General features: G+C 39.8%; 4 protein-coding genes and 4 non-coding genes across 15 annotated transcripts in view; 4 read left to right on the top strand and 4 right to left on the bottom strand.

Moving 5' to 3' along the window:
- The window catches only part of LOC131676617 (plastin-1), a 63,528-nt gene extending 23,699 nt beyond the window's left edge, over positions 1–39,829 (bottom strand). For both annotated transcript variants that reach the window (XM_058955793.1, XM_058955795.1), the window contains exon 1: positions 39,032–39,829. In XM_058955793.1, coding sequence (XP_058811776.1) covers positions 39,032–39,109 — 78 coding nt within the window. In that variant the 5' untranslated portion in view covers positions 39,110–39,829. The remainder of the gene's footprint in view (positions 1–39,031) is intronic.
- Trnak-uuu (transfer RNA lysine (anticodon UUU)) lies at positions 3,466–3,538 on the bottom strand. The gene has a single exon. It is a non-coding gene; the product is annotated as a tRNA-Lys (tRNA).
- On the top strand, positions 4,378–4,500 carry Trnal-caa (transfer RNA leucine (anticodon CAA)). Its single transcript has 2 exons — positions 4,378–4,415; positions 4,456–4,500. It is a non-coding gene; the product is annotated as a tRNA-Leu (tRNA).
- Trnak-uuu (transfer RNA lysine (anticodon UUU)) lies at positions 4,595–4,667 on the bottom strand. The gene has a single exon. It is a non-coding gene; the product is annotated as a tRNA-Lys (tRNA).
- Positions 6,468–6,601, top strand: Trnal-caa (transfer RNA leucine (anticodon CAA)). The gene is made up of 2 exons: positions 6,468–6,505; positions 6,555–6,601. It is a non-coding gene; the product is annotated as a tRNA-Leu (tRNA).
- Positions 39,830–41,469: 1,640 nt separating the features above from the next.
- On the top strand, positions 41,470–43,722 carry LOC131676616 (dipeptidase 3). The gene is made up of 4 exons (XM_058955791.1): positions 41,470–42,472; positions 42,531–42,706; positions 42,766–43,015; positions 43,081–43,722. The coding sequence occupies exons 1-4, from the start codon at positions 41,663–41,665 to the stop codon at positions 43,174–43,176; spliced, it is 1,332 nt and encodes a 443-aa protein (XP_058811774.1). The 5' UTR covers positions 41,470–41,662; the 3' UTR covers positions 43,177–43,722.
- A 2,570-nt stretch (positions 43,723–46,292) lies between these two features.
- LOC131676614 (THO complex subunit 1) lies at positions 46,293–48,674 on the top strand. Its single transcript, XM_058955783.1, has 4 exons — positions 46,293–46,432; positions 46,497–47,174; positions 47,236–48,216; positions 48,272–48,674. The coding sequence occupies exons 1-4, from the start codon at positions 46,391–46,393 to the stop codon at positions 48,635–48,637; spliced, it is 2,067 nt and encodes a 688-aa protein (XP_058811766.1). The 5' UTR covers positions 46,293–46,390; the 3' UTR covers positions 48,638–48,674.
- Positions 48,675–48,721: 47 nt separating this feature from the next.
- Positions 48,722–119,980, bottom strand: LOC131676615 (mucin-5AC). Of its 7 annotated transcripts, none has more exons than XM_058955786.1 (6): positions 119,871–119,980; positions 117,728–118,000; positions 60,722–61,252; positions 56,443–56,503; positions 49,791–50,080; positions 48,722–49,715 (listed from the first exon to the last, which is right to left on the bottom strand). In XM_058955786.1, exons 2-6 carry the CDS (start codon positions 117,797–117,799, stop codon positions 49,065–49,067), a joined length of 1,605 nt encoding a protein of 534 aa, XP_058811769.1. In that variant the 5' UTR covers positions 117,800–118,000; positions 119,871–119,980; the 3' UTR covers positions 48,722–49,064. The 7 variants fall into 7 exon arrangements, with proteins under 7 accessions (XP_058811769.1, XP_058811772.1, XP_058811773.1 ...); XM_058955789.1 differs by having other exon boundaries at positions 117,728–117,978; positions 119,871–119,963; XM_058955790.1 differs by having other exon boundaries at positions 117,728–117,921; positions 119,871–119,961.
- Positions 119,981–120,456: the final 476 nt, after the last annotated feature.

The following is a 120,456-nucleotide window of genomic DNA, read 5'->3' as shown; positions in this document are numbered from 1 at the left end:
CATCCGTTTACAAATCCAACACGTCACATTTAATAAATTTCAATTGACCATGTATTTCAAGCAAAATGTTGAAAAAAAAACACAAAAAAGATGTAAAAAAATTGTCCATACATATTCCGTTCAAATCCAAAAAATAGTAGAACTGCATTACAGTCTGTTCTTCAATGAATTACTATTCCTCTAGGATGACTGTTTTAGTTGATTTTTGTCAGTATGGTTTCGAGTATTTTAAACGAAGTTGCCCCATAAATGCACCATTGGATTTAATTCCGGATATTGGCCCCGATTAAACGTTTTACGCAATCGACAAAACAGAAGCTTCTTCCACATTTAAATTTTTTCCGCTTTCCTTTAAATTCGACTTCAAAATGTTCAGATAATCAAAATAACCCATCGTAGTGCCACTGAAGACATGTTATCAACTCCTAGAAAGTCAAATGTACCCCAAACCATAAAATTTCACTCAAAAGAATTTACAGTCGATCTAAAATTTTGCAAATTCTGCCATCAAAAATCGCAAAATATTATATGTATTGTTCAGTTTATTTAAGTTTACTTCGAATAACGTGATGGTTCAGGAACAATTTTTTGTATGGTTTTAGAAGTTCTTACAACTTGTCATTATATTTTTAAACCTGTACGTATGTGGCACAAAAACTATTCAATGTTGGAGGTAGCAGCAGAAGATCTAGATGAAGCATTGTAATTACGCGATTTAGTGCGAAAAACGTGCATTTCTCGGAACATTGTTATAAATAAGTTTGTTGTAGGGATAATTTCCGTACCTAGTGTATGTGGTACGTAACTTTTAGTGAACAGCGAAGTGCTTTTTGCACCACGTCTATGATACAATTTTCAAACAAGCTGGGGTAATATATTCGAACTACTTGTCTCAACAAAAATAAAAAGAGATAATAGCACCCATTTTAAATGCTTTCTTAAGAAACAGAAGCTATTTACTTTTTGGATACTTAGTGATAGCTATTGCTATTTGCTAAATTCCTAATTACTAAATCACAGAGAACGGACTTCCATTCCAAAAAATGAATAGCTTATGAGCGGTAAACGATAGCAGCTAGAACCTTGCTTGTTACTAGTCAAGATCCTGAATATCACAACCGCAATAAATAAGTTAAAAGTGATATTTTTCACGAGAAAAACCTAGTTTGATTGATATTTGTCTAAATCCTAGTTGGTCTAACACTCATCAGTCGATAATAGGATTTGGCTCTTAAAAAGAGCGAGTAAACCACGATTCTTTTTCAAAGATTTCGATTCTTCGTCTTTGTTTATTATGATCTCAGCGAGAGTAGGTTGGTTCTATAGCTTCCAAGATACTAAATGCGCTGGCAGAAACCGCTGTCAGTCACTGATTTAGCAGTCATGCAAGATTGTTAGCCAGTTAAGCTAGGAAAGGGTCGATTTCGTCAAATAGGAACCGACTATCTGCAAGGGCGCGGTGACTGTGATCGAAACAAAAAAAAACATACGGTATCGAAAATGTACTACAAATGAAATTCAAACAGACATAATTACAGTGGAGACCCGATTTTATCAGCCCCCGATTTTATCTATCCCCGATTTTATCAGCTTTTTGACCCGATTTATCAGCTTCACATTTGATGGGCTCTAGCAGACGAACCAAGTTAAATTCGAGTGAATCCTTTCTTGGACATTTTTTTTTATCTTAGACATGCGAAAAATGAATATTTTTTTTCTAAATTTTGCACTGTTAGACACCCGTAAGGGGAACATAAAGTAAGTAATCAGACAAAGTTGCGAGGCTATATCTAAGGACCAAAGAAGAATATTTTAAGAGCTTCGTTTTATTAAAAATACAGAAAAATATATGTCCCGATTTTATCAATGTCCCTGTTTTATCAGCTTGAAATTCGCCAGGGGGCTGATAAAAACGGGTCTTCACTGTATTTAGTTTTCCTGAATAAGTGAGTGAATCGATGAAAGATCGTTTCATTTTTGTGAATGGGGCATACAAATTGAGTTTTTTTTATTTCGATTATAGCGGCTGTAACCTTAAGGTCATTCGCCTCTTCGGGTTAGAAAAATCTCTTATGAAAAATTTCTAACCCTATGTGCGGGGTCGGGACTCGAACCCAGATGCGCAGCGTACAAGGTAAATTAAGCTTTTCTGTACAGTTTATGCTTATTTTCGGTGTCTTAAAATACTAATTCATAATTGTAACCTCAGTTTGTTTATTTTATTTTTCGAGCTTTTTTTGGTTCTTTTTCTTTCTTTAGTTTATTTTTGTAAAAAACAAATTTGAATAAAGTATGTTTCTAGACATTTTCTCGTTATTCGCTGTTACGATATCTCTAAAACGTATTTTTAAGCATCCAATGAATCTCCTGGTTGCAGGGCGCCCAGAGGCTCTTGAATCCCTAATCGCGCACAAAAATTAACACATTTTTTATGCCTTCTTAGCCATCTTCTCCCGCTCATGTTACATGTGGAATGCGCAATAGTATAACCAAGTGTCGGACTAACATTCCTCCTTTTCCTTCTGCGATCTACGTTCGAGCCTTGCCGGCGTCGGGATCGATCAATAAACAACTTGGGACTACCAGAAGTTGCACATTGCAAGATAATTTGTTACTCCCAGGTATGACCATCTATTAATTCTCTGCGCAATTTTAGCTAATCCCTATCAATAACGGAGTAGCTAACAGGGTTAGTCGCAGCTCTAAACAATGTATTTATTTTTGCACCTAAAACTGGACCAATTTGTGGATCATTTTAGAATATGGAGATCTTTGAAGCAAATATGGTAAATACATCAAAAGATCCGCCTTTGATGATTACAAAAAACGGCAGATATGGAAAAATAGAACTAATCTAGATAAGTTTCAACCTACCTGGATCAAAGAAAATGTTGCGAGAATATAGCTTAATTGAACCTTTAGATAATTCACTAAAGAAATCAAACTTCCAGAATGCATATCCAGAGCGGTAGAGACATCTTTTTCTGAAAGTAGCAGTTTTGCTCTACTGTACGTTACATAGAACGGAGTAAACTTGTTTTTTGGGTTTATATCGTACATCTAAAACATGAATATAATAAATTAATTTTAAACAGTACTTTTTTTGAAATGGTGTGCAGCACCATCTCTATACATAATGGAGTATAATCGTTACCAGAGCATTTTCGTTAGTATGCTTTATGAGAGATTCTCACTACTATGCTTCTACCAAAAGATAGAGCTGATCTATACCGATTTTAAGTGGCCCTACTTTGCCCCGGACAGAAACCAAGGGAAGCTTCTATATAAGGGAAACAAAATTTCAATAGCAACTGATTGTACTACTCAATCCAATCAAAAATAGCAAAACGATAATACGGTGTCATTTTTGGTCAGGTAATAGCAAAACAATTGCCGATCAGAAAGTAAAATATGAATCACAAAATATGTTTATTAACCTAGCAGAGACAAGCAAAAATGATCTACCGCCCGAATAGGGACTTGAACCCTAGACCGTTGGATTAAAAGTCCAACGCTCTACCGACTGAGCTATCCGGGCTACAAAAAATTTCTTTACTATAAGCAATCAGGTCGCTTGTTAACACTAGACGGATGTATCAGCCCTCTGGAAATTCTATACTGACATATGAAGTTTGACAGCGACCTACATATATAGAGCTTTATACCTATAAATCCCAAACAAACAATGATTTTTGACACTATGCATAATATTCAAGCATTCCAAACGACATGTTGCGTCTTCCGGGATGATTGAATATCATATGATTAAGAAAATTGACGCATTGTAACAAAATATAGCGTTTAATGTTTTAGTAATGATTGGCTGTACAAAGACGCCATTCATGACAGAGGGCTGGACATCATACAATCAGCCAACCTATAGTATAGTTGATGGTATTTTCGTTTTTGACACTTCCCGGTCGTACATTCATTGAATCTTGGGTGTAATCAACCTCTCTGTTGTTGTACTACACCGGTTTAGCAGCAGGTAAAAACAAAAATGCTATAAAATAACTAGAGACACAAGGATCTAATTTTAAATATTTTTCAAAAATGCAATCTTCTAAGGGGACGTCACAATTGAGTTAATTTTTATGGATTTCTGATTGGAAATGGTACGTTCTGTAAACTAGCTAGGTAAATGATACGGTTAAATGCAACAAATTCAAAATGTAGCATAAAAAAGCTATGTAATAACGCGTTTCATTATCCATGTTTATTACCCTCAAAACATCGGTGTCCATGAGAAATTAATACAGAAAGTCTGCAATAAATCTATCCGCATCTGTGCTAAAAAATTAGGCTGCGTCACCATACTGCTGCAGCGAGTCTCGCGAGACCGGTTCAGGACTCATTCTGGCGACCCCACCCCAACATGTCAGGATGGCCGAGCGGTCTAAGGCGCCAGACTCAAGAGCAATCTTACCCACTAGTCATGGGTTCAAGTCCCGAGCGTTCTGGTCCTCTCTGAGGGCGTGGGTTCGAATCCCACTTCTGACAAAATATTTTTTTCTTCCAACAAAATTGTAGCTACCAGGCGCACAGAATCCTAAGGAGAGATTTTAGGGATGTAAAAGAACAAAAAAAAATTCACCGCCCGAGTAGGGACTTGAACCCTAGACCGTTGGATTAAAAGTCCAACGCTCTACCGACTGAGCTACCCGGGCCACATTTTTGCTATCTTTTGGAACAATCCTGGACAGATATGACGGTAATTATTGTTTCAAACCGGGTTTAATTGCACTAGCAGTATACAATGAATAATTACTACAGATCTCCCCAAATAATTATACGGAACTGACTATGGGTGATTGAATGTAATATAGTCATTTAACACCTTCTAAATAGATTGAAAATAGCAGAATCAACTAATTTCACCACCCGTTCGTCGCCTAATACCCGCTTTCGATGTAGTTGACAGTTTTTTTTTAAATAAAAATAGTCTACTTCCCTTATGCTATTAACTTCGACATTAGTTGGATTGCTTACCTGTAAAAGAAAAAGAAGAAGAAAATTGTTTAATGTGTGGTAATAAAACTAGATCATTTCGATTTCGTCTGAATTTGTCACATGTAAAATTGATGACAAATGAAAAAATAGTAGCGTTTTGTTTGCAGAACAAATTTATTTCTTGTTTTTTTTTCTCGCAATCGTTCTCAAGCTTCTCCACTAAACAGTAATTTCAATCAATTTATTTTCATTCGCCGTCCCGCTTCGATCACGTAGCAAGCGAGCGATGAACCGCTCTTTGCTCGTATCTTTCTCAATTGCTCTGCTGCATACATGTGTGGTGGAGGAGATGCAGCAAGAGGCCTGTTTTATTGTTGTTGATTTAAATTACCCTCTTCAGAAGAGCATTGATTTTCCTTCTGTTTCATCTCGTACTACACTGACTGACTGACTGACTATACTCTCCTGGTGCGATGGTGTGTGAAACTGCTGCTAAACAAGTTCATGATCTACTGATCGACTTTCCGTCGATGCTAATGCAAAAATGTGCGTTTAGTGTGTGCGTGTGATCGTTTTTTGTTCGTACGAAATAATCTACGGATAAATAAAATAGCGGTACGACAGGAGCATAGGCACGTTTCACATAGTTTTCGCGGAAGCGGTAGATGATAGGTGCAGAAGGAAGGGAATCTTGGGTAAAAAACCTTCCCACACTTGTTTCGCAGTGTGAATTGGGTTGTTCGAGAGGATTGGGATAGTCGGCAGATTGATGACTGATCACGAAGCAAAGGAAAACTCGAAGTTCTATTGCGAATAGGATTGGTTGTCATATCTCAAAACTAATATGAGGGAATCATTATTCTACTAGCACCATAAACCGAAGTATGGCTTAAGTTGAGTAATGCAAAAACAATGCTTGCACTGTTAATCAATAGAATGTTATTTAAGAAAGTGTATTTCAACTCCATAGTTTTAGTACCAATGTACATAGTTTGTTAGGTTAAGTGATACAGTCATCAGGGAACGACAAAACATAAATGTCATTTGGCACATATCTCAGCTAATGACCTTGTCTTCAAATGACTATTGTAGCTTGCGGGATGTTTGGGAGTTACAAACCAGTTTAGAAACCAGAAACGAATGGAACTGGTTTTGGTCTGATGGAATTCAATATGTAGCTACCGTCGAGCATGTCTTGAGCACTTTAGAAAGATGCAACACATTTACTTTAATGGTTCAATATTACTACCAATTAATTGTACCAACAGGTTTTTGTCAGTCTAGGCCCGACGGTAGTGTGTCGTGGTATAATTAGCAGCGTATTTTTCTGGCTTGCAAACAAGCTAGTACCGTTTCTCCCCAACACCGACTGGATGTTATCGAACGGTTTTAATGTTTGAGCAGCTGGCGGCGGTAGCGACGGTGGTGTACTCATTTGCTCAGTCGTTGAATAAACTGATAAGCCGATAAGGCGGTGCCGTCGTTGGCTGTGAATTTGTCACAGGAACCCTCAACAAGTCAGGATGGCCGAGCGGTCTAAGGCGCCAGACTCAAGAGAAATCTTGTCTGCGAAGAGCAGACGAACTTCAGAGATGATGTGAGCGTTCTGGTCCTCTATAAGAGGGCGTGGGTTCGAATCCCACTTCTGACAGAATGTTTTTTTCTATTTTGTCGTTCGAACATTATTCGAGTAAGATGCGTACGGCTGAAGAGAGATAAATGTTCAAATCGTTTCAAATTACCCAAGATTGTCGGGGGGTCGTGAACAACACTAAAGTAAATGACTTTGATTGCACTACTGTGGAGTATTGCGAGGGCATCTGGTTTCTGTTTATTGCTTTGCCTTTCAGTTATAAGAGCTATTCTTTGTTCTCGGACGGTTTTATTTTATAGTATTTGTTATGTCGTCGTCGGCAGTATAAATCACATTCTTGGGAGTGCACCATATTCCGACTGATTGACTGCAAGTGGGGTAGCTGATGAGGCGAATCCGTTGAATACACGAAGATCGGACCACAAACGTTCATTAGTTATGAGTCACGAACTCGAGGGGACACGTCATTCGTCGACGGCCGGTATTGATTATATTCAAATGGCGTCGTGAGTACGAAAGTCAGTTATGGGAAAGGTGTTGTTGATTCATAAAGCAGTGATAAACCTAAGCGAAAATAGTCACTTGTCATCGGGTTTTCAATGTCAGTTGTTGGTGACTCATAAAGTAACCGATGTAAAATCTTGCATGTTATGTCTACGTCCTACGCCTTAGAATTACATCAATCGATTGCCCGATCGGTACACTGCCTATAATTGCAAATCAATCCCATGTAGATAGGGAATTCCACAGATCATGGGACAAATATGCGATTATGGGCATTACATATGAAAGCGGTTTTTAATTAAGTTTGTCAAATACCAATCTACCGACATAGACATACTTATCAGACAACATGGTCGAATTCGGAAGGTGTGATATACTACATGACATCAGCATGTTGAAAGAATTGTGTCAAGTGATAACTCTACATAACATTATACTGCGGAATGTAGACCTAAGTAACCCAAGGACATGATTCGGAACGAACGTTGGCCCCGCATTCAAACGATTCAAGAGTCCTTTCGCTTTTATGTTGCGTCAATTTGTCTCCATCATGCTCCAGCGGGGATAAATATTCAAACAATGTCCATCACACGGTGCGACAGGACTGATGATTGACGAACACTGTGACACTTGTGCGCTTTATGATGATGGTAGTCCTCAACAATTTATTCCGGACAATTCTGGACTTTTGTAAAGCAAACAAACACCGTTCGAAGTATCGTCCGTTCAATGAATTGTTATAGTGGAAACTGGCGAGGGATGCGGGAAGAGCAACGAGGCTTTGTTTATCTAGACCGATGAAGGGGGTTAGGTAGGCGGAAGATGTTTGAACAGACGTTCTCAGGGAACTATGTAGATACAATGATAAAATAACGCGCATCGCCATTCGCATGACGCAGTCATGTGCAAAAGTCGTGCACGGGAGCGTTGAAAGTAAAGCTGAAACGGAATTCTAGGTGGGATTGCTATTGTACTATGCGGAATTGAGTCGACGACGGAAGTTATCTCAGCAGGGCGCCCGATAGTCGCCATTCATTTGGAAATTGGATAGGAGCCAACTGGGTTATGCAATTACTTTCAAAATGGGGGCACGGCAGCAGGTTGCCTAAACCGAATAGTTCCGATTCCTGATGGAAAACCACAAATGGGATTGGTTATTATATTATCGTACCTGGTAGGGAGGTATGCAGCATTCTAGAATGAATGATGTGAGGATTTTGAATTAGAAATATTTTTTTTTAAATTTGGTTTAATGACATGGTTTAATGCGCTAGCAGAACGGAGTTATGGATCTTTTATTTTCCGAAAAAGCAATAAAACCACAGTCACTACATAACAAAGGATCAACATGACTTTTTGTAGGTAGATTACCAACCTCCAATCTAGCCCAATTCCTTTCATACTGGTTTAAAACACAAAAGATGTATCTGCGGTAAACACTGTAGGTGCACCAGGAGAACAAAATGTACCTAAAATTAGGGATATATAAGAACGGGGGAACATAGAATCTGGAATTTATAAAAACGAATTGAAAATGTACTATTTGTGCAGTGTATAAGCAACAAAGCGGTAGGTAGAACTGATAGTTTGACTTGATGATAGCTAGAGCAGAATGATTTTTAGTCTCTACTCTGGACAAGATGGAAAGATAATTTAATACATTTTAAACGAGAAGTGTGGGTGTTCTCTGAAAATCACTGTCGTGCATGTATGCAAGAGAATGGTTTCTATTTATTTTAGAAATTCGCATGGCGCGTATTTCTGCTGAAATGACCAAATTGCTATCTCCCCTGTGTTAAAAGTTATTAATGATTTTATCTGCAACACAAAACTTTTTCATGTATTTAATTTCAGCAAGAAAACTGTGATCATTCAAACGGAAAAAAATAAAAAGTTATTGGATATCCTATTTTGACTAGAGATGGGCGAGTGAATTGCGAGTCGGTCAAAAGAATTGACTCTAGAAAACGAGTGAATGAGGCACGATTCCATTTTGAAGAGGTGTGGTTTGTAAAAAAAATCAAACTGTTGTGGACAGAACACGATCACCTTCGACATTAAACTGAATCATACACTGAATCCTTCTTGTATGAAGACACGCCATCTCTATCGTTTGTTTACCATTTTTCTAACGGTGTCATTCCAATCGACCACGTGATCTGTCCAAAACGCTTAATTCGAAGAAAATTTCTTCGACTCTCTTTCGAATGAGGATCATTGACATGTTTTGTGCTCGATTGAAATGACACTGACAGATAAATGGTAAACAAACGATAGAGATTGCGAATCTTTGTATGAGAGAAACATAGCATCTTTAACCAAAATCTCAAACTAATACCCGTTTTTCAGTAGGTGCAAATCAAGTCCAGTCCGTCCGTGCTTTATTGTCGGATGCCGAAGTGATAAAAACGCATCACGTGTATCCAAAATACGTAAAACAAAAATGTGTGTGCTAATCGTCTCATTATCCTATATAGTCGCCGAAAACATTTTGTGTATAAGAAGTCCAACCAAACGCACACACAAGCATAAAAATTATCCCGACGCAGGCTCACAAGCAGTGCACACACGTTGCACTTTGCATTATTGAAATCAATCCGAAACTACCTTATCCTCCCGCATTGCAAATCGCGTGTACTCGAAGAATTCGCATTTCTATACTGGTTCCTGTATGCAACGTTTCGGGTCGAACATCGTGGTATGAACTTTGGACACAGCGTAGAAGCGGGTACAAGTGGTACTGGAACTTGAAAGGTTCACACTTGGTTTGGCTGTGTACGGGTTAATGTCACCACCGCTGGAAATCCATAACATCTGCAGGTTTTTGTATCGTCTGAACGATATAGCCATGATGATTCTCGTTTGATATTCGAGCATCGAATGATTTAAACGAACATGCGGAACATTTATTTATAACATCACGTATTTGATTGAGCTACCTACATGCTCCATACTGACGGATTTGCCCGAAATAGACTGGCACATGTGTGACGTTTTCCAAGATCTATTCATTTTTACGGGGTTTTCAATAGTGTACTAATGAAATACATAAACAATACAGCAATGAAATATAATTTCAGATAATTTCAAATTGCTTGGTGCTAAGCAGACGTCAGTCCATCCTTAAATAACAGAGATATTAGCGTTCAAAATAGTGACACAAAGACGTGACATCGACAGATTTTAGATTTCGGAATGACGCGCAGCCCTAGTCAAAAAACTGACATTGAACAACTAAGTTAAATGTCTAGTTAAAACTTTTAGAATGGAATACTTTTTTCTAAAAGTTGTAGTTGTAATTCACTGACGGAGTTAATTGGGAAGTATACTGTGGTTATTAATCACAAAAATAAGCGCTATGAACACATGAGCACTTATTTGTATATCTAATCAATAATCTACTCCAACCCAACACGAAACAGACATTTTTTTAATATCCCCAGATGAGCCACTGAATCGATCAAAAAAGTACATTCTTTTTGTAAGTGAACTGGACACGATTCGCTCTCGGCACTGAATCAGCTTGCCCATCTCTAATCTAGATCAACGAAATTCTTTGTTATAAAAATCGCTTTTAATTCCAGACAAAAGGAATAGAATCTAAAATTTTGTGTCAATTAAAAGAGAAGCGGCAATAGTAACGATACTGATGCTGAACTTAATGCGATTAGTCTTCTCTATACATACGAGTAATATGGAATTTTCGAACAGATAACATTGCTGATATTATATTGTCTCGAATAGATTATATTGTTATCTTATAATATATTTTGCATGCTCTTTTAAAATGTTAAATTTCGATTTCACATTACATATTTAGTTTTTGAATTGCTTTTTCGATAACGCAACTCGTTTCAGTGTCTAAATATTTTTTTAAAGCCATTCAGTAGAATTTCACACTAAATATACTTAAGCCAAGCGTCTTTCTTTTAATTGTACTAGAGTAGTGGTTTTCAACCTTTTTCGTTCCATGTACCTCTTTCCGAATATTTATCCCCATGATGTATCCCTTTCTGAAAATTGCTTACCATCATTACTCTGTCAGAATTTTTTTTTATATTGTATAAAAACCATAATTTTCCAATTAGAAACCTGTTCCTGAGCACCCTCAATAAACACCTCAATTCTTGACACACTGAAGAATATATAAGGATAAATATCCGAAGGGAATGTTAGGATAGCAAGTTAAAATTTATCTCGTTTAATTCACCCCCTACAATGGTCTAATTTACCCCTGGTGGTGAATTCACCCCCGGTTGAAAATCACTGACCTAAATGAAGATGTTGGTGACCGGTAATGGCGGCTATCATACTGCTTAAGTTTACCTGTCACGAAATAATTTTTATTCAATTCCTCAAGCAATTTTACCTCAAACTAGTCTCGCGTTCGTGCTCTAGATATCAAATACTTCACCTTTCGCGTTTTACATTTTTCTCACTGTAACTTGCTTCAAAACTGACAACAGGAAAATGCGCGCTACCGTCTTATATTCATCACGTCAAACATAGATCGCTGCATATCACCCTGACTCCGGCAACTAAAAACCACAACGCAACGAAGCACCTCAAATCATCTGCCACCTAATTTTGAGCAAGTAGCAACCACGAATGACACATCGCATTCGTCATTAGCCTGTAATTAATGATGTAATTGGAGATGCATGGCAGGCTTTTGAATGCATATAAGCCTTAAGCTACAGCAATGCACATTATAGCTTCTAACTGGTGTAAAAATGCAGCGTAATGAAAGTGCAGCTTTGACTAGCTGCAATCAAAGCTGCTTGCTTTAATCCAGTCTCATCGGTACAAGGAACCTCCGTTAAAATGGTCATCGCGTAGTAAGAGAAATATATGGCTAATGGGTGTGTTATGTCGTATTTTAGCCAATTGGACGTTCTTGTGCCACCGTGTTCCAGCGCATTCCAATACTGGTTTTCCTAGTACCGTAAAACTGGAACAAGCTGACACACCAACAGCCTTATATAGGAAGTCACAGTAAAACAAAACAAACAAATAACCCGTTCTCAGTGTGATCTCCATTCGTTTAACCGGCTAACGTTGGTAGATAGGAGTGTATTTGTTGAAATCCAACAACAGTACGACGGTGAAATGTAGAAAATTGATGATGCGCTATGGCTTCCACAGTCTCAGGTTTCCTCTATCATAGATCATCAAGTGATAAGTACTTATTGTGCCTTTGTCAACGTCGTAATTGACAGCAAAAAAGTCGAGGAATTTTTAATTTGATATAAACAAACAAACCCTGCTGAGCTGTGTCAAGGTTAGCACACTTAACCCTTTCAGTACGCGAAGGAATGCCGAAGTCTCGCTAATCTAATGACCGTAAGTGCCATTAATTATTCATCGAGAGTCTCGTATCAAAGTATTCGTTTCACCGTTGTGATTGTTGTCCAGAGAAGCTATTTCCAGCTTTGTGTGTACATGTGCTCGGGCGAAGATAGCAGTCGACCGGAGTTTGCACAATCAATTGATCGATGGAACATCAGAGGTTTGATTATAATTTATTCACCGAAAACTAAACAACAAACTGCGATGTAGGTCGAATCGAACGACGTCATTGCAACCGAATGAAACTAACAAGATATCGGCCTTTTGCTCGATAAGATAAGTATACATTCGGTACTGAGCAAAGTAATTCGAAATCAACTAAATTCAATCGCTGATCTATTTACCTTTGTTCAACCTCCACAGCAGAGATCAAAACTCGCTTAAAGGGAAAACCATGTCACGCAAGAAAGACACCGAGAGGGTGTTCTATAAGTGGCAAAACACGCGCGCGGAACCGGTTTGACTGAATTGCTTCAACCGCAAAAGCAACTTCGCTAAAGCAGCAACTACCAAAACCAGAGGTCTCACATTTCTGTACCTACTGCTGCGGTTTGCGCGGGGTACATAGAATCAACTACGGGCCTTTCGTGATTACATGGCTGGATGGCATTGCATTGCTCACATTGAGAAATAAGTATATTGCCCCATTGGTGTGATAGCCACCAAAGTTTTGATTCACTTTAGTTCAGAACTTCTGTACCAACGCGACATCAATCCCGACGGGCTGTGTGTCATTTTTAAGTTTAGTGTTTAACTAACAGCCCAGTAAACTGAGAGCTACTGCAACAGGAGAATCCTAAACATGAAAAATACGACTTGATTTTAGGTTGATTTTTGCATACATTCGGGGGTTAACTCCAATTTAGTTCCCTAGTGACCATAAGGATCTGTACATTGAATACGTCTTTTTAGAAAATGAGTCTTGCAAGTCGAACCATGTTTCGGTCACGCTAGGATCTAATCCGAATCAGACTGTACTAGTCGGACCTTCTAATGTACGGTTATGTCGACTGCTACATACTGATGAGACGAGCTCAAAACATTAATCCTGAAAAAAGTTGAGTTTTTTGTGCTGCTCAAACCGATAGGTTAACTTTCTAATAAAATATCACATAAATTCAAGAAGTTTATCCAAAATATTATCGAGAGTACAATCTCAAATTCGCTTGTCATTGATGCAAGAAGCTGAACGTATGTTGGACACAAATCGTGATAATTGAGGGTTGCGTCGATAATCGTTGAAAATTATTAATTTTTCGATAAATTTGGCTACGCTTGCTGCACCACTTCACTATATTTAATACTCGCAAAAAATGACACGAACAAAAAGTGATTGGATGTTCAGACATCAAATTCAATCTGCATAGTTATGTAGTTTATGAAAGTGTTGCTCTGTGTAGCATTTCATACCAACCGAAACAAATTCTTCGCTGTTAACTACTCTGACTGTAAACCAAAACGACGCAAATCGGCCATAGAAGATTGGTTCGCATAATTAACCGTGCTCGTCGTCTTCTTCGGGCAAATGTTTTCCTTCCCACAGATTTTTGGCAGCAGCCAACGCATTTTATCGCCAACAATATAGAAATACTTCAACTGTGTAGTCTGCGGCAAAATGGTTCACTTCAACCATGTGATATATGAACTCGGCTTAATCGAGCGCAGCGGAGAAGAAAAAAAATGGTTTATGGGAAAATAAAAGCTACGTTCTTCATATGTCGAGTGTATTGTATTAAGTATATATGCTGTTTATACGCTGGAACGGAGCTGTGTCACGCCATCAGCATCGCATCAACCATGGCGTAGTCATCGTCCGCTAGATTGTTGGTAAACAAATCTTTGTTTTGCATCGTAGATAAGAGAAGAATTTGTCGGTTCACCTAATCTAGTACAAAACTAAGCGTGATCACAATTATTTGTTTGTAGTGAATAGACACTTTTCAAATGTCTTGATCATCCCTATTACCATACCTGTAGGCTTCCAGTGTTACCTTCAGGCGGAATTCCGGAGGTCACGTGTCTTCAGGCTGCCACACTGGCATCCATTTCTATCTTCTATCCCGCATATTAAAGCTACGTCTCATATACCCGGAAAACTTAATTAAGTCCCCGCTCCGTATCTATGCAAAACAAACCGTCGGAATCAAAGCCACACAATGTGCGAATAATTATATAAGATGCATTCCTGTATCTAGGCAGGTGCAACGTGCGAACGCTGACAGACGAAGGAATGCGTCGTTGTTGTTACTATTTTGTTGTTAGTGAATCTAAGAAATGGAAATTTTGTTCTCTTTTCTATTGAAAACATGGAATCTGGACCGTATTGTCTGCAAGCTACTAGACAATGGGGATTGACCATTGAGTTCGCTATAGTAGACACAAGAGACGGATACGTTCCCACTGGAGACATGGACCGTATGATAAACGTACAGTCTCACATACACAAACCATCGACCGCTTGAGACACGAGAGGCCGATACTGTTTATGTAGATTATTTTCAGTTCCACTGCAGACAGAGCAACGGGCGACAACAATAGAAGTTGTTGTTACGTTGCATCCCATATACGACAAGACTGTATTCAACTGTTATTATAGGAAGAATGCATTAAGATTGTTATAACAATAACGTATTTAAGGTTCATGTGCATTTAATCTCTGAGCCAACTTTGGCAAGCTGTACTTTTAAGATGAACGTCCAAAATATACTTTCTTTCGAATCGACGACTGTCCCGTAAGCTCTAGAGATAATATCCACTCTATCAATAAGGGTATCAACAATCTTGAATTTTGCAAATCTTGATTATTTGTGGGCATAAAAGAGAGCTTTAGTAACATTTGACAGTTCTAGTATCCCCAGGGAACCTTAAAATCACAAATTTGTCAGATTGTCAATTGCAGATCCTAAAACACTGCTTAAGACCAATTGTAGTGGGTCGTGATTTCTGGCTTAGATATTGAGTGAACGGTTCAAATGTGGGGGCTTAGAAATTTCGTGATCGCGTGGACAAGAGCGTTTGTATGTTTGCGTTTGAAACCTCGTTTATAAATTTTTAAACACTGAAACGTTTCCTTAATCACCGTTTATGTTTGCGAGATTGCGGGCGTAGGTGTGCGTGAATGATCGCGAAGGGTTTGAACGTTAGTATGATACCGTGTTTGATCGCGTGAGCGTTTGAATGTCGCGTGCGCTAGCTTATATGAAACTTCGCGTGTATAATCGTAAGGCCATTTGCACATTGGGTCCTTTAACGTTCGTGCGAATCACGAGCCTAATGTTTAATTTTGAACGTAAAAAAAGTTTTTTCGCGCGGCGTGCCCCAACCGGATTTTGAAAACAGTTCTTTCCACCCGGAACCACTGGTACAAAGCACTTGAAAATATTGCGAAGTGATGAAGTTAATACAATGATCAAAATGTTCCAAAAATGACCAATTGCCAAACAAATTTTTTGCCCTACAAAAACATAGTCTGAACTAAAAACATTTTTCAATATCCATCAGTTTGCATCATATATGTTCATATTGAAAGTCAAACTTTCTCATGATGGATTCTTAATACACACGAAAATTATAAATTTTCAGCCAAAAAATTCAACTGTCGGTAATTTATAAACCTAATTTCATGAACAACATTAATTCTCTCAATTTAAGCAAAATAAAGACTTATCCAATGAACTATTTAGGGTTGAAAAAAATTTGGCTGGAGATTATTTTTGGGTGTATTCAGAATCCTCTGATATGAACATATATGATGCCCATACCTATAATGTTCTTTTTTGACATTAAAAATGTCTTACTCCACTATCTGGGACTAGGTGTCATTCTAAAATCTAAACTATCTCCCATGTAACGAAACTATGTAAGGTTTGCACGCTTATAACTCCGATATTACTAGATGGATTTTAATCATTCATACACCAACCGATTCAGAAACACCTAACTTAAATATTGGTAATAATTTAATATCTCCCCAATAAAAGTAGACTTTTGGAAATTGGTAAAATTAAAAAGTTCACAAAAAACGGGAAAAATACCATTCGTGAGGCAGATTTCTCAGACACAGCCGTCAAAAGAGGGCAGCTTAGTTGCTCAATGAAACACGAAAAGTCATAAATAGAAGCAACGCATGTCCGTTTAAATCAGTTGTTGCTCTTATCCCACACGAGCAACGTCGTCTCCGGGCGATGCAATAAGCGCTATCGATTTTCGGTAACGTTGGCATTTGCACACACTCGCACCTAAGTGACTAAACCATATACGGTTAGTTTATAAATAGAGGTGACGCGTACCCGTTTGAATCAGTTTTTGTAAGAATGTCGAACGGGTAAGATCATGGCTGCAGCGTCTGGGCACTACAATAAGCGGTAGACGCTATGCATTTTCGGCAGCGTGGCCGTGTGCGGATTTTTCGGGTACCAGCACGGTGTCAGAGAATGATTTGCAAAGTGAGTGGGCGGGGTGGTTTGGATTTAATTCAATACGGTGTGTGCTGCTTAAGAGTGTTGCGTTTGAAAAAAATATATTTATTTTTATGCATGCGTGTGCGTTGTAACTTGTTAATCCATGTTTACGGCGCTTTGTAGCTGCGTAGGGTAAAGAGCCAATTGGTTTTCATGTTTCATATTTCGGTTATATGTTTTTTATCAGTAAGGCATCTGACAACGTGCTTCTGTAGTTATTGCACTGTTCAGCAGCGTGATATTTTATATAGGAGAGTACACTCAGGTTTTTTACGCGGATTTTGAAATTTACGCGGTTTTCATTAACGCGTTTTTTTTTTAAATTTACGCGGTTTTCATTTACACGGCCTGTATCCCCTGCGTGAAAAATCTGAGTGTAATTGCATCGGAAACAATCACATTCCCAGCAGAACTTTTTGTTTTCTAATTTCAAACACTTGTTTCGTACTGCACACAACGGAAAATTTTAAAACAGAACTTACCGTCCCAGCAGCAGTTGAAGCGGGTGTTTTTTTTCGATTCAAATTCAAGCCATGTCTTAAGCGTTACTGGACTTAAAATTGTTTTCCCAGTTTAACCAGTCAGAATATCTGTCCTACCCTATGTATTTAAAACACAGTTCTAATTGCGTTTTAAGGTATACAACAAATACGGTTGGGTATACTAATTTAAATTTTAAAATAAATCTGTTTTAAATTATGAAACAAACCGCTGTACTGAAGATATAATTATGTCAGTCCTATTACCACATAAAACACCTATATAACATAAAACGCTGCAGAATTGGTTTAATAATACAATGTTTATACTACAGAGTTATAACACACATTCAATAATTAGCAACAAGAAAAATGTCACCAAGATAGCATAAAAACCCGTTTTAACTGGTAGTGCGAACGTTGCATAACAATGTAATTTATCAAAAAATTTCATTTTTCCACCACTAATCGATCAAGAAATACTTACACTTAAGATTGTTTACTTAAGTTCATTAGTACATTATTGAAAATTTAAATGGAAAATGAAATTTCATATTTTATGGAGAATCTGTATATTTCCGTTGGCGGGCGTGGGTTTCCTCATCACAGCTCTCAATATGGAACTTTTCTTTTGAATATATTTTCTGGACAGACTAGCCTATTTTTACTAGATGGATCAGCCAAATAATGCCAATCACCTAGTGAGATACTTGATTAATTAATAGATTACCGTTAAAAGACCTTCAATAAATTATGTTTTAATGGGGAGGGTATATAGCAAATTGTAACATATGAAAACAGGCGAGTGAACAAGAACGTGTGTCGATATGTGTGATAGATAAAAAAGCTATATTTTTAATGTCACCGTGGTCGTGTCCTGTACACAACCCTTTAATTTTTTTTAAATGTAATTAGTTTAAGCAACCACCATTGGGGCCAGTTGGTGAAAGTAATAAATATAAATATAGTGTTTCGGACTCACCTCGTCAGTTACCAATTTGGTGCTTGATTGGACTTTTCTAACCAGCATTAAGTAGGTGTTAGTTTCTGACGAGGTGAATCCGACACACTAAAAAACCATACTTTAACTATTGCAACTTTTTTCGATGTATTTTACCGAAATAAAACATTGTTAATACGGTAAAATACTTCACCGTACTCTTTTGAAGGTATGGGAAGAAGAAGAACTATCTGCTGACTGGCTAGAGGGCCTCATTTGTCCCTTATACAAAAAGGGGCACAGAGCGCCAATTATCGATGAATATCGCTCCTCAATTCGGCGTACAAAATTATGTCACGTTCTGTTCAACAGATTGAGGCCGTTGGAGGTGTCTTTCGTCGGCGAATACCAAGGTGATTTTAGTGAAGGCCGATCAACAACGGATCAAATGTTTACCCTGCATCAGATCCTAGATAAATTCCGGGAATACAACTTGCAGACACACCATCTGTTTATTGATTTCAAAGCGGCGTACGATTCAGTGAAAAGAAACGTGTTATGGCAGATAATGGTAGAACATGGTTTTCCGACAAAACTTATTAGGCTGTTTCGTGCAACGCTGGATGGATCGAAATCAAGTGTTCGGGTTGCGGATGAGATTTCAACGTCCTTCGTAACCTTAGACGGATTGAAACAGGGTGATGCGCTGTCAAACATGCTGTTCAACATTGCTCTTGAAGGTGCCATCAGGAGAACAGGCGTGCAAAGGAACGGTACCATCGTCACTCGGTCGCATATGCTCCTAGGATTTGCGGACGATATTGATATCATTGGAATCGACCGCCGAGCCGTGGAAGAGGCATTCGTGCCTTTTAAAAGGGAGACAGCAAGAATTGGTCTCACAATCAACACCAGCAAGACGAAGTACATGATAGTTGGAAGAATACGTGGGTCTAATAGTGATGTTGGTGGTGAAGTGGTGTTCGGTGATGATAAATTTGAAGTAGTGGAAGAATTTGTGTACCTTGGGACTCTAGTGACGTGCGATAATGATGTTACCCGCGAGGTGAAAAGGCGTATTGCAGCTGCAAATAGGGATTTTTACGGTCTTACGGACGTGTTGTGCAAGGCATTGATAGTTCCGGTTGCCTTGTATGGCCATGAAACGTGGACGTTAAAGAAAGTTGATCGAAGAGCGTTCGGTGTCTTCGAACGTAAGGTGCTGGGAACAATACTCGGCGGTAAAGAAGAAAATGGCATCTGGCGGCGTCGCATGAATCACGAGTTATACCAAGTATATAAAGCAGTGGATATTGTCAAGCTAAAAGAAAACGGCAGGCTGCGGTGGGCTGGTCATGTGGCACGAATGCCGGAAGAACGATAGGCGAAGATAATATTCAGTAGAGAACCGGGAAGAGGCCGATGACTCCGTGGCAGGCCGCGTACACGATGGCTGTTTGCAGTGGAAGAGGACCTAAAAGCACTCAATGTCCAGGGTGACTGAAAGAGATTGGCCCAGGACCGCGTCCAGTGCAGGAGAATTCTTCACTCGGCGTAGATTCAACGAAGCAAATTGTTGCCCATCAAGTAATTCGGTGAAACTGTCAAAATCGCAATATTTTCAAGAGATTTGTGCCAGTGGTTCCGGTTCGAATTTTAATGACAAAAATAGACATTTTTTTTGTTTTTGCTTATATTTTCAAAATCCGATTGAGACATTAACGCATGAAAAAGTTTTTTTGCACCACTCTAATGCACGGTTCATATTAGAGGTGTGCGCCGATGCATTTTTAATCGGCGGCGGCGTAAGCGACATTTTTGGCCGGCGGCGGCGGCGTTGGCGGCGTGGCGCCGTTGGACCCTATCGGCGGCGGCGCGCCGGCGTGTGTCGGCGTGACGAATATTGACGCCTAGGTAACTAAAAAAAATCTTAACAGTACAATTCCTTTCCCAAATTTTCGGTTTCTATTGTAACAGACTTCACAGCACATACAAACAAACGTTACAGCTTAAAGAAAATCTAACAAAATCATCGCCCAGGATGTACTAGCGACATCTGTTGAACACATTGCACAAAATGTAATTCTCGCAACCATATCAATTTTTTTTCAGCTGAAGCTCCAATAGTGCCCACCCTGCTTGCCAAATGCAAGATAATAAATGAAAGGTGGAACAATTTTTACAGTTGTAAAATTTGAAGAACGAAATAGAAAAATTGTCGATGTCGCATACTACGACTTTGCATGAAATAATGATTGCAATTGACAAATTTGAAGAATGCAGAGTAACGACTGTATTTCAATGACCCAAAATAATTATTTATTGTTCTATATTTGGGAAAATAAGCAACGGTAAAACAGTTTTTGTTTTGTTTGAGGAAATTAATTGTTGTCGTTCCATTGTTTTTTGTTTCTATTTAGTCATCTTTACCGTAAGCCCGGAGACAATTGACAGCTCCCATATATTGAATTCATAAGCAAATTTTGGGGTGATTTGGTGATGTCATGGCGGCTCGAATGGAGCAAAATTTGAAAAAAGCGCATCCCATTTATTATTTTCCATATCTGTGGAAAATAATCAATTTAAGCATTTCTACCATTTCTTTTTGCTGCAAGAATTCTGATAAAAACACAAATTCTATTCAAAACGAATTGTTAAGCTTGGTGATGATGTACTCTCACTGGCCAAAATGTTTTTCATTTACATTTCTCGAGATAAAAAGCACCAATGATTTAACGATTTCAAACTTCACACAACAAGAAAACCAAAACATGTTTAGGAAGGAAGAAAGCCGGTTGTTAAAAACAACGACTTCCAGCTAAATATATAATAAGATTTATGTAACTTTGCTGACGGTTATCAGTTAGGGATAAATTTATTCTCTAATAATAGTTTTCTTTATTCACATTTTGGAATAAGCTTTTTCTAGATGTTGTTCTAGCCGCATTGACGGCGTTCATAACACACGTAACGAAAAACGCTTTTCTCTTGAAACTTTTTCGTTTCGAGACGGCATACTAGCGCCACCATCAAATCGGTGGTGCATATATGAAACAAGCACTATCTGTCAAGTTGTCCCTGGGTTGTTTACCGTCGCTCTTTTAGAAACCCACAGATATCAGAAACCCTAACACAAGGCGTTATTGTTGGCATTACTGCGCAGAAATGTCACTTTTAATGATCGTGTAAGGACACCTTTCAAGGTAGACACATTACTTCATTTTCCAGGCTGGTGTTTACTTTTACTTCTTGTAAGTACAAAATCGCCACGATGATAAGAAATACGATTCCCTGGCACTACATTTTCTTACAACGTACGGTCTACTTCTATCTTGAGTGCAAAGTATGCTCGATGTGCTGGAATCCTACAGATCTACACCCTGACGAAACCTAAATATACAGTTACTATCAATCATAATCATTCCACGACTTGACGTGTTAGCACCTGTTAGGATGAAACTGATCACAAAACAAGTCTGATTGAAAATGGTCTGAGCGTATCTCTAGTTTTCGTAGCACCTGCACCCCGCCAATTTCTCCAGCAGTTCCGGGGACCAACAAATTCTAATCCATTCGATACACCGAATCAATTAAATTACTAACATCCTGTTATGTGCTTACTCACCGATCGGCATCGTGTTGTAACTTAAGAAATGGTTGTGAACAACTCCCACCTTGGGCACTTCGACAAGAATGAATTTCACATTTGCGGCCCATATTGTTTGTTTTGGTTTGCATGAGATTAAAAAGACCGTAACGTTTTCGGGTGGGTGCGGAAAATAAGTAACGCATTTAGCTCTGTGTCAAAATCTCTTCAATAACGCCACCGATTTGTAATTGAAATCGACCGTTTTTTTTCTACGAGTGATAAAAATTCATCTCGTGTTACGTCTTATTTGTCTGTGATACCGGGCTGGTGCAACTGCCACTGAAAATCTTTCTTGAGTGGGGCTAGATCACACGATGAATAATTTATGAGACTATAAATCTTACCCTCTGCATCGCCACATACGTGCACCAGCGTCGCGAAAAGTCAAGATCACTTTGCTCAACTATTCTTCGAGAATTTTTTTTAAAATAGGTCACGATTCAATCAATTATAAATAAACCTCGTATTGAAAATAAAACATTGATTTGTATTGGCTTTATTGACTAAAACAGTCAAGAATTGAACAACGTACAACGATTTTCGTAAATTCTCATCGTGTTATCATGATATTTTAGTCTTGAGCTTACCGTAGGATTTTTTACACAGTCACGTGTCTTATAGTTTTCTAAATTATTTCACTGACATGAATTGTGGCTAGGTAATGTATTTTGTTCAGCACAGTTTCGTTTAATTCCGAATATTTCTCTGAATTTTAACAAAGGAATAACAGGGTTACAGGTGCTAGTAATGTCTTTGTATCTAATGCTCGTGCCTATGAGACTGGTTGCTAGCAGTTGTACACAATAGCTCACATAGAAATTTCAAAACCAAAAAGCAGAGCGAATAATCCATGAATAGGGGAAGATGAGGTATGAGTTCCTTGTAATTGTTTACGTAAGTATAATAAGATTATGTGGAAAATTAATTACTTCATGGATTACATCATGAACAGTTTCACGAACTCGACTGGTGAATCGTGTGTAGCATATTAGGAATTAAGAATCGGTTGAAAAATCAATGAATAATACACTGCGTTCCAGTGAAATTAATTACGTGCAAAGATTAGGATCAGGCACATAATCGTAAATTTCAGGCACATATATCTTGAAAATGGAAGTTTTTTTTTATTTGTGGACCATTTCAAGCACACGAATGGTGAATTGAAACTTATATGCTCACAATCATAACCAGTTGACGAAGCAAGGATGGATCTTTGAATTATATAACGAGTGTCGTGTAATGGTTTTCGAGAAAATATCAAGATTATTTTAATTTAGTAATCCAATTGACGACCCCTAATACCAAATAATGATCAAGATGTGATAAATCATCAATCAGTTAACGTGGTATATTCGGTCCATAGACAATGTTCCTAGATTTGTGGATAAAATTAAGAGTCAACAATTTTAGAGTTCGCGAATTATCGGCGCGGGAAAAATGCATCGGCGGCGCGCCGCCGATCTACCGTTCGGCGTCGGTGTACGCTAAAAATTACCGGCGGCGGCGTGGCGCGGCGGCGCACAGGTCTAGTTCAGATGCCAGAAGTTTCTTCATATCACTAAATTGTCCAACTGAAAGCATGGATTTCCGGAAGTGACGATTCAGGTTCGCATGGAACGCGCATTTGTATACTGGCACTTGACGCTGCTTTTTTGAATTCGTAGGTGTTAAAATGATCACTTAATCACGGTGTTTTAATGTTTTTAGGATAGCGGGCGTAGGTATGCCTGAATGATCGCGTTTGCAACCGGGTTGGTATTATCGTGAAAAGCTCGAGCGATTGTACATTATTGTGCAACGCGTTTGCAATTTCGCGTATACTAATGCGTTCTTATAATAGTGTGACCGTTAGCATACTTCCATGTGCTTTTGAGTGTAACCGAGAGCAGATTTTTCGGATGCATTAAAAAACCATCATTGAGGAAATTTGACCTCAAATGTGAAGATTTATGATGCACTAGCTAGCTAATACCCATCAAGCGTTGCTGCGACTTTCAACGAAATGGGAGTAAAATACAATTTGTTTCGAGCACCATCTGGCGGGCAGATAATCCTCATCCAATAGCACACAAACACGCTCAATAACAAATATCTACTACATATAATTTTTTACGGCAATCGGTTAAGCCGTTTGGGAATCCATAAATCACATACATATAAACATTGACTTTTATATTAATGCATATCGGAGGGTATTGATGATAAATTCGTGTTTTACGCAAAATATTGGGAACGTTCATTTAAAAAAAAAACTGTTTCTATAATAAAAAATAGCTTAAAAATTTTTGACATTTCTTGACCATAAATTTTGACACATAAAATTTGTTCACTATAATTTTGGTAAAAACGATTTTTTTTTCATTGAGGAGAAAATTGTTTAAAAGCATCTTTGCGCGAAAAGAGCACAAAACCTATAACTAAATTAGTTATGGAATAGGCGTGTCGATTTCGTCTCATCAGAATTCGATGCTAACTTAGTGACCGTTAACTGGTGGGTTAACCGCGTGCCTTTAAATGTGTGAGTGATCGTGTATATGCGTAATAGGAATCCATATAGTCACTGAGAATGAACAAAGCATTAGAAGAAACAACACATTAGACATTCCTTCAGTGAAAATTCGATGGACGTACGACTAGTTTACTGCAATATATTAGAGAAGCATTTTTGGGCATTATTTTCCAATAGTTGGAAGTAATGAACAATTTTCAAAACACCTCAACGCTCGTTAGTGATTGATTCCCGCTAATTTCATGACGCCAAACTTGAACTGAGAGAATTGTGATTTTAGTCCAATGTTGCTCTTCGCTCTTGTCGGCCATATGCCCTCTTCGCGGTAGACTGCATAGCAACACCGGGAGAGAAGACGCTTATTTGGATACGGCCACCTCCGTGGACTGACTGAATTATTTAGTTTATGCAGCTCCGTGCTAGTATCCAGAATCACCAGGAATAGATCTCCTACTCGGAGAATATTTTCTTTAGCAAGCAAAATAGCCCTTATCAGCGCGCTATCAAACTATACAGAAAAAAAATTTGAAAATTTACACCATTCATGTCAGAATCCATTCATGAACAATCGTTGAACCTGAACATAGGGAAGAGAAGTCAGCAGCATACAACGATCTTTAATTCCAGCGCTGCACCCATTAACACCAACGCTAACATTGAAGATTCTTTTCAGAACTACCATAATTTTATTAGAAAATAATTTGAAAATTTCTCATTCAAACGTGATACCGTTGAATATGATTAGATTTGAATTAACAGTCCGAAGTGTGGTCATTACTCACCCATCTTTTTTCAGTTTAAATCATCTAAAATTGGCAAAATAAGAATTGGTTTCGTAATTTTCCCCATCGAATGGCTTTCAGTGTACCAACAACACTCGATTTGTATGCATTAAGCACCCTGTCCTGAAACCATATCGATATTTACGATAGCACTCCCATTAGCAGCCACTAGATTAGAAAAACCATTACAGAAGTGCACCATCGCAAACAGTTTCTTATCTGTGCTCTTGTGCGATAAAACCGTATACAATAGCCAATCATCGAATGCCGATCGAAAAAGGAAACACTTTCGCGATAGCGAAAACGGCAGAATTTAGCAAGTTGAATAATAGAAGCGAAACCGCTGGCAAAAATTTCACTTCTGAAGCATTACATTATTTAGTAAGAAACATGGCCAAACCGGTCTCGAGCCGTGTGTATGCAAATAAGACATTGAGAGCAAACAGATGAACGTTTTGCTTCGATTGGTGCTGGTGGTAGGTTTTGTGGTTCGTAAGATCCGATTAGTGGGGGAGAGAAACACAAGATGAGTGATTTGTAGCGAATTGAAGTACTAAGCGAAGCGTTGAACGAGTTGGATGAAGTATGAACCGTCAGGTGATCAAAGTGTTGTTTTTTTTACAATCAATACCGCGATCAACTGTTTTATTTTTTCTTCTCCTTCATTTCGCTGGGGTAGTTTCAAGGCAAATCTCTATCAACAAGAAGTATGTGTTCACAGTCAGATGTGGAATAATTTCAGTTTGGTTGAAATTGCAACATCTCACACCGCTGAGCTTTGAGTTGATAAACAAAATTACTCATCGTCGTACAACAAGTAATTACGGATGTAATTTGTATAATCAAGAGGGTAAATTTTCCCGCGTAAAAATAAGACCACCATATGGGGTTTGATCGCTTGCTCTCTAAAACTCACTCCGCGCTGTAGTCGGCGTTTCCCAATATTCAGGGCACACGTTTAATTGCCATGTTTGCCACGAGCTGTGCCACAAAGTGCCCGCAGAGTAATGTTTCACAATCGTGAACCGCGGACTTGTATGGGTATGTGTGTGTGTCGGTGTTCGGTGTGTCCGTATCTGCGCTCACTTTAGTAAACAGTAACAGGACTGAGTGCATGCCGGCGAGGTAGGTATCAGTATGCAAATCAAGCTGTATGATGTTATTTTACATTTTGTTATTTTCTAGAGCGCCGATTCCACCAGCCGGCATTTATTCGCGCAACATAGCGCGCACCAATTTTGTGCTGATGTGTGCGAGGAATGTTTTGCGCCTTGGACAAATTCGCAGCGAAACAGCAGAAACGCCCGTAGAAGCAAAATGATTGTAATTCAATAATCAACTCGACTCCAGGGCCTCCTTCAATGAAGACGGACAGCAGACCGCTCTCGTCGGTCGGAATTTGTGCGTGTTTCTTGCCACTAACACACCTCGGCGCACGTGGGGAACAAAGGGGAGGTAATCCACCGAAAACAACTTCCTCTCCCCGCCCATCCAACAGGCGCGCTTCCATAACGAACTGCGATGAGAGCTGACTTTGTGTTGTTGTGTTGAAGCAAGAAATCATAATAGAACTTAGCGAGAGGCAAAAAGCGCATAAATTCCACGACCGCATTACGACTCCGAGCATGGTCACGACGTTTGCGGGCCGGCCTGGTGTTAGTTTCAACTGTGTATGAACTTGAGATTATGGGACTTTATATCAACGACTGCTTTGTGTTCCGTAAACGGTTCCGAACGGTTTGCTGATGTCATTCCGAGTTTTTTTTTCTCTCTTGAGTTCCCCTCTTACAATACATTCCATAGTTCCTGTTAAACTTTGTGGCTTTTTCTGATCAACAATAAAACGAACTGAATTAGAATGGGTCGTTGTTTTTCTTTTTTTCGAAAGTTGTCCTCCTGGAGCTGTAGAGCAAGGTTCTCGGAAGGGCTCCCCGCCAGAATCACATACTACTAAAACACTGCTTTAGGCCAATTGTAGCGGGCCGTGATTCTGAATGTGATATTCATTGTACGGTTCAGGTATGTGCGGGCGTAGGGACTCGCGATGGCGTGTATCATCGCGAAGAGCTCGAGCATTTGTACGTTAACGTGTTCGATGTGCGTTTGTATGTCGCGTGTGCTAACGTGTATGTAACTTCGCGTGTATAAATTCTATTTTATAACCGTGTGCCTTTCGCATATTCGCGTGTGTTTTTAGGTAATCGCGCGCGGACCGTAAATCTAATACTTTACTTATAGTGTACGGCTAAGATGCTAAAAGAGAGTGAGATCTTCCATATCACTAGAGTTCCCGGTGATGTCGCCATGGAACGTGTTGTTTAGTGGATATGAGCTTTATCTTTTGGTTGGTCCTACTGAATGTATGGACCTAAGTTATTAGGGCAGAGAGTAATGGTTTCCGGACGTGACCGATTCATGAGTGCGCGAAAACGGACGTTTGTAGGTTCACGTTTGAGACAGCGTTTGAAACTTCGTAAGTGCTTAATTAGAATGGGTCGTTGTATTTCTAAACAAAAACAAAGATCTGAACAGAACTGTAATGCTCATCATTTTCGACTTTCAATTTCGTATTTCCAACATAACGCGCTTGATTAGGGCACCAGATTGACGCTAGTCCAAAATTGGAGACACTACTTGTAAACACACTATATGAATTCTAACTGACGATGTCCCGTAATTGAAGAAGTTCTGTTTGCTGATGATATATACTAGTCAAGTAGCCAGATTCTGAAGAGACGAAGCGAAACGCAAACTTCACAACTCTTCCCATCACTTATAAAGTGGTTTTAAATGGGGATGAATTTTGTCTCAACACTAAATGTGTTCGTTATTCCTTTTTTGTATCCCATAATTTGTTAGAAGTTATTCATTATTTCGCACACTATAGAGTCCGCAATGTGTATTTTTGAGAGCAGTCCAACTGGAGCTATAGAGCTGGATTCTTGAAAGGACTCCCTGTCAGAATCACTAACCACACGAATAAAATTAGCTAATAAATTCATGAAAACGAAATCACGATTTCGTGAACGAAAATCGTGGCTAGGTCCTGAAATTATAAATAATAAAAGTATTCATGGAATTATTTGTGTTTTCAAAAAACTAGTGCTTGTTCATAATTTGGGGATACATCTCAGTTAACTGATGCTCATGATTTCAGGAGCTTTGTCACGATTTTCGTAATTTCTCATCACGTCACCGTGACATTTTGTTCATGAATTTATTATCGGATTTACCTGGTAGCGTAGCGCGATTTATGTTAATGATTTCAGAATCTTAGGCTTGATTTTTCATCACGTTATCATATTTTAGCCTCAAGTAGTATGATTTGTGTTCATGATTTCAGGATCATAGTCATGATTTTTGTAATTTCCATGCACGTTATCGTGATATGTTATTCTAGAGCTGACCGAGTTCGACACGTGTAGTAATGCGACTTATGTTCATGATATCAACAGTTTTATGATGGTATGGGGAATTTCTCTTCAGCTTATCGTGGTATGCAATTTTTTTTATTAACATCGGGTTTTTTTACTCGGAGTAACGTGACAATATGAATTCGATGTGACTGATTCACGGGATCTTGTTTTGTGAATTATGCCACGAACACGATTTTTGGCTCAATGAAGATCAGCGCAGTTCTCGTATATTAGTAGTCATGAACTAGTTCACGAATCCATGAATGTGTTACTCGCAACTGTTATACTAGGAATCATGAACCAGTTCATGAACACATGAACAATATTGGATGATTTAGTGAATTATTTCACGAACCCGGATATTGAATTGTGACTAATATATTAGGTCTCATGATGGAGTTCACGATGATTGAAAGGATTCATGAATAATATTTCGAGTGTCGTGAAATGGATCGCGAGAAAATGTTTTGATTTTGTGAACTAATTCACAACCACGAAAATCAGATCTTGTTTAAGACGTAATAAATCATGAATCAGTTCAAGTCGTATAGTCGGGCCCTGAGTAATAATTCTATATCTATGAATAACATCACGAGTCAACCTGTGGTTTTATGAATAATGTTCAGAAAGTTGTGAACTAGTTTCAGAAAATCGATTTGATAATGACATGGCGGAAACCGTAACAGTTCACAAAACATTGTATTGTAAAAAATATAAAACACATGACCTTTATTCGTGGTCCTGTTTTCGTAACGTAAAACGTGATCGTTACAGAATTCATGACACTTTATTCACGATGCTGGGAACAATTTTTTTTTTCGTGTACATTTGCAAACAATGTTAGGGGATGTCTCCCACTAAACATTGCTTAATTCGCCATTGCAGCGGGCTGTAATGTTGAGTGATAGTGAGTCCACGATTCAGATGTGTAGACATGAAGATTTCATGATTTCACTTTAGTACGTGAAATTACGACCTGTTCATAAGATGTTCAAGGACAGCAGACTTCCAATATAACCATGAAATTTTCAGCTGCTTCACCCTAAGAAAGCGATGTTTACAAAATTGTCCAGTGAACATCCTTCGTTGGACGACGTCCACATTATGGTCGGTTCATTATTGGACCTGTGCTATATGTGTTTGAGACAATTTTTTATGGCTTCTTAGTGGGTCGTTGATCGTTCAATCTGTCCTCTCGCTCGCTCACGTTTACGTCCATGTCGTCTTCGATAGAGCAGTTTTGATTATTAATGTTAAATAGTTGCTTTTGATTACTATACCAAACCGACTTTTTTTTAATACTTCACAAAATGTGCTGGCTGTTTGGTCGGAGATATCAAGGGTTATTATTAGGTCAGCTGTCTGTGTTTTAGCATTTGATGTTGTTGGCAGCATAAAAAATCCCTAGCGGTTTTCGCACATAGATTACCATTGTATGATGGCTGGTTTCAGATTGGTAAGTGAAGTTAGGTAACACCACGAGATAATTTGCATTCGAATATCAATTAGCGATGAATAAGTTCCACTTCTCCGTATTTCGACAGTAATCTTTTAGCGAACTCTGAGCTAGTGCATGGTGCTAATCGTGCAGGCGTACTACAGCTTTATCGTCATCCAAAGGTACACGGGAATCTTGGTTTTTGTCATATTTGGAGTTATGTTCCATGTTGCCCTTCACAAAGCAGATTTCTGCCTCGGATAAGTTATTGAGCGTTGTCAGTACCACCTTACGAGTACGATGAAGTTGGAAACTCAAGCAGCATTTTCATTTTTATCACCTGTTCCATCTCACACACTGTAGATCTAATAAGGGTCTGTGTAACATCAATCGCGATTGTATTTTCCCTTAGTGAGCGCAATTTATTTTCGAGTTCAGTCATTTCGCTCATGGTGTGAGGGTAACGTAACTTTACGTATGACAATGTAGAGCTGGTAGGATTTCTTAGTTTGCTTTGCTGTTAACCAGCGGTGCATTTTTTAGCTTTCGGTCTGTATGAGATGAGAAGGTAGACGGGATTATTAATTATACTGATTTTAATCATTTTAAACATTTTGTTAATCTTTTCATTGAATTATTATTTTTTGAATAATTTCATTCATTTTGATCACCATTAATTTAATTCAATTTGCTCGTTTAATTTTTTATATGATTATTCATTTTATTCAGTTTTTAACAAGACCAGAATCTGTGTTCGCCCGTCTCATTAGATGCGTGCTTCGCACAAACTCTGCAAATTCGATGCTAACTAAAAGCCATATTTTCATTCATATAACGTTCATGAATACCATTGATCTCTGGACGGGTCGAAATCCCAAACTCCAAAGATTGATGAAACGGTTAAAAAAATCGAAGATCCAAAGCTAAACAGTTCCAAAATGCCAATGAAATGATCCAAAGATGCATAAATCCTTTAATTTTATTTCTGTTTTGTGACTTTAAAAATAGCACACTAAAACAGACAAACCATGATAGTAACGCGAGTGTATTATTACTATATGGGTCAAACTATACTAAACGAAGTACAAAAGAACTTTGTGCGTCGACCGGGCGATCAAAAAATAACAGGTATTCTCCGAATAAGCAAATGTTCGAACCATGGAATGAAAGACGAAAGTAATCTACGGCCTAACATGTACCGCCTGCTGCCGAGGAAATTGAGGCACAATTTAAGCATCCGCGATTCAACCGAAAAAGGCGTCCGCCACTGTAAGAGGGCTTAATTGGAAATTGTTTGGCTGTGATTGTCGTCGCTCTTTCCGAGTCTACAAGTTCAACCATCAGCGAGCCTAACGGACGGCGGCGATGTTTGGGCCGAGTAAGTAACGGAACTGCGGTTCGATTTTTGTTTGGGTGCTGTAGATAGAGAAACCAACATGAACGATGGCTTTACTTGATAAATCGAAATCCGGACAGGATAACGGTTGCGGTTGTGTAAATCTGATGTTTACGATATCCGAAAACAAGACGCCTATAGTTCCACAACAGGGTTCGAAATTCGACGGATTAATGATTAATGCGAGTGGTTTCAGCTGATATGTAAGTTATCCGTCAATAATTGTTAAAGGAATATTCACAGAATCTTTCCATGGCGAAGTTAAAATTTTTAAATGAAAATGCACCAGTACATGAAAAGAAAAGATTAACGAGTGCTTTCATGAGCTACCCATTAGGAATGGGATTCCTTGTGAAATAAGCGAAATTAAAGATCCACGTGACTCTATGAAATTGAAGCACCAAGATGCAAAATTCCATTGCATAATATCTGCTGTGTGTTTTCATAAACTTTGCAGTTGATAGCTTTATTGCACATACCGGACAACTATGAGGCTATGGCAACGATCCTATTAAGAACCAGAAAATGGTAAAATAGATCAATTTGTGCTGACGCTAACTCATAAACCAGGGACTTACCGAAGCACAAACGATCACAGTGGGCTGGGCATGCATCGCGAATGCCGATAGAAGGTTCAGCTAAAGTAATGTTCCGCAGAGAATCTGGAAAAGATTGCTGCGTTGAAAAAAGTGCAGTCTTAGATCGATCAACTGAACATCTGCTATACATTCAGTCATGATTTGGAACACCCGGATTGTTCGGCTCCGATTATGATGATGATGAAGGTACTCTTAAATCAATCCATAAAATTAAAGAGATGAGTCTATCGTCACGGCGAACGGTTTAATATTCAAGTACACCCGCAGCTAGGTTTTAAAACATCGACTGGGCGCCCCTTATTAAATGTGAAACTTCCTATTCTATCACTACACTACGAAGATAAAATAATAAACATTAAAACGGGAAACAATCCTCAACCCAGATCAAACCGGCTATAGGGAGCCGGGTAATGTTTAGAAGAAGAAAAACACCGCTTGTTTCGCTCAGTTCGATGTGGTGCTGGAGAATCGTGAATAGTTTACGACTGACATCACTTTGTACGGCTAATGGTTTCCCTGCGTACCAGCAGCTAGCCGGCTTGCATTGGCACCAAGATTGTGTTTGTTTTATTTTTTATCTCACAAATAAAACTAGTTTCCGTACTCGTCACAAACGACGACTGTCTACGATCGTCCTATCGTGCAGAGCAAAACCAACATCCACCACATTTGCAGTAAACGCACAAAGCTTGTTTTATCAATAAGTCACCCACTTCGAGAGGGGAGTAACGTTCTTTGCTTACTTCGTTCAGGGTCATGCATATTTCTTCACAGGCAAACGCAATGACGAAGGCGTGCATTAGTCAGCCAACTGCAGCTATGTGTAAGACGCTTTGTCCCTTACTTCCCCTGCGGTAATGCTAACTAATACATATTGGAAAGTGGTCTATTGAAAATATCAAGTATCATTCCGTTGTGGTCAGTACCACGAACGGAGCCAGCAATCCACCCACTCATCAGAACATAGCGCACAAAAACAAAAATCTCCTCCACAAGAGACCGCCAGAAACAGCCGTGTGGGCGAAACAGAAAAGGAGACTCGAAACGACGATCCCAAAACAAGTACGTACTGCTTTTGAATGCACACTCATGTTTCGTATAGAGATGTAGATTTTTGATAGACGCGTGGCGGTCAAACAAAGCAAGTACACAATTTAGATGTGGGCTTCCTGAAAAGAAACCACCAAGGCAACTGATGTGAGGTAAGGAAAATGGAAGCTTTTCGGTTAGTTCACGGTATAGTATTGAAATATGTAATTGTATGCACTTGAAAAAAATTGAGTCATGGCTGCTTAAAACAGGTATGGTTTAAAATAGATGTTTGCAGGAAATAAAAAACTACTCGCGTCTACTAAGAGGTTTTGGCACAATCATTTCAGCATCACTTACTACCGACACTTGAAAGAGAACAGAACAATCTTTTTGCATTACTGAAAATTATGAGAAAAAACTTCATTCTACTTTCGTATAGTTTCTGGAAGATTTTTTTTGGAAATTCACAGTGTTTAACTTGATACTATTCACCCGCTGTAAGACCAGTGAGACTAGTAATGCGCAATATGCAAACTAGGTTGGATGTTGGATCCAAGGTATGTCCCATGTAAAGCAACATCAGACGTTGCTCCAAGCTGTTTAAAACTCCTATTCGACAGTTTGCATGACGCCTCCCGCGTTACGGCTTGATAATGCCAAACTACTGACGTAACGCGTCAATTGTGGTTGACGTATTTTTGATGGTTACATTGTTGGCATTTCAGCTAAAAAATCGGCAGACAACCTCGATTGTTAATTAGAATATAATGTTCATCTGTAATGGGGTGATTAATTTCGTGTTTGCTTCACACAGTAGGATACTGTAAAATACACGGGTTAATTGCTGATCTGATTTTCTTGGCATATAAAACCATTGTTCTAGCTCTAAATTAAATGTTTGTGGAATTTCGATTCAAAGAATGCAATACAGAACACTCGTGAGAAATAAGACAAGATGAACACTTTCATGAAACTAGGAGAACTTCGCCAGAGTTTCTAGAGCAACACTGATTTCCCTATAGTTCGCAAGACACTTGAAAAACTAAAATACGACATTGACGGATATTGCTTTCAAGAAATTCTTAACATTTATTTCAAAGTTATAGGGTTTTCTTGAAATCCGAAGGGTTTCTTGAGGTCGCAGTTATAATACTAATAATACTTCGTAGAAACTTTCGGCGTAGTTCATAGAAATTGCCTCAAGTTGGTGGAGCTTTCCTGAGTAATTTTGAAATTTTTTGAAGTTTGTAGGTCTTATACATTCCGTACGAGGCTCGTGAGTTCTTAAGGGTTTCTATAAATTTCAGAAGTTTTAAAATTCACCAAAAAGTGGAAAAAATGCTTCACATTTTGGATTTCCGTGTTACTGAACTTGTTTTGAGACATCCTTGAAGTTTATGGGTTTTTACAACAGATGTCAGGAAAGCGACTAAACTGTTCCCTGTTGCACATAATTTATATAAAGCTTGTAATAATTCTATTGAAACACATAGGACTTTCCAAAAATTCGTAGGTATGGCCTAAAGTTCACAAAATGAAATACACTGTTTTGTGAGTAGGAAGATTCAGAATAATGATCATTTTAGCTCATATTCATTCGAAGTGGCACAGAATTCGCAACAACTGAAATCAGAGGTATCTTCTAAACATTGACGTATTAATAATGACGCCATGGAGATGGAAGAGAACAAATATTTTTCAGAAGAGCATATGAAGCACCTGATTTCAATATTTCATCTCTAAAGCTATATCACAAAATTGGTGAAAATTTAAATGATTGCAAAATTCCGAGGTTGCCCAGTTTGCAAGCGGATCACACTGCCGATGGCCAACTTATTGTGAAGAAAGGTTATGCTTACTCTCAGCTCTTACCTGCTGCTTCGCTATTCCACAAGGATGCCACTTTTCCCTACAAATATTATATGTCTATTTCAACGATGTGAACGATCATGTCAAACTGTTACGATTATCGTGTGCAGATGACTCTAAGATCAAGAAGATTTAGTCAATAGATGCACTTTGTTTACAGCAACAATCCGAAATTTGTGGTTGTGTGAACACATTCGAATGATACTATATTCTATAAAATTCTAAACTCGTCCATCTCGTCAGTCGAGTAAATAAAATAGGACTCAAGTTGGACGCTAAGATTCCGTCTGCATCATTTTTCAAACGTGGCTAAAGAAGCTCTCGGAACGTGGCATTCATCCTCCATATGACAAAATACTTCTTTGATACCGTCTCGAAAATCTCTAGTACAATTCACTTCCGAACGTAAGTAAACGTAAAGCAGAAACTCAGTGCAAATCATCTATATGGCATATCCTTGATGTGATCTTTTTAGTTTTATAACTACAGCTATTGTCGTCACTTCATCCAGTGAGATACACAGCAAATCCAAACACAGGTTTTTCATAAGACTCAAACATCTTGAATAGCGTTTTATTTTGTTCGCTGGTTTTCGCTATGAGACGGGAAGAATGAGTTCTCTGAACAAATATAAAACAGCACAACATTCTTCTGAAAGACCTATCCGTTGAAGTAATCATTCTGACTTATTATTACAGGATTACAAAGCCTTTTCAATCGTGAGGGGAAACTATGCGACTGAGAAGAGACCAACCAAAGTTATGCTTGACACAGGACCAGGAAGAGGTCGTCGACCACGGGGTAGACTCCGCACTCGCTGGCTGTGTGCAATAGAAAAAGATGTTGCTGTTGACGGCTGATCGAGATGAGGAAGACTTTGTAAAATGGGAATAAAATTCAGTTCAAAACAGTAGTTTCAAGTTTTTAATCTTGCCGATAGGATGGTGAAAATAGAAATTAAGCTTACAAAAGTCGCCTATATACGGTTCCATCATATACGAAATTCGGTAGCAATAAGTTATTGTGAGTATCATATTGCAATACAGAGATGAAGTCCGTTACATTTGTAACCTGTCGAGATCGTCTCTTATTTATTTCCAACGGTGTTTGTCTCGTGCGAATGCGAGTGACGCGACCAAGGGGTGAGTCGCTTAGCACAAATCGAATTGTGCTCACAAACAAACAGCGTGGTAGCTTGTGCCGTATTGTGCGACGATGTGCCACGCTGTGCCATGGTGTTCAGTAAAACAAAAGCAATGGTTGCTATGATTATTCAACTACCCTTTGTTGACAATTTTTGAGTTGTCAAAAGTGTGCCTCATTGTGCCACACATTGTGGTAACGAGTGAAATGATCGTGTATTACTGTGAATCGTAATCTTATATCGTGTTATGGTAGGTGATACAGTGTGAATGGCACATTGTTCTAAGCGACTCACCCCTTGGACGCGACCTATTTCCTTTTGTCTGAGCCTACAATAAGAAATAAGACTACAATAGGAAATTGATTCGTGGACCGTTTTACAACTAATTTGTCGACGACAAGGGTTTCTTGGTTTCTAGTTGTCCGACGTCTGGTTCGGTAACATTGCTGTGCTGACCTTATTGTATTAACAATTTCATGCAGCACCAATAATATCGATTGAAATGACGTTGTCGTTGATGCTAATTTGTAACTATACCGCGCGTTTTACAACGATTCGCCATGGAGGTTTCCAGAAATAAAACCGAAGGGCATTGTAGTCTAAATTAACTTTTTGCGGTAGATGCGATCAGTTGGGTTTGAGTGTTCTCGGCAATTGCCATAACCTGATTGACATTTTCAACAAATTCGCTTACTATTTCTTTCGACACATTAGTAGCTTCCTTGTTTCACCATTCTTCTCTTAGCTTCAACTTAGCTAGATAATTATCAGGCTAATGGCATTCTTAGTTCTGGTCCATCATCTCAAATCTCAACCGTTGACCCCTAAGCCGACCACATACCCCTTTCTGCCCCCTCACTTATGTAATTATCGCCACCCCACCATGGGCGCTTACTTCCTTTGATATTAATACGTCAATTTTTATAAATTGTACAGAATTCACACAAATAGTTTGCAGTATGATCAGGATCCTTGAATTCAAGCAACCGAAATAGAATAGATTTTCCAATCTCTCGGCATGACACATTGACTTCAACAAGGCAAATCTACTGTAAGATTGAACCCGTTCTTCCTGAGGGAAGCAAAAGTAAGTTCGCGAGAGACCAACGACAGACAGCACCTTAATTTGCTTTCCCCCAGTTACTTTCGCCAACCACCACCACCGCATATACTGCCATTGATGTAGTGAGTGTTCGGATCCAGCCAGTCACTATCGCAGTGGCTGTCTCGTGACCCCCGGCTCCATACTTCAATTTGTGCTAAAACATGCAAGAAACGGGGAACAGACTTCCGCAAGAAAAACAACTCGTTTCACTCCCCAACCATTCCCACGAGTTTTTTCGCTCTTCATCTTTTCGAAACATTTTTTTTTATTCCAGCCAGCGTAAATTTTTGTTGCAACAATTCCCGCTCTTCTCTTTCACGACCCTTGACGCGTGTGACCAATTCCGGCCCGGTTCGTTTGCCGTATAGTAGCTACGTCTGATGACACCGTTATCGATTGGTTGGCCAACAGTGGATGAAGTGGTTGACCTCATTCCGTCTCGCATTCTTGCCAGCAATACCGGGTGTAGCCGGCTTTGCTTTGGCGTGGCATTATCGGGGCTCCGGCGACATCACTATCCTCGAACTCACTGTCGTCGTCGGCGTGCTGACACACACACACCAACGACAACGACCAATATTTACGGGGCGGAAGTCTCCGGGACAGATTGGATGCTTGTACGCATGCCACTGTTTACACGCCCTGGACCCAACCCAAGCCTCCATACATCGCTTACTTCAGCCGCCTGGGTTGACAAATGCCGGCCGGTAGAGTTCCGTTGTTGGTTGGAGAGAAAATAGCAGAAAAGCCACTGCTAAAAGGTTTTACAAGACAACATCCTGTCGGATGTCAAGTGATGATAAGAGAAAACTGAAAATGAAATAGACGAGAAATTCAGAAAATATAACGCAATTTAGTATCTGGGAGTTTATACCGACGTTAAGGAATGTTTGCTACAGAGATGAGGCTTAGCTAGAAGTCGTTTACTTCGCACGGCCAAAGAGGGAAGTTTTCATTATAGATAAAGCATAAAATAATTATCTTTGGAAATATGGATTCGTATTAATTTTTAGTAGTATTTGTGCGAGAGTTTAAAAATAATATGCTGCATTAACATCAATAAAACTTCTATCGCCATAAAAATACTTGATTAGTAAGTTACATTCGAAATGGGAAAGTATCTGAAGTTATTTAATTCCCCAAATTAAACGATCAAAATAGGCAAAACACATTCAATTGTTTGTTGGTGCTTTAACCTCGATAGGTCAGTCACCCTTAGGCAAAACATAGAAATTTTCAGAGCATTAATTCATTATTCCCATTCAGCATCCTTTATTCTATATTTACAAACTGACCATTCGTAATAAATAATAATTGAATTTATTGCCGAATGAGTTTAGAATTATGCATAATAAAAGATTGGAACATTTGGCAAATCGCCTGCTAATTTTTTACCATCTACAAAACGGTTGTCTCCTACACACCAACACATCTCTCTTGTATCCAGACGTTCTGTCAAGAACCCTGTTCTCGTTCTGCCTTTCCGCAATCGCAGTAAGCCGAAGTCACCGCCTTCCTTGTATGTCTGTGGGATCGTGATAAAATATTTACCGTCAATCTTCCCCACTAGGTATTCGGTTTTAGCATGAGGTCATCCCACGGCAATCAATGAAAATTGCTTACCAGTAAAAGCCCGTTCGTCTCTTGAACCGTGATTGAAATTTTCGGGCACACTGGGAGGTAAACAAAAACAAACGGAGGCTTTAAAACTACATGCACTCCGTACGAAACTGTCCAAAATCGATGCAACGCAAACCTCCCTCCCCCACCCCCGCACTACATATTCCAACCTAAATATGTGTTGTCTGGTACTTACTTCTTCAAATTTTTCCCTCATCTCGGCCCGTTCTTCTGCCGATAGAGTTTTTGCACCGCCACCTCGGATGGAAGCCATTTTTGTTATCTTTATTTTGTTGCTGCTGCTTCTGCTGCAATGGGCGAGGAAAACTCCAGCTCGTACTGCCTCGTCACAAAACCGTCACCAACTCACAAGCTCTTATTCAAATTTGCAAAAAAATATCAATATTTCGCTGAATTACACCGGTGCCGGTCTTTTCTCGGATCGCCCAGGATCGACTTTTGCGTTCCAAAACACCTTCGCTATTCCGTTGCAGCAGCTAATATTCTAACGTTTGCGGATCGAATAACAATCCAACCTTGTGCCTCCCGCGGTGAGACGCAGCCGCTACTCCGGAAGACCCCGGCGGTGATCTGCGGTATTTGTGTCACACACGTTCACACTGTAGCACGCACAATTTCTTTGCCTTCAATCGCTGTTGCGCTGTACTTTTCACTTTATCTTTTTTATGATTAAAAAAGGCAAATTAGAAACCTTTCACAGAGGGGATCTTCTCTTCCTTTCGATAAACAAAAACACAAAATTTGGGCCAAACACGTGGAATAAACAATTTTTCAAAAACACTGCACAATAATTTGCTACACTTTCAGATTTGAAAACGGAAATATTTCGGTCTCCCAACCAACAAACGGTATATCCTTCGGCAGGAGAAAAGGGCACAAAAGGGTGTCGTTAGACCTGACCAGAAAATATAGACGCGCTTCCGACGAATGACGAAAAACCAGACCAAACTCACTCACTGCTCAAAGTAAACTGATGAAGTTGGCTGTAAAGCTGTCAAACTGATGTTTTGTGCTTCACATTCTTCTTTCCAGTGCTGCGCAACTTCCAGCGTTTCCAGTGTGTCGTTCAATGGAACGATAAACAACTTAATCGAGCGATGGAAGCATTGAAATTCCCAGAGGGCATGTCGCACAGTGATGGACCATAGAATGGATGGAGATTTTTTCGAGTAGAAACTGAAAGTACTTCGCAGCAAACAGGGAAAAAATGTTCCTGTATTCCCTTCTTCTTTTTTTTTCTTTTCATGGTAGGAACTGTTTATTAAATGAAGAATAAAAATCTTATTTTATTACATAAACCGATATAGCTCATCTTTCTAAGTATAGGTTTCAAGCTGCTGTTGGGATAAGGTGCAGCCACCTATTCAAAGGATGGGATGAACTATCTTGAGATCGTCTATGAAGGACCGGTGTGGGGTCTTCAGCACTAGATGCATGTCGTTTAAGTAAAGCAGAAACATCAACGGTTCTTAGTAGCTCCCATGGGGTATTTCTGACATAGAAGTAGAACTAAAATGTGTCTCGAGCTGTGAGGTAGAAACAAAACAACTACCATTAATTCCACATATTTTCTCCATAGAGATCAAAGTATTTCAATGGAAGATGTAGTCGTAATAATTCGATTTTATAAAACATTTTTTTCAGTAAACCTGAAGAGATTCGGCAATCACCGCATCGAACAACATCGTGACATTGTTTAACGACAGTATTGAAGTCTCGCTTATTTTCCTCGTTATGCACTGCAAGCACAAGTTTCCAACAAGCTCAAAAATGTGAAGAAGCACAGTTACTAAAACGACCAATTGATTTTACAGAAGTAATAAAGCGAATCCTTCGTATCTCGTATCGAAAGACAATTTAAGTATAAAAGCTCTGGAAATCATCGTTTCATAGACATCGATAGCGCCCGAAGTTTGGACCACGAATGGAACTCTTTCGATTTGTTCTTTTAGTTTTCTCTATTTTTAAATTTTAAATATAATTTTAAATATAATTTTTAATAAAAATTTATAATAAAATAAATTTCGTGCAGCTAACTACCAAAATATCTTTGGAATTTTACATCGAATCTAATCGCATATTATTTAACAAGGATCGGTTACGCATGAGGCGAAACATGCTGTGTTACCTAGCCTTACTTTCCGAGTCCCAACTCGACCGGACCACATCTGCTGCACTACTGTTGCTGATCAACTGTTCAAATATTTTCTAAGGAACAGCAAATATCTGATGGATTGTGCCTAGCTCCATAAAATAAGAGTTCCATAAAGTAACGCTGTGTAACACAGTGTGTTTTGCTTCTTCGTGGCCTTTGTTTTTACTGCTAGAAATTAACGGTTGTAACTAGTAACGCTTGTAAACAGAAACGTTTGTAAATGAAAAAAAAAACTATATAACATGTCTGTATTGCTAATAACTAAAATAAAATTACTCCAAGTTATTTTCAGTAACGCTTTGAACTCATTGAATAATGAACCCGTAACGCTCAGAAGTTCCAAAAAGTAACGGTCATCCACGATATCAAATGCTACGCACCTACAACAGAAACCTTTTCTAGCAATACCCCTCGAGAATCAATGCATTTTCACCAAACTCCCATCGCGCATGCCCGGAAAATCCTGGAAACTTTCATCCTCCAGTATGTCAATCGTGCAAAAATATCCTGGATAATCGCTTTTGTTTACAACACCATTAGTAGGAAAAGTTTTATTTCGCTAGCAAAATTGAAAACCACCTAGAGAAAGTCGCCATTTCGTCGATTGGCAGTGAAGAAAGGAAACACACTCATTGTTACTACTATCACAAAATGAACACGTTGCCGAACCACGCTGATTTTATGGAGCTAGGTACAATCCATCAGCACCAGTCAACCTGCAAGCAGCACTGCTTCGTATTTACCGAGATTGCTGACATAGATTTACCCCCGGAGATCGCCAAGTACCCGGAGAAGATCAAGAATGGTAGTATTCATTCGTACAAAAAGGAAGCGGGTATGTCTCCACCACCGCCGAAAATATCCAACAGCAGACGATCGCGTAAGATAATCGCCATTGTTTCTGCACTGTTGGTGTGTATTGCGCTCGCTGCTGGAATACCGCTTGGACTTCAACTAAGATCTTCGTCTCTTTTGGAAGCTCGCTTAGCGTTTATTCGTCGACTGCTGACTGAATCTCCTCTAGTTGAAGGATACTGGGCACCTCAGCTGGGTACGAATTTCAGTAAGAGCTACGCCGAGGTGAAGAACGGTATGGTTGGTGCACTTTTATGGCCTATATCGGTTCCTTGTGCGGCACAATACTTGGACGCCGTTCAGTTGACTTTAGAGGGCATAGACGACGCACGGAGGATGGTTAAAAAGAACCCGGAGATGATGATAGTGGAAAGTGCGGATCAGATGGAACAAGCTCACAATGATGGAAAATTAGCAATTCTGTTTGGTTTGGAGGGAGGTCATACACTTGGTTCTAGTCTGGCCGTCCTACGTTCGATGTACACTCTGGGGGCTCGGTTTGTGTCGTTGACTGGAATCGGGTGCACGACTCCGTGGGCAAGTGCTTCCATTAGAACAGATTTTTTCGATGAGAATCTTCCCTCGACTTTGACTAATTTTGGAGAGGTATGGTATTAAATAACATTTATTTATATTTGTAGCTAATTTGTCTGTTTAATCTAAGGTCATGATTCAGGAAATGAATCGCCTTGGAATGCTTGTAGAAATATCGCGTCTTTCGGAACCAGCCATGATGGTAGCCTTGAATGTTGCAAAAGCTCCTCTACTGCTGTCGAATGCACTTCCATCATCAATGGCTTGCAACGGATCAACTGCGGCAGTTCCTGACCATATTTTAAGGTGGGCACTTGCATTGGTACCAGCGAATTACAGTGATAAGTTTTCGATTTGCCTTTTAGTGCTCTTTCCCAAAATGGAGGGGTTTTAATGTTAAATGTTGAGAGATGTGGAGAAAAGCCAATGTCCCTGAAGGATGCAATCACCGCCATCAACTACATTCGCGCCATTTCCGGGGTGGACCACGTGGGGCTCAGTGGTTCGCCGAAAAATTATCCTCTGTTGCTGGCTGAACTAGCAAGGGATCGGCTTTGGGGTTCGGCGGCGATCAAGAAGCTGGTTGGTGGAAATATTGTTCGAGTACTTAGAGAGGTTTGTATTATTTTTAAATATTCGTTTACTTTGGATTCTAGCTTGCTTTTATTGTTTGTATCAAGGTGGAAGTAAGCAAAAATCGACTACCTCTTTCCGAGGACTGGATCCCGTTGGAAGCTATCGAAGGGAATGCATATTGTCGTTATCCGGAAACGTAATCTGGATGTTTGTTTTTGCGCCATTTGGTGACAATTTTGAAAGTATAACAGACATTCTTCCAATAGGAGAGTATTACATTAGCACAAACTTGAATGATTAGAAATCAATGAAATATATTTGATATTACCCACTGCATACTGTTGGTTCAAATATTTCGAATCAAGCAAGTAAGATTTGAAATGCTAAATTTGATCGTAGCGTCGAAGGAAGTCGAAACCCACATCATTGTAATTGGATACATGTATCTATGTATATATCAGCATCGTTTTGCGGTATGAGAGACGGTTTTTGATATGAAGGGCACTAATGAAAATAATATAATAAAATTGTCATGTAGAGTTAGTTTCAAGTTTATTCCTAGATCAAATGTTAAGATAAATATATAAAATATGCATCGGTTGAGCCAGAATAGAAAGAAAAATCAACATCATATCATCCAAAATATAAAACAGCATAATGCAAAATGCATAGAACATATTTCACTGATGTGGAGTAAAAATGATTGGTTGATATATCCCAGGAATAAATTGAAGGACGTTAAATAACTGGATGTTTTGACATTTATGCAGCTTTAACCTAACCTAAACTAATGATACATTTCATTTAAATCATGTCTGCCGTTAGAATGTTTGCTATCATCCAAATATAGGGTAGTGATGTTGACTCGTTAGAAGTCGATAGAGCAATCAATTTCTAACTGAAACATTGTTTTATTGCTGACCCGCAATCGGGATAATTAAGCCAGGTACTAGGTACTAGCCATTTTCAGTATTTTCCAGATGTGGTGGAGACTGCCTATACGTTGCCAAACATTTTTAATGGTTAAACATTCAATTTAAGGATTTGAGTATTGCTAGGTTTACTCACAGACTAACAGACATAACACTATGAGGAAATTCTTTCAAAAAACATCGATCCGACAATTTTCTCAGAACACTAGCTCCACCTTTTATTGACGGTCCCAAACATTCATTTACTGGTTGGTTACCCCTCAGATTTGGGAAAAAAATTCACTAGTGGTCTATCCCCCTTAGGCTTGTTCATATGTCAGTGGCGCCATAATTTCAAATGTGGCCACAGTCCAAACTACAAATATATTTGAAATGACCGTTAAAGCGGACGAAGTTTTGTTTTTGAGTGTTGTGTCTGTTAGTCTGTGGTTTACTGTCAAGGACGTTAACCCTAGTAGCAAAAACTGGTTTTCGTCGAAGATAGACAAATTTCAAACTACTTTGTCAAATATTTGACACAGTGTACTGCTGTCTTAAATACTTAAACCAACGTTGCTTAAACCTTCCTAGTAGCAATTCGTTAAATTTAATACTTAAAAACTTTCCAGTCAACTAATTGTTACTATACTGGTAAAAGCCGGTGTGTCCGCCAGGTGTACGCACATCGTGTACGTACATGGGGTTCGTTGTGCAGGTAAACATATGCTCGTATTTTGCTATGAAATAGCGTGTTCGAGTTCATACACAAAATGTGGGTTTAATTTAATAGAGCACATAACCAGAGCGAACATTGTGTGCGATGTTCATTTGGGAAGACTGGATGTTTCAAATTATACATAATTTAAAACATTACATTAAATGCGAATATATTCATGCAACTACCACATGATTACGACATGTTTTTCTATTGAATGTTACGGAGTTGTAAAGTGTGAACTTTCCATATGGCTTTTATGTGAAAAAACATATGGTGCATTTCTATATGTAAAACAATTGATATCGCCGATTCTCCTCCCAAATCGAATCTACTGGCGACGTTGAAAACGTTGACAGATAGCTCTAGTGTTGCCGATTTTATTTTGTTCTGTCATAGTGGATATATTTTCTGTAAACTTTGGTGAGAAATAACTTTTAAACGTCTTCACCAGGAGACATGGTTGTAGACTTGAGTGATTCGTAGTTATGTTGCCTAAGCTCTACCCCCATCAGCAGAAGACAAAAGTTAAGCCCGTAAGGTTTCAAACCTGTTCTAATGACCCTGCCACTTCTAGTTTTTCCGATCTGTATGCTTCAAATCCTTGCTCTCCCTTGAGTACTATGGCTCTTTCATAACTTTCCCTACAAAGCAATCTCTGGCTAATTGAATGTCGTTAAAATGTAAAAAAAAATAAAAAACAAAATATCACCTTTTAATTTGTTGATAATTGCTTACGAAAGACGGTGAGTAAATATCTTCCGAAAATGGTGTAAGACATAGTGATTTCTAACCTAATTTGCAGAGCTACATACTGAAATGTGTGCGGTTCCGAAAAGTGATTTGTTGAGCACCGTGGCCACCGCAACATCGTTTCTCATTCCTCCTAAGTCAAGGAAAACCTTCATGAGATCACGAAACTCTCCGGATACGGGAAAGAATATATCGGGCTTTTTGGAAAGTGTTAGTGACAAAAAAAAACGAGTTGGTGTTTTTGAAGAGCAAAGCCTAGTAACTTTTTCGCCTCCTATGGAGAACCTGGTAAGGTTTTTCCGAGAATAAAATTATGTTTTCGTTGGAAGCTATGACTCTCTTACTCTAAATCATTGTGGAGAGGTCCGAATTGCAAAAAAATCGTGCTGGAAAGAATTGTCATTTTCGAGTTTTGTCAATGTACAAAACATCCATTGACAATTTTCATTCAAAAATAGTAATTTTGGAGCAGACTCGTGCATGTATGGCATTAAAAAATATATAGGGAAGCAGGGCATTAAAAACATAGGGAGGGCGTTCAAAGTTGATTTTTTTGCTTTGGCACCAACCAATCTATGGTAAATAATTAGGTGCCTGTTTACAGGAACTTCCCTTCGGAGCATAGGAATATTCTGGCCATTCGAGTATCGACTAGCAGAAGCGAGGAACGATCGATGGTAGATGTAAAATGTTTAAAGAATAAGAGTGGGCATTCCATAAAATATATGTAAGCCTTGATCAAACATTTTTCACAAAATTTCCACCTTTCAAAGAAAATTTAGATTTCATTTTCTACTCATTTTAAAGCTTTACATTGTCATATTTAGCTTTTGGGTAGTTTCGGATGAGAGTGTAAAATACGCTTTTATTATCCATCACTATCCCAAAGGGAGTGTGGGCTAACTTCACGTCGTATCTTTTTCATTCGACAGTCGTTTGTGTACATCTGAAAACCACCAACAAAAAGTTTGCGTTCAGTTTTTGTCGTAGAAAGAGTTCGAATTTCCGCGATTTTCTTCGTCAAAAAGTACAAAAATGACTTCGTCAAACTTCCTAACGCTTTTGAAAACATTCACGGTAAGATACCGGTACGATTTTGTCGTTTTTTGATTCAATATTAAGTTACAAACTCGTGTTTCAGGAAACCGTAAACAAATCCTTCAAAACCGGCAACATCGAACAGCTGAAAAGCGAATACGAAGCGCAAGCCGGTTCCAGCGATAACGACCGGAAGGCAGCTCTGCACCAAGCCTTCCGGGATCTGCTGTTGACGAAAACGGGTGACATCCCAGCGATCGAAGATTTCATCAATTTTGCCGTAGCTGCCTGCCGGCAGGAGATGACTTCCCCGACCATCCCGGTGGTTCTGCTGGGCGATATCTTCGATGCGGTCACGCTGGACAAGTGCGAGCAAATTTTCATTTACGTCGAGAATAATGTGGCAATCTGGAAGGAGGAATTCTTTTTTGCCGCCTGCAAGCACAATCTGCTGCGGATGTGTAACGATTTGTTGCGGCGCCTTTCACGCTCACAGAATACGGTTTTTTGCGGGAGGATTTTGCTATTTCTGGCGAAGTTTTTCCCGTTCAGCGAGCGATCCGGGTTGAATATTATTTCCGAGTTTAATTTGGAGAACATTACCGAGTATGGGGTGGAGGGCAGCGAAATGGGTGATCAACTGGGTAGCTCGGAGGAAAATGGTGCTGGAAGTCAGCTGAAGATCGACTATAATTTGTACTGTAAGTTTTGGGCGCTGCAGGATTTCTTTCGGAACCCGAACCAATGCTATAATAAGGTGCAGTGGAAGATGTTTGCTGCGGTGAGTTTGTTTTTTTTCCATTTGAGGAGGATTTTGTTTGAATTGTTCGTCTTTTTTGCAGCACGCCGGAAGTGTGATGTCGGCGTTCAGTAGTTTTAAGCTTGAGGAACCACGATCACAATCCAATAGCGGAAGTAGCGCTAGTAAATCCGTCCCAACTCCGATGGAAATTCCATTAGAAGAGCAAATACGAGAAACCGGTCACTTCTTCGCAAAGTTTCTCACGAATCCAAAATTACTTTCGCTGCAATTATCGGATTCGAATTTTCGACGATCGGTACTGGTGCAGTTGCTGATTCTGTTTCAGTATCTTAACTCGACGGTTAAATTTAAAGCGGATAATCATTGTCTGACTCCTGCTCAGGTGGATTGGTTGAAGGAAACGGAGATAAAAGTTTATAAATTGATTGAAGAGTCGCCTCCGAACGGACGAAAATTTGCTGATTCCGTACGGCACATGCTTAGTCGGGAGGAATTATGGAACAGCTGGAAGAATGAGGGCTGCAAGGAGTTTAAACGACCGGATGCAGGGAATCTGAATAGTTCGACAGTAGCTGTTCCGGCATCGAGTAGCTCAAGTGGGGAAGAACCTCCGGTTCCGGTACGCGTAGCGATGAAACGTCCCCGACGAGCACTGGGAGATTTGATTCAAGATTCTACTAGGCAGGGAAAATTTTTCATGGGTAACCCGGAGCTGACGCGACTGTGGAACACCTGTCCGGACAATTTGCAGGCCTGTAAGGGAGAGGATCGTAACTTTTTGCCCTCACTGGAAGCCTATTTGGATGGATCGAAGGAAAAGCACGATCCATCGGTTGAGTGGCGGGCATTGAGACTGTTGGCTCGACAGTCACCGCATTTCTTTACACTATTTAACAGCCCCTCGTATAAGGTGGCCGACTATCTGGAGAGTGTGCGAAAGAAGATCCAGAAGGACAAGATCGATGTCAAGCAGGAAGTGGTGCAGGAGGATGCACCGATGCAGAGCGAACAGGTTGAAACGGAAGGGGAAGGTTTCGGAGCGGAGGAGGAAACGGATCAGGTTAGTTTTTTTCTTGACGATGTAATGTAAGATTGTAATATTTTTTTTTATTCAGATGGATTCGGAGTTGCTAAAAACGGAACAGCTTACACCGGAGGACAAAAACACCCATAAAACAATAACGGTAACCCTGGATCAGATGGCTGAGCTGGCGCCCAGTATCGGTAAGGATTGGAAAAAGCTTGCCACCAAACTGGGTTACGGCACGGACGAGATACAGTACTGTGAGTCGGAGAACGCCACCGTTGCGGACCAGTGCCGCCATCTGTTGCAGGTTTGGTTCGAGGACGACATGGATGCCAGCCTGGATCAGCTTGCGTACATTCTGGAGGGTCTGGAAATGCTGTCGGCGGCCGATGCCGTCAAGCAGATGATTGCCACACTGACCGGGGACGATAAGGTGGAAGAGATTTCCGATTAGTATTGTTTCTTTGTAATAAATCATCCATAAAAGATAATCAATGAAGTGTTTTTTTGTTAATTTCGGATATTTGCAAAAAGGAACTATGCTTTCATATACATATATATTTCTAGTCATTTCTTTTCCGAATACAGCACAGCCACAAACGAATGTATCGTATCAAATTTGTTTTCAAAAGCTTAATCATGCAGTTGCAAAGTGGTTTAGGAAAGCGGCAAAGGCCGTTAAAAAGCCCTAACTTCTCGTATCAAATGTTAAACTTGATTATTTTTGATTTTTATTGAAAAAATGCGAGCATTACAATAAGTTAATAATTTATATCGAGTTTAGCTCAACATCTCTCTGACCCATTAAAACAGTACACAAAATATATTAAAACAAGTTTCATCGGCCAAACATCGAATAACAAATAAAACTTCGATTCCGCTTAAAATCGCTTCCCCTTGGGCTGGTTCGGTTTCGGTTTGTTGTGCAACATGTTTGCACACTTGGGAATGTGTCGTTCGGCGGCAGTCTGATTGAACCGACGAGAACAGTGCGGACACTGGATATAGTCGGGGTTCTCGGAGGGTGGCGGCGGCGGTAAATCCGACAACTTTCCTCCTCTGGCCAGATGAGCTTGCATTTCCTTAGCCGCCCGGATTGCCTGGATAAATTCCTCGTGCTTCCGGCGCCAGTCACTCTTTCGCCGTTCGGAACCGCCGGCAGTCGGTCCAACACCAGCCGGTGCTGAAATCGATTTTTTACTGCCGCCCGCACCCGGTTTCTTTTTGCCAAGATACTTTTCCGCTTCCGTACCGGCGACGCGCTGTTTGGTCGTATCGAATACCTTTCGTTTTTTGCTCTTGGTCTTCATGCAAATTTCCCGATGTTTCGCAATCCGTTCGTCTGCAAAGTTCCGATTGCAGATGCTGCACCGTGTCAATCCCACCGGTGTTGGGCCATCGATGGAAAAGCCAGCAGCCGATGGGGTCAGCGATCCGGTGGCTGAGAGAGTCGAGGATGCCGTTGATGGTTTTCGTCTGGAGAGGGCCATCGCTGCCGTTTTTCCCGACGTCGATGCTCTCGAAGTGGAGGACTGCAACGAGATGAAAGATATTGAAATATGAAACTGACAGTTGCCATGCAGAAATGGTTTTGTGACAAAGCCTACTTTGGCGGAGCTGGGTTGTGAACTACGTGAACCGGTTGGCGAGGGGCTCGATGATGACGGTGGTACCGATGCTGCGGGACAGGTTTTTTTCGGAACCAGTTTCGGTGTACTAGCCGGTTTTATACCAGCCCCAGTCGGTGCACGACCCGGAACAGGTTTCAGCTTAAGGCTGTTGACGTTCGGTTGTGAAACCGCCACGTTCGATTTGCCAACATTCGGAAGCTTTCGGGTGATCTGATGTCCGCTGGAAAGGGTGGCGAAGGAGGAATCATCGTCCAACGAGATGGTGTCTGGAATGGCATTTGGAGAGGCGGGTTAATTCTATTTTTTTTAGGATAATATATGAATTCACGGAAGATTCGCAGTTTTCTTACACGAGAACCGATTTGAGTGAATCCACTATAGCAAGGCCTATTTTCTCAACGCCAAAATTATGTGCGATAATTCAGACGAAATTTAATTGTTTTGATGCCGCTATTATATATATGATATTATAAATACAACATTAATTTCAGTATAAATTTAAAGCCACTACTTATTTATGACGTTATTAAATTTCTCACTTTACGTCCGATGGGATTTCCCTTCCACAATTGATATTTTCTTGATGAACAAAAAAAATGCAAACTTTCGACAGTGTGGTGAATTCCAGTACATTCAACTTTCAACACTCACCATTGCGCCACCTTTGAGTCGACCTGTGCCGACAGACAACGTTCAAACTGATCTAGATCTTCACCAACGTCACAATCAAAGTAAGCATCACGGTTGCTCGAGTGCAACAACACAGCTTTGCTAAACATGTTCAATCGTGATCGGCGTCAGTTGAGACGCGTCACTCGGTTCGATCGGTTTACTTTTCGTTTTCCTCCCGTCGGTTTGCGGTTTTTCGTCGGGGATCGAAGTGAAAATTGAAGAAAAAAGTGTCGCGATCGTTTGTGACTGCTGGTGTTGAAATTACCAGCATCAACCCAGCGATTTTTTTGCGGTGAAGTCGGAAAATAATTCCGATTTCGTAACGAGCGTCATAACGTCATTTTGTTCGCGTTTGTCGCAGCGCCCGGTTGAATTTTCGTTTTCAGCGACGTTGAACGTGCGCGGTCGCCGGATTTTCCTCGTTAGTCGCCGCGTGTGAATTTATTGGCGTTCTTTTTTTGTTTTCAGTGGAGCGGGAGAATAATCTTCCCACTCCGGCAATAGGAGTGAATATCTTGAGAAATATCTCAATGGAAAGTTGCCTTTTGGCAACTATAGCGCTGCAAGTTTAATTTGTGTTGGTTGATCGATAGCCAATATTAGTGCATATAGTTGGAAGCATTGCAGAAGAGAAAGTGGCATGCTGATAGTGGTGGGTGAGGGGGGATTATTCTTATCCCCCTCACGAAAAAATGAGTGTCGATCAAAAGTTGTCTCCGACAACTTTGATAGTGTTTGATGATCGACCACGGAAATTGGTGCAGGGAAAGTGGCATGCTGTAAGTTTTAGGCGATAAATTTGTTCCCTGGTCTTCGCCGAAAAGTTAGTTTTGAGCGAAAAAAAGTGAAATTTTAATTTCGAGTTGAGGGTTGAAGGGTTCAATCGCGAAAAGGTAGTGTAGTTTGTAATATCAGCATCTTCGAAATGACGGTGTGTTTGCAGCGTAGAAGTGGCCAGAGCGCATCGAGGAAGTGCTAAGGTGAGTTCTGATATTTGTTTTTTTGCTCACAATTTTCGAAACTAATGGCGGCCCCAATCTCACAGTCTCGTCACCTAGTGACTAGAAGCAGTTTTTCTTCTAGTCACTAGGTGACGACTGTGTATGTAGGGTCCATGATAACTTGCATCGCAAAAAATATAAATGTACAAAAGGGAAACTCCCGGATTTGTTAAAAAGAATAGAGCCTTCGTTTCAACAGGCGCTTGATTGTCGAGGGTTGAATTTTTTATATAAGTGATTCTAAATGTGCACGATCGGCATTTTATACTCCATAATCGCTTTTTTCTATTTCCAGCGGTAAGGGAGCTTAATCTTTTCTCAGCCGAAGAAAATGTATGTGTCAAGAAATGTGTCAATCAAAAGTTGGCTCTTAAAAGAGAAGCGATCGCCCTAGTTCATTTTTTAGTGTTTCTTGCTTAATCTTTATTTGTGCATATGCTTGGGAGCAATGCAAAAGGAAAGTGACATGCTGGAAGTTTGCGGTGATAAGTTTCCTGATCATTATCGCCCAAAGCTTCATTTGGAACGAAAAAAGTGTGTATTGAAATCAAAATTAAAGTCCAAATTCGGTAGAAAAGCAGTAATTTAATTATAGAAAAAGGGTGTTATTCAAATTAGTTTCTGAAATATCACCATCTTCTAAGCGGTGGTGTTCGCCTGCGTTTCCGGACGGTATCAGCTATAGGAGTTGATCGAGGAAATCCAGCATTCCACGAAGTGCCAGGGTAAGTCGAGGTATTTAATTTTCTACGGTTTATAAAATCATTCGATACCCACTGGGAACCTGAAACAATCTAAATAAGAGATATTGGACTCTGTCAAGCCTAACCCAACCAATTTAATTCAACAGGTGAGTCGGTTATCAACCGAAGAACTGTCAACTGTGTCCAGACAGTAACAGCAGCATCGGCTACTTTTATATTATTGTCGTTTCCGAATTGTATGAGGGAGGGAAAGATATGTTTTCATGATATAGTCTTCGTTCAAACCGACCAAAATCAATGCTTAGCAAAGTTCTACCCGCCCATTAATCAGTATCATTAGTTGGGGACAACAATCATTCAAATCGAACACGAATTGTCATAAGCAATCAGGGGGCGAATCCAATCATAAATCCATAAAAGTTCCTCACCCTACAGGTCCGGTATTGGTAGTGTATAGATAAAAGCCGAACATTACCGATCGGTTTCGTTTTGGGACAGCTGGTGAACACTCAATTTTTTTACTGGCTGCTTACCAAATGTTACTATATATCGCGACGTTGGTACTGCATTCGATTGAGCATCGTAGGGGACCGGGAACAGATCCATAAAGAAATTAGAATTCATTACACGCCCCACTCCAGTCGGTATTGATTGCCAGGCTCACGAACGGAAGAGGGAACACATACACGGAAAGTCGCTATCCGGCGTTTTTTATGTCAACAATAATCCATTTCTGAAAATTATTTTTTTATTGGCTTCAAATGAAGGCAGTAATTTTTCAAATTGAGGTATGCATATTTTTTCAATATCTTTTTACTCAAAAGGGTTCTGTTTTTTGGTTTCAGTGAAGATAAAATAATCAATAGAAGAAAAAAAGTTGCAGCGCAAATAATGTTCAAGTGCTCTCAGGAATCGGTACAATTCGAAAGGTGCGTGTCTATTAAGGTCATACCACTTGAACCAAACTACAAAATCAGTTCAGGATAGGATAGACAAAGAGAGTCGCGAAGGTAATGCTGTGAATAAGAAGAGAATGCTTTACACTGCATGGAATATCATACTATTCTGGATTTCTAGAAGTTTCACAGTTCGCTTTCCTCTATACTCTCGACCATAACTACATCGTTTTGGTTGGAAGCGAGCTGAGGACCGAGATCAAGATCGTTCAAGGAACACTCTCGGTGACGAAGTCTTAATAGATTATAGTCGAAAATAATTGAATATCTTCAGCCGGCGAATATTTTTGTAAGACATTTTGCGGGATTTCAAATTATTTGAATATCGCCAAAGACTTAAAATTGTTGCAGCGAGAAATGTGCGTAATGTAATATTGTATCAAGTCAGGTTCTACGTCCGAGTATCACGGACACTCTCGAGTCCTTTCAAATCAGAATAGGTTGTTGCGAAGTGATTTTGTCTACTGTTCAACATCGTTTTGGAAGTGATGATAAGAAGCTACGAGTAGTTCGATTTGCTGGAAATCTATTCAGTTTTTCGACTTTACCGATTACGTTGATACTAGGGCACCACATTATACTTAAAACCGTCGGCTGCCGATATGTCCTCGGATTAATGCAAAGTGCTATAGTTACGTCGTAATAATCGAGAGGAAGTGTAAACAGGCTCTCGATGTTGCTTGCGGTCTAATCTAAATTTTCTCCAGATTTGCTCACAAGAGCCTGGGTGTATATTTCCGTACTACAACTAGTTTTAACATTGTACTGTTTTTGTGGCTGAAGCAAGCGTCTTTATAGCGCTGTCGGTTGTGGACCGAGGATTGACGAAGAGGTAAAGCGGCCTTCCTGGTAAGGTTGGATGCGCTTCGCCATGATATTCAGGTTTTTCTCCAATCTTCTAAGATTTTTTTAAACTTTATTGGATGTGCGGAACTGGGAGTACATCAGCCGTTTTTTATTGTTTTAAAAATTATAATTCCTAGTTTTAAATCTTATATTTGGCAGGTGTTAAATCAGATCGTACTAAGTCTAAGACTAATAATTTCCTCAGTTACATTAGACTGAATTGTAATATGTTTCAATTAGCCTGAACTATGGCAAAAAAAATGGAAATATAATGGGAAGGATGTCGTTTTTCTCGAAATTGATGAGATGTCACTTAGTCCGGTAGGACTTAACACCGACCATTTCGACATCGATTTGTTTTTATGGAAGCGTTTTCGTTGGATTTTAATTTATGTTTTATATTTAGTACTGATTAACAGTTTTCGCCAATTTTCTCTATCATTGTTTCAGAGAGCAAGTACAGGCACTTTAACCTAGGTTCATTAGCCAGGATAGGGCTTAATATGTCTGACCCATCCTAAGAACTTAGGACCAAAGAAGTGACATTAACCCTCTTTGTCAAGTCGCTCCCAACGATTTATCAAACCTTTGTCAAATTGAAACGGTCGGTACGGTTGTCCACGTTTCTTCCTTATTCAAGGTTCAAAATGATTCGTTGTTTAAATATGGCCGTTTTTAATGATTGTGTCACATACTATATGTGTCACCAACATTAATACTGACTAGGAAAATTGGAGGCAAACGTGTGCAATTCTCCAGGATCTCTACATGTATTGGCTGTGGATGTGTAGACTAGACTATGGCAATATTTGGCAGATTTTAATAATATTCGCCATTCGACAGGTCCTACAGAATACATCGTCTTTGATTTCAAAGCCGCAAGCTCTTGTTCAAGATCAACTATGGCATATCAGGCACGAAAATAGGTTCCCGAATAAACTGACACAATAAATTTGAGCAAAGGTGGATCAAGTCAGGTTCTCCGTCCGAGCATAATGGACACCCCTACGAGTCCTTTTGAATTTCAGTATAGGTTACGGCAAGGTATCATTACACATCGTTTTGGAAGTGATGAAAAGAAGATACAAGTAGCTCGATTTTCCGGACAACTGATCCGTTTTTCGAATTTACCGATGGCGTTGATACTAGGGCACGTAACTGTGAGAAGGTGTGGGAGACAAAAGGAGAATCTAAGAAATTCACTATAGCAATGGAAATGTCCTTTGATGATGACGGCACCGAGATGGTCGATAAAAGTTCCGAAACGTATTCTGGCAGGTAATCTTGCCTTCGAACAAGAAGCCTTTGGTCGAACAAAGTAAGCTACCACACGAAGCGAATCTCCCACAAAACGTTCGTGATTCCGGGTGTTCTCTAGAGCCATGAAATCTGAACTAGGTTGGTGTATAACTAACGCACCCTTGGTGTTTTCGAGCGGAAGGTGTTGCAAACCATCGACGACCGGGTGTAGTCGGAAGACGCCGAACGAGCCACGAATTGCGAAAAGAACCACCCATCAGTCGCACAGCACAAATTTTTAACTCGATAAAATGGATCTCAAAACTATTTCAACAACTTAAACGAGGACATGTACGCAGTGAGCAAGACAGATTAATCAAGTTGAAAGGAGACTTGAGGAGTCTGCCTGCTCTAAGTGTTTGGACCGAATCAACTGGAGACGATTCTTTGATATAGAAAAGTACCGATTGTTGCTCCGTAGATCAAATGAAGCTTTCTTCGAAACGTTGAATACTAACAAAAAATTTATTTTTTTTGTGGAAACTAGTGACCAAAGGGCCAGTTTTGAAACAAAGGTTTCAAAACTGGTTTCCGCTAAACAGTAAAAAAGCAACACAGCCTAAATCCGAATGATCATTTAAAAAACAGAGTTTTGCCATCTGGAACTGCAACCTGCAATTTTTACCATTTTTTTTTTCAACGTGGAATATATATTATTTGTGAACACTGTCAAACAAATAGCTAAAAAACAATCAACGCCTTTCCGTGCAGCACTTTACATACACAAATTTTCCCTCGATCAGAAGCCTGCTTGGATTGTCTCGAATTGTTCCTTTTCCTCGAATTTAGGCCCGGAGGTAGTTGAGGTGATGGCAGCGATGGGAAATTCTCCATTACACATTCGTCAAAAAAGGGGGACTTTGGATGAAAATTTGATTTGAAAGCTGCTCAGGCAATATTTCAACGTACCTGCTTCCATTCGATATTGAATGAAGGAAGGGTTCAGGCCAATATTTTTGTGTGGTCCCATTGGTTGAGGGAATGGGAATGATTGCGACATAATGCATGGATGAATTTATAGGCTTCAATGAAGGGGGAACATGCTGATCGATATTGGTAGACTGACATTAGATGTTATATTGATTTGTTTTTTACTGCTTCGACACAAGTAGGCGACGGACCAAGCAACTAATCAAATTTACGATATTACCTGGAAACTTCTCATCCTCCAGTAAGTTCTCGTTGTCGTCAAAGGTGGTATTTTTGGGAATCTGAAAAAAAATGCAATTGTAATGAATAGTTTATGCGTAATAATCAAGCTCAAACTACGAAGAAGTTTTGCATCTTTAAATGATAATTACTACGGAATTGAAAGAGCTTATAATGTTTTGCCGAACCGGTTTCAATAACATATTTTGCTGAAACAAAATACTGAAAAGGTATGCACATACATAGTTATCTTGAAGGTCAACCGACAAAGCTAACCTAACATCCTACATCTGCTCGTAATCTCATCACCATTCCTTTAAGGAGAATGGCCTACCTGTCAATAATATTACTTGTGTTCAAGACCATCGGCACCAATCAATGTTCCCTATGACCTCACACGAAACATTGATTGGAAGAGCTACGCTGCTGCGATATCCAAAACTATCGATTCAACACAGGTACTTCCCCCGGAGGAAGAATATAAGTTTTTGTCCAACTCGATTCTCGATAGCGCGATTCAAACTCAGACGAAACGAGTACCCGACGTGAACACCCAAAAACGTTCTCCCAACCCGTGGTGGGACAAAGAGTGCTCAAACGTGTACGCGGAGAAAGCTGCCGCGTATAAAACCTTCCGGAACGACGGGTTAGTTGCTAGTTATCGAGTGTACGCGATATTAGAAAAGCGAATGAAAAATTTAATGAAAGCTAAGAAACGCAGTTACTGGCGCCGGTTTGTCGACGGGTTAACAAGAGAAACATCGATGAGCACTCTTTGGGGCACGGCCCGACGTATGCGAAACCGAAACAGTACTAACGAGAGCGTGGAATATTCAAACCGTTGGATATTCGATTTCGCCAAGAAGGTTTGTCCGGATTCCGCCCCGGCACAGAAAATCTACCGCGCCGCGTCGCCTTACAATACCGCGAACGAAACACCGTTTACGATGGTGGAGTTCTCACTTGCTCTCTTATCATGTAACAATAAAGCCCCGGGGCCAGATAGAATCAAATTCAACTTGTTGAAGAATCTGCCAGACTCTGCCAAAAGACGCTTGTTGAATTTATTTAATAGGTTTCTTGAGGGTAACATTGTCCCACATGACTGGAGACAGGTGAGGGTCATCGCCATCCAAAAACCAGCCTCCGACCACAATTCGTATCGTCCGATTGCAATGCTGTCCTGTATCCGGAAGTTATTCGAAAAAATGATCTTGTTTCGCCTCGATAATTGGGTCGAAACAAATGGCTTACTGTCAGATACACAATTTGGCTTCCGCAAAGGCAAAGGGACGAACGATTGCCTTGCGTTGCTCTCAACAGAAATTCAAATGGCATATGCTAACAAAGAGCAGATGGCATCAGTATTCTTGGATATTAAGGGGGCTTTCGATTCAGTTTCGATCAACATTCTTTATGAGAAGTTGCACCAGCATGGTCTTTCGCCAATTTTAAATAACTTTTTGCTAAACCTGTTGTCTGAAAAACAAATGCATTTCTCGCATGGCGATTTATCGACATCACGATTTAGCTACATGGGCCTTCCCCAGGGCTCATGTCTAAGCCCTCTCCTCTACAATTTTTACGTGAATGACATTGACGAATGTCTTGTCAATTCCTGCACGCTAAGGCAGCTTGCAGATGACGGTGTGGTCTCTATTACAGGTCCTAAAGCCGTCGACTTGCAAGGACCACTACAAGATACCTTGGACAATTTGTCTGCTTGGGCTCTCCAGCTGGGTATCGAGTTCTCCACGGAGAAAACTGAGCTAGTCGTATTTTCTAGAAAGCGTGAACCAGCGCAACTACAGCTTCAATTAATGGATCAAACTATTGCTCAGGCTTCAACATTCAAATATCTCGGGGTATGGTTCGACTCTAAAGGTACCTGGGGATGTCACATTAGGTATCTGAAACAGAAGTGCCAACAAAGGATCAACTTTTTCCGTACAATAACTGGAACATGGTGGGGTGCCCATCCAGGAGACCTAATCAGGCTGTACCAAACAACGATATTATCAGTGTTGGAGTACGGATGTTTCTGCTTTCGCTCCGCTGCGAACATACATTTCATCAAACTGGAGCGAATCCAGTATTGTTGCTTGCGTATTGCCTTGGGTTGCATGCACTCGACCCATACGATGAGTCTCGAAGTGCTGGCGGGCGTTCTTCCTCTGAAAAATCGATTTTGGGACATCTCATATCGATTACTCATTCGATGCGATATTCTGAACCCATTGGTGATTGCAAATTGCGAAAGGCTTGTCGAGCTTAATTCTCAGACCCGATTCATGTCCTTGTACTTCGATTACATGGCACAGAACATCAATTCATCTACGTATAACGTCAACCGTGCTCATCTCTTAGATACTTCTGATCACACTGTATTTTTCGATACATCCATGAAGGAAGAGATTTGTGGAATTCCGGATCATATTCGCCCACAAGTGGTCCCAAATATTTTCTATAACAAATACCATCAAGTCGACTGCGCCAAAATGTTCTACACTGACGGATCAATTCTCAACGGGTCCACAGGCTTCGGTATCTTCAACGAAAATCTTGCTGCCTCATTCAAACTCAATGATCCTGCTTCAATTTACGTCGCAGAATTAGCTGTCATTCAGTATACTCTCGGGATCATTGACACCCTGCCCTCAGACCATTACTTCATCGTTTCGGATAGTCTCAGCTCCATTGAGGCCATCCGTGCGGCGAAGCCTGGAAAGCACTCACCGTATTTCCTGAGGAAAATACGGGAATATCTGAGTGCTTTATCTGAAAAATCTTACCAGATTACCTTGGTTTGGGTCCCGTCACATTGTTCTATTGCGGGCAATGAGAAGGCGGACTCTTTAGCTAAGGTGGGCGCATTAGAAGGCGATACTTACGAAAGACCAATTTGCTTCAACGAATTTTTCAGTATCTCTCGTCAGAGGACGCTCGATAGTTGGCAAACCTCATGGAGCAATGGGCATCTGGGACGGTGGCTACATTCCATTATCCCGAAGGTATCAACGAATGCTTGGTTTAAGGGGTTGGATGTGAACCGGGACTTTATTCGTACGATGTCAAGGATCACGTCCAACCATTACTCGTTTGACGCGCATCTCCGTCGTATAGGGCTTGCTGAAAGTAATCATTGTGTTTGTGAGAACGGCTACCACGACATCGAGCATGTTGTTTGGCTGTGCGCAGAGTACTGTGTTGCCAGGTCCCAACTAATAGATTCCCTTCGGGCCCGAGGTAGATCATCCTATGTGCCAGTCCGGGACGTCCTGGCAAGCCGTGACCACCCCTATATTTTTCTTATCTATATCTTTTTGAAAACCATTGATGTCCAAGTTTAATACATTTTCCCCTCTCTCATTCACAGTAGAATCTCACCAACCTATCCCTGTATCTACAATATGGCATTGCTTCACGAGTCTTCGATGCTTACCCTTCTTGATAACCGTCTACCCAGAACATCATGACATACCTCACATGCAGATGATATAGAGAACATCATGACAGTATCAGAGTGCCAATAATTATCCGAAATATCGACCCTCCCCTCGCCCCTGCGACTACAGGCTGGAAACTACAACACTACAACAAAGTGTGCATATCCGCCACAATGATCAATCAGCAAACGACGATGTCAATTACACAATATGTATCCCACTTCCTACCTTTTTCCTTTACTTACATAAGAGGGGAGCAAGCCGCCCCTAAATACGGCTTTCCTTTCCCCCACTAACATGTGACATGTAATTAAAAAAAAATGAATTATCGGCCTCGTTAAGCTAAAGCATTTGGGCCTAAATAAACGTATTCAGGATAAAAAAAAATACTTGTGTACTTAATCTGTTGTTCGATACCTCACATATCTTCATCAGCCTCCTGGCTCACTCCAACCACTATTTACAGGGTGGGTATAAAAGAAACGTCCTCACACCCTTCGATTTTGTGCGACACCTTCCAAATCGTGCCGAACGAGGGTGCCAATGACGCCACTCAATGAACTGTGTCATTAATCGCAAAACTTTTCCCATTTGGAAGTAACGACACGGGTCTAACCTTTTCCTATTCATACGGGTGCGATTTTTATCATATTTCATTGATCGTTGGATATCACGATATACAAATATTTATAGTTCGAAATTTAATGTGAAATGAGTGAACATTTTTCCGACAACGTTCAAAGACGTTTTTTTTCAGAAATTTGGCTTTGACCTTATAGTTATTATAGACCTATATGTTAACCGATTAAGCTGCCTCTTCCAAACTCAACTCACCTCCTCATTTCCGTTTTCCTGCTGGCGTGCCTGTAACGCAAGACGTGCCCTCGTATTCGCCGAAATCGGCGGAACACGTGTTTTGTTATTCAAACCGCCTGCTGCTGCTGCACCCGATCTCGGTCCGTTTCCATTGGCCATCCCATTGCTGATGCCGCTGGTGTTATTGTTACTGTTATTGCTGCTGGCAACCACTTTCGGCTGGATGGGTTGCAACGGGTAACTCTTATCGATTCCCGCCCCTCGATGGGCCCGTCGTTCGTCAAACATCTGCCGGACTTTCCCTGCACCAAGTGTTGCCGAGAGATCAGTAGGTCCGGAGGCGCTGGGGCTAGTTGTGTTGCTGCTAGCAACAGTGGTCACTGTCGTGGATGAGTAGGCGCTGACGGTGGTGGAACGAAGGGTGCTACTGGTATTTACACCCGGTTGATTCGCCGTGATTGTCGAACTGGTGGCCGTTTTGGTGCCGGTTGATATCATGTCCACCTTGCGCTGGTCTCGCTCCTGCTGCTGGCGCTGTTGGAAGCGCATCTGAAAAATCAAAGAGCGAAAAATTGCAAATGAATTTTGTTTTTGTTCTTCAACTATTTACAATCATCTGCACTAGAAATTAATTGGAAAGCCTTTTACCGTCACCGTAATAATCAACAAAGAAAGCAACTAAATAGAACCGACCATAGATACAACTAATTGAAAAAGCACTTGAGATTTCATAAATGGCGTACCGAGTACCTTTTGGAAACAAATGCCAATAGACAAAGGAATCAATAACTCGTTCCACCCCGGACAGGTCAACCGACCTCGACGAAGCACGTACCTTCTTAACGATGGTTTCATAGCGATTGGTAAAGCTTTCGATAATTTCCGCATAATCCAGACCCTTCAACTTCATCGCGTCCCCCTCACACCAAACAAGTGCACATATGAAACAAACAATCTCCGGACGTTTTCTGTTCCGTTTATTTACCGAAAACTTTCTCTTCGACTTGACTTCCGTTCCACCATCTAGCAAAAAACCTTTTTTTTATTCTCTGCTATCACATTCCCATAAGTTGTTCACATGTTTTGACGTCCAGTTCCCGGAAAGTTGTGCACGATTTTCACCTTTCTGTTTATTCAGGATCGAATTCAAAGCTTGCTTAGTGCAATGTGAGGAGCAGTATACCACTGGGGTAGAGTACTGCTGGGCGTGGCCTTCTCGGATCCGAGCTGAGGTGGATACTGACTGACTGACTGACAAACTGATAGTTTCGTGAGGCCGACTGAGTTTGCCTGGTGTCTATGGTTGTTTGCTTTAATTTGTATTGGTTGCGATGAATAAAACAAAAGTAAGTTGGGTAATTCATGAGTGAAGACGGTTAAACCTAGGCATCCCAAATGAAATATGGAGAATATTTTTCGATTAAACAAGTAGAATTATTAGTTTTTGAAATCTTGTCTGTTTTTATCATCGAGAAGTTAAACACATTTGAGAACATTATTATTAATGACCGGGACAAACCTAGGAGTTTATTATTTTGAATTTTTTTCAGCAACCATGAGCTAGTCATCATAACTACCACATCCGTTTGGCTATGGTTTTAATGTATCTATGAAATTTTTAATCAATGAATCCAATGCGAAGCATACATACAAGCATGCCAGCGAATCTTTTGGTTACTGTTTTTCCTCGTTTGTCTTGTTTATTTGGTTCGAGTTCCATGGAAACAAGTTTCCTTAAGATACCGTAGTATGGGGCTTTTTCCGGGCCATGCATTTTGGGTCCAGGTTACCCAAATTTTCATATCGGCTTTGCCAAACCGAATGTTTCGATTTTATTAGTTCTCATCAGCTAAAAATGAGCTCCTTTTCTTGCGGGACATCACGCATGTCTAGGGGCTTGGTCAGGAGCACAAATTGTGTTCGTTTTTTGCAGTTGGCGTCAATCCGGCGCTAGCTTAGTCCTGTCACTAAGTAAATGTTGGATTCTGATGAGACGAAGTCGAAACGCAAAGTCCATAAGTAATTTCAAACTATAAGTATTTTTAAGTATTGCATTGAATCGCGTATATCATAGTTAAAATAGAATCCCGTGGGACAACAGAAACTCTGCACGCTACGCTTCTATGAATGGGGTCATCCTTGAATATTTAAGGGTGGGCAGTTATTTACAAACGTACCAGTGAAAGAATCCACCAATCTGTGCATGGAAGAGAATTATTTCAAGTTTGGAAACAACTACTAACAAATGAAAGGATAACCGATGTGGAACCCATTGTCACCATTTTTGTATTAACTCTTCATGAAAAACATCGAGAAAAAATGGACGAAAAACATCTGCTGCCAGAATGCTGGTTGAGATACTTCGATGACATATTCAGTCTTATCAACCGTAGCGACATTATTGTTGGAAGGAATTCTTTTTTCTCGCGTCATGCGTATAAGTGTCTCTGATTACGGGTCCGCTCAACCTCTTTTACTTACAAAAACAGCAATAAAGTGAAGGTTGCGCGATGAACTATTTTATTGTAAGTCTATCTGCATGCACTGGAAAAATCTTGAGCTGATGGTGGCTTCAATTCACATCACATCATCACCAATATTTTAAAAGAATTTTTTAGTGGCCACTTGATGATCTTTGCTTGCAAATCTTAGAATTTCACTATCCATTGCGATCGTGTCCTATCTAATGATTGTAATAAGATGTTCTTTTTTAATTTCAATCGCTGGTTTAACACAACTCAATGCGCGAGGGTTACGAAGTCCTTGGTCCTTTAGAAATTAACAAAACATAGATAATAAACCGATCTCAACGTGTTTCCAGGTCAGAATGTGCGGGAATTAATTTTCTCGGGTGGGGTGGGATATTTTCTGCGTCGCCTTTCTATATCTGAGGATCATTTGGTTCGCCTGGTGCCTTCGAGATCGCAGTTGATTGGTTTTGTTTGCTTTTTTTGGTATGCGGGCGACCGTCGTGAAATCATCCTTCTTGATGTTTGCTTTCTTGATGGCGGTACTGTTATTTGTTACATTTATATGTCAGATCGTGCAGTCGTACCTCGGTAGTATTGGCCTATATACCCAAGAGGTTCTTTGTCTTTGCATCGTCACTTTTGGTGAGTTTTTGAGTACCACAGTATCACGTATCCTGGATTCCAGGATCAAGGATTCCTGACCCAGGATCGAATTCTTGTTCTAGTATAAAAGGCATCCTCTATCTCATATATCGAAAAAATCCTTGATCGAGGATTGAAAAGATCCTTGATTCCGAATCAAAAACTACAAGGGGCAGCCCTATGGGGTTGCACGAACTGTAGACGTAGGACTATACTACTTAATGTAAAATATTTATTTTCTTAGTACTTAGTGTGTGGGAAAAAACACCCGGACCGGTGAAGAAAAATCAAATTTTAGACAATATAATCACATCTCATGTATAGAACAAGCTTTCTAGTTGCTCTCAAACAGATCCTAAAAATTCAAACACCCATGGATAACCCCATGTTTGTAGATGTGTTTCGATGCCACAGGATTGTAAAATGGTTAATATTACGTCATGAAAATTCAATTCTTCCGTGACAAATTTTTTTGCCTGCAAAATGACCTGTGTGTATGCAAAGCTCATGATTTGTTGGGATATTAGCATTGATCGGAAAATGCTTTCCAACGCTGCGCATTGCATACATACAGGCCATTTAGCAGGTCACCAGAAGCTGTTCATTTTAACACCGCCACATGTTCATTTTACCCACTCGCTATAAACATGTCTCATTTTTGGACATGTTTAAAAATCCAGAATCATGTTTGAAAAAATGTGTTTATGACGAAGTATTTTTACCAGATATGTACAAAACATGTCTAACAAGAAACATAAGGTGATTGTAATATCTCATTCACTTATTAGTTAGAAAATAATGACTTTGCTTAACGTGTTCATTTTACCGCCAGTTCCCCTACCAACCAACACATTCGCGCCAAACATTGAACCCAAGCGTACAATGCAAAATGAGACAACGCTGATGATGATGGGTAGAACGAAAGAGACAACTAGTACCACCACGACACTATTAGCGCATTTCACCAAACTTCCACGCGGCCTTTCCCGATTGAAAGGAACGGCCGCGCTTAGCCCATCTGTCATAATATCGTGATTTTGCATAGCGAAGGGCTGAATGATAACACATTTTGTTCCAAAAAACAGCCCTGCGTTATGCAACACTTTGTGCAGGTTGATTATACCAGTTGCAAGTGGGGCCAAATCCACCAAGTTCCGTAAAATTCCTTTTAAATTACAGAATTGATAAAATTGCTTAGATGAGCTAAACTAATTAATCAAATCCTGTTTTAAAAACTGTCCTTGCATTTAAACCAAAATGGGAAGCTTATTACTACCACTATATTACTTAATTTCAAGCGCAAATAGCAAATACATGTGCTAGTTAAACCAAAAATTTACTGGCAACATTACAGCGGCATTTAGGAAGCAGTTGGAGCGGTCGCCTGTTGGACGACACAGGGCAGCGTCCCTCCACAGCCAGTGTAATGGACTTCTAGCTCAGCTACACTGGCTGTAAAAAACAGAGCGCAGTGATCTGCTTCGCCAGCCGTTCAACAGGGAACTGAGCGTGTCTGGCCAAGTCCGTTCTTTAAATAGTCGATGATGACGTCATTCATAGAAGCGTTGCGCGCTAGGTACACCAATCCGTCGTACAGGGCTTGGGAAGCGCTATCTTCTGTGTGCTAATGCGCGATATTTTGACAAGGTTGTATATTATTTAATTTTTTAATCCAATGATATCAAAAATCTTTTGGTTTATCTATTGGAATCTATTCTTAGAAGTATTTCGGGGCGATTTGTGCAAAAAATTTGAAAATTTATCGTGAGATGGCTGAATTATATGCGTTTAAAATTGGACCACTTTTCGTTACATGCCATTTTTGTAGAATTTGCAGAGTGCACCCCCATATCGAAAACAAAGACGTAGTCCTACGTCAAAAATCCTTGATCGAGGATCAATCCTTGCGCTCAAGGATCCTTGATTATAAAATTTAAGGCTCTTTTCATGTATCTCAGGTATTCTTGATCTTAGAACTCAATGATACTGGAACTCTTGGATCCATCATCTGAAAAGTCAAGCATCCTGATCCTGAAACACTAGTATTCTTGATCCTAGAACTTGATGACTCTTAACCATGGAACTCAAGGATTCTTGATTTTAGAACTTAAGGATCCTGGAATATATGTATTCGTAATCCTCGAACTCAAGGATCCTTGATAGTAGTACTCACGGATTCTAGATCCTGTAATTCAAAGATCATGATTCTTGAACTCTCTAAAACTTTCTCTGTCACAAAAAGTCAAATGACTATAGTCTAAAAATGAAAAATCCTACCAAAAAAATGTAGGAGTGATTTTTACAAAATTGGTCAAATTTGTGAATAAAAATATTAAAAAAAATTGTTCATCGACTCCTACACTGGAAAAATCGATTTTAAAAATTTAAGGTCGATTTACAAAAAACCCATCTTTGATTTGGATGAAATTTTGTTTCAATATAGGTAATTATGTTAAATTTAAGTTGGGAACTTTCAAGGAAAAAAGTTATTTAAAAAAAATTTCCTTGCCTGAACAGAATTTTTTTAGTGTATTTTTATGCATGGTCCATAGCCCACAGACCAAAACCCAGAATCACAAGGAGAGAATCCAGATTCTATAGCCCAGAGTCCCGAGGAGAGACCAGAGTCGCGAGTCCTTAACATAAATACTGAGGCGAGTCTAGAGTCCAGAATCCAGAGTTCAGTGCCGAGAACGCAGAGTCCAGAGTCTATTGCGCAGCGATCAGAACCCAGAGTTCCGAAGACAGAGCTCAGAGTCCAGAATGCAGAGTTGCGAGTGCAGAGTCCTGAGCCCAGAGTTCAAAACCTAGAGTCCAGAAATCAGAGTCTAGAATTTATATCCCAAAATACTGAGCCCAGAGTCCTTAGCACATAATCCAGAGCCCAAAGTCCAGAGCCCCTTGCTTAATATAGTAAGACCAGAGTTTAGAGACCAGATTCCACAGCTCAGAGTCCAGAGTTCAGATTGGATAATTCAGAACCCAGAGTCCCGAGAAGAGAGCCCAGAGTCTAGAATCCCGAGTACAGAGTGCATAGTCCAGAATTTAGAGTCCAGAGTCCACAGTTCAAAGTCCAAAGTCCAGATTAAAGACGCAGAGCCCATAGCTCAGAGACCACAGTCTACAGTCCAGAGTTCACAGCACAAAATCTCGAGGCGAGAGCTCAGAATCCAGAGTGCTGAGAACAGAGTCTGGAATCCTGGGTCCAGAGTCCTCAACCCAAATTACTGTGGCCAGAGTCCAGAGATCAGAATCCAGAGCCCGAAGTACTTAACCCAAACTACTGAGGCAAGAGTTCAGACTCCAGAGCACAGAGCCAGGGGCCAGAATCCAGAGTCTATAACACAAAATCTCGAGGCGAGAGTTCAGAACCTAGCGTGAAGAGTGCAGCATCCAGAGTTCAAAGTCCAGAATCTAGAGCTCAGAGTCCAGAGATGACAATCCTGAGACTAGAGTTCAAAGTCCAGAGACCAGAATCCTCAACCCAAAATATTGAGCCCTGTGTTCCGAGTTCAGAGGCCAGATCCCAGAGTCCAGAACACAGAGCCCAAAATCCAGAGTTACGAGAAGAGAGCAAAAATCTAAAAGTTCCGCACATTTCCTATATGTATTGCAATCCTAGCAAATTCACACCCCATCTACTATAGATCATTCGAAGCCGAAGGTGGAGAGCTATAGACAATCGAAATGCCACAGACAGCGACCAGAGCTCTCGAGACAGGCAGCCAGAGGATACAATTTCCGCCGCCTTCAGTCAAGCACCGATTGCTTTGATTGACGGTGATATATAAATTACGTATTCGCTTGGATGGTGTTAGCTAACCTGATGCCTTCGGGATCAGGCTACTGCGATTGATGTGCGTAGGTGTGGGGATGAGCAACTGTCAAATCGTTACGGTGCGCTTTCGAGGTTATGATACAATTTTGTCTTTTCTCAATATTTTTTCCGGTCGCTCCGTTGATCTCAGTCTTCTTTTTTTCCCCGTATCCACGTAGAAATCCAATAAAAACGAAATTGGTCGACTGCTCATTCAAGTTTTCCTTCTTACTGCTAGTAGTCAGAGCGCAAGTAATGAGCATCGTCGGTGGAATCATGCGACGGGAAGGGAATTTGCTTACAAATGAGATTTCGAAATCCAATACCAGAATCCTTGGTCTTTCGTCATTGTAACTCTAAAAGTGCCGCTATCGATGAAAAAACAGGTACAGAGGGAAACCGAGTTTACTTTTTGGCCACCCTCGTAAAAGCAACGGGATGGAAATTTAAAAATTCCACTCGAATGCATTTCGAAGAGATTGTGTGGAGAAGTAAGCGGGGTCGATGGAAGCCAATTCAAAGTTTTTCGACTTGTGCTCGGTGCATCGTCATCCGTTTGCACTGCAAACGTGGTATGGTATGTTGCACTGAGATGAATTCCAAAAATGAAAGCAACGACTTGACTTGAGACGAGCTTTATTGCCAAATCGATATTAGTCGGACACTGTTGAAACGCTGTTTCAAGAAACTGGTGGAAACGTTTGATTGTAGATTAAGAAACGCTTCAGAACTTTTAATTCTTAATTCTGCTTAAGGTGGTTCCGATCTGTCATGCAATCCAATCCAAAATACATCCTTTGTGGCATCGGAAAAATGCAATTGAGCGAATCGAATCGATTTTAGTGCTCTTTTTCTAGCGAAGACTTTTCTATCCAATACCCTATCTGTTCGCTACTGTTGGGATGGATCAGCACTTTTAACACTCACCAACATAAGTAAGTATATCGAAATGCGGAAACAGGATAAAGGAAGAGAGTTGATCCGGACGTAGCTAGAATTTGGATGACGGTAGAAAAAAAAAACTTGCGAAGAAACCGGGCATTGATTTCATCGCTTCACTGTTGACTAGAGCTAATAATGGTGGTCTTTTTTCATTTCCTTTGTATCAACGTCCGTTGATGGTTGCAAATATTTGACTGCTGGAAACGGTTTTGAAGGAGCGGTGCAGATCTGTTCAGCTCTTCTCAGATTAGGGTGAAGTGCCTATTTTCACCATACTAAGGAGGGCACCTCACTGATTCATTAATTATTCGGCCTACAAACAATGGAATGCGTACAAATTGGCATCAACAGCTTTGCTTCGTTGTTAAGTACTAAGATAATAACATACATGCGCTGAAAACAGTGAAATTCTCGTGTTTGAGCGCAACGAAAACACGAATCGAGTGCCCCTATTGTTGCGCTACCATTTGGCTCAATGCGTTAAACAAAGATGGCAGACACTGCTCTAACCAACGGCTTCAAATGGGTAGCGTGATAATAGAAACATAGCGATAATGGGCTCATCACCCTATGTACATTATTTGTTCTCTGCTGTTTGATGACGGGTTAAGTTTTTGATTATCCTGTCGTTTTGTTAAGAGAAGCTGAAGTTTTTCTACCATGATACAAGAGTTAACCTATCAACGAAGTCCTTGACATCCAGAGTTATTGATTTTAGCTTCCAACGGACGAGCAACAATGCAACAAAGCAACTACAAAAGCAAAGGAATACGGTCATGCATGAATTATTCAATGCACTTATCAGAAATCAATAACCTTCGTAAACTTGAAAAACGTAACCACCGGTACCACTGTCAGCGCCATCTGCCGTTTGGCACACAGCCATTAAATTCTCCCACCGCCGTAGACCACCCCAGTAAACACCATTCTCTCTATATGAATACTTACATCAAAACTTCCACCGATCGGTCCGACCCGGTTCAGAGCTTTCAGCAGACTGCGCCCGGTCCAGGAATCATCTAAACTAACACTGACCGCACCGGGGGCCACGGTTCCGCGACTCAGTAACGAGGATGCACTACTGTTCTTCATGAATGGTTGTGAAGAAAAAATCGCAACGCGATACCACACAAGTAGGCCATTTGCAGCACTCTACGTGTCCCGTCACGTATCGTTCGCATACGCCGATTGACTGTCAACTAGTGTCCTGCTGGCTGACTGGCAGGTCAGACTTGACCGACAGGATATTGACAAACACACAAATGGTCCATTATTATTATGATTATTACTTATGTGTCGCGAGACTAGAATAGACTATCTGCGTGTGTGTAGAACCATTTGCTTCGACTAACTAATTGACAGGTGGAAGTCTTTACACGACGTGCTTGTATGGAAATTACATGGATTGCTACGATTTCCACCCGTAGAAACAGCGCAGTGTGAGGAGGTTATGTTTGAGTTCGTCACCATCAGCCTAGAAGCCATCATCACCGCAGTACCGCACAGGGATTTTTGGTCCTATAGGTTACCTGTTGTACGGTATAGTGCACGGTTTTCATTCAGGTGTTGTTTTAGGGACAGTGTACTTGCCTGTCGCTGTCATCGCCCTTGTTTTTCGCCCCTCCCCTTCCCGCCCGCCTCAGCGGAATGATGGCCGATGCCGTTTAAAACGGATTTCATGTTGCTTCAGGGACTAGAGTGACAGAGCTTATTGTTACACCGCACAGAGGGGGAAACCCCCTTTGGAGGGATGAAGCGAAATGTTGAGTGCTTAGCTGGTAGAGAATAAATTTGAATGAATGATGTATTAGATGCTAATGATGATTGGGATTGGTTGGGGTATGACAAATAAGCTGTTTGTGCTTAATTTTGACCTTGTGGTCATAGTCCAAATTCAGTGCATAGGACTTGGATGGTTTGAATCTGCGGAGTTCAAGCTATCGGTGGCGTGGTCAGGAATTTTACTTCGATCGAACGTGTTGATTGTGTAAAAAATGATCCAATATTGGTTTAGATTGCAAGAGCTATTGTTTCGTACGTTCCTAAAATTGTGTTATGGCTGGGTTGCGAACTATCCATTTCTCATGCTAGATTCATACCAGAACTGTTTAATATCATCAAATGTGCGGTTTTTCTTCTTACGGAGACAAATTGAAATAAACCAAATTTATGCATGAACAGTAAATAGAGTTGAGGACCCCTTATACAACTCATTGAAGATGACACTATTTCTCGTCGCCAGCATTATCATTGAACATCAATAGTAAGGAAAATTGAATATATAAACAGAAAAATTGAGATCTTTGTTTAGTATTTTCCCGTTCAGAATTTTACAATAGCACTTACCCTACAAACAATCAAGAAACAATAAATATTATAGTTATTACTCTTTCAACATTGTTCGACGCAGAGTTCCCGCAGTAGATTTACAATAACATTTCATGTAACAATCAATTTTACTGTTCAACAAAAAATTGATACAGCAAATTTACATTGAATTTTACTGTTTTCGAGAAAAAAATGTATGGAAAAAAATCGATTTTTTTATTGTTAAGATACATAACCACCCCCTTTTTACATTTCTTATAAAAGAAATGTATAGAATTCGCTCAAACTTTCAAGATTTCTTCCGAGGCCCGGAGGGCCGAGTCTTATATACCACTCGACTCAGCTCGACGATTTGGGACAATGTCTGTGTGTGTGTGTCTGTGTGTGTGTGTATGTAACGGACAAATTCTCATTCGTGTTTCTCAGCAATGGCTGAACCGATCTTATCCAAACCAATTTTAAATGAAAGTACTAAAAAACAGTAAGAACGCTATTAATTTGTTGTTGATTCTGATGTTTGGTTTCCAAGATATGAATGTTTGAATGTGTAAAAATGGCGTTTTTTGCAGTTTTTTTAAATTATCTGCCGAAATTGACAATATAGATTACCATTTCATATGTTTTTAGACAGCTTTATCGAATACCTTTCGAACAAGCTATAGATTGTTGAAATCGGACTAATATCAAAAGAGATATTTAACATTAAATGCGGACGAAAGATTTTTATCATTTCCCATTGCCAGAAATATGACCAAAACATGTAATCTATTATTAACGCCAAAACGGCTTATTTTAAGTCAATAGTATCTTCGGAGAATTTAATGGAGGCAATATGCCCTTTCTTTTGGTATTATGCTTTTGCTGATTAATCCCCCTATGAGTGAGATATTTTCATAAATTTTCTTGGAAGTGATTATATCGAAATGATACCTTCAGCAAATTTGTAGCTTTTACTTTTGCGAATAACTTTACTGAAGACTTATAATATCTATTTTGAATACTTTAAAAATTATTGCTTGTTGTTTGTTGATTACTCTTTGTCGCCTAATTATTGTTCAATATAGTAATAATCCATTGAAATAAGCCAAACATTATTTCGATAAATCGAATTTTGTATTTCATTTTTCTATCTACAACCGCTAGAAATAATCACCGAACACTTCCAAGTTGTCTGGAAGGAACTTGATAACTTGTCAGTGCAAAAATGTTCATTTGTGCGAACCTTCTGACTGCAATTTTTCTAACTTATGACCATCGGTTCGATCTGAAACATATCGGAAAATGAAAAGCGAAATAAATAACTCCAAGCAACGGCGTAGTCAAGAGAAGGTTTTGGAGTTTAATACCATACAACCCCCCCCCCCCCCCACCACACCCAAAAAAATATTGGATTGAAGTTGAAAATTTATTTAAGACTGATTTAATTCAATATTACAATAACAATTATCTGATCCGTAGATTGATAACCTGTTGTTGTAAACATCATGAGGACTTTTGATAAATTGTCGGAATGGGGTCCTGATATGTAACTGATCTATTGGTCTTGCTTTCACAGTTGTCTGATTGTATCAATATCAAATTCCTGCCTGAAAACATTCCAACAGAAAATTCCAGAGTTCCGTAATCAATCATAATCCTCAGATTTATTTTCAAATTGATCTCGTTTTTGTAGAGATGTACTGTAACAAGGGTCTTTATTTAATAGGAAGCGAAGTTAAAATTGATTTAATGTCTATGAAACATAGAACTGCTCACCACAAAATGCATAAATTTCAACATTTGCTAAAAATGTTTTTGCCTTTCTCATTCACTCTAAAATTCGTCGATCTAATCCCGACCGGGAGGGCCGAGTGTCATATGCTAATCGACTCAGTTCGTCGAGATCGGAAAATGTCTGTGTACGTATGTATGTATGTGGGAAAAAATGTGACCTCTGTTAATCAGAGATGGCTGGATCGATTTGCACAAAGTTAGTCTCAAATGAAAGGTACAACCTTCCCATCGGCTGCTATTGAATTTTTTATTCATTGGACTTCCGGTTCCGGAGTTATGAGTTGAAGAGTGCAATCACACAGCAAATTCCCATATAAACTGAAATGAAAAATTTTCAAAATCAAATTTGTATTTTTGATGCCCCCTCTCGCAGGTTGATGGGATTGACGGTATTGTAAACATCATCAAGCCACAATATATTCAATAGAGTTATCTAAATATAAGGACCTTCGCTCTTTTTAGTTTTTATTTGCACCAAGTTCTACTACTAGAGGTTAATTAGTTCTCATGGTAATATTCCACCAAACATTATGACTACTGAGGATTTGATTTATATAAGAAGCCCGCTTCAAGATGTTGATTACAATACGCCTCGATAGTGGTGTGTCGAGGAGGCCGGGAGGGCTGATATGAGCCTTTTGTCTGTTCTATACCTTTCCTCTATTCACCAGCTCATAACCAACAATCAACCAGTAACAAATAGATAATTGAGAAAGGATGTGCTATGTGTGGTGATTGGCTATTCAAGTATTAGTAGTGTTTGAAGTACTAATGTATGTCTCATGTGATGATCATAACTTCAGCTGTATCTTGTACCTATCTAATCTATTACGTCTCTCATATATTGTCTTTTATTTCTTCTTTTCGAGTCCTATACTGCCATTCTACACCCGCCTTCAGCTGGGTCAACAAAGATGGTGATAGTGAACGTCTTAACACTCACACATTCTCAAACGCGGTCTCAGCGGGAACCTACAAAAATGCCATCGTGCACGCGATTACGAATCGGTCATGTCCGAAAGTCTATCCTTGATCCTAGAAGCCTAGGTCCATGCCTTCAGCTGGACCATTTAAGAAAATACGCCCATACCTATTAGACAACACGTCTCATGGCGACATGACCGGGAACCCTATCGATATAAACGATCCCACTCTCTGCCAGAATTCAAACCGCGCACTGAAAATTTAATATCAGACTCACGGTTCGCGCAACCATTCAAGAACATACGTTACAAAATCACGTCAGCGCACAAACGTTAGAGCCCCTCGCGATTTTCCAAGCAACATACGAACTCGCAAACATGATTACACCCCGGTGATAAGGTGAAAATCTCAGCACTCATAAACTTACCAACACGATCTCAAGTGTCAACCTACAAACTCCCGCGCTCGCGCCATCATGAATCGGGATCGTCCGGAAGTATCTATCCTCGGTACAAACAATCTAGGTCCTTGTTAATTATTAAAAAAATAATAAAATTGAAAAATAACTACCATATCCACTAGACAAAACGTTCCATGGCGACATGGCCGGAAACTCTAGTGATATGGGGTAACTCTCTCCCTGTCAGAATGTGATCCGTACACCGAAAACTAAAGATCAGAATGACGGTCCGCGAATATATAAATCACCGCAGGGTTTCAAAATCGAATTTATACACGCGAAGTCACATACACGCGAGCACACGGGACAAACACGTCAACATACGAACGCTTAAGCCCTTCGCGATCATCTACGCACACCTATGCCCGCGATCGCGTAAACTTGATAACACTGCGGCAATTGTGTGAACGTTTTAGTACTTACGAAGTTACAAACGCGATCTCAAACGCCAACCCGCAAATGCGCGATCATGAATCGGTCACGTCCGGAAATCTTTAACCTTCATTCTAGCAATTTAGGTCTATACATTCAGTTGGACCAATCAAAAAAAAAATAAAGCTCATATCCAGAGCTGCCAGATCATTTGTTAAAAAATCTGTATTGTCTCATTGAAAAATCTGTATTCGTCTGTATTGAATGAAATAAGGGAAGTTTTATAATTTGAAGAGTTATAATGTGAATTATAACTTTACTTCAAAGTATAGTGTAAAGATAATATTCCTGTATAACTATAAATGAGAATTTTAAGAACTATTTTTGAAATGAGATCATCATAACTACCTGCATCTGCACGATAATGATTTGCTTTACAACGGTAGCTGCAAAAACTGTTAAAGAAATGGTCACACAAGAATTGGTTTCCGATTAGATTAAAAAAAATCGATATAAATCTGTTTATTCTTTTGAAAATCTGTGCTAAATCTGTATTCTGTACCAAATCTGTATTGGCATTTAAAAATCTGTATTATACGGATAAATCTGTATAAATGGCAGCTTTGCTCATATCCACTAGACCACGCGTTCTACGACGACATGATTGGGAACTCTAATGATATGGAAGAACCCACTTCCTTCTGGAATCTGAACCGTACACAAAAAATTAAGTATCAGATTCACGGTCTGCGCGCGATTATTCTAGAACACACGCGAATATGCGAAAGGCACACGGTTATGAAATAGAATTTATGCACGCGAAGTTACACGTTAGCACACGCGACATACAAACGCACACGCGATCGAGCACATTAACGTACAAATGTTCGAGCCCTTCGCGATGATACACGCGATTCCCTACGCCCGCACATGCCTGAACCGTACAATGAATATCACATTCAGAATCACGGCCCGCTACAATTGGCCTATTGCAGTGTTTTATTGGGCGACATTGCCTGTCTCGTCTGCAAATTGTAGTATGTGATTCTGACGGGGAGCCCTTCCGAGAACCTAGCTCTACAGCTCCAGTAGGACAACTCTCGAAAAAAAAAAAAAAAAAAAAATCAAATTTGTATTTTTGATGCCAAATGAAAAAATAACGTTTGACCAAAATTGATTTTTTTGGACTTTGGTACTTTTTTGCTCTGTTACTATTTTCTGAAAAATTAATTCTGCATAATTTTAAAACTTCAAAAATTACGGTTTCGGAAATATGCCGTTTAGACATTAAGATCGATTTTCACCAAACCCCCACCAATTGTAGAAGTGGTATTGTAAAAAAACGTAAGGGCGATACTTCAATGCTGATAGGTGGGACCGAAAAAGTAAACAATCGCCAAAGGGACTATATACTATATATACAATCATTTTGTCAATTTCAATAGCAAACACAAATTTTAATTTAATAATTTCAAATACTTCATGAAGTTTTGGGTTTCGATCACTGAATCATGCAATCTAGGATGTAAAAAACACAATAGTTCTTAAATAGGAAATAAAACCAAGTCTGGAAATATGCACTGTTGGTTTTCTTTGAATGGTGTTTTTTTTCAAGAAAAAGCGTTGATTTCTTAATTCTCAGTCGCGTTGGAAATTTGAGTAAAGTATAAACTTCAAATCGATTAAAAAAAAATCGATTTTTTTGGCTCAGTACAATATACATAACCCCTTTAGGAAAATCAGTTTTCGCACCACAATGCATTGATTGAGGAATTTAGATATTTTATTAACAGAGCATTAGCAATAATTCGTCTGTATGTCTATTTTATGGGCCATTTTTTCGCCTTCCCATTGATTTGGTTTGAGATTTCTAGCACTGATGTTGTCCTATGCTGATTTGAGCGATTCTCTGAGTCCTGCCACTATCCCATGTAGTAGGGTGATGAGCCTATTTTCACCATACTAAACAAGGTGCCTCACTAATACGGTCATTTCTTGCCTTACAATCAATGGAATGCGTAAAAATGGACATCAACCGCTTCGCTTCGTTGTTAAGAACCAATATAATAACACAAATGCGTTGAAAACAGTAAAACTCTCGTGTTTGCGCACAATGAAAACTCGAATCGAGTGCCCCTATTGTTGCGCTACCATTTGACTCAATGCGTTGAACAAAGATGGCAGACACTGCTCTAGCCAACGGCTTCAAATGGGTAGGGTGATAATAGAAACATGGCGCAAATAGGCTCATCACCCTATGTGTTATCAAAAACATCGCGAAGCATCAAGTTCTAAATGTTCTCAAACGATATAATATCCGAAGAGAGTGATAAGAGTTATAAGAAATGTCTCATCACACTGTTAGGTGGATTAAAAGCGTTTTTACTGTAAAAGTTGACCTTACATTGAAATTTACTGTAGAAACGGTAAAGTTTACTGTTTTTGTATTGTAGCGTAACACTAGAATTCATTGTAAATTATTGTAAAATTACTGTACTGTCACAATAGAATTCGTGGTTTTGTTATTGTACATTTCTATTCCGGTTTCCTCGTTTGTGTACGGAATGATTGATGGGCCGCATTTTACCGCCCTGAAATAAAGGGTCAGTCGGGCGTATTACTGAACCAGATGAGTAGCAGAAGCCCTACCTACATTATAAATATGACGAGTTAAAGTTATTCGTTACTTTTTACTCATATAACATTCAATAGAGACCTTTAGACCGATGACATGCTTATGCGATGCGGAAGCGATAAGTGAAGCGAATGCGTTTGAACTATATGGAGTGTGCGTGTAGTAGGCGAAGAGTCCAGAGAACCCTTAAAAGAAGGATTCAAGACTCCATGATGCTACGAATACAGGTCAAGACTTCATAAATCCTAGCAGCAGCAATTCATGATACCAATATTTTCACTTAAAATTGTTAAATATAGGAATTAAGCAGTACAATCATTGAAGAACTGTATCCAATCCAATAATTAAGGATTCCAGAAAACATGAGACTAACAATTCACGACCCAACAATCCTAGCATTCATGAATATGAAAATCTTGGTGCCTTGACTCCAGAAATACATGTATCCAAGAATATATAAATCTTTCAATCCAACAGTATAGGATCCTAGAACAAGTATCCTGAATCCAAGAGCGAAAGCTTACAGCAATTCTTATATCAAGAATGCAGAAAACAAGGAATTTAAGTATCAAAAACTTTAGGAAATCATAAAACCGAGAATTCAAGAACCCTGGAATCCAAGACTCCGAGAATGCAAGTATCCAGAAATGCCTAAATCCATGAATTAAAGACTCCAGACTCCACAAACGTAATTTTGTCACTAGGTGGCGCTAGTGTGCTCATGAAGTTGAGTATTTTATCTTGTTCTATCTGGGTTCTCTATCGGCCTACATAGTTCATGTCTTCAGCAAAGTTGTTGTAATAATTAATTGTGAATTATTCAAATCAAGTGATTCTGATTATCTTGAAAGGTCGTTGCTTCAGTTTAATGTATAACAAGGCAAATGCCGTGAGGATGATAATTACTTTAACTCGGAATTCTGCTACCACAGGGCATTTGTGAAATAATCAACTTTTAAACTTGTTATATCCAGTGTTTCAAAGATGACGTAAGAAAAGAAGTACATTTTAAGATGAACTAATAAAATCGAAACATTTGGTTTGGCTTAGCAAGCCAATGCAAGGTGAACTATGCTATATTTCTCTTTAGTGGAGAACAACTTAGCTAAAAACTTTTTTCTCCATTAGGGAGAAAATTGTTTAAAGCCATCTTTGCGCGTGAAGTGCACAAAACCTATAATTAAATTATTTATGGAATTTGCGTTTTGACTTCGTCTAATTAGAATCCGACACTAATTTCATACATTTTCAAACTATTCCAACCTGTTTACGTGATAATAATTAGTTTTTTACTTCCAAGATTTTCAGGACTGGTTCAACTTTTGCATTTGAAATATTTCACAAACACACAAGCACCATGTAGTGACAGAGTCAACTCTAATAGTCTTATTTGTAATAATAATTTATGTCACCTGTACGCTAACATAATGCCTTTCTACATTACTTCGCTGGTGATATGAGTTTCACTAGATAATATTAGTTCTAAAATGCAGTGTCACATATACGCTAGCGCTACGAAACGGTAAAGTTTAAAATCGAAATGATTGTAATCCACATGGGCCTGATCTCATGAACAACTTTTCTGAAGATACAACATTTGTCGAAATGCAACAAGTTAAAATGTACTTACTTAATATCTATATTGGTACCACATAATGACAGAGTTTCGAACCAAACAAAAAATTATGAATTTCGCTGTACACCAGAGCAACGTAGGGGAAGAATTCCGTACTAAACAGCTTGCTATCCACTCGACCTTGGTTTTATAATCGACTTTGCTGAAGATGTCGACTTTCTAGACAGTCAACATCAAATAATAATCCAAGTTCAATGTGCCCTAGTTCGTATGTATGTACACTAGTGCCACGCAGTGAGAGAGTTCCGAATAGAAACATAACATTCACGTGGTATAGCCCTCTAAAAATTTCGATGAGGTCGCATAACCATCAGAGAAATATGTACAACCATGTATTATTTCACATATACACTAGCGCCACATTGCGGCAGAGCTCTGAGATAATATGCTTTTGAACGATTTTTCTGAGGATACGAACCTTCTAGGATGTTAAAAAAACGAACTGGTACAAGTTGAAGAGAACAAATTCACATGTACAGTAGCGCCATGAAGTAACAATGTTCCAAACTAAAATGACTGCAGTCTATTTGAGATAACATTTTCCCCTCACGAGAAACGACCCCATCTGCAAATCCAAACACTTCATACCCCCGTTTAGTTAATGATTTGAATAGCTCGTCTACAACTAATGACCATAATAAGGGTGACAGAACTTCGCCTTGAGGGCATCCCTTATTTGTTTTCATAGTCAGTGTCGTGTTTCCAAGCGTATATTTGCTCCTAGCTCAAACTTAACATAGCATTGAACTGTAAACATTGAAAAGCTGCAAGTGCGATTTCTTTTGTTTCAAGTTTTCTAGTCTTCCAACCAACTTGTGTAATGAATCTATTGTTGATTTGTTGCTTTGATATGCAAATTGAAATTTGCTCAGCCAAGAGTATTTCACGTACTCTGCTTTAATGTGTAAGTGAATTATTTTCTTCATTATTTTTAGAAATATGGAGATTAGGCTAATAGGTCCAAAAAATTTGGGAACTGATTAATCGTGCTGTTGATATGAATATTACCCTTACTTGTCTCTAACTTTTGAAGGTATATGATTTAGTATTAGACTTGCCCTAAATCGCCGATAATCGATTTCACCTTTGCGTGAACAGTTCACTTCACATCCCTGACTTATAGTATTGCAGGAAGGGATTCATACTGACGAGTTCGTCCCAATACTTCCCAGACTCCGTTAGGGATTGAGAGTATTGAACCATAGTAGGGTTTGCATGAAACTTGGCAATTGGAATTATTTGTTTGGTAGGTTTTAACCACCGGAACATGTGGTTCGTAGTACATTTCACACTACACGGCTTATCTAGGCTGCTCAAAGAAAGAAGTTGACATTGGGTATCAGCTTGCATAGACGGCCAAACAGGCCTCATTAATTGAAGTTTAATAAATGTAGATTCCAGAAACCTAAGGCTCCAATATTCCAAGTTTAAAAAGCCATGAGTCAAAGAGCTTAAAAATCCAAGAACCATGTAATCCAAGACTTCAGGAATTTAAGCATTCATAAATCCAATTCTTTTTAACAAAAACACCTAGTTTGACCGTCATTCGATAATGTAGCTAAATGATGCGCAATTGTTCCCTACAATGATGTGGGCTTTAAGTCACCCGCCCAACAGCCGCGATTGTCGCGCAAATATGGTCGTCATTCTGCGCTCAGTTTTTTTAAGCTCCAAATATGGCGTTGATCATCTTCGCCTGCCGAACTCTACTTCCATCCGTAGTCATAGAAACCAGCAAGCGGTTATTTCAGTATATAGAATAAAAATTAAAGCGAACAACAGAACGATTAACGTAAATCGTCGCAACGCCTTCTGTTTTGTTTTTATTGACACTCGAGTGAGCTCGTTCACGCCTGCTGCGACACGAAACCGGCGTATCCAGTTAGATCAGTGGTTGCTTTGTGATGTGACCGATGTGACATCAGTTCCGATTTTGATTGAGAATCACTGCTCGAAAACAAAACATTTCTTAGAATTCCGTAGAAAAAAATAATATGAGCTCCATCAACAAAGTTGCTAACTCGCTTTAAAACTTTTTTTAAGCTCCGCAAACAAAGTTGTTAACACGGTAGGATAACTTTCCACCATGAACGATTATGAGCATCATGACTGCCTTTCGGGTTTCTGATGTTAATTCAGGGAAGCGACCTATGGAAATCAAATTAGCAAAAGTAAGCAGTTGTAATGACAACTTTCCTAGAATTGTGTAGATTATAATCATCCGGCGAAAATGGCGGCTTGGCAAAAACGTGTCTTCTGTGAATTTTACGTGCTGCTACTACAACCTGTGCTGTTGTTGGCAACCGTTCACGGGAGGCGTCGCTGGAAATGACACTCAAATCCATTGGAGGGGAAATGTTTGCTGTTCGCAGAACAGCGGTACATGCACTGCCTACTAGGTTTTTACAATTTTTCCGAGTTGATTTTTTTTTTTCGTTTGGAAGATGGGTTTTCGATGAAACGCAGGTTTTTTTTTGTTCGCAAATATTAGTTTGATGTTAAAATTTTCCATTCAGTTTGCATAGTGTACTGCGTAGTGAATTAATTTTTTTTTTCATTGTATTCGAAACACGTTTGAACTTCGCAATGGGAACAGCATTTACATTCTGAAGTCAGAAGTTTCTGAAGAATGGAATCTTTACTACCTCAATGGTGTTTATCGAATTGCAAATCTGTTCGTCTTGCCCTCCGTTGGCTTCCGTGAAACAAACCACCCCAGTTGCCAAGTTACGAATGGGATGATACCTATTACGTGCTATAATGATGTCCGATGTTTTGAACTACAGATTCGACTGCCCGACGTTTTTCAACGAAAAGAAAGCCCCCCGCAACAGTGTCTTTCTACGAATACCTCTCAACTGTACTCACTACGGAATCAACGGTTTCGTTATTGGCGATTCTACGTTGAAACCGCTCGCAGATAGCGCTGGAAGGAAAGTGTTGCTGATTTTATTTTATTCTGTCATAGTGCATATATTTTCTGTAAACATTGGTAAAAAATGACTTTTAAACACCAAATTACCGATCAATTTGTTGATAATTGTTTATGAAAATGGAGGAAAATCATCGTTTTATCAGATGATGAGTAAACATCTTGCGAAAAGAGTGTAAAACATAGTGGTTTCTAATATTATTCGCAGAGCTATATGCGCGCTGTTTCGAAATGTAATTTGTTGAGCACCGTAGCCGCCGCAACAGCATTTCCCGTTCGTCCTAAGTTAAGCTAAACCTTCATGAGATGGTGTAAATTCATGAAACTCTCCAGATCACGCGAGGAAATAATATATCCGGCTAATAGGAAAGTGTCAGCTTTGTATCATGCACAGCCGATCCTTCTCTCCGATAGTCTTCACTGAATCTCCTACGTAGTTCAAAATATAAAGGAGTTTGACATTGGTGCTGATTGGGTCTCGGTTTCGAGTTGGAACTTTATTTATGGAACGATTTTTTATAACCACAATAATACCCCGATTACATTTCGAAGAAATGTATGAGTCAAATAGTTGCAAATGGCTGTACTTTCAGAATAATTGCAAATAAAACTAAATTTCTTACTCGTTTCATTCATATTTTGGTAGTGGTTAGTTTTTTCCGAGAAGATAATGAAGATTTTGTTGTAAGCTACGACTCACTTACGGGTGAAAAAAAGCAAATTGTATCACTTTGCCAGTTCATGAGCTGAATCATAGGTGTCGCATGACTAATTTTGGTTTTGCCGCAAATCGCCAATTGGTTTGCAGAAAACGTCCTCCGGATTTGTTTTTCGCTTACCAGGTCGCAACCTACATTTACAGCTTTTTAGAATATGTGCTTAGGAACTACCATTATAACTTTATATCACAGAGTAACAGACATAACACTCGATAACAATCCTTCGCTCGCTTTAACGGTCATTTTAAATATATTTGTAGTTGGGACTGTGGCCACATTTGCAATTATGGCGCCACTGAACAAGCACATGGGGGATAAACCACTAGTGAAAAATTGTTCCCGAACCTGAGGGGTAACCCACTAGCAAATGAGTGTTTGGGACTGTGAATAAAAGGTGGAGCTAGTGTTCTGGGAAAAATGGCGGATCGATATTTTTTGAGGAAATTCCCTTATTGTGTTTTGTCTGTTAGTCTGTGTTTACATGTCCGTTGATTGCCATTATAAACAATAAAATGCTAATAGATGTAGAAAGGCTATCCTAGGGCAAGAACTCTAATAACTGCGTAGTAGGCTAGAGAAAATGTCATCCTGACGAATAGCATTTTTCATTCGTGTTTACCAATTTCACCAAAGAGACGTTGATTTTTCATTGTTGTAGACAATGATATTATTTTTTTTGCGGTGATCCAACTAGTTAAAAACCTGTTTTAATCCACCTAGAGGTGCAATTGTGCCTTTCTCATTTCCCCAAACTATGATTTAATAGCTGGTTCGTACAATATAACATTATGGAAATGTCTTTCATTCTTGTTACACTTGGTAAGTATATATAAGAGCACCTTTTTGCATTCATCGCGGTATCGGTTTGAATCGGAGTTTTCTATGTGATCGCACTCCACAACCCGTAACTCCGGAGCCGGAAGTCGGATGGAGATGGAATTTAATATCAGTTTCCGGGGACGCAACACCTTTCATTTGAGACTAAGTTGATCAAATCGATCTAGCCATTTTCGAGAAACCAATATAACCGTTATTCTGAATTTGGATGCTTTCGGATCCGTCGATGGTGGCCAGTGTGGCCAAAGAGACTTTAAATGACTGTTGGGGACCTAGATCTACAAATTCAACAGTTGTGTTTACATTTTGGAAAAAATTTCACCTTTTTACATTCATCGCAGAATTCGTTAGAATCGGGATTTTCTGCGTGATCGTACGTATCACCCTATAATTCAGGAACCAGAACTCGGATCCACACAAAATTCAACAGCAGCTGATGGACCTTCCATTTAAAATCAAGTTTGTCAAAATCGGTTCAGAAAATTCCGAGAAACTGATGTGGACAAATCAACAAATTTTGTTTTGTAACCATACTCTTCAACTCGTAATCCGGAACAAGATGTCGGTTGAAAATGAAATTCAATAGCAACCTATGAGAATAGTATACCTTTCATTTGAATCTTAGTTTGTAAAAATCGGTTCAACCATCTCCGAGAAACCGATGTGGACATTTTGTTAACAAATCAGCACATACGGCTAGACCGATTCGACTAAACTTGGCCTCAAATGAAAAGTATTGCGTCCACGTAAATGGCTATTTAATTTCATCCCGATCCGACTTCCGGTTCTGGAGTTATAGGTTGTGGCGTGCGATCACATAGCAAATTGTGATTCAAACCGATACTCCGATGAAAGCAAAAAAGGTAAAAATTTCGCTAAAATGTCTCTCAAACAACTTAAATTTGCTGTTCTAGGTCACCGACGGCCAACCAAACTTTCGTTCACTACATTGACCACCATAGACGGTTCCGGAAGTGCCCGGGAAAAGCGGCCATCTTTCAAAATTTACGAACTCACATCAGTTTCCCGGAAACGGTTGGGCCGATTTTCACAAACTTAGTCCCAAATGATAGCTATAATATCCCCACAGATGTTTATAACATTTCGTAAGGATCGCTTATATGGGGCCGGAAATATAGACTAAATCGTCCGGTCACATAAGAAATTCCCATATCAACACATACATACATACATACATACATACATACATACATACATACATACATACATACATACATACATACATACATACATACACACAGATATTTTGCGATCTCGGCGAACTGAGTCGAATGTTATATGAGACTCGGCCCTCCGGGCCTCGGTTAGAAAGTCGGTTTTTGAAGCAATTGCATAACTTTTCTATATCAGAAAGGCAAAAGAATAATATTTAATTAGTTTAATCAGCATGGGTTCAATGTTGTCTTCATGTGATTATAATTTGAAATGTTGGTGGAATGGGTTTGAAAGTGGAGGGAATGGGGGGTTAGTAGAGTGGGAGTGGAGGATGCGTCAGAAATCCTTCGTCTTATTTTGGTATACAGGGTGGATGAAGGAAATGCGGGCGTGAGGGTGGTCCAAGGGGACGGTAGTGATGAAGGAGGGAGATATAAGGGCAAGGCGAGGGGGGGGGGGCAGAGGGGCTCTGATGCAATACTCAGCTGCATATTTTGCCTTCCATTTGAGACTTGGTTTGAGAAAATCGGTTCAGTCATCACCGAAGAACCGATGTGACTTTAATTGTGGAATATGCCCGGAATTCCGGACTACTGGAATCGTCGATAGTGGACAATATATTCAAAGAATGTTTGATTGGCAATCAGTGATCTAGATCTGCGATTAGAAGTAATTTGGTGACTATTTCAATAGTTTTTAACCTCTGAGGTATTACGATTGTACCGATTTATATTCCAGTGTATTCTTACTAACACCCCTGTAACTCCGGAAGCAAGAGTCAGAACCGAATGAAATTCAGCAGCAGTCAATGGTATTACTGTATCTTTCATTTGAAATCAAGTTTGTAAAAATCGGTAGAGAATTCGTTGGAGAATGGGTGTGATATTAGCTCAGGAACTTGGCGGGTTCCCCGGGGGCGTCATGAACTGTCATAGGTGGCCAACGTGGTCAAAGCTGCTTTGATTGATCATTAGTGATCTAGACCCGCAAACTAGAGTAATGTTACATCAATTTTAATATGTTTTACATCATTGGAACATCATGGTGGTACCGGTTTATATGGGAATTTGCTGTGTGACCGCACTCTTCAACCCGTAACTCCGGAACCGGAAGTCGGATCAACTAAAAATTCAATAGCAGCTTATGGGAGCGTTATACCTTTCAGATGAAACTAAGCTTGCGAAAATCGGTTCAGCCATCTCTGAGAAAATTGTGTGAGTTTAAATGACACACACACACATACACACACATACACACACACATACATACACACACAGACATTTGCCGATCTCGACGAACTGAATCGAATGGTATATGACACTCGGCCCTCCGGGCCTCGGTTAAAGAGTCGATTTTTACAGTGATTGCATAGCCTTTCTTTATATGAGAAAGGCAAAAAGTTGATAACCTACTGAACACGCAAAGAAAATTGCGTTGACTTGATTTATTGGGCATAGTACGAATGTTATGGGTTTCAAATCAATAGTAAAACTAGTGTTCGTAATTTGAAAAGTGATAGCTTTCACAGAACAACTAACCTGACAGTTAAAAAATACCAGATTCGTTCACTAGCAATACCCTTATTAGCATATTTTCTCAAGCGTCCCAAACTCCAATCAAGAACGGCATTCTACTGCTGAACCGAAACGGGCGAACAACAAGCGGAAACAAACTGCTCCCATCCATCCGTGTCATCCGTCCGACATAAATATTGTGACACTAATGTGAGTAGTAATTTGCCTTCGGAATGGCGTTTTGTTCTCTCTCGCCAGAACAACAGTTGACTATTATAGTAGGTACTTGGTCGCCATAGCCACCAACCGGGAACAAAAACAAAAAGTTGGCCCCGACTCCTGACGCGCCCGGCTTTGTGCTCCCATCAATCCCGCTCGGCTTGCAAAACCGGACTCCGAAAAGAAGAAAAAGGAACATCACGATGATGAAAGCTAGCAACCCCATCAGCCGGAAGTTGTTTACAACAATGGGGCTTCGGATTGTACCGGGCGTTCGGGAAAAGGATTGCATCTTTCATTGTTTCCTTTCGCAAGAGCAGCGGCAGCCGCAGCAGCCAGTGCCGTGATGGATTGGCATGGTGTTTTGGGGGATGTTGCGAAGGAGTGGAAGGATGGAACAGGACACGTACATAATGGAGATGTTACACAACGATAAATATGTCAGTTGTGCAATCTGCCGGGGGGATAGACAAAACTATGCTGCATATTTCACATAAGCTGGCAGATCGGAGTTGGCCTTGAGTTTCCGTCAAGTTTCCATTTGGTGGAAAAGTTTCCAACACACAACATAACCTATACAGTTTCGTAACGGTCTATTTGTTTAAGTGGAAAATCCTCGATAGAGAGAGAGAGAGAGAGAGAGAGAGAGAGAGAGAGAGAGAGAGAGAGAGAGTAGAAAAATATAGAGCTGGATTTATGAATTATTCTTCAAAAATATACCATTAATCGAACAAACCCCAGCAACGTGCGGAGGTTGAAGCTAATGTTTTATTTATTCTACTTGGACTCACATAGAGTTTTTCCGGTTCGTTCGTGGAATTGTTTATGAGTCGGTGGGTGCTGGGTAAATATTTGACGATGATTTGGTCATTAGTCATGATTTAGTTACATGGTTATATGCAGCTTAGGGAATTAGATTTCCGTTACAAGTTGCGCTTGATTTAGTCGACTTATTGCGGAAGAGTTCGCAAGTTATCCTGGTAATCTTATTTGACAAATTCATTTAGACATCATCAAGCGTCGTCTTACTTACAAAGCCGCAGTTCGTGCTGTTGAATGATACCAGCTGTTCAAACCATCTGCACACGACACTTGTAATAAGAGGGATAGAAAATGCGAAAAAGTAATGCTCAAGACTGTTTCCTTGCGAATCTGAAGAGACCCCTCTCTTGCACGGTTGGGGTAAACGGTTCCTTGTTTTTGATTTCCATAGATTCGATCGGTAGAATTATAAGAATTTGTTTTAAATTAAGTTTAAATCTGAAATTAGTGATATGCCGGATGATTGGTTTCTTTCAAGATTTACATAAAAATTGGTTCTGTAATCAAAATTGTAGTTTCACCTATTGAAATTTTATTCCTCGCCTAACAAGGGTCGCAAATGCAATTTCCAAACAAAAACCGCTTTGGTATTTGATTTCATTCAACTTAGATTTCATCCAATTCGCTTATCCGAACCGATAGTTTTCATCGCATCCTGTTCGTTATGGTCAAAATAACCCCAATTCAATCAAGCAATCAATTAAAGCTTTACACACATCTAGCAGGCGGTGTGTGATTCGACTCTCCAAGCATAGCTTCATATGGTAAGCTGACAGTCGGACGAGTAAACCACAACACATTATTAGCATCATGTTCGTCTGTCTAACCCTACTCCCATCCAAAGCTCGTGCGTCATAAACCCTCGAAGGCTCTTGCGGTATTTCACCGCAATTCTCATGGTGACTGACTGGTGTTGGTGACACTTTTTCATTGTGCCAGTGAAACCACAATCTTCTTTACGTTTGTCCTGGAGCAAACGCCTGTAATTTAATCCCGTTAATTCGGTGGTTCGAATTATTGAAATTAGGGTTTTTTTTTATTTTAAAGTTATTTAACTCTAGTTAAATGAACGACGGCTACCAAGGGTTAAAATGGACTGATTTGGGAAGGTGTTAAAATAACAAACTCAACGTCATATGATTTGGCACACTAGATAGGATAGCCGTGAAGATTCTGCGCAACTGGTAGGTTGTCGGTAGCAGCCTGGCACTCACCACCTGTTTGGCTAATTGTAGTTTGTCACATTAGGGCGACAGGGAGCTAAATCACAAACCTCGCATATATGCAAATTTCCTTCAATTATTATAATAAATATATTATAAATATTTTATAAATCTTCCAAACATCCAAAAAGACATCCATACTAACCACCCTAAATTACACATAATCTCTATGAACCGCACACACACACATCAAGTCATCCTTGATGCTGCTGCTGTGCCCCCGTAATGAGGAGGATGACGAGCTTGCTAACAACGGCTAGCCGTTGCCGGGACAAAACAACCGGGCTGTGGTGATGATGAATTTCACAGTTCTGCTTCGTCAGTATCCGAGAGGTGTTTGCTCCTTTCTCGAGAATGTTTAACTTAAAGGTCTATCCGCACTAGACCGATCCGATCCGATCCGACCCGACTTTTTCATCTTCGGATTCGCTCGGGTTGTTGATGTGATGGTGTTGGTAGCATGTCGGGCGTCCGACGCAAAAAAGAATCGTTGCCAACGATATTCCTCGAACAGACTCTCCGACTTTTTTCTGCTTCTCTACCGACCGGCTCGAACAGAGAGAGAGAGAACGTGTGAGGGAACCAAAGCAGGTAAAATGATTCTTCTGCTGGTGTGGGACAGCATGTTCGTCCACTCAGAAAGGAAAAATAATATCGTCAATAACTTTTGCTTCTACCCATGCTTGAACGGCTTGACCAGAGGCGCGTATGAGATAGCGGACAGATTTGTTCTCCAACCGGTGCGGAATTGATTCTATGCCCGGATAGCTAGGATTTCTTCCGATTTTACGTTCACGTTGTTTTTGTTTCCGAGCTGGATGTTCAAATTTGTTTATGAACACCGCAACGTAGGATATTTGTGCTATTTGCGAGTTCCGGTTGTATTTTGTACATCGGTAGGAAGAATGTTCTCGATTTGTTGACAAATATATCATTTTTGCTTGAAGCGAAACTGAGGCATGAAATGATAGCGTTTGGATTTACAACCAGACTCAGTTTCGCGGTCAAGCAAAAACGCTCGAGAAAGGAGGCTGACACAATCGGGTCGAAAAGCTGATAAAATCGGGGGCTGATCAAATCGGATCCCCACTGTACCAACTTTTGAACAAAGTTTTCCTATTTAAGATTTGCAGATTGCGAAGTTTGTAGATGGCGCAAGATAATAATTTACTCTTCTTTGGAATCCAAGAGGGCGACTTCCTGTTACCTCAAAACGCTGGAAACAGTCATCAAAATTTAAAAACCCAAGATTAGAAAAATTTAAAAAATTTGAAACCAAGAAATTTATAATTTCAACGATTCCAAGCATTTTCAAATCAAAAAGACTGAGAATTTAAAAATCTAAAAATCAGAAATAAAAAATTCAAAATATTCAAATTTAATTATTTAGAAATCCAAAAATTTTAATATCTTAAGATTAAAAAATTTAAATACAGTGAAGACCCGTTTTTATCAGCCCCTTGGTGAAATTTAGGCTGATAAAATGGGGACATTGATGAAATCGGGACATATATTTTTCTTTCTTTTTAAGACACCGAAGCTCTTAAAATATTCTTCTTTGGTCCCCAGATATAGCCTCATAACCTTTCCTGATTATTTAGCCTAAACTTCGCTTAAGGCGGTCTGACAGAGCAAAAGTTAAAAAAAAAATATTTTTTTTTGCATATTTCGGATCTTTAAGATGAGAAAATATGCTCAAGAAAAGATTTACTCGAATTCAACTTGGCTCGTCTGCTAGAACCCATCAAACTACCAACTATCATTTTTCATATGAAGCTGATAAAATCGGGCAAAAAAGCTGATAAAATCGTGTGCTGATAAAATCGGGTCTTCACTGTATCCAAAAATTTAAGACTTACAGATTTTTAAACATAAAAATTTTAAAATTCAAGAATATAAAATTTTCAAAAATTGAAATATGTGAAAATTCATTAATTTAAATTTTGGATTTCAAGAAATTTAAAAATTTAGATCTTTACATTTTTAAGAAATTAAAAATAAACTGATCCTTTCGTTGGAATAAAACGGAATCAAAAATACTCATAGTATTGCTTGTGGCACAAAAAACTGGATTTTAACCGCACTGCGCACTTACCATTCTTCCATTAAATTCTTCTCATAGACCGGTTAGTTCGACTGGTCTGTCTATGAAAGTACCATCTCTATCACTTGAAATACATGTTTTTTGACAGCTCGCAGTTTTGAGATCACTCGCACTTTCAAAGTGCGGAGTCCAGGTTGGTGGAAAGTGCGCAATATAGGTGTGCGCCGCGCCGCCGATTTCAGCTAAAGGCCAGCGGCGCGCCGGCGGCGTCGCGCCGATTTGCTTACCATTTTTACATGCAATCGCCGGCGTGGCGCGGCGGCGTGGCGCACACCTCTAATTTCGTCATTCTCTCATTAGATTGCCACAATTTCGCGGTCTGTGTAGGTGAGTGGTTTTTTAGGAAAATCACGATGTTGCTATTGAAGAATAGCAGATGGGGAAGTTCACAGATGACGGAAGTTAATAATTTGCCTTAGCTTGAATTTAGTGCTTCTAGAAAACAGCGATGTTAAAACTTAATCCGTATGAATTTAAATCAAATAAAATTTGGAATTTTTAATATATTATCCAATTCATGAACTTCAAAATTTAAGCATTTAAAAACTAAACAATTAAAAAAATAAGGATGTAATATTTCTAGAAACGTTAAGATTTAAAAAGTTCAAATCCAAAATAAAAATTTGGAAATAAAACAATTCGAAAATTTAAAAAGTTAGAGCGCTTAAAATTTTAAAATTAAGAATTGAAAATATTAAAAAGTTAAAACTTTAAATATAAAAAATATGAAAATTTAGAAATAGGGAAATTAAAAAATTTAAGAATTTAAGAATTTAAAAGACCAAAAATTAAAAAATTAAAAGATTTAGAAATTTAAAATTGCAATATTTGCAAATATAAGAATTTTAAAATTTTAATGTTTAAGAATTCTAAAATATTAAAATTTAAATATTCAAAAATTTGGAAATTTATGAATCTAAAGATCCAAAAATTTAAAAATCCAAATATTTAAAAATTTAAAGATATAAAAATTTAAAAATTAATGAATTTAAAAATCTAAGAATTTAAAAATTTAAGAATATGAGAATTTAAAAATTCGATGATCTAAAAATTAAAAATTTCTGAAAGTTTAAAAATTTATAGATTTAAATATTTAAAAACTCAAGATTTAAAAATCTAAGAATTCAGTTATTAAAGAACATTTAAAAATCAAAAATTTAAAAATTAAGGACTTCTAAAGTTGAAGAATTGAAAATCTAAAAATTTATAAATTTAAAGATTTAAAAATTTGTAAATTTAAAAATGCAAAGATCGTAGAATTTGAAAATCTTATGATTTAAAAATATTAAAATTTAAAAATTCAAAAATTTGGAAATTTAAGAATCTTAAGATCTAAAAATTTAAAAATTTAAATATTCAAAAATTCTAAAATTTAAGGATTTAAAAACTTAAGAATTTAAAAATTCAGGAATTTAAAAATTTAAGAATTTGAAAATTTCAAAATCTGATGATTTAAGAATTCTAAAAGTTTAAAAATTTTAAGTAATAAGAATTTAAAAATTCAAGATTCCAAAATTTTAAAATTTAAGAATTTGAAAATCCAAAAATTTAAAACTTTGCAGGTTTCAAAATCTAAGAATCTAAAAGTTTTCAATTTTAATGTTTTAGGATCTGAAAATTTAAAAATTTTAATATTTAAGCATCAAAAAATTTAAAAATCTTAATATTTAAAGATCTCAAAATTCAAAAATTTAAAAACTTTATTTTTTATAAATTTTAAAATTTAAGAATTTAAAAATTTATAAATTTAAAAATATAATAATTTAAAAATATAAAAAATATTAGAAATTTTAAAATTTATAGATTCAAAAATTCAAAGATATGAAAATTTAAAGATTTGAAAAATTAAAATTTAAAAATTCAAAGATTTTATATTTTATAACACCGAAATTTTTAAATTGTTTGAATTTCAGGATTTTAAATTTTTTTCACACTTTTAAATTTTTAAATGCTTAAAATATTTAAATTTTAGAATTTTTAAATATTTAAATTCCCAAATTTTTAAAAATTTAGAAATTTAAAAATTCAAGAATTTAAGAATTTAAAAATTCAAAAATTTAAGAACTTAATTTGAAATTTAAGAATTCAAAAATTTAAAAATTAAGCAGTTTAAAAATTCAAAGAAATTAAAAAAATTTAGAATTTAAAAAAACAAAAATTTAAAAATTCGGTTGTTAAAGAACATTTAAAAATCTAGGAATTCAAAAATTTATGAATTTAAAGATTTAAAAATTTGCAAATTTAAGAAATCAAAGATTTTGGAATTTGAAAATTTTATAATTTAAGAATTCAGAAATTCAAAAGTTTAAAAATTTAAGAAGTTAAGGGTTTAAAAATTTAAAGATCTAATATCCAAGAATTAAATATTCAGAAATTTTACTACTTAGAAAGGCAAAAAATCAAAAAATTTGGAAATCTAAAAATCTAAAGCTTAAAAAATTAAAATCTAGAAGTTTTAAAATTTAGGAACTTAAAAATAAAAATATTAATATTCAACAATTTAAATGCTTACATATTAAAAAATCCAAAAAATTATGAATCTAAAGGTTTAGAATTCTTAAAATTTGAAAATTCAAGGATTCAAAAATTTGAATATTTTGAAATTTGGACTTTTAAAACAAGAAATAAAAAAATTTGCATATAAAATTTAATAAACCAAAAAATTGTACATTCAAGTGCATCAATTTCCACTTTTTTTAAATGTTGTGCTTTTGATTGTTTAACCTTCCACATGTAAAGCCTCTTGCGTTCGTATGTTGAATGGCAACCTAAAAGGTACCCTGTTCTTAATTAAATGTATTTCCATCTAACCGTAATTAAAGGAACAACATGCAAAGCAAGGAGGAAAAATGGATTAACCCAAAGCGGTCCAGGGGCCAAGCGCACAAAGCCGTACATTCCTAAACTTTTACTGTCGTCAACTTGTTTCTCAAACCATCCTACTATTTACTAACGTTCAAAATCTCACTCCTAATTTTCCGATCTCCAAGCATTGTGAACCCATTTTTTCTTTATGACGGAGGCTTCTTCATCTTCAAGTGCTACTGCCATTATCAATAGTTCTTCTTCTGTAAACTTTTCCTTTTTCTGTTTACTAGCTATAGTATTATAGGTTATTCTTTCAATTTATCACTTCGCTTTTCTCCAAAATGATTTGCTTCTTTGTTTTTACAGCACTATTTTATGACTAAACGATCGACAACGGCCAACGCGAAAACGCCATCCGATTCAGTTTAACTACCATTTCTTCGACTCGAGCTTTCCAAGACATTCTCACATCAAGGATCTCGTAGTCATCATGGATTCGGCACTAACACGCAAACCACACACCACGTACACTGCACTATGGTCCCAAAGCTGTATTTAGGAAGACAAAACTTTTTGCGCCTAAACCGTTGGTTTTAGATATACAGTATCTTCGGCAAACTTTCTTAGAACTTTCTTGTCGATTTTTTTGTATTAGTTGAATTAGGGTGGTCCTTGTGGTTAGGGTGTTCAAAGTATCAACTTCTTAGATATGTAAAATTCAGCTACATAGTGTTCTACAAAGTTATAAATCAATCAAATTGAAGTAACTTTTCTTAAGAAACTATGTGGCTATCTCTAATGGTTCATGTGCTATGATTTTTGCAATAGTTAAGGTAGGGTGGCACTTTGAAAATTGGTTTTCTATTAATATCTTTTTATGTGTTAATTTCTCGCTAATACTTTGTTCTAGAGGTTTTTAGAACTTTTGTAAATACACATTTTTGCCGAAGCAATGAAGTTTCTATCTCTTTTATTTGCATAGTTACAGGCGATTTTCAAAACAAAAATGGTTTTTTTCAAAGCTATATATCTTCCAACATTGCAAATGGATTTTCAATCTTTTAATTTCATTTGAAAGATCGAAACTTTTGTAGTCTTTGGTGAAAAAACTGGGGGAGCGTTATTTCTGTAAAATAAATAATTAATTTTTTAAAATTTTGTATTTTTCAACAAAAATCGTTCATAACTTTTCAAATAGACGAGATAATAACTTTGTTACTTCAGCAAAAATCTTCGCCATGCAAAGTTCTAAAAGTGCTACAAACAAAGTATTTACAATAAATCAATGTATGAAGTGACAAATGAAAAATAGTGATTTTAAGAGGTCACGTTTTCATCGCTCAATCTTTTATGGTAAAATCAACTGAGAAAATCTGTCCGCTATCTCATACGCGCCTCTGGTCAAGCCGTTCAAGCATGGGTAGAAGCAAAAGTTATTGACGATATTATTTTTCCTTTCTGAGTGGACGAACATGCTGTCCCACACCAGCAGAAGAATCATTTTACCTGCTTTGGTTCCCTCACACGTTCTCTCTCTCTCTGTTCGAGCCGGTCGGTAGAGAAGCAGAAAAAAGTCGGAGAGTCTGTTCGAGGAATATCGTTGGCAACGATTCTTTTTTGCGTCGGACGCCCGACATGCTACCAACACCATCACATCAACAACCCGAGCGAATCCGAAGATGAAAAAGTCGGGTCGGATCGGATCGGATCGGTCTAGTGCGGATAGACCTTAATTCTTCTTGTTTCCGATCTCTGCTTTGGCCAGAGACTGCGTCTGACCAACAAAGTGCGGTTAGATTCAGCATATGCTTACAATGTTGCAACAATGCAAACGAACAAAGCTGAAATTGGATTGTGTTGGATTACAGTCGCCGGTTCGGATGGAACAAAAACTAGCTGACTGAAGTTCCGGAATTAAATTCGTATGCCACAATCAATTTAGCACTTCAACGCCAACTTCCACCCGCGAGGACAGACGAGCATCGCTGTCAGTCAGTTTCTGCTCGTGGAACTAGCTGAAAACTATTGCGAACTGAAATCGCTTTCTCCGTGCATAAATCGAAACAGAAACCGAGAAGCGAAGAGCTGTCAATTTTAATTAGAAACTTTTAATTCCCAAGCAAGAGAGAGATGGCGCCCGTCCGTTCGTTCGTCTATCAGCGTATCATCAAAGTCGGCCATGTCAGGCGTCGCCTCCTCGTTAGCACATTGCACAGTGGTCCAGAATGTGAGTTTAGCAGAATAATATACTCAGAAAAGTTACCAATGAGAAGAAACATCAATCTCCTCCGCCGGTAATAGCAGTGATGATTTCCGACTTCATGTGCCTTTAAAATCAACTAAACTTTCGACGTTCCTTCCGGGCATTACAGCGGATGGATTGATTAGCCACAAACGACTTCTCTTGTATCTCACAGAGAGAAGTTGAATAAGTTTTATTCATTTGATTTCAAGATAGATGGACCATTCAAGGCTATATTGAAAGGGTTACCACAAGGTCAGATTGGCGTTACAAGTTATTCTTATGAAGAGATAGGCTAACGGCTCTAACACACGCAACACTCTGTAATTATTTAGGGGATTTATTTAATTGATTTTAACCGTAATGAAGTCAACAATTTGAAAGTTTTAGAAACAGAACGTTTTAGGTCGGATAGAGTGGGAATACTATAGAATATCGTCGATGCCAAAGCTTCTGGCACGGCACCAGAAGCTGTCATTTAGATTCTAAACTTATGATTTGTGGTGCTAATTTCCACACAAAAGACTTGTCTGGTGAAAAAACCACAGAAAATTTCCAATTGCCACGAAAACCATAAATCGAATCTCTGGACATGTCCCATTCGCGAAAAAAATCGAAAATTTTTCGTAGAAAGCAATAAAATCAACAAATAAAAAAATTGTCTACTTCATCAGGCACCTTTCAGCAAAACATGTTTAAATGTGTGAATCCGCTTCACAATAGAACTTCACAACTTCTTTACCTACATAAGGATCGTCTATCTCCGTCACACCATCCTGCAATGGTATGTTATCTTATGCTTCGGTGGCACGTAACGCGGCATAAAAAACGAAGGCTACAATTTATTCTCCACCCAACGCTTCCGATCTAGGTAGCATTACGGAAGAAAAAATAACTTTTTTGCAGAAATCAATGTTTCAATTGATGACCGCAATGCTAAATTCTACCTCCATGTTTGAAGCTTTTCAAACTGAATGGGAATTTAATAAAAAAATTGTAATGAATTTTAAGTTTAATAGTGTTTAGTTTAATTTTAAATAATCATTTAAATGTATTAAAATGGGAATGCTAGTTCACTAAAAACGTGCGAAGACGAATATTTCAACTTTCTCATTGCAGTTGTGACCAATACTTGATTTAAACCAAATATTAAATTGAAGGTAACTTTAATTTTGCTATTCTTCGATTTGATCGAATAGATTTGGCGTAAATCGCAAAAGCGGTTTATCGCAGAAACAAACATAGTGTTTCACCGTCTTATGATACCAAGGTGATCAAGAGTTAGGGTAATGAATTTCAACAAGTTTCTTAAAAGGAGACTTACAAAAAAGCAACTACTTTTGAATAAATGCTCTTTATTGGTTATTATTCAGTTATGTTTCCAAATGGACTATTCATCTGTGCGGAACCCATCAACAAGTGGTTTGGTTTTAACAGATCAAAGTCACATTTGTAGTGAATTAATTTCAGATGCTGACTCGGATTCTAATCGCCTTCTAGTATTTTTTTCGCTTTCTCAAGGAACAGTTTACAGTCCCATTACATTACATTGCAAACATTGATACAGAATTACAAAAGTTATTAGGTTAAGTTATTACTATTAGGATCTACAAAAAGAAATTAAGGATAGATTCACACTCTTAAGAAATGGACATTTTGCAAATGAGGTTGAATAAATCAAGCCATATTCATTCTAAACTTTTCTAAAAACTTTCTAAATTTTGAAAGAATGTAACCACGTACTTCTTACAAACGGGAAAAAAGGAAGAAATCAACTTGCTAAGCAGTTTGAGAGTGTCTATAATTTTCACCTCAACGTTGTGAGTCCTATTGAAAACAAAGTCTTACAAAGTATGAAAATGCTTCAAATCAAGAATTGCCTCTTATCGAAATTTCTGGAACAAACTGCAACGAGATCAAAATCCATCAAATTTTTTTAAAAAATATGAAAGCTCCGGTTTAAGACGGAATTTTACGCATTCTTCTTAAAATCATTCCTGAAAAATCACTTTGAGATATCTACCAATTTGTTTGTTCTCTCTATTAGTAAATTATTTGTTAAAAATTTCCTAACTAGAATGATGTCATTTATCGATGAGTATTCTATTTTTCTTTCTGAGCAGTTTGGATTTCGTATTGGACATTCACCTACTCATTAACTTGTGAGAGTAGCTAACATGATAAAGAAAAATTTCTCAGAGACGGTGTTCCACTAGAGTTGCTCTTCCAGACATTGAAAAGGCTTTCGACAGCGCTTTGCACAAAGGAATAATAATGTGGGATTTCATTTTCTAATTTACATAATAAGTAGAGTAGGGTGGGGTCAAGTGGGTCAGTTTTATTTGGCGAGCTCGTATTTTTGCACTGATTTTGAGAAACATGCACTCATTGGAAAGGTTGTACACATTGCAACGTTTAGGCAACAATGATTTTATGCCTGGCTAAATATTGATGTGAAACATCATGAAACCGTGGAAAGAAATGTTGAAAAAACACGTTTTTAGTAGTTGCGTCGGGCTTCGTACCTGCAAATGATTTCTTCGGTGTCCTCGTCGTCGCCAGAGTGTGGAAGTGAAGTTGTGCATTCTGGCTCACGCGGTTACTTAGCTGTGCGGCGATCACGTTTGCGCTGCGGAACATTTTTTGGATTCCTTTTCCTTCTCTTTTTCGATCATTTCTTTTTTCGATTACCTACTTCAACAATACCTTAAATTGTATCGATTTTGTTGGCTATTTTCGGCAAATTTGAGACTAAGAGAAGCGAAAGCAATAAAATTGAAAGACGGATAGGCATTCTAGAGTGAATCAAATAATTGAACCGGTCAGCATTTACCGAAAACTACAAATTCTTATTGACAGATGTTTATATATATTTTATGTGGAGAACTCGATAATAAAGTCGTTTTAATGAATCCCCAGAAATTTTTTTCTAAACCTTGCGAATCAAACTTAATGTGTAAATTCAGCCGCTTGAAGAGATACAAGCAGAATTTTGATAATAGGATACTCCAATGAATAGTCCTACGTCAACACCAAGGTTATGTCCCGGACATTATCCACCCCCCCCCCCCATCCACTTCACTGAAGGTAGTATGACTCTATCTAGAAGTAATTTTTTTTTATCTTGGTGAAATTAGAACCACCCTGACTTGTTTTAATAAAAAAATAGCGACTCACGTAGCATGGAAACTGTCCCAAAGACATACTAGCGCTAAGTTGTCACTTTTATTAGTACAACATTAAAATTCCTATTAAATTAGCATTCTGGACCACTGTGCGCTGTTCGAACGGTTGATGCACATCAAATTTAATTCAATTCAAAATTTTAATATTACCTTTTACCTGGTCTTTTTCCCACCATCAGCACCGGCTGTAGTGTCTTTATTAAAATTTCAATTTTATACTCCGGTCCGCTACCGCAATGGCTCAATTGAACCTTTCACTCTTCATTTTTCACCCATCGCGCCCACAACCAACAACGTCAGCCGGTCGGTCGGTGCCGTACGGTCTAAAATGGTAATAAGGAGGGAGGACGTCCTTTTTGTCTTGTTTTATTTTTCCCACCCAAGACGTCACTTTGAAGGGGGTGTGGGCTCCAAAGTGGGACGAATGGTCCGTATAAACAGGCTCATTCGGCTCTTGTGAGACTTCGCATTGCGAGTTTGGTTCGAGAAGCGATGTCACAGGCAAACAAGGGCATGTTTGACTGCTATAGAATAAAATAAAGGTGATCTTTAGGTATACACATATTTTTGTGTTGTTCTTTGCTGTGTGATGATGGGACGACCGCATCGCGTTCCCAGGTTGTATAATTTTATAGCCTGTGAAAAACGGGGAACCTTCACTGGTCTGGCACTGGACTAGCTCAAGAAGTTTATTTTCATTACGGAAATTACAATTTAAACTTTTAAACTTCTATAGCCCTCTTTTGGATTTAAAGTGTTTAACTTAGCAGGCTCTGCTGCAGGATAATGTGGTGGAAGCCCATCGTAGCAACCAGCGCGATTGTCAATATTTTCTCTCCTCAGGGCCACAGGAAAATAATTTTCCGGTCTGGTCTTCGATTCGAGATGCTAAAGAGAATAGGAGTTTATCAAAGTTAATCAATTATGTAGTCTTCATTGCTCTAGTTTTTCGCAATTTCTGTTCCGCCGCCTAGTCTCGCTTCCAAATCGATGCGTTTGAGGGCGTTCAACACGAAGCGACGCAGACAAAATGATTTCGAATTATTCGAATAAATTAGGTAGTACCGCAAATAATAAGGAAAGCGAAAAAAAAAAGATAAACGTTGAATTTTTTTTCGATTTGATAACCTTATGAGTCACACAAATATTAATCGATTAAATTTTGCTTCCAAATATTCCTAAACTCTGTCCTATTCAACCCCCACACAAGACCGGCCGGGTCACTGCAAACAGATCTGATCGGTTGAACCAATCACGAACCTTCCCCGGTAAACTTCCAATCCCGTTCATTGCCGGTCAGCGCGCGTGGTTGTTGCAAGAACCCCCTCCCCCCACCACTGTAACAATTTATCGGTGAGTAATTTATTGCGTGTCCCCGGTAAAAGCAAGAACTTGTTCTGCCCTGTTCACAGTTCGCCAAGCAGCAGCAGCAGCAGCAGCAGCCACCCGTCGTTGATCGGGAAGTGGCCCCGAGCTGGTTTATGAAACTGCCATCCATTTCACGCGGGCGTCTCGCCCGACCACGTGGGAGTCATCGCCGTCGTCGTCGTCATGTATAGAAATCATAGCAAACCGGGCGAACTTGCTCTATGGCGACGGTGTGTGCGGTGTTCATGTGAGATTTGCTGAGTTGGAAGCTTTTTGCCTCTATTTCAGACTAGGACACTGGCTGGGGAGAGAGGGGAAAGGTTGGTTTTTGTTTTCAATCAACTTGCAAGTTCCAGGTTGATGGCGTTGAGCATCGAGGGAGAGCCTAATGCGCCTAGGGGGAGGCGAGTGAAGAATAAGAGTAGTGTGTTGCCACTTGAGAGACGAACGTTTGCTGATGGAAAGCAAACGCGCCTCTGGATATTGTGTGCGATTGTTGCTCATGCACTTGACCTGGATTTCGGGAAGATGGGCAAAGCGCGGCCGACTGCGATTCGTGAGGCGCGGTTTGTGTAAGCGCACAGATGGAGAGGATTAAATCAAAAGCATATTGAGAGCTCGCGGTATTTATTAACTGCGTGTGGCGGTGATAAATACTACTTCGGAGCGGCTGGAGTAGAGATTACTCATCGCGCGCCGCAGCCAACTTTGTTTACACGAACGAAAAACTTTGCTTAGGGCGAGGGATGCTGAATCGAACTGTAGGATGACCAGTTTGGTTTGTTTTATGGGGATTTGCTTCGCTTGTTCGCACATCAATTGGTTAATTGTTGTTGACTATTTGTAAGTGTAACCAATTCCGGTAGATTAGCCACCCGTTCAGTCGTATAAAGCCTATTTATAGTGATTGATTTTGCGTCATTACTGGGGATTATGGGAGTAATAAGATGTGAACGTGTGCTTGCTTGTATATTCTGGTGTTGCTGTGAATTTGAGTTTGCTTGGATGAACGTTATTTTTCAATTTGATGATAGTATTGATAAATCGACCACTTTGATTGACGAATGGAACAAGAAAGTATCTTATTTGTGATAGAAAGCTATAGAAATCAGAACAGATGCTTAGGCTCAAGCCCATTCAAAAACCAATTCAGATCACTTCGTCTACAACAAGCCTGCTGTTAACACTTTACGGCTAGTCGATAACATTTTTTGTCGTGTAAGCCATATCCATATCCGATTCGTTGTTAATAAGGCGTGATTCAATAAGTTGGGTTTAAATGTTTCAAATTAATCACATCAGTTCAAGGCAGTTGACTAGATCACCATTTAATTTTTAAGCTGCTTTTCTCGATCGAAATTGGATTGATGTGGTGAGACGCATAACGTAATTTGTAATATTATTGTGAGTTTATGGATACCCGAATCGAAAATTTTATGTTTTATAGGAAAAGAATCATCACACCGTTAGGTAGATTCGAACTACTGTATTAAGAAAATCATTCCAAAAAATTCTTCCCTCCGCCTTCAGACTCTTTACAATCGTACGCCAATTTGGCATTCGTCAGAGTGGATCTGTTTTTAATTAAAGTTTATGATCCTTCCATTTATGGTCGCGTAATTAAGCGTTAACACGATGGTGACGATGTTATTGTTGGTTCATATAGCCTGATATAGTTTTGTGTCGTCGAAAAAACTCGTTCACAGCATTTGTAGCAGCATGTGTGAAATAGGAGTAAACGGACGAACATTATTTTTTTTAACGTGTAGTGTTCATATTCTGTAAATTTGGCAAAAATTCTTTCTATAAACTAACATAATCAGAAAATTTAGCCAAGCAAACGTAAGATAATGCAACACAGTCCTCAGTGGTTTTTTATTGTAAAAATCGTGCGAATTATTATACCCTGGGCTTGGGTGATGAGCCTAATGGGCGCGTACTCTTGCTTGGTCGATAAGAGTGGGAGATCCGAGCGAGTGCTGATTCATTGACCTCTGAATCTCATGACTAATAATCATTCGATCGAGTGTTTTGGCGGGCGGCTGATATGGATGTTTCTACTTTCAAATGGGGGAACATGCTGGTTCGGTTGTTCGGGAACTCATTTGATCTTGAGCATAGTGATCGAGTCATTCGATTCGGATCGATGGACTGTCATCTATAAGAGATGATCAGACTGAAGGTGGGTGTTTTTATCTCTTAAATCGCTCTGTCGCTCTGGCTCGTGAAGATGGCGAGTAACACTCGTTTAAAACGAATCGGATTCGCTGTTTTCAGAAACAGAGATGACAATCTCTTATGGATGGAACCTTCTCTTAAACATACTGTTCAGCCACTAGTTAATGCTCAACTAGATCAACTTAATAAACTGAAACACGTAGTTTTTGAAGAAATCCAATCCACGTGAACCACATCACCAAACACCTAAAAGTAGTTTAGATGCATGTAATATCTATTTCTGTGTTATCTATTATCTTATCTATTCTATTATCTATTAATATATATTTCTTTATCCCTCTCGCAGGAGGATTGACGGTATTGTAAACATCATCAAGCCGCAATAGACTAAATAGAATTATCTAAATATAAGGACCCTTCGCTCTTTTTGGTTTCTATTTGCACCAAGTGCTACTACTAGAGGTTAATTAGTTCTCATGTTAATAATCCACCAAACATTATGACTACTGAGGATTTGATTTATATAAGAAGCCCGCTTCAAGATGTTGATTACAATACGCCTCGATAGTGGTGTATCGAGGAGGCCGGGAGGGCTGATAGGAGGATTCTGTTCTTTATCTTTCTTCTATTCACCCGCTCATAAACAACAATCAACTAGTAACAAATAGATAATTGAGAAAGGATGTGCTATGTGTGGTGGTTGGGTATTCAAGTATTAGTAGTGTTTGAAGTACTAATGTATGTCTTTCATGTTATGATCATAACTTTAGCTGTATCTTGTACCTGTTTTATCTATTGCGTCTCTCATATATTGTCTTTTATCTCTTCTTTTCGAATCCTATACTGCCATTCTACTTTCGCCTTCAGCTGGGTCAGCAAAGATGGCGATAGCCGACATCTTAACACTCACACATTCTCAAACGCGGTCTCAAGCGGGAACCTACAAAAATGCCCTCGCGCGCGCTATTACGAATCGGTCACGTCCGGAGGTCTACCCTTGATCCCAGAAGCCTGGGTCCATACCTTCAGCTGGACCAATTGGGCAAATACGCTCATACCTACTCGGCGGCACGTCTCATGGCGACATAACCGGGAAGCTTATCGATATAAGGGATCCCACTCTCTGCCAGAATTCTGGCCGCACACCGAAAATTTAATATCAGACTCACGGTTCGCGCGACCATTCAAGAACACACAACACACGCAAATATGTTAGAAAATCACGTTAGCGTACAAACGTTAGAACCCCTCGCGATTTTCTAAACAACCTACGCCCACCAACTCGCAAGCATGATTATACCCCGGTGATAAGGTTAACGTCTCAGCGCTCATAAACTTACCAACGCGATCTCAAGCGTTAATCTACAAACTCCCGCGTTCGCGCCATCATGAATCGGAATCGTCCGGAAGTCTCTATCCTCGGTACCAACAGTCTAGGTCCATATTAATTTAAAAAAAAAAAATAAAATTGAAGAATTAAGAAAAAAATTGCTCCCATATCCACTAGACAAAACGTTCCATGGTGACATGACCGGGAACTCTAGTGATATGGGATAACTCACTCCCTGTCAGAATGTGATCCGTACACCAAACTAAATATCAGAATGACGGTCCGCGAATATATGAATGGCCGCAGGGTTTCAAAATCGAATTTATATACGCGAAGTCACATACACGCGAGCACACGCGACAAACACGTCAACATACGAACGCTTAAGCCCTTCGCGATCATCTACGCACACCTATGCCCGCTATCGCGCAAACTTGATAACACTCCGGTAATTATGTGAACGTTTTAGTACTTACGAAGTTACGAACGCGAATCCGCAAGCGCGCGCGATCATGAATCGGTCACGTCCGGAAATCTTTAGCCTTCATTCTAGTAATTTAGGTCCATACATTCAGTTGGACCAATCAAAAAAATAAAGCTCATATCCACTAGACCACACGCTCTACGGCGACATCGCCGGGAACTCGTGATATGGAAGATCTCACTTTCATTTAGCATCTGAGCCGTACACCAAATATAAAGTATTAGATTCACGGTCCGCGCACGATTATCCAAAGAACACACGCGAATATGCGAAATGCACACGGTTATAAAATAGATTTTATATACGCAAGGTTACATACACGTTAGCACACGCGACATACAAACGCACACGCGATCGAACACGTTAACGTACAAATGCTCGAACCCTTCGCGATGATAAATGCCATCGCGAGTCCCTACGTCCGCACATACCTGAACCGTACAATGAATATCACATTCAGAATCACGGCCCGCTACAATTGGCCTAATGCAATGTTTTATTGGGCGACATTGCCTGTCTCGTCTGCAAATTGTAGTATGTGATTCTGACGGGGAGCCCTTCCGAGAACCTAGCTCTACAGCTCCAGTAGGACAACTCTCAAAAAAAAAAAAAAAAAATCGTGCGATTTATTATATCGTTAAATTTGGGTCAATGATGTATTCGAAGAAATTTGTGGACATTTGAGCCCTTTCATATGATGTTGTGATTTTAATGAGCAAACTCCCTAAAATTGAGATAAATTTACTAGTTTTCTTACAAGTACACAAATTAATATTATGTCTTCAGCAAAGTTGTAGAGCAAGATTTTGCCAACAACTTTGCTGAAGTCACAAAGTCCTTATCATTAATACCTTGAACATTATTGTTTGCTTGTGGATGACCCCTGTCTTCAAAATACATATCAATAATATGTCTGTCATTTACTGCTACGAGTTTGATAATTAATCCTCTTAAAGGTGAGATTTCTCTTTTTGTTGTAGATTGTTGTGACCCTTGCCAAATAGCGTTCCTCCGTGGTTTTAGTCCGTACCCGATTTTTCCGTGTCCAATCGTAAATTTAGTTGGACTACCCTTGCGCAGATAGCGTCACTGTGCCAGTTCGGAAGTTATGTAATACACACATAACACATTACACATCAAACACTTTATTTCCTGACACTACTCAACATTTATTACTTTACACGTATATTTCACTCTAAACTATACTTTCACTACATAATATTACAGACTAAGTACAATTCTTTATACGTCACTACGGACGGTGACGAACCTATCGCTATGAAGGCTGATTACGAATGACGATAATTTTAAACTCATACCACATACAGAAAGTTACCAAAAAAACATATGCTAGAGACTTCTCTCGAAACATTAATTTCTCCTCTCATCATTTTATCCCCATCTCTCCTCTCTTCAATGTCTCTCACTTCTTTCGTTAAGTTTATACACATATGTATTAACCAGTGAGAACGACACGCTCATTCGTCTCATCTGTCAATCATACAGCTATGCTGTGTTGAGATCAGTGCTAGTGTGAAACGTCAACATTACCGGCCACCTAAATTAGCTAAGTCTAATTTACATATATTGGATCATCAAAAAAACAGGTAAGTATGATTAATTTTCTAACAACTTTTCTTCACTTTCAGCTGCTGCTCGTTGCTGTTGCTGCACCGCCAATTGCTGGTCGAAAGGAAGTGGAAACAATCTGCGAATCGGTCGTATGTATGTTCCACTTCTTGTTTTGATGGTTGCAACACGAATGATGTCATCATCGCCGGGTTGAACTGCTTCGATCCTTGCTAGTGGCCAAGCGACGGAAGGTTTTCCATCCTCCTGCAGCAATACCATTTGGCCAACACGGATGTCCACCGGGGAACCGGATTTCTGCCACTGCTGATTGAGCTCGGTAAGATATTCCTTCCGCCAACGTTGCCAGTGATGTTGAATCAGTTGTTGCAACTGCTGATAGTGCCGCAATCGGTTTGTTGGTATTTCGGTGTACTGAGGGTCCGGGAGGGTTAAAAGTGGACCGCCAGTCAGGAAATGGCCGGGTGTCAGTGCGTCTAATTCGGTCGGGTCATCGGATAGTGGCGTTAGTGGGCGAGTGTTCATGTTTGCCTCGATCTGGTAGAGGACAGTGACCATGTCCTCGTAGGAAAGTTTTCGGCAGCCGATTGTTTTTACCAGAGAGGACTTCGCTGTCTTGACAGCCGCTTCCCAAAGGCCGCCGAAATTTGGTGCTCGAGGTGGAATGAACCGCCAAGTGATTCCTTTGCTGCTGCATTCATTGATTAATTTTTCCTTGTTGTGTTTGATGCTAAATAGGCGATGCATTTCCGTGAGTGTGGTTTTTGCTCCTTTGAAGTTTGTACCATTATCAGAATGGATTTCCGTTGGCAAGCCGCGCCGGGCAATAAAGCGTCGAAGTGCGGCAATGAATGCGTCCGTTGACAAATCGCACACGAGTTCCAGGTGAGTGGCTTTGGTAGCGAAGCAAACAAACACAGCAATGAAAACCTTTTGGGGGGCCGCTCGTCGATGAACAGGTTTTAAGTATATAGGGCCACAGTAGTCGACACCGGTGATTGAGAATGGTCGACTAGGGACAATGCGTGCCTTGGGAAGCTGTCCTTGAGGTTGGGCTACAGGGACAGGGTTGTGGCGGAAACAAATTGTACATTTGCGACACACATAATTGGCAAGAGTTTTTCCGCGAACCGGCCAGAATTCTCGACGCATTGTTGCCAGGGTCATTCGGGGGCCAGAATGAAAACATTGCGAGTGGAAATGCGCTGCAATTATACGAGAAAGGGGGTGCTTGTTGGGAAGAGCCATAGGGTGCTTGGTTTGGTAGTTTTCGTTGGAGAAATGCAGCCGGCCACCGACACGTATTATGCCATTCTCGTCTAGGAAAGGATATCGATTTTTCAGGGGTGATTTTGAAGGAACCGGACGTTTTTGCTTCAACTGAATCAATTCTTCTGGGAACACTTCTTGTTGAACCACCTTTACTAAGGTTTGCTTTGCTTCTTGCAGCTCCACCGTCGAAAGGAATGCTTCATATGCATGATGTTTAGAGCGGCAGCGTGTAATGAATCGACGAAGGTAAGCAGTGATTCGAACTAGACGCCCGAATGAAGAATAGCGCTCAAATAACGGGTTTTCCTGCGACGTTGACTGAACCACTAAAACCGTTTTCTTTCGTTCCAGGATGTCCTCGTTTGGAAGAAGCGGGTGTACATGCTTTGGCCATTTATCCACTTCGTCTGCCAGCCATCCGGGACCATTCCTCCAAAGAATGTCGACGATGAAATCTGCCGGCAACATACCACGCGAAACGTGATCCGCCGGATTATCTGTACCCTTCACGTGGTTCCAGGGATGTCCGTGTGTCAGTAGCTGGATTTCAGATGTGCGATTGCCCACAAACGTTTGCCAAGTGTTTGGGGGTGCTGCGATCCAGTGCAACGTGACCGTCGAGTCCGACCAGAACCAGCAAGGATTTCCCTCCATCCCCAGCGCTGCGGATACTCTAGTATAGAGTTTGGCACCCAATAATGCAGCACACAGCTCAAGGCGCGGTAAACTAAGACGTTTGATTGGCGCGACTCTTGATTTTGCCGCAATGAGCTGGATTTGAGCTTTACCTTCCTTGCTGGCTGAGCGAGAGTAAATGCATGCTCCATAGCCTACTTCCGATGCATCGCAGAATACGTGGAATTGAACTGTTGTAGCTTCTGGTGTAAATATATAACGGGGAACTTTGTATTGCTTTAGTAGGGGCAGCTGTGAATGGAAATCATTCCATTTAGATTCGATCTCGCGTGGAATCGGATCATCCCAGTCGACATTAACCGACCAGAGGTGTTGCATCCGAATTTTTGCCCAAGCAATCACAGGTGACACGATACCAAGCGGGTCGTATAATTGCGCAATCTCCGAAAATATCTTCCTTTTTGTCCATTGATCGTCATATTCCGTTGCTCGTATCTCAACACACAGTTGGTCCGTTCCTGTCTCCCACACTACTCCAAGCGTCTTCACCTTTGTTTCTGCATCGAAATGTAGCGTGGATTGCTCCTCTAGAGCTGTGGAAGGTAAGTCGGCTAAAGCCTCCGGTTGATTGGAGCTCCACTTCCGCAAATCGAATCCGCCTTCAGCCATAAGGGATTGAACTTCGCTTCGCAAACGTTTCGCCTTCGAAATCGATTCTGCTCCGGAAAGAAAATCGTCCATATAAAAATCTTTCTTTACAGCAGGACCAGCGTACTTGTATTTGTCACCGGCGTCTATGGCAAGCTGTTTAAGTACGCGAGTGGCAAGGAAAGATGATGGCGCTAATCCGTAAGTGACCGTCTGTAGCTCGTACACCTTAATCGGTTCAGCCTGATCGAAGCGCCACAGGATCCGTTGAAGCGACGCGTCCTCCGGGTGAATGCGTACCTGCCTATACATTTTGGCCACATCTGCAACTAACGCGACGGCGTGCTTGCGAAAACGGATCATGATGTCCAGCAGCTCGTCCTGAATTACTGGACCCGTAAGTAGAGTGTCGTTCAGCGAGTGATTTGTTGTGGTTTTCGCTGATCCATCGAACACTACCCGTACCTTGGTCGTTGAGCTAGACTCTTTAAACACAGGATGATGGGGCAAATAGTAAGTAGTGCGCCCTTCATCCAGTGTATCCTCCATTTCTCCGATCAGTTGCATATGCCCCATTGCAAGGTATTCTTGTAGGAATTCGTTGTAATGGTCACGTAAGTCTGAATCCCTTTCCAAACGCCTTTCTAGCTGCCGAAATCGTCGTAAGGCCGCACCCTTCGAATCGCCGATTTTGTCGTGGAACCCATTCCGTTTTGGGTACTGTACTATATAGCGTCCCGATTCGTCACGGGTGAACGTGCTTTGAAAGTGTTGTTCGCAGTCCTTCTCTTCCTGTGATCGAAGTGGCTTCTCTGACAACTCCTCAATTGCCCAGAATTTCTCGATGATCTTATCAAGCGGTTCGGCGATCGCTACGTGACAACTAACGGTAGCTTTTCTTGTAGACCACTCCGACTCGCCCGCAGCTACCCAACCAAATACTGTGTTGACGAATATCGGCAAAGGAGATCCGAGTTTGCAAATTTGTATCCGGCCACCATCGAGTAGATGAAAATCGTAGAAGAATTGAGACCCAAGCACCAAATCGATCGGACCAGACACGAAGAATTCCGGATCGGCTAGCTCCATGCCGTTTGGTGGTTTCCAATCTGCCAATGGTAAAGAAGTAGACGGCTGGTCGCTTGTTACCTGCCTCAAAACCAGAAAGTCCATTGACAAAGAAAAATCCAAAACCCGTGACGAAACAACAGCAGAAACTTCGTGAGCTATACTTTTCTTTGAGCACCCAATACCGCTGATTTCTACTCTTTTATTTCGTCTAGGTAGTTTGAGTAGATGAGACAAATTCTCCGACATCAGATTCGCTTGAGAACCGGAATCCAACAATGCCCTAGCGAGATGCGTTCTACCCCAGCTGTCCTTTATTTTCAACACCGCCGTTAACAAAAATACATGTGTTCCAGAAAGCCCCATAGCCATATTGGAGGAAATTGATGCAACCGAACTTGTTACTGTACCACCGGAGTTCGATGCACCACCAGAGGTTGATGGAGCCGTAGCTTGTATGCTTTGTGTGGCTGAAGAAGAGGCAGTGGAGGTGGGAGCAGTACCAGAACCAGGAAATCCAGGATGAAGAAGAGAATGGTGCTTTTTAGAGCAAGTTCTGCACCGAAATTTGGAAGGACAGTCTCTCGCCATATGATTTCGTCCCAAACAATTGCTGCAAAGACGCTTCGAATTTGTTAGCTGTAGCCGTTGGTCCACCGGAAGTTTGCTGAATGCCGTACATTGAGCGATAGAATGCTGATCACCACAGGATGCGCAGCTTGGACCTTTGTTTCCGGTCGCCGAGTTGACCGAAACCTTTGCAGGACGAGATTTGAACCCAGTTGATGCAGCTTGACTGCTTGACGTAGTCATCCGTTGGTCCACCGAAACTGCATCTAAAACCCGTGTTTGTTTTTTGAGAAAATCCACCAGTATTGTAAACGAAGGTTCGACCTCATTAGAAACGCTTTCCTCCCAATGTTTTTGTGTGACGTCGTCGAGCTTAGATACCAATAGATGAGTAAGCATTGCTCCCCAGCCACTAGTCTTCTCACCCAGTTGATCCAAGATTTTGGTGTTACGTTCGAAACAATCGATGACGTCATGAATCCCCGCTGCTGACTCTTTCCGAATTTTCGGGAACTCGAACATCGCATTCAAATGCCGCTTCTTGAGAAGATATCCATTAGAGAACCGTGCAACCAAACCATTCCAAGCAACCCTGTAATTCGCCTCGCTCATTGGGTACGAATCGACCAACTTTAACGCATCGCCCCTAAGAGACGCCCGCAGATAGTGGAATTTTTGAATACCACTGAGTTCCGGTGAAGAGTCAATCAAGGCTCGAAATGTGTCATGAAAAGGCAACCATTTTTCGAAACTACCATCAAATTCCGGTAGATTTATTTGTGGTAGTCGCACATAAGTGTGTACACCAGCCGGTTCGGAACTAGATCCGTTTTGTGTCGGCGCTGGAGTCCGCCGTGGTAACTTGCCAACCAACCCTGCCCTTACCTCGAAATATTTCTCCTCGAATTCCGCCCGAACTTGCCGATGTGCCTCCGTGTTCTCTCCATGCTCCTCCGATCCCTCGATATCGCATTGAACCTCCTCAAACTCGTCCCACTTCGCCTCGAGTTTCTCCAGACGAAACTGTATTTGGAGTTCGTCGGTTGCTTGGCTACTGTTGAGAAATTTCTCCGTCCGCAGTAGAAAATCTACGATGCTATCCCGAACGTGGATCTTGGGTTTCAGCTTCTTACCCATAGTCAGATCCGTTGAGCTGGAGAGTTTTGGATCAGCAATCGTCTCCTAGAAAAATACCAAGCGGAGAACCCTTCCAAGAGAGATGTATCGATTTGGACAGGTACTCACCTGGTGAGCCTGTCAAATAGGCCTTGTATCTTTTATCTCTCAGGAACTCTCCGAAAAAACTCGTAAAGCTGCTACCAATTTTCTCCAGATCCTCAATAATGACGTCAGTAACCAAGACAGCCGTATGATGACCCGATGATCCGAATGATGCCGACAGTATTGTTTGCAAAACTGTAAATATGCACAAGCGCAGCACAAAACGAAACCAATATGTCGAGTAGGACAGGTACTCACCTGGGAGCCTGTCACTACAGGCCTTGTACTCGACTTTATAACTGCGACTCGTTCCTTCTTCCCGTTGTGTAGAAGAACCACAGGTGGTAGCGCTTTGCTACCGTATTTCAGCACTTCTGACGATGGATGTAGACTCCGTCTTCCAAAATGGCCGCCGGCGAATTGCCAACCCGTTGCCGATGAACAACCTTGTCAGAGTATACCAGCGACGTTCTCCGTAACCTCCCAAGCCATGCACAGCGATCCCCGTACCAAGCGATTGTCCTGTTGTTGATCCAGGAAACTTCCTCCGATGCCAAAAATGCTTTCCGAGAAAGAGAATGGAAGTCCCCTCCGTTCAAGGTGTTTCGTCCACCGTATGAACACCGTGCGTAGTGAAATATGTACCGAAGAAATAAACGTAGAAAAAACGACCAGGTAGCGATGAAAGCTTAGATGGAGTTATTGGACAGATACTCACCTTGTGAGCCTATCCAATAGGCCTTGTATATTTTAGCTTTCCTGGTCTAATCCAAAAAACTCCAATGGCGACGTCAAACGAATCCAGAACTGCTGAGTCGCAATGGCTGTACGCAAGTAGAATGATGGCGACTGCGCGCGATGGCGGTATCTGCTTTATCCTCGGACTCAAAATGGTGTTACCGACGCCGCGTCGGTTCCTTGGAACACTATCCTGGTCACGGCACCAATGTTGTGACCCTTGCCAAATAGCGTTCCTCCGTGGTTTTTAGTCCGTACCCGATTTTACCGTGTCCATCTGTAGTTTTAGTTGAACTACTTTTGCGCAGATAGCGTCACTGTGCCAGTTCGGAAATCATGTAGTACACACATAACACAATACACATCAAACACTTTATTTCCTGACACTAAACTACATTTATTACCTTACACGTTTATTTCACTACATAATATTACAGACTAAGTACAATTCTTTATACGTCACTACGGACGGTGACGAACCTATCGCTATGAAGGCTGATTACGAATGACGATAATTTTAAACTCATACCACATACAGAAAGTTACCAAAAAAACATATGCTAGAGACTTCTCTCGAAACATTAATTTCTCCTCTCATCATTTTATCCCCATCTCTCCTCTCTTCAATGTCTCTCACTTCTTTCGTTAAGTTTATACACATATGTATTAACCAGTGAGAACGACACGCTCATTCGTCTCATCTGTCAATCATACAGCTATGCTGTGTTGAGATCAGTGCTAGTGTGAAACGTGTTGAGATCAGTGCTAGTGTGAAATGAGCAAACGTCTTTGGCAAAATTTTTGCTTTCGCGAATATCTTTGCTTTGCTCTTCTTTAAATACTTAAGAAGGTATAGCACGTTATATTTGGATGACCTTCAAATATGTTTTGTTAGGATATCTTCAAATATTACTCCTACGAGTTTCATATATTCTATGAATTTTCATCACTGCATATTTTTTTATCTTGAGCATTTTCGAAAAACAATAGTTTTCTTTAAATCATCTGTAACTTCTGAAGACAACGACCGATAAGTAAAATTTATTGAATTTTCTAGAGTTCATATAGCACTTATAACTGCAACTAGAGCTGGTTGCCCGTTCAAATGCTATTACTATTGAAACTCGCCAATTTTATCAAAATTTACCCAAAAACATCAGAGTCGCAAGAGATAGACTTCTTTTCTAAAGATATGTAGCTTAGAAAAGCGAACCGCTTTCTGAAACTTGTTGATGCTCTATGTATGGTATTTAAGAAGTTACGTTAAAGTCTTTAAGGGGTTATTCACAAACCACGGTCTATAACTTTGAATGTACCACAAATAACGACATTTGGTCTTCGGTAAAGCTCTTCAACATTACTGAAAACTTCCTACAAATTTCTCACTTCAAGAGGGATTAATCATCACAACTATATCACCAAAATGAAGGTCTTGGATCATCATTAAACAACCCAGAAGACGTCATTGCTCTGCAAAAAATCCCATCACAAACTTAGAAACGACTCGAGGCAGTGAATGCCGCGGTTTCAAGATGTTTACCGTTTCGAGAATGATATTTACCGTCTGATATTTACCGTAATTCGTCAGTTTTTCGGTCTGGCAAGCAATTTGCAGTTGCGGCATGAGCCAGATTTTTGTTACAAACTGCGATTTTGAACTCGAGCAAGGAATTTACCACAAAGTGTCTTTAAAACCGACGATTGCCTCTTTCAGACAAGATTATGTTTCTTCGGTTATTTAACCTGATTTGATATCGTTCCGTGATGCAAAATCAGTTCTAGAGTTATATAGAGTTATCAAGATAATTCAACATAAATAGAACAGTAGAAAATCCGGTAACCGGAAACTGAGTGATCTTATATCATAGTCTTCTTTTAGTAAAAGCAAGCTTAATGGGAATATTCGAGTTCGAAAATGAGCAGCGCGGGAAAAAAGTTTGGGCGGCGCATCGCCGACTTATTGTTCGGCGTCGGCGTATGTTTAACATTACCGGCGGTGCACATGTATAACCGGAAGTCGCCATCTTGGTTTGCAAAATGGCATCAATACTTCATTTCTGGCCTTTACTGATCACCCCCTTTCAAATGACATCCATATTGATGATGGTTTTCAATGTTTTTTTGATAACTGGTGTAGTACTACGATATGAATGTAAATAATATCGAGCGGCCCCTCGAATAACTGGTCCGCTCAGCATGGGTAAAAGCTTCTGTAATTTCTCCCGAAATGCGAATGAGAGTGAGTGGTTGGTTGGAGTTCCTTCGAATGAACTGTCAGATGAGTGGTTGAGCACCCACCGGATCCAGCCGTAGTTGGAGCCGAGTTACTTTTGGCGGGTGGTCGCGACGCAGGCGTCGCCCCGCTTTTGAGATAACCCTTTCTGCGACCTTTAACCGCAGAATAAGCTATAGTGGAGGGGAAACTATTTGTCTCTGGGTTTTGAAAGCCATTCGGCAGCACCCGGGATTTGGTGGTAGAGGATCGAGGTCTGGGGATATTCAAAAGAAATTGAAGCCGTATACAAAAAAAGGCTTCGGGGAAACTTGCGTAATTTTGTGAACGATTGCGTAGTTCCGGTCACGAAGATATGACTCATGCTTTAAACTGAGGACTACAAAGATCTGATTTTTCACTTTGTTCTGGATCGTGGAAGAGGCAGGAGTGGTTTATTTTTTTCTCGCGCCTCGGTGTGGTTTTATAGGTAAAAGATAAAAATCGTGAGATTCTCTATATCAGTTTTGCCAGTAATTAGTTTTCCCTTCCCAGTTCTAACTCGTACAAGTTAAGTGGCTTCCCACATATCGAAGCAGTGGTTTAGAGTCGGTATTCCCGAATTAAGGTAAGGTGCAAATGGTGGCCAGTGCAGTGCGTGCCCTAATTCCAACTTGTCGTTGGATGCGTGTTTTTCGTGCAGGTTTGAAGCTGCAGCATCCCGTCACACCGATCATCATCCGTCATCAACCGCTTCTGACCCCGCCATCTAGCTACAAAGTTCCCGGTGAACCATCCGGAAGAGCGACGACCGTCAAATTCGCGCTAGCTAGGGAGCAGCGTCGTTGCCAGCATACGTCCAGCTGCTGGGCACCGACTATCGATCAACCCACGTGGGAAACATGTAATGCAGTGACCTCCATCAGATCAGACTCTGCCAGCAAACGACCGGGCAAATCGTTTGTGGCAACCGGATCAGCATCTCCAGCGGACTGGATTTTCGAGCGACCCACGTAAAACCATGGTAGTGTGAGTACTTATTTTCTTTTTTTTGACATGCGCATGATCAATTTTGTTTAAACCCGCAAATGCCGGTTCAGTGAGCTAAGTGACGGCGTTTTCGTGACAAGCTCAAAAAGCCCGGGTTCGAAACCCGATTATCAGTTTTTTTTGTTCGGCGGTTTTATTTTTCCCACCCCGTGAAAATCCTAGGTCAGCGATGAAATCGCTGTTTTACACGCAAACACGCCGACTGTATATGCACGCACCGTAAGTTGAGCCACTCATTTTCGGATGAACACCACGTTAGGTAGTTAGATTTTTGATATGCTTTGGGAAGGGAGAGAGACAGGATAGGCTGTGACCATGTTGGTTAGCGCGCTGCGAGGAAATTAGCTAGCAAGTTGAAAGGCCTGGGTTCGAGACCCGAAATGTGAAATAAATATTTTTTTTGTAAGCGAATTATGAGTTGAAGTGAATTAAACAGTTTTTTTGCAGTAAACTATTTTTTGGTATTTTCTGGTGTAGGCAGTTTCACGATTTTCGGTCGTTTCCGTTTTTAGCGAGCAGAGTTGACTCCTTTTTCCTTCGGCTCCACCTTTCCTAAATCGGCCACGATTGGGGACCTTGTGTTTGAGTAGATCTTTGCCCGTGATGATAAAAAGCGTTAGAGCTATTCAATTATACCGGTCTGAGGCCTTCTTTGCATACTGTTGTTGATTTCTAGCGAATGTTTTCAGACTGGTAATCAAGGTACCTGAGTTTAGTTGGACCATTCTGGAGCCAGAACTCAGAAACAAATGGTACCCGCCCGTAGGAGGGGTCTCAATAGCTGGGCAAACCGAACAAGGCGAATGGTCTCCTTCGGGAGTGGCGCTGAAGCCATTCGCTAAATATTGATTTAGGCTCCGGCTCCAACTGTCTCGGGTTACACTGGCAGGCGTCATCTTAGGTTTTAAAATAGTGTCAATGATCAATTTTGGTCGTCTGCTGACCACTCTATTTCAATTGACACCCATATTGATGGTTTTCAATTTTTTTTTGTTAACTGGAAGCCGCCATCCCGAGCAAATACTCATGGATTCAAACACCACATAGCCCCTTGAAAAGACCTTAAACATGGTCCGTGCCAAAATTCACAACCATCAAGTCACCATAAAATGGTCTGACCCATAAACCATGGTGATGGTGTTTTCATGGGTTCAATCCAGTTCAAACACCCATGTCAAACCCCATGAGCATGGGGGTATTATGGGCTTTTCGTTTGCTCGGGATCTTAGGTTTCAACATGGCATTAATCGTCAATTTCCGTCTTCTGCTGACCACCCGTTTTACAATGACACCATTATTGATGATGGTGTACACTGTTTTGTGGTAACTGGAAACCGCCATTTTGGTTTTCAAAATGGCGTCAAATGTCCTTACTTGATTCCATTCGGAATCAGTGCCGCAGTGGCCACACCGAGGTGGAGGGAGCTGTGGGACTGTATGATTTTAGGAACTTCGCATTTCTTATAAATCTATGAGTCCAAACTCGTGAAAACTGTACGGAAAGTTGTACATACGAACGCGTCAGCCCATGCTGAACATACGCTTGTGAACGAGGACGACGCGTCTATATCATCATCTTTTTTTCACCTGACCAATCTGAAAATTCAGTGAAAATTTAAATCTCTTCTCGAGGAGTACTGCACGCAGTGTGAATGTATGTGTCACCTAGTAATCAGTCGAACATCGTTCCTTAGATGGGCAACATCAAGTCCGGAACCGATCGACAAAAGGTAAATTTTTAAACCTGTTTTGTAGTTAGTAAGGACAATAAGTGTTGTGTCCTCGTCTCGCGTCGCATTTTTGTGGAAGTAAATCGAGTCCCTACGTTAGTATAGTCCCAAAAAATAAGAGTAAAATAGTTATTGTTAAGATCATGGACGTTAGCAGTACCACATTAAACCAAAACTGAAATTAGCTGCTCAAGGAGATTCTATTTGTAATCCGTATATTAATCCAAGATCGATCATCAAAATATTGTTCTAAACAAACTAACATTGGGCGGCTCTTTTCTTTTGGCACCAAGAAAAGCCAGCAGTGCCGTAATTATAAGTTTGTCGAGAGTTGTTTGCTATAGAATCTAAAAAATAATTCAACCAATCAATTTCGGTTGGACTTCTTGAGGTTTACAATAACATTACTGGCCTGTTGGGGCAATGTTTCGAATATATTAGTAAACTAGTTAAAATATTTGGTTGACCTTGGTTAGTTTCCAAAAATTACAAGTTTATTCGTAATTATAAATTTGTAAAGCCAATGGTATCTCAAATTTGACGAAATCCACATCCACAAATCCAATTTTTTATTACTTTTAATATTTTCTTTTCCTCGACCATAACAAACATAAGACGCCTAACAAAACCATGGCACCCTGTGTTTGAGAGTTGCAAAAAATGTCCGCGATGACACAATCTTCCCGGTTAGCCAGTTTCGCTACCCTGCTGACACATAAATCATGAACCGCGAGTGCGCGTGCCACGAGCCGCTTTTTACAGTAAAACTGGAAACCACGCGATTCCATTCCCCCCGGACACTCCTTCAGCATCGCAGAGTAGTCAGTCTGGCGATGATCAACCCTCTGCTACCAGGTCGGTATGACTCATACCGTCTTGCCGCCATCGCGGTCATCATGCGGAACCCGAACTTACTACCCAGCGGCAGAGTCTGATAGCCGACCGGCCGGTAATTGATTGTAATGGTTATGCGCGCACCTTTGACAGCTAGAGGAACGACCTTGGCATAACTCTCACTTCGAAGCCACTTCGATACTACTTATAAACTGATTTAGTGCACGTCTTACAGTGTATAGCTACATTTAAATGAGCTTCGCAAAACGCGCGACCGGGTTGCGTGGGACCGCAAACTGAAAATCATTGCTTACCTGCATCTGTGCGAGCCTTGATGTCATTACGGCGGGGGCGGCCCCAGTCGCCGTCGGTCCTTGCGTTGCCATAACTGGAGTGCTGTTTGGTACTGTTGAAACTGTTGTTGATGGTTGGTCTGCTGCTCGATTTGATGCAATTCGTTTTCAATCTCGTGTTTTCGCTGTTCTTATTGCTTTCGAAGATGAGGGCACTGAACACAACCGATTATTTCGATGTTTGTATTTGTTTCAAATTGTCATTGGCTGGTCTTTGTTGTTTTGAGCAGAAAGCTGGGGGTGGTGTGAACTGGCTTGCTTAGATTGATTTCTTTTACCATGCATGGAAATATTTCAAGGTTTTGTCGGTTTCGTTCAGTTTGAGACTGTCGCTGTAAGCTTCGGCAATTATTCACGTGGGGCAATGAACCCATTTTTATTCAATTCTATTTTCACGCTACTTCTTTAAACCTGTTGATAAGGGTAGTCTTTGAATGATAGAGTGAAAATGATTTTGTTTCGTAGTAATGAAACTAAGGTTGTTGAACTGGTACTCCGCCGATTGTAGACCAAATAATGAATAACAAAGATTGCCTTAATAGGTTTAAAAAAGGCAATCACCTTAGGTTGCTTTTTTGTTACACCCATTAACTGCTAGCTTTGGAGGGGCGATTATTCCAAAACGATCGCTGTCCAAATTTGTAACTTACGAGTGACATTCGTGATGTGATCGTTTCCTCCTTAAGCAGATGCGTGGGGGTTCCACGGGGTGGACCCAGTTCCAAATAAGGGGCACATCTGGTGAGTTGAGTTGGAAAACGATTCAAAATTGAATTTTGGACAGAATGAGTAAGAAAGTAGGATCGACGACCTAGTCTGGATTTATAACTTAATATTAGCTACGCGGTCTTTGTGTGTTAGATTCGATTAAACTTTTTTTGAGGAGCAGTGTTGCCATATGTTCAAATTTTTACGGATTAATCTATAACAATATATCGATAAAAGGTCACAAATAAACGTTGAAAACTTTAATTTTTGTTTTAGTCAGAATTTTTTTTAAAATTATGTGCATATAGGCAAGTTATTCTGTTAGATATGTCGAGTTTTACCAAGATTTTATCAAACTTTAGAAAATAAAATCGATGCTCTGAGAATGTTTTGTGGAATTTTAGAAGCTGGTTGATTTGCTGGGAAAGTTAGTATTTATAATAAAAAAGTTAGGTTAAAGTTTCGACTTTGACTCATCAGTATGGTGCGGAACATAGTCCAAACGCCAAAATATTTAGCACGTCGTATATGCCTTTATGTGATGTGATAGCACAGATCCGACTTTTTTCTGTGCCAATTTTTAAACTTCAATTTATCAGCACCACACTGAAGTTTATGGCGCAAAATGCTTACGGGTGACCGTATAAAATTAAAACACAAATCCCAACAGTTACACCAGCTAAATCTCCCCTCTCGTCACCAGAAAAAAAACCGGAGATGACAGAGAAAAAACATTTTCATTTGTTTCGAATCCTTCGCCATAAAATGTAAATGTATCCCGCACACGAAACGAGGTGATAATGCCATTTTAATGTATGCGTGATGAATAAATATTTGCGAGGAAACCCAGATTTCCAGGGTGTGCGACCAACTGTTCCAATAAAAGGCTCCATCATGGTCCATGGAGCGGGAGGTGAGCTGGGTCCAATCCTGATCCTGGCACCATTTTACCTCATAACCCATTAGCCTTTGGGGATGTGTGTTCCAAAATTGGATTTAAATTGTTTTTCTACGAAAAGTAATCATTTCCAACGGATGCTCGAAATATCCTCGTTTATTAAAATATTTATAAGCCATATAAGCCGACTAATTAATTGAGCTGGACTGCTTTTTTTTTTTTCATCGGAGGAAATCACTTTAACGCACACGATGCCTGTTTCACACACCCAATCAGCTTTTCGAGGAAAACACATCCGCCGTGACGCATTGGAATGTCATTGCCGGAAATCTTCGATCATTTGAAGCATTCGTGTCTGGTTTGGTAATTCAATTGAACTTCACGCTCGATTGCCGGCAACGTTAACGAGTCACGAATGAATGGTTCCTAAGAAACAAAATTTGTCCACAAACGGCTCACAAATTGCACTACACTGAACTAAAAACAAACAAATCACACCTCTTGTTGTTTTTGTTGTTGTTATTATTGGGGGTTAGATCGCGAAACAGATACCGCAGGAAACCGTGATGTTGCCACGGACGACGATTAATAGTGACTGAGCTGCGGCTGTGAAAATCGGCGATAAATTTTGAGCAACAGGCTCCTTCGCGCAGTCAAAGTAGGCGGCATATTACTTTATTTCGCATGATCATATACAGACACTCATTTTGCAGCACCAGCATCAACAGCAAGTGTGCTTCAAGTTTCTGTTTATACATCGCGCTTTCTGCGGCGTTCGTCTGGAACTCCGACAGATAGCGCCGCATACTGGGTGTTGGTCGTCGTCGTCGTTGCGATTCGGTGCGGACTTGCGGTTTGGCAATTGGTAGCAGCGCCATTCGATGATTAACAACCACTAGCTACGGTGTGGTGGCGATGACGAACGCTAAAAGGCAGAACGAAGTGAGTGGCTTGTGGTTAGTGGTTGGCGTGCTATGCGTTTTAGTGTTATTTGTTTTCGCAGTTCCTGTTTGCTGGATTGGACGCTCTTTTCACCTGGCTGAGGCGTTGTGAAGATGATGTCATTATTTACTGGTTTGGGATA

This window comes from Topomyia yanbarensis, chromosome 1 (genome assembly GCF_030247195.1).
Source record: "Topomyia yanbarensis strain Yona2022 chromosome 1, ASM3024719v1, whole genome shotgun sequence".
In the NCBI taxonomy this organism is placed as follows: domain Eukaryota; kingdom Metazoa; phylum Arthropoda; class Insecta; order Diptera; family Culicidae; genus Topomyia; species Topomyia yanbarensis.
The sequence above is the reverse complement of the archived record's forward strand: the minus strand, read 5'-3'. Positions and strand labels throughout refer to the sequence as shown.

Excerpts from the sequence above, each read along its gene's own strand:
- LOC131676616 (XM_058955791.1), top strand. The coding sequence starts at position 41,663 with ATGAACACGTTGCCGAACCACGCTGATTTTATGGAGCTAGGTACAATC. Across the intron at positions 42,473-42,530 it reads CTTTGACTAATTTTGGAGAG|GTCATGATTCAGGAAATGAA; the intron begins GTATGGTATTAA and ends GTTTAATCTAAG. Across the intron at positions 43,016-43,080 it reads TTGTTCGAGTACTTAGAGAG|GTGGAAGTAAGCAAAAATCG; the intron begins GTTTGTATTATT and ends GTTTGTATCAAG.
- LOC131676614 (XM_058955783.1), top strand. The coding sequence starts at position 46,391 with ATGACTTCGTCAAACTTCCTAACGCTTTTGAAAACATTCACG. Across the intron at positions 46,433-46,496 it reads CGCTTTTGAAAACATTCACG|GAAACCGTAAACAAATCCTT; the intron begins GTAAGATACCGG and ends CTCGTGTTTCAG. Across the intron at positions 47,175-47,235 it reads AGTGGAAGATGTTTGCTGCG|CACGCCGGAAGTGTGATGTC; the intron begins GTGAGTTTGTTT and ends TCTTTTTTGCAG.
- LOC131676615 (XM_058955784.1), bottom strand. The coding sequence starts at position 69,667 with ATGAAGAACAGTAGTGCATCCTCGTTACTGAGTCGCGGAACCGTGGCC. Across the intron at positions 50,081-56,442 it reads GGAGGATGAGAAGTTTCCAG|ACACCATCTCGTTGGACGAT; the intron begins GTAATATCGTAA and ends ATGCCATTCCAG. Across the intron at positions 49,716-49,790 it reads CACAACCCAGCTCCGCCAAA|TCCTCCACTTCGAGAGCATC; the intron begins GTAGGCTTTGTC and ends ATCTCGTTGCAG.